Source organism: Rhinolophus sinicus, chromosome 14, assembly GCF_057876585.1.
Source record: "Rhinolophus sinicus isolate RSI-liver-muscle chromosome 14, RSI-T2T, whole genome shotgun sequence".
Classification (NCBI taxonomy): domain Eukaryota; kingdom Metazoa; phylum Chordata; class Mammalia; order Chiroptera; family Rhinolophidae; genus Rhinolophus; species Rhinolophus sinicus.
The window spans coordinates 99,525,383-99,669,561 of record NC_142514.1 but is presented as its reverse complement, the minus strand read 5'-3'; the positions used below and the strand labels follow the sequence as shown (position 1 = coordinate 99,669,561).

General features: G+C 43.9%; 2 protein-coding genes and 1 pseudogene across 3 annotated transcripts; all 3 read left to right on the top strand.

The window, feature by feature from the left end:
- Nucleotides 1-2,255: 2,255 nt before the first annotated feature.
- OAF (out at first homolog) lies at nucleotides 2,256-21,185 on the top strand. The gene is made up of 4 exons (XM_019718210.3): nucleotides 2,256-2,982; nucleotides 17,676-17,810; nucleotides 18,709-18,889; nucleotides 20,123-21,185. The coding sequence occupies exons 1-4, from the start codon at nucleotides 2,719-2,721 to the stop codon at nucleotides 20,386-20,388; spliced, it is 846 nt and encodes a 281-aa protein (XP_019573769.3). The 5' UTR covers nucleotides 2,256-2,718; the 3' UTR covers nucleotides 20,389-21,185.
- A 22,689-nt stretch (nucleotides 21,186-43,874) lies between these two features.
- Nucleotides 43,875-142,671, top strand: POU2F3 (POU class 2 homeobox 3). 2 transcript variants are annotated; one of them, XM_074335329.2, is made up of 13 exons: nucleotides 43,875-44,108; nucleotides 51,330-51,398; nucleotides 88,975-89,009; nucleotides 119,725-119,829; nucleotides 121,086-121,188; nucleotides 123,442-123,524; nucleotides 125,802-125,984; nucleotides 126,415-126,556; nucleotides 128,207-128,343; nucleotides 129,853-130,014; nucleotides 135,840-135,906; nucleotides 137,047-137,182; nucleotides 138,129-142,671. In XM_074335329.2, the coding sequence occupies exons 1-13, from the start codon at nucleotides 44,081-44,083 to the stop codon at nucleotides 138,166-138,168; spliced, it is 1,290 nt and encodes a 429-aa protein (XP_074191430.2). In that variant the 5' UTR covers nucleotides 43,875-44,080; the 3' UTR covers nucleotides 138,169-142,671. The 2 variants fall into 2 exon arrangements, with proteins under 2 accessions (XP_074191430.2, XP_088647534.1); XM_088791408.1 differs by lacking the exons at nucleotides 43,875-44,108; nucleotides 51,330-51,398; nucleotides 88,975-89,009 and adding an exon at nucleotides 97,816-99,672.
- On the top strand, nucleotides 93,934-94,410 carry LOC109438369 (large ribosomal subunit protein eL29 pseudogene; annotated as a pseudogene).
- Nucleotides 142,672-144,179: the final 1,508 nt, after the last annotated feature.

Below are 144,179 nucleotides of genomic sequence, written 5' to 3'. Positions count from 1 at the left end.
ACCATAGGTTTCTTAGTAAAGAAGCTAAGAATAGAACCTACTTTGGAGGGTTGCCCTGAAAATTTAAAAAAGATGATACATGTAAAGTGATTGGCCCAGAACTTGGACATAATAAGGATACAATGAATGGTAGCCTCTATAATAATTGTTATTGTTGGAGTCCAGAGGTGGGAGAGAGCTGTACTGAGGAGAGCTGTACATCAGTCAGCAGCTGAGAAAGTCTTCCTGAGAAATTTGAATTTTGTTCTGGATCATGAAGAGCTGGTCAGGTAAAATCAAAAGAAGGGAATAGGGTCAGAGGTAGGGCTCACATAGTGGAGTAAGACTTCAAATTTTCTATCTTAAAAGAAAAACCCAGTTTAATCTATGCTTGAACTAAAAAAGAAAGTTGAATTATGGGGGATGAGGTGGTGGAAAGAGATGAAAGTTCTTTTATCCTTGTTAACAAAGCCAGAATTTGAATAGAAATAGAGACAGCTTCAGAGACCTATAAAAGAAATCAGGCACACAGGATTCTTTGCTTCCTTCTTCTGAGATCTCATTGGGGTGAAGGGGAGGGACATGGGAACATGGCTGGAGGCAGAGCTGATGACGGATGAGGGAAAGAACCTGAAACAGGGACATTAGGAAATGTGGGTAAGGCCCTGATGATTGTGTGGGCGACCTCACGTGGGAAGGCCTAACTTTAAAGCTGGATTGACATGGGTACCCTTTCAGACAGAGGGCCAGTTTTGAGACCTTGGGCATCTCTCTTCTTCAGTCCTGCTAGCTCAGAGTAGGAGGCCCTCTGGGAGCAAAGACTGTTTTGTGCTAATCCATTATCTCTGACAGCCTATTTATCTCCCTGATGTGAAGATAAACTCCTTAGGGGCCAGGATAGTTCTCAAGGAAAGATGCTATTTGTTTTAGACCCTCTATGCTTAACGCTCTGTCAAGTACCAACTATCAACCTCTTACATCAAGTATCACTGGGCCTTTGTTAAAAAATGCAAATTTTCATGTTTTTTCCCTAGGGAGTCTGAATGGCTAGATATAGGGACCAGGTAAGTGTTTATAACAAGCACCCAGGTGGTTCTTTTGGCAAGGCTAATTCAAAAAACATTGAGTTAGACAATCCTTTGAATCCTTTTCAGTCCTAAATTTAGGCAGCAGAGTTTAGTAGGAAGAACCCTGGGTTCTAGCAGTAGGAGGCAGATTTTGGCCCAACCCTAACCCTGCAGTCCATGGGTGTCTGGCTCTGTTATTGGTGCCCTCACAGTACCCGCATGCCTGGGTACTGGGTATCATCCTTGGGACTGATAAGACCTTGCACTGGGGGAGATCTAGAAGAGAAGGGAGCTGCAGCATAGAGGAGCATATTCATCTATCTGAAATCAAGACCTCAGAAAAAAAATTAGGGGGACCTAGATTGCACAGAAATGATAAACGGACGTCAGGGAATAATAGGTTCCAAGTATCCCCATGGGGCTTTCTCCTACATAGGATTAGCAAGACAAGGTAGGTCTCAGCAACTTCCACTATACACAGGGTGACACTTAGGCCCAAAGAATTTTTAAAACGTGGCCAAAGCACACAGCTAATCAAAGGAAGCAGGAATCCAGATCCCCCTGCCTTCACCCAGTTCATTGTTGGGTGAATGGCAGGGCAGTCCTGTTTTCTTGGGGCTTCTGGAAAGCCCATGATGGTCAAGCTCCAGTGTCCTGAGTCCTTGGATATTCCCCCGAATGGCCTGGAATCTAACATTTCCCCGGATTTGCTCAGCCTATTACTGAGAATGGGGAGAGAAAACTGGGGATCTGGAGAGATGGACAGGGCTGAGGAAAGGCCATGAATGGGGGAAGAGAAGGAAACTAGACTGAAAAGGGTAGCTGCACAAGGGGCTCAGAAAATGTGGGCGTTTCGAGGGCTGCAACCAGAGGGTGTCCTGACCTACCAAGATCTCATACATGAGGGAGGTCAAAGCAAGCAACAACCTCAGCTCCCCTCTCCAGACTAGGGAAGTCAAAAGGCTGAGCGCGAGGTGAGGTCTAATTTTGCAGAAGCTTTTTAGAGATCCGCTTTGTCAGAGAAACTAAAAGACCAAACAAAACCCCTAAAACGCTAAGCCCAATTATTTGATCCACGTGGCACAAGAAAAAGCCAAAAAAGGGGGGCGGGGTAAGAGTGACCCGTCCCGCCCCTGCTGGGAGGAAGGGATTTGCCGGGAGAGCCAACCCCTGACAAAGCCCGGTTGCTGACGGGACGCGGCAGGGAGGGAGGGAGATTGAGAAAGCCCTTTTCTCACACAGCCGCTGTGCAGCGGTCCCCTTTCCCCGCCCGGTTCCCCTGGCTGTCGCAGGAGTGCAGGGAGCCGCCGCGGGCCCTTTAAGGGCCGAGAGGTGCGCGGTCTCTTTAAGGCAGGTCCGGGTGGTTTCTGTTTTCTGAAGGAAGTGACGGGGGTGGGATTGAATGAAAAGTGCAAAACAGAGTCTCAGCGCCGGAGTCGGGGGCCTCGGGAGCCCCGGGAACGCCGTGTCCGCCTCAGGGCAGCCGGGGCACGCCGCGGAGCGCAGCTCACGTGCGTCCACGCCACTTTGCGGGCGACCGGCGGCTGAGCCCCCCGGGAGCCGCTCCTGGGCGCCCCCAACTAGCCACTAACTTCGAAGGAAGTTTGGCAGCGCCTCTCCCCGCCCGCACGCGGCGAGCCGGGGCCGCAGAGGGCGGCGGTGGCACACCGGGATGCGCCTGCCCGGCTGCCACGGGGTCCCCACGGCGTCCGGCGCGCTGTTGCTGCTGCTTCCTCTGCTGGTACAGCTACTGGGGGCGCCGCGCGGCGTGGGCGCGGGGGCAGGCGCGCCCGCCGAGCTGCGGGTCCGCGTTCGGCTGCTCGACGGCCAAGTGACGGAGGAGAGTCTGCAGGCGGACAGCGACAACGACAGCATCAGCCTCGAGCTGCGCAAACCCGACGGCACCCTCGTCTCCTTCACCGCGGACTTCAAGAAGGTGAGGCACCCTCACTTTCCAGGGTGGGACCTTCGAGCCTGAGTGCTCAGGCCTACAGACAGTAGACTGAGGCCAGGAGAAGGACCCGACTTACCCGTGGTCACTCTGGGCTCTTCTCTACAACTCCGCTCCTCTCTTCAGCGCCCAGACCCGGCCTCATCATTCTCTCCGACGAAGTCCTCTGCTGTCCCCTCCGTGTCCCCCTTCCAGCCTTTCACCTCTTTGCTCTGGGTGCCCAGGCTTCATCTCACTCCCTGACCAGCCCTTTCCTCACTTCCTCTTTCAACTCTCCAGAGCCTCCAGGTGCAGACACTCCTGCAAAACCCAACATTAATGACCCTGACTTCCTCATGGAGTAATTTATGTCTGCTCTTTAAGAAAAAAGTACGGGGCTAGGAGTCAGAGGTCCGGCTTCTCGCTGTGTAATCTAGGGCAAGTCCCTTTCCTTCTCTGGGCCTCTTTGCCCACCTCTGTACAGAACAATGAAGTGGCTCTAGGCTTTGCAGCTCTGACATCTTGGAGTCTGTGAGCCTCCTCTCCTTCTATTTCACTTTCCTGGGCTGGGGGGAGAGGGTGCTGGGCAGAGCTGACTGCCCCTGGTTTCTCCCAAGCTGGGGAGAAGCTACCTCTCCTTTCTGGTCGGGAAAGCTGGGAAGCTTGCAGCAGGAGGACCTGGGGAGAGGCCCCAGATAAGGTCCCCATGCTCTGAAATGCCAACCGGTATGCTATCAGGAAGGAGGGCTGGCCAATCTCCACATTTTCGCTCAGATTGTGGGAAGGAGGCAGAGATCAGCCTCTATTCAGTGTGTGTGTATGTTGCAGAGGGAACCAGAAGGTGGACCTGGACCCCAAGGTTGGAGGGAATGGAGAGTGGAGATGCTGGGGGTTTATCAGCAAATGGGCCTGGAAGGGTGGTGAGTGACTAACAGTGACCCTGCAGCAGGAATCCTGGAGGAAAAGAGGGTAGGTGAAGTGTAGGTACTCAAAGGGAGTTTCCAGGTCTCCTACGCCATACCACTAGCCCCTCTCTTGTTAAAGAGACTCTGTCTCTGAGGGAGTGGAGAGATGAGGCCGATTAGATAGCTGGGCAGCTGGGAGGAGCCAGGGCTATGGGACCATTGGCTGAGCCGTCTCTCTCCTCCCTGTTAGAGTTTTGGAACTTGAAAGGAGAGGGGGCAGAGTTTGGGGAGGCAACTAGGGACCTAGCAAAACTGCCATAGATAGCATGGAGGTGTGTGTGTGGGGGGAATCCAATGGACAGTGAGGGAGGGCTTCATTATTGCTCTGTCCCAGGACTGCTGAGTTGTCATTGACATGGGACATACAAGGTCTGACAATTAAGTTCGCAAACTTGTTGCAACGATGTTGCTAACCTTTTTTGATATCAGAGGGATTATTCACTATGAATTTGTACCAATTGGACAAACAGTTTACCAAGTTTACTATTTGGAAGTGCTGAAAAGGTTGTATGAAAAAGTTAGATGACCTGAACTTTTCACCAACAATTCATGGCTCTTGCATCACGACAATGCACCAGCTCACACAGCACTGTCTGTGAGGGAGGTTTTAGCCAGTAAACAAATAACTGTATTGGAACATCCTCCCTACTCACCTGATCTGGCCCCCAATGACTTCTTTCTTTACCCGAGGATAAAGGAAATATTGAAAGGAAGACATTTTGATGATTTTGGGACATCAAGGGTAATACGACGACAGCTCTGATAGCCATTCCAGAAAAAGGGTTCCAAAATTGCTTTGAAGGGTGGCCTAGACACTGGCGTCAGTGCATAGTTCCCAAGGTGAGTACTTTGAAGGTGACTGTAGTGATATTTAGAAATGAGGTATGTAGCACTTTTTCTAGGATGAGTTCACGAACTTAAGTGTCATACCTTGTAGGTGGATATGGGAGGTGGAAGGAGGGTGAATGGTCACAGATGGGAAGACTTCGTGGCCCTTCCTTACTCAGCAGGCCCAGCTAGGTTCGACACAGGCAGGGCCAGGTAAGTTTGTGTGTGATGGGACAGAAGCTGATGGGGCCACAACACCTCCTGCTTTCCCACCTAAACTCCAGGGGAATTTTGTCAAGTATGTTCTTTTCCCAGAAAATCCAAATAGTAGCTGGATCTCTCCGGAGGCAGTCATCTAATCTTCCCTCTAACCTTCCACTGAAATCCTTTGCCCTTGAGAGTGAGCCTCTGGGTAGGCTGAACCTCCCACCTTTCTGCCCACTGCCCATTATTCTATGGGTTGGAATCCTGGAGAGAGACTCCAGCATCCCTGGGACCTCTCCAGCAGCCAAGGTTGTGGCTAGGACATCAATGAAAGAGGCAATAGGTAGAGCTAAGCTTTTACAGAGTCTAGCTGCAAGATGAAATATTTTATTGCTCTACCCTGATGGCAAGGTGAGGGGAGAGCTCAGATGGCAGTGGGGTGGAAGACTGGGGATTGGGGCTGAGGGCATAGTGGGAGGGCTGACTGCCCAGTTAGAGATTCCATTTGTTGCTGATTGCAAGAGCCCCACAGCGGCTCAAACCTCCACCCAGATTTCTGAAGACTGCTTTTCAAGTTAGCCTCTGACCCAGAAGCTGGTGTTTCACACCTGCCCCTGGCATCTCCAATTTCATCAGCAAGGGTGGGAATTGGGAGTGGAAGGCTCAGAAAGGGAACCAGCTCTCCAAGTTCCCTCCAGCTCTCTGTTTCTCAGTTAGCCTGGGGCAGGGTAGAGTTGGGGAATGCCCAGGTCGGGTGGAATAGCCTTCACTCCCAACCCAATCCAAATCCTCCTGAAGTGGAGCTCCCCATTTGTTGCCCACCCAATTCTCAGGTCTGGATGTAGCGTTTCTTTTGTTTCATGTACCAAATCCATTTAGGGGTAGTTTGGGAAAAGTCCTTAGTCTGCTTGGGAATAGTCACATTTACCATTTTATCACATTTGGGAGACAGTCCAGACTGAAATGAGACAGACCTGGTTTAACCCTGGGCAAATAACTTGCTTGATCTCTGTAAGCCTTCATTTCTTCATTTGCAAAATGGGGTTAATAATAGTACCAATCCCACAGTCATGGTAAGAACTAAATGGGAATGCATGTGAAATACTCACTATGTGTTAGCTATTATGCTAAGTGCTCAAGAAATAGAAGCCATTAACTTTCATAATTGTGGCTCACATAGCATCTCATCATGGACCTTCCCTGCTAAGCTTGGGCTCAAAGAGGTTGAATGATGGAGCCAAAGTCATACAGCAAGTCAGCACTGAGCCTGGAGGAGCCTCAAGTCCCCTTACAGTAACCTTCTCTTCTAAGTGCTATTTATTAGAGTTCTCCAGAGAAACAGAAACAATAGAAACACATATAGAAACAAACACACAGGGCGGACAGGTGGCTCCGTTGGTTAGAGTGCGAGCTCTGGGCAACGGGGCTGCCGGTTCGATTCCCACATGGGCCAGTGAGCCACATGGGCACCCTCTGCAACTAGAATGAAGTCAATGAGCTGCTGCTCAGCTCCCAGGTGGCCAGATGGCTCAGTTGGTTGGAGCGCGTCCTCTCAACCACAAGGTTGCCGGTTCAACTACTCGAGTCCCGCAAGGGATAGTGGTCTCTGCCCCCCACAACTAAGATTGAACAGGGCACCTTGAGCTGAGCTGCCACTGAGCTCCTGGATGGCTCAGTTGGTTGGAGTGCATCCTCTCAACCACAGGTTGCCAGTTGGATTCCCGCAAGGGATGGTGGGCTGTGCCCCCTGCAATTAACAACGGCAACTGGACCTGGAGCTGAGCTGCACCCTCCACAACTAAGACTGAAAGGACAACAACTTGACTTCGAAAAGTCCCGGAAGTACACACTGTTCCCCAATTAAAAAAAAAAAGAAAAGAAACACACAAACATATGTAGATATATAGAAAGAGATTTAACATGAGGATTTGGCTTCCACAATTATGAAGGCTGAGAAGTCCCACTATCTGCTACTTGAAAGCTGGGAACCCAGGAAAAGGAAAACCATTGGTATAGTTCCAGTCTGAGTCAGAAGGCCTGAGAACCAGGTGTGCCAGTGTCTGAGAGCAGGAGAAGATGCATGTCCCAGCTCAAGCAGAGAGCAAATTCACCCTTGCTCCACCTTTTTGTTCTATCCACACCCTCAGCGGATTGGATGATGCCCAGCCACATTAGTGAGGGTGATCTTTACTCAGTCTACTGATTCAAATGCTAAGTTCTTTGGGAGACACCCTCACAGATATACCCAGAAATAATGTTTTACCAGCTCTCTGGACATCCCTTAACCTGATCAAGTTGACAAATAAAATTAATCATTAAACTCTAAAATTGCTGGCCAGCCCCTCAGCATGGAACAGTCATCTTTGTCCTGCCATTCTACCCAGCGTGGCCTTGAGCCCCTGTGTCTGGCTGATCTTACCGCCCCCCCCCTCCCCGCCCCCCAAGTCCCCTCTCTATGGCCCCTCCCACCCTCTCCATTTGCTTCTGCCAAGATCAGGGTCTGGCACTCCCCACACTGCTACACTGGACCTGAAGCTGGTGAAGCAGTAGCAGTAATTGGCCTGCTGTAGGACACACAGCCTGGAGCCCAGGTGAGGATTACAAACCCCACAAGTAGCTTGGAGCTATCAAATGGCCATTGTGCCTTACTGTATGTCTTCCCAAAGGCTGCTGACCATCAGGCAGATTGAGCTGTGGCTCTAAAAGACAAGCCATAGCTCAGTGGCTCCCAAACTTTGCTGCACAGTAGAATCACCTAGGGAGCTTGGAAAATCCCAGTGCCTGGGCTGCTGTCCATACCAATTAACTCAGAATGTCTAAGGATAGGAGCCAAGCAGCAGTACTTTTTTAGAGGCCCTGGTGATTCCAATGGGCAGGGAAGTTTGGGAACTTGGCATAGCTGCTCCAGGAAAGGGGAGGGGACTTGGAAGAACAACCAAGTTAGACTGTCAAATCAAAGTAGATCCCAAAGTCAGTCACCTATTTGAAGCCTATCATTCTACTAATAATAACCCTAATGTGTTTAAGCAGCATATAGATTTTAGGCCTAATTCTACATGCCCTCAGGACAGAACTCCATAATGCACACTCAATAGGCAGTGCTCTTCTTTATAATGCAAATCTATATATGTAATTATACCCACATGTACATACTCACTGGGCATATCTAATAGCAGGCATTTCACCATCTCCAGTCTGTAACCTGACTTTTTATATGACAGCCTTCATGGTCCCCCTCCCCCAGCTGCTATCCTTGTGTAAGCTCTCTTTCTCCTTTGTCCCCCAGTCTGAGTGTCCAAAAGCTGGGGGAGGTGATGAGTCATGTTCCAGGCATGGTTTGGTGCTGACCAGATGTGGAGGATGGGGCTGAAAGATATGAGAAAGTCATGTGCAACTGCTTCCGGGTGGTAGGTGCAATGGGAGCAGGGAAGAAGGAGCCACAGACTCCAAAAGTGTGAATGGAGGTGATTGTGAGGGCCCTGGGCTGGAGCCAAGATAAGGGGAGCCATATGGCAGTATGGGTCAGCTGAAGGTCTCTCTGAAGGACCCAAGGAGATTGGAACTTGAGCCCTGCCCTGGGCACTGATGGGTGAGTGGAAGCCAGAGGAAGGAATAGCAAGGAGAGCGCCAGAGTCCCTGCCTTGGGGGCTTCTGTTCTGCAGAGCAACATAGGAAGCTTCAGGTCTGTGAGATATAGTCCTGTAGTCTGTGAAACTGTGGAATGTGCAGATGGCCACGTTACTGCCTGAGGCTATTCTAACAGAATGTCACATCACAGGGATGTGAGAGCTCCCCCGACCCTGTCTTTTAGGTCCCCACAATTTGGCACAGAGGCCTGTGCTAGATAGAGTGTCTTCTTGGGGAACAGAGGGCAGTAGAGGCACTTTCAAGAGAGGCCTAACCATTTTAGAGTGCGGAGTATTTCCTCTCAGGCGCTTATGAGGAGGCCCAAGAAGAATGACCCCGGTCATTTCCATGGGGCCCTTGGGTCTAAGAGCAGTCCCTGTGCCATGTATGAGGAATTCTTCCACTATCAGCCCTGCCCAAATGTTCAGATGTGCTCCCTGGTGCTTGGCAAATATCTCCCACTCCTGAATGCCTATGTCCAGGGGAGTCCTAGCAAAAGATCCCAATCAGGCAGTGAAAACTGCCACCTGGGAACAAATGAGGGGACAGCTGGAAAGGAGGTAGGGAGAGGTAGAAGTAGGGTTCCCTGCTAGGCTTCCCAAGCTACAGAGAGGTAGTGGTGCTGGTGGAAGAAGAGGAAAGGGAGGAAGAGAGATAGACGAAAACTCAGGACAGACTCCTCTTCCACAGAAAGACAGAGGTCCAGCCTTGAGGTAAGGATTGTGTGTATCTGGATCTCACACATTGCGTAGCCACTCACATCACACACTGTTAGTTGCTGTCACACAGTCGGCCTCATTTGATCCTCACCATTGTATTGTGAGGCAGGTATTGCCTTCATTTTGCAGATGTACATACTGAAGCTCAACTGTGAGGTGACTTTGACAAGATCCAGGAGCTAACGAGCAGGATTAGGACCCAGGGACCCTTCCACTGTGTCCCAGCGGACTGTGTGCCATGGCATTGTGCAGACTCCTTCCAGAGGCTGAAGAGACCTAAATAGGGGAGGGGAGAGGAAAGAAGGAGGCTGAAAAAAGCCTTGGTGCAGAGGAACATATCCACAGAGAAACCTTCCTCTGTATAGACTTGGGCTGGGTCCCCTCCTCACAAATGCATAACCCTGATGAATTTTGAGTATTGACTCCTTAGCAGCTTTGTGTCTGAGACTCTTTCCTCCCTTCATCCTTCCTTCCATGATCTCTGGGGGGGGGGGGGGGGCATAGGGATGAGGGGACCGTTTTTTAAAGATCTCATGGATACTACTGAGCACTTACTGTGTACATTTTTCTGCTCTTTACCAGCTGTGTGACTTCACAAGTCACTTAACTTCTCTGAGCCCCAGGCTCAGACATGACAGGAACACAGCAGGGACAATAGTATGGTGCCTCCAGGTTTATTGTGAAAAGGGAATAAGAGGCCTTTGCAAAGCAAAAGTGAAAAAGTGAAATGCATGTAAAAAGAAATAGCGGTGCCAGCCAGGTCCTGGGCAGGGCCCTTCTCCTCCACTCTCTTTCCTTGCCCTATTAAGTAGATTGTTTCCAGCTTTTTTTATGCTGTAGGAACCAAAGCATCATTAGGAGCTTCTGTCCTTTAAGGTGGCAAGTGTTTAAGCACCTGCCACTGGGATTCTGCTAAAGGGCAGGGGTCAAGGGAAGCATCGGGGCTGGTAATCTGGGTGAGAGGGAGGCATGATCTCCATCTCAGGAGCCCTGAGTCAGCAGGACAGTGGGGCACAGGTGACCCACATAGAGCCTTGCCTGGTTCCGGGGCAGTCAGGACAGTGGTGACATTTGGGATGTGGCTGACAGAGCACTAGGAGCTGGGAGTTTGGGGAGGGGGCTATGGGGGCAGGGGCATTGCTTCAGGCTGGTGATTGCACTAATGCCCTGTAACAAGAAGTTTCTATCCTGGGCCTAATGCTGAGGGTGTGCAGACACCTCATAATGGGGGTGGCCTAAGTCCCTGGGCACCAGCCTCAGGATGTGCTTGGCCAGCTTTGAGTTGACTCCATCTACCTCTGTTCCTGCTCAAGGAGACTGGGCAGAGCAGCCAAGATGCTACTGTGTCTGCCACATAGCAGCCAGCGTGAGTCTAGGAAGGCATTGATTCCTGACTGGCTCTCCAGGCCGACCCCTTGCCTCCCCAGCCCAGTGAAGCTGGCCCCTTCTCTAGCCAAAAAGCAGCCCCAGCCAGGAGCAGAGGAATAAATATTTAGATTGGCCTCAGAATCACATGCTCTGGTGTGATGGGAAGGAGACCAAGATGGCAGAGGAAACTCCCGGGGGAGAGTGCCAGCTGTCCAACAGCAAAGAGGAATTTCAGAGTGGCTGGAGGGCAAGCTGCTTCATGAAACCCCAGAGAGGTGGCTGCCAGCATAGGCTGTACAATCTGGGCTGTGGTACAATTGTGGGCTGGGAGAGGGGCATGGAGGGAAGGGGCAGTGCTGCCATCCTGGCCCCCTTAGTTTTCAGTTCCCTTGTAATGGTAGGCTGGGTAGGCAGCAAGGACTGAGACAGGAGAGCCTCACCACCCTTACCCAGAATGGGCTTTCTGGAGAAGGGTGCTTAGAGAGTGGGTAGGAAGCTGGGAGCGGGTGATGGGGAAGACAGCAGGGAGTAGAAGAGGAGAAGAGATCTGCTAGGCTGGAGCTGAGGTGATGAGCATATGAGAGGATGTGTATGAAACAGTGTCAGCAGAGATGCCACATGCAAGGGTGTGTGTGACTAAAGGGAGGTGCATGTGATATCATGTGTGAGGAGGTTGTTAGACTGTGGTGAGAAATGGTGTGTGTGAAATGGAGCATGAGACGATGTGTATGAGACTGGAGGAATTTAATGAGAGAGGGTGTGTAAGACTGAGGGATAAGAGGTTTGTGAGACTGAGAGATGTGGCATGTGACCCTTGAGAGAAAGGAGTGAGGTGGAGGATCCGTAGGAGAGACTGTGAGGGAGGAAATATGTTCATGTGAGCAACTTTGTGTGAGGGAGAGTGGGAATGTGCAGTAGGCCTCAGTGTGAGCCTGAAGCAGAAGAAGGCATTGGAGGAGGCTGGATGCTGCTGGTGAGAGGTTAGGAGCAACTGCATGTGAAAGAAATTGCTTGAGAAACAGCAATCATGAATATGTTGGTCTGTGAATGGGGAAAGCAGATGTATGTCTATAAGTATCAGTTAAGATTTGAGTTGGCTGCAAGTAACATAAAACCTCAACAATGGCTGAAGCAAAAGAGAAGTTTGTTTCCCTTTCTAGTTTTATCTAAGGCTGGAAGTTGGCAGTTGGCTAGTATGACAGCTCCACAATCGTCAGAGCTACAGCAGGCTCTGTCTGTAGTCTTGCTTCCCATCCTCAACATTAAGCTTTACCTGGGCTGCTCCCCAGAAGGGCTGCAGCAAGGGCCTGGCACAGGATGTCTTTTGTCAAAGTACAGAGGGCTGGGCCCCCTGCTTTTCCCAGAACAACTCTCTACAGTCTCAGGTGTTCACCTGGAACCCCAGCACAGATGAGCCAAAGCAGCGATACAGTAGATAAAAAAACAAACAAACAAACAAACAAAAACATGGCAGGGAATGTACACAGAGAAGGGTAGAATATCTGGACAAGGGCTAAGAGGCTAGCTTGGAAGAGCTTGAAGATCTCTGGACTGAGAGTCAGGAAAGCTGGGCTTCTGGTCCTGCCTCTGCAGCTGTGTAACTTGTGAAGGTCACATCTCCTGCTGGAACCTCACTGGATCATAAACTAAATGATCCCCTAAACTTTCTAGAAGCCAAAATAGCAGTTGTAGGATTATCAGCCTGCAGGTGCCCAGGTACAAGAAAGCCCAAGAAAGCCATCTTTTTGTGGGAGGGAAGGGGGTTGATGGAGGCCCCAGAGCATTTGTTCATTCACTCTGCTAATAAGAGTTGAACTCCATCTCTGTGCTAGACCTTGAGGATACTGCATAAATAAGGGCTAGTTGCTGCCTTTGAATCAGGGGCAAATGGTAGAGGGCCTGGAAGACTTCCCGGGCAGAAGATGCCACATGAGGACTGGGGCCCTCTACTGAGACATTTTAATCAGGTGCACAGTGGCCTGGCGTAATTCAAGTTTCTGATTCAGCTCTAAACCACAGATCTGTTCATGTCGCATCCAGGCTCAAAACTCACCAATGACTTCCACTGATCTGTTAGATTAAGCTCACACTCCTTGGCTGGGCTCGCAGGTCCTGTGCCCTGCGCTTCTTGCCAGACTCTTCCTTCAAGCACTCACTGCCCTCCAGCCATCCCATATACATTCATTTTTCTCAAAACCCTTCCATGCTCTTGTTTGTTCACTCATTTGTTGATTTATTATCAGATACTTATTTTGAGCACCTGCTGTGTTCTTAGATGGGGATACACTGAAAATAAGATACTATCCCAGCCTCAAGTAGTTGAGTCTGGAAAGAAAGACAAGTAAAACGATCGTTGCAAAAACAGTGGGATTGGTGCTGTAGAGGTCAGGGGTTGGATCTGGCCGACTTGGATGGAGGGTTGGTGAGGGCAGCATTGGAAGGATAGGCAGAGATAATACATTTGAATTGAGTCCGGAAGCATGGTAGGCAAATGGGGATAGGCCATCGCTGGCAGAGGAATCAGTTCATGGAAAGGTACATGGCATCTCTCATCCTGGGAACCGCCAGCTTTTTGGTTCAGTACTTAGGGAGTACAAGAGGAACTGTCTGCAAATATATGGATGCCAGCCTCTGGGGGGTACACTTTATGGAGAGGATGAAAGGAGCCTTTGAAGGGCATTAGGCAGATCAGATGATAGTAGAGTGCAGGGATGGTTTGGGTGGGGGCATTAAGACCCTCACACCTCCCTGTCTTCTGTAAATGCCTCTCTCTTTGCTAGGAAGCCCTTCATCTTTTGACTGTCAAGGACCACTGAAATGTCCCTCATTCTGGGAAGTCTTTCCTTCTTCCTCCACTTCAAGCCCCATAATTAAAGGGACAACACACATTCCTTCATCCGTCCTTTGCCCCATAACACATAGCATAAACCTCAACCCTAGGCCTTATTATAATGCACTGACTTTGGTTGTAGATCAGGCTTCCCATGAGCCTTTTGAAAACAGGGTCCTTTACCTTAGTCTTGCCCAATCCCTGCCCACCCTGGTGGCTGTGAGGTCCCTGCCCCAGGTAATGCCAGTCAATACTCTCCTGCTGATTTGCTGATTACTTGCAAGCCCCACAGCAGTCACCTGACCTCTGTGGGTATCAGGTGTATTTGTAAGACAAAAATCTTTATTCCTACCTCTGCAGGTATGGAATAGATCACAGTTGGAGCAAGGCCAGGAGTTGAAACAATAATAGGGAAAGTTAAAGAGGTCAGCCCACTATGTTCTGAAACCTTTCACTCAGTTTTTCCTCATAATAATCCCTTGAGGTAGGTACTATTAGTTTTAGTCATTTCACAGATGTAGAAACTGAGGTGTAGAGAGATTAAGTAAATCCCCCAAGGTTACATGGCTTGTGTCAGAAAAACTAGGGTTTAAGTGCAGATAGTACTGATTCCCGAGCCTTTATTATTAACTATTGTGCTCTCCTAGGACATACCTACTCTGCTCCTTACTAAAAATCAGCGGGGACTTTAGCAGATGCTCTCTCTCTCTCTCCGTGACACACTTGCCACACCCTCTGCATGGCCCAGATTGCATCCCTGGTACTATGCTCCACTTCTTCCTGGTATCCTACTCCTGGTGGGCTGCAGGTTCTGAAAGCTCTTGGGAGAAGGAGGCTTATACAAACCTCCCATCTTAGGAACCCTAGCCTTAGTCCTGGGTCTGAGGAAACTGCCTCCAGCCCCCTGCCATGGGCTTTTCCCCAGCTATGCCATCTGCCTTGGGCACTAGGCTACATCTGGGTAAATCATCCCAGGGCACTCTACAGTGAGGAGGAAGCCTGGAAGTCAGGCTTCCATCTGGCCTGGGCTTAGCATCTGGCCAGATGTTCCCTGAAGCAGCAGGGCCTCTCCCCCTGCCCTTCCCTCTGTGCTGGAGGGAAAGGGACCTTGAACCTTAGTAGTGAGTCTGAGGTGTAGGGAGTAGAAGGTAGTAGGGGCACCTGTCAGGAGCCAAAGAGATCTAGAAACGAGGGCTGCCCACTCCCTCCCAAGGGTCAGCATGTGGAATATGGTTTACTGGAGAAATAGGACTAAGAAGACTGGACAATTCAGGGTTTAAAGAGGCTCTGGGAAGGACAGGCAGACAGACAGGTTAGAAGGATGTCCTGCTTCATTGTACTCTGATATTTGTGTCAAATGCTAATGTTCATTAGTTACGCGGAACCATGAGTAGGAGCTGCCACACTCCCCAGATAGGTCTACAGAAGACTCACATACCATCACCAGATGGATGGGCACAGCTGGAAGAGGGATCTCATCCTGGCTCTGCCACTCGTAAGCTGTGTGGCCAGGGTCAGACTGCACTTCCTGTCTGGGCCTGAGCTTCAGCTTCTTTATCTGGGCATCAAGGACTAGTTGATGTATGAGGCAATTGTGCTCTGTGGTTAAAAGAGCTCAGACTTTGGAGTCAGACTGCCTGGGTTAAAATTCCTGCTGCGGAATTTCAGTCCCATGACATTGAGCAAGTTTATCCATTCCAGACTCGGTAGTACTGTGTTTCCCTGAAAATAAGACCTAGCTGGACAATCAGCTCTACTGTGTCTTTTGGAGCAAAAATTAATATAAGACCCAATCTTATTTTACTATAAGAACGGGTTTATGTAATATAATACAATATAATATAATATAACACCAAGTCTTATATTTTGCTCCAGAGGACGCATTAGAGCTGATTGTCTGGCTAGGTCTTATTTTCGGGGAAACACAGTAATCAGCCCACCTCCATTGTTGTAAAGATTTTAAGTGGCACAGTATACCCTTTTTGACTCATAGTAACAGTGACTTGACCCTCCCAGTTATAAACTTCAATAAATCTTTGTCCTACACAGATAAATAGGAACCACAGAGGAAATCTATCTCAATGAGAAATCCTTATTCCCTCTCTTCACCCCCAGTCACGTTCCCATTTTGGTAGCATTTTATTGTTGTTATTGACATTGTTATTTAATATAGATTCAGGGTGAAAACAGATTTCTTTCATTCTCTGGTCTGGTCCAAGAATTCAAATAAATGTTCCTGTTAATGGTGGGCAGGTAATGTCCCCAAGCACTGAGACCACTCAGCAGCCCTCAGACTGCAGGGTATTGGACATGCCTGTGGTATTGGAGAAGATGCTGTGAATATTCCAGATAGAGTTCTTTTAAAGGGACACTGCTGAAAATACCCTAGGAAGGGAAGTCTGGTGTCAAGTCTCACCTAGCAGGAATTGAGCCCAGAGTGGAAAGTACACAAGTATACCAGCCTCCAATCTTTCCTCAGCCAACCTGAGGGAACTGAAAGATCAGATGGCTAAGTAATTGTGGCCCAAGAACGGATTTCCTGTTGAGAGGAAGCTGGGATTAATTCAAGCTCCAATTCACCTTCCCCACAAGTCGGGGATCGTAAGGAACGTAATGGGACGTTTCTCACCAGCTGGGTCTCAGTTTCCCTTTCTGCAATATTGATGGGAAGTCTCCCCATACACACCCACACTTCATTGTTCCAGAGCTCATTTGCAATAAAAGGAACTAAGAGAAATGTCCTTTTAAAGTCAGAGGACTTCAGAAGTGCATGAGGATTTATGGAATCCTCACTCATTTGTTCAGCTCACCTATAAAGTTTGCTGATCACCTGCAATGATGGTAATCACCACAGCTAGTACTCTGGGCAGGCATTCTTCTCTACCCTCCACACTAACTCATTTAGTCCTCACCACAACCCTGTCAGGTAAATGAGTTATCATCCCCATTTTACAAATGAGGCTTAGAGAAACTGGGAGATACGCCCGGGTGCCAGCTAATACATTGCAGAATGGGCCCTGCCTATACTGGAAACCCAAGGGGGACCCTAGATCCTATTTCAAAGCACTTACACTCTGGCAGGCGTACAGTGAGCATCACTGAATGGAGAATCTCACTGAATATGCACTGTATGAGGCCAGGGCACATACAGTGAAAGATGAACAGCTACACAGGGTTTTATACTCTCAGTGCCACTGCAGGGCCATTGGGGTTCCTAGGAGAGACCTGTCATTGTCACCAGGGTACCTCCCAGGCAGGCAGGTCTGACTGGGGCCTACTAAATTCTCACTGGGAGCAGATAGGCAAGGCACAGAGATAAGTGAGAGGAGGGGGCACCTCAGGTGCAGGTGGGTCAGAGTACAGTGTTCCAGCAGCCAAATTCGGAAGGGGACCCCAGCCCATGGCCTCTCTCCAGCCTCCCCTGTTCACGCAGTGAGTCAGTAACAGGAAGGAGCCCTTGACATGCTGGTAATGCCATTAGTAACCCTGTGAGGAAAGGGGAAATGGAGAGGGAAGGGAAAGGTGAGCCATCCCAGCTCCCTCAGGCCAGAAGGCAGCAACAGCTGTAGCCAGCTTGTGCTGCATCTACCCTTAACCCCATCCTGCCCCCACAACCTCCATCTGAGATCAGGGCCAGGAGTCTGGCTGATTAGAAGCATGGGAGGCATTTTGAGGAGCACTAATTTCTAGGTCTTTCCGGAAAACACTAAACAGGAATGTCAGCAAGAGAAACTCTTTAATCTGTATTTGTAAAAAGTGTAGCCCCGCCCCCATGAGGCCCTGGTGATCCTGACCCACCCTGATCTGAGTGACACAGGGGTGCCACCAAGGGGAAGCGTCAGCTGTGAATGAACCAGGTGCTGTTCCCTTCAAAGTGAAGTTCTATGCTTTTAAATAGTTTTGTTTTGGAAAGCTTTCTAGCAGTTCACTATGTGAATTTTCCAGGAGGCTTTGGAACATCTGGGGTGTGTTCTTTCTTTCAAGTCATGGGTTTAAATGGGAAAGATAAAAATTCCTAGACCAGCAGGAGGGAGGCATCTACTGCAGGGCAGTGTCCAGGCATGTGTCCTCTCCAGGACCTGAGCTGAGCTGGGTGGGCTGGTGGGGAGACCCCACTCCTCTCCGGCTGGTCCCTATCCTTCTGCCCTTTTCCATCAGTATGTGAAGATCTTCCGGGCCCTGATCCTGGGGGAGCTGGAGAAGGGTCAGAATCAGTTCCAGGCCCTCTGCTTTGTCACCCGGCTGCAGCACAATGAGATCATCCCTAGTGAGGCCATGGCCAAGCTTCGACAGGTAAGTGCCTGCTCCAGGCCTGCCCTGGCCCGGCTGCTGCTCCAGAGCCCCCACCGCTGCAACCAGCCTGGCCTAAGCCTGGACACTACCTCAACCTCAGTCTCCCACCCAGCACCTGACCCACCTTAGCCCTCATCCCTGGCACCTCACTCTCACCCTGTAGTCCTGAACCCCCTGATTTTGCCCCAGGCCAAACCTGACCCCATAGCCCCAGATCTCTAAGCTGGACTTAACCCCCAACTCCCATATTCCTCCAGCCCCTTCCCTTTTATGATGGAGGCTAGGAGCTTGGACTCTGAAATTAGATCTGCCTTCAGACCCAGTACCTACCTCATTAGTAACTTGACAATGGACAAGTTACGTCACTTTAAAAGCCTCTATTTTCTTATTGAGAAATAGTTATAGTAAGAATTAAATGAGATTATGTGTGTAAGGTGCTCAATGCAGCGTTCAAAGCAGTTCAGCCTGTTGACTTGCTCCCACTCCCTTCCTGGACCCTGGGTCTCTCTGCAGCCTCATCTAAGTTTCCTGTACTATCCAGCAGGGCTTGCCATAGGCACCTCCTCTGTGCCTGCCCTTCCCAGAGAGATTCAGTTCCCTGAATGTTGGAAAGTGTGGGACCCCAGGGGTCATTTACCCTGGGACAGCTTGCTTGACCTGCCCACCTCCAACACCACTTCCAAGGTATCAGAATTCGCCATCAGGCTGCAGAGGGCAGCCCAGTCCAGCTGAAAAGCCTTGACTGACCTCTGGGTATCAGTTTCTCTGCCAGTTGGAGTGGGGGCTGGGTGCCCCTTGACTACCACCCTGCAGATGGTCCCAAGGTTCTACTTGTCTGCCCTGAGTGATCAGGGGAAAATGATAAGGGAGCATTCTGAAACTCTGCTCCTCCACACAGAAAAACCCACGGGCAGTGCGTCAGGCTGAGGAGCTGCGGGGCCTGGAGCACCTGCACCTGGACGTCGCCGTCAACTTCAGCCAGGGGGGCCTGCTGAGCCCCCACCTCCGCAATATGTGTGCCGAGGCTGTGGACACCATCTACACCCGCCAGGAGGACGTCCGTTTCTGGCTGGAGCAAGGTCAGCGGGGTGCTGCCTACTGCTGTGTTGTAGCAAATATGATGGAGCACAGCAATGAGATGTGGCAGTTCAGGGGAGGGACCTATAACACGTGCTGGGATTGATTCGGGAAGTGATGCCTGTGTGGCTTTTCAATGAGAGGAGTCAGCCAGGTGAAAGGGACCCATTCCAGGAAGAGACACACAGAAACTGGGACTGCTGGACCCTGTGGAGGGAGATTCCCAGGCAACTCCCACCTCATCTCTGACCTTCGTGAGAACACACATGGGACCTTCTGTCACGTGAGGAGCGCACAGACACCAGGGCCTGGGTGGGGCCTAAAGATACCCATTCCCACCTGCCCACCTCTTAGTAATCCACTCCTCTCCCTCACACCTCTCTGATGCCCACATCTCTCCCCCAAGATCCTTAAGGCCTCCTCTCATCTCTGCATAATCCTTGCCTTTCTGGACTGTGTGACCTCACCTCTGGACCACCTCCTACTACTTTTCCCAGGGCTGTTACCAGGTGCTCTGTGTAGAGGGGAAAGGAAGATGTCACCATTCCAACTCCAGATCCCTGGTCCCTCTGTCCAGCTGGTTACACACTAGAGAAATGCCTCCCCCTTCCAGTGCTGCACTGGATTTAGAAATGCCCAAAAGAGCTGTGGTCACACCTTCCACACATACCCTTCCTCAGTGGGCGGTACCCCAAACTAAGGTACAAGCCTGATACTGTTCCCCAGAGGCTGGTCTCTTCTGTGGCCACTGAGCCCAGCCAGGACCCAGGGCCCTGTCATCTCCTCCAGCACTCCTCATGTGCACACTCCCATCTAACCCACAACCTGGCCATCCTGACTTCCCAGTGTATTTGCGCTAGCACTTCCCTGCTTGGCCCTACTCAGATATCATCTCCTTTAAGAAGCTTTCCTTGATTTCCTACTTATTCTGCCCCTGCCTCTGTTTTATCGCAATCCAGTATGTTGATGTTTTTATTTGATGGCTGAGTGAAGGCTTTCAGGTCAGACAGACTTGGGTTCCAGTCCTGACTCCACTACTTACTGTGTGAACTCAGCTAGATTGTTAAACTCTTGGCTGGTTTTCTCATCTGTAAAACAGGGATAAGAGTACTTAGCTCATAGCGGTGATGGGATGCCTAAAGAGGCCATGCAGGGAACTGCCCTTCCCCCTGGCTAGGGGAGCCAGTGCCCCTGCTACCGCCATTCCCCTCCTTGACCTTTGCTCTCTCCCACAGGTGTGGACAGCTCCGTGTTCAAGATTCTGCCCAAGGACACAGAACAGTCTTTGCTGCCTCACTGCAGGCAGGTGGAGGACCGAGGGAAGCCCTGTGTCTGCCACTATGGCCTGAGCCTGGCCTGGTACCCCTGCATGCTCAAGTACTGCCACAGCCGTGACCGGCCGGTGCCCTACAAATGTGGCATCCGCAGTTGCCAGAAGAGCTACAGCTTCAACTTCTACATGCCCCAGAAGCAGCTGTGTCTCTGGGATGAGGACCCCTAGTCAGGCTAGGGTGGTGGGGTGGTCCCCAGGAGGCTGCTATGGGCTCACCACTCCTCCCCCAGGCACTAGATGGAGTGGCAACCCACAATGTGGCCTTATTTCCCTTCTTTCCCTTCCCTTCCTTTCCCTTCTCCTAACCCTGGAGCTTTTGGTCCCATCACTCATAACTGTGAAAAAGGGATGTGGCATGACAGGGGTTAACTCATGAAGGCAGCTCCCACTCCCACCCTGTGCCTTCCTTGAGGACAGACAGGAGATAAGGGTTCTCCACACCTCACCCTTCTTCTCCTTCATGTCCTTTCCAAACAACCAAAATGTCATGGCCTATGATTCTCCTGTTTAACTCTTTGAAAGTTTAGACCCTGAAAGGTGTCTTTGCCTGTTATACCCACCTCCCCACATACAACCACCCTACCCCCTCAACCATCTGGAAGGAGCTGGCCCCTCTGTACTTTCAACTGCCCAACAAGGAGGGGATCATTGCCCCAGAGAGATGGTTGACTGATGCCATAGCCCCTACACCAGATCACAATGCCTCCTTCTCATCACTGGCCTCCGAGGACTTCACTGGGGTAGGTGGGGACCTCCCAGCTCTGAGACAGACCACCTGTGCCTTTCCCCAGACCTGGACGTGACTGCGAAAGCAGGCACCACGTTTCCTCCTCTAAACAGAAATATGTTTGTAGGTTTCTGGGGCAGGGAGGGAGCATGAAGTATGAGGAAAACTTGAATTTCAGATTTTTAATGCAAAGTATTTATCATTTCTACCAGAAATAAAAGTTTAAATTTTTACTTGACCGACAGCTCTAGACATGGAGGACTCAGAGAACTTTTGGCCAATGCTGTCACCTGGTATTAGGAGAAGTGTTCTGTACTCTATTGGTGACCATTCTTGGGAAAGCTTCTAAAGCACCTACTGTGTGCTGCTCAGCCACTGTGTGGTGGGGAGAGGATGTGGGTGGGGGGATGTTACTAGGGAAGAATAAGACAAAACTTCTGCACTTAAGAAAAGGAGACATACATAGATGAGCAAGCCAGACAGTAGTAGATAGCAAGAGATATATTAAGTCAAGCAATAAGGTGAAAACTCCGGAACCAGATTTCCAGGGTTCAAATCCAGGCCTTACTTCTTATTTGCTGGCAATCTTGGGTCAAGTTACTTTATCTCTCTGTGCTTCAGCTCTCTCAGCTATAAAATGAGCTAAATTGCGAGACTTAAGTGAATTCATACACGTCAAGTGCCCAGCGCATAGTGAGTGTTCACTGTGTTAGCTATTACTATATCGTTACTATTAGTGAAAAGAGAAGATATTTTCTATAAACCTGAGACAACTAAAACAGACATCTTGAAGCCCTCTTCACTTCAAAAGTATCTTCCAGTATAAAGAGGCTACAATATGAAGCGCTGGGCCATATGCTGGAGAAAGACGGGTACACAAGCTGAATTTATTGCAAAAAGTTTCCTGGATGAGACAGAATATCGGTTGAGGCTGAAGGATAAGAATTTGGCAAGGTGGAGGGAGCTATGTATTTTAGGGACTTGGAAAGTCTCAGGAGTCCCACAAGGGACCCAATTCCTTAGGAAAGAGGGGACTGGGAGAGTCAGATCCTTCCTCAAAGGCCTTAGAGAAGTAAAGGGGCTTGCAGGGCAGTCTTCCCTTACTGTATTCTCCAGTACTCCCAGAGCTGGCTGCTGCTGCCGCTTGAACCTGTGCAGGCGAGAGGGTCGTGGTGGGAGCCAGGCTTGCCTGGCCATGGTCAAGTAAGGGGTCAGTGGGGAGACATCCTTTTCAGGTGGGCATCCCTCTTTCTGAACCTGTTTAAAGGATCAGTTTCAGTCATGCTGGGGCAGGAAAGGAAGGTATTTCTCCTCAGGCCTTTCCCTCCTTCCCCTCCTGCCTAATGGGGCCTGGGTCCTAAGCCCCACCTTCTCTGGGTGGGGGAGGTGATTGCTTGGAGAAGCTACCTCCCAGCCTATGTGTTTCCCTTTATTATTGGGGGTGGGGTCCCCAAATCATATACCTTCCCTACTCCCAAATAGCCAAAAATAATGCTTTTTAAAAAGTAATGTTTTCAAGACTCGGAGTATTTTTCCCATCTTCTTGGGAGTGACTGGCACCTCCAAGCCTGCCTGTTCCCTGCAGTAAGGGGGCTCTGGACACTGTCACTGAACACCACCCTCCTGTGGCCCCTTCTTGGTCTTAGGGGATGGGGATGAGAAGATCCCTTGAGACTTCGGGTTAACCCTACACACAGGCAAAGTCCACACCTGCCATCCTTCCAAACAACTCTCCTGGCCTCCAACCCCGTGCCGTCACAGTGCCTCACTTCCACCATTACAGTCACTTCTCTGCCAAAACGCTTCAGCATTTCATCATGCATCAGAATCCCTCAGGAACTTGTTAAATAAATGTAGGTGGTCAGCTATTTGACAAACACTGAGATAAGGCTTTACTTTCCTCCAAAGTTCTTTGTGGATATGTGAAGACACCTGGGAGAGGTAATCTACCTACAGTAGGTCCTCATTTTTCTGGCACTTTAGGGTTTACAAAGTGCCTTCATATAAATTGGCTCCATTGGTTCCTTGTAATGATTCTGTGACATTTTATGGATGGGGTTCATCTATAAAATTGTGACTCGCCCAAGTCAGATAGCTAGTTAGAGCAGAGCTGGGATCCGAACCCCTGCCTTCTTATTCTATACGCACTTACTAACCCAAATGGGTTTATCAGATTGGCCAGCTGGAACTTCAGAGAGCACAGTGCAATTACTGGAAGGAGGGAGGGTGGACGAGGAGCAATATGAGGTGTGGAGTGCTGGCTTGAGCCAGTCCTGTAGTAGCAATCACTGAGTATTTGGAGGGAGGGAGTGAGGGAGGTGCTCAAAGCTCCCCTGGGACTAGTGTTGAAGGGAACGGGCTCCTGATTGGTCCCCTTTGCCAAGGTAAGCAAGTCTCTTGAGGGGGAGACCAAGAGTTCAGACCTTACCAGTGCCTCTTCAAGCCAGAGGAAATAAAAGTGCCATGCATCCCGACAGGATCACCGCGACCTGGACTGGGCCTTACTGTAGTTTCCATGGATTTTCCTCAGGCTCCTTTCCCTGCAGTGTTGTTAACCAAGGAAGTTTTAGGTGGAAGAACTGTGGAGCCCCACAATTGGGGCACCTCTGCCCAGGGTGTTCACAGCACCTGTGAAGTGGTAGGTGGGGCTACCCAGAAGTCTGGCAAAAAGTAGGGCAAGGACCACTCCCAAGAAGCAAAGCTGGAGGTGAACAAAGCATGTGATGCATGTGAGGAATGTGGATGCCGGCCTAGTCCCAGCCCTATGTGACCTGGGTGGGTCACCCCCATAATAAGCCCCCAGTTCCCTCACCCACTAAGAGACGGCCTTGCTAGATCACCTCTAAGGTCTTCCCTGCCACTGACGAATGTGTGATTGCTGCCTACCTCAGATTGTTAGCCATTTAGCTACTGATGGATAATTGAATGGTTTACTGTGACTTGCTTTTACAAGGCACACTATAGAGAAATGGTAAAAAGGGAAAACTGTAATGGTCATATTTGGTAGCTACCATCAAATTGCCCTCCAAATGCACCTGTCCCAAAGTCCTGTTTCACACACACACACACACACATTCCTGCTGTACCAGTAGGGGTTCTCCAGAGAAACAGAAAGAGAGAGAGAGAGAGAGATTTTAAGGAATTAGCTCATGCGATTGTGGGGTTTGACAAGTCTGAAATCCTGGCAGGCTGGCAGCTTAGGCAAAAGTTGATATTGCAGTCTTGAGTCTGAAATCTGTAGAGCAGGTCAGCAACTGGAAATTTAGACAGGATTTCTATATTACAGTCTTTTTTTTTTTTTTTTTTAAAGGCTGAATAATATTATATATATATCATTTTCTTTATCCATTCATCTGTCAACAGACACTTAGATTGTTTCCATTCCATTGTCTGTTGTGAACAATGCTGCTATGAACATAGAAGTACAGATATTTCTTTAAGATAATGATTTTATTTGCTTTGGCTATCCAGAAGTGGGATTGCTGGGTCATATGGTAGTTCTGTTTTTTTAATTGAGATATAATTGACATATAACATTAGTTTTAGAAGTACAGTATAATGATTGGATATCCATATATATTGAGAAATGATCACCACAATAAGTCATTAATATCCATCACCACATAGTTATATCCATCACCACAAGTTTTTTGTGTGATGAGAACTTTTAAGATCTACTCTCTCAGCAACTTTCAAATATACATTACTGTTAACTATAGTCACCATGCTGTACATTACATTTCCATGATTTATTTATTTTTTAACTGGAAGTTTGTACCTTTTAACCACCTTCACCCATTTTGCTCACCCTTCACCCCTCACCTCTGGCAACCACCATTCTGTTCTCTGTACTTCAGTTTGTTTTTTACTGTTTTCAAGATTTCACATGTAAGTGAAATCATACAGTATTTATCTTTCTCTGGCTGACTTATTTCACTTAGCATAATGCCCTCAAAGTCCCTCCGTGTTGTCAGAAATGGTATGAGTTCCTCCTTTGTTGTGGCTGAATAATATCCCATTGTACGTACATACTGCATTTTCTTTCTTTATCCATCTATTGATGGACACTTAGAGAGCTTCCTTATCTTGGTTAGCGTAACTGATACTATGATGAACACAGGGGTGCATATGTCTTTTCCATTTAGTGGTTGTGTTTTCTTCGGATAAATACCCAGAAGTGGAATGTTGTATCTTCTGGTAGTTCTTGAGGAAACATACTGTTTTGTATAGTGACTGTACCAGTCTGCATTCCCACCAAGAGTGCACAAGGGTTCCCTTTTCTCCACATCCTCATCAGCAGTTATCTCTTGAACTTTTTTCAATTACAGTTGACATTCACTATTATATTAGTTTCAGGTGTACAGAATAATGGTTAAACATTTATATAATTTATTAAGTGATCCCCCCTGATTAGTCTAGTACCCACCTGGCACTATACATAGTTGTTGCAACATTATTGACTATATCCTCTATGCTGTACTTTACCTCCCCATGACTATTTCTTAACTACCAATTGTACTTCTTAATCCCTTCGCCTTTTTCACCCAGGCCCCCAAATCCCCATCCATCCAGCAACCATCAATTTGTTCTTTGTATCTATGAGTCTATTTCTGTTTTGTTTGTTCATTTATTTTGTTCTTAGAGTACACATATAAGTGATATCATATGTTATTTGTCTTTCTTTGTGTGACTTATTTCACTCAGCATAATACCTTCCAGGTCTTTCTATGTTGTTGCAAATGGTAAGATTTCATTCTTTTTATGGCCGAGTAATATTCTATTGTATATATGTACCACATCTTCTTTATCCAATCATTTATCAATGGGCACTTAGCTTGTTTCCTTATCTTGGCTATTCTACATAATGCTGCAATAAACACAAAAGGGGCATATGTCTTTTTTTAATTTCTTGGGGTGACAATTCTTAGTAAAATTACATAGATTTTACTGATATGTGGTACATAAACCAAAAACAACAAAAGAACAAGACAAACAAATGAGAAACAAAAACTCATAGACAGAGACAATAGTTTAGTGGTTACCAGAGGGTAAGGAGGGAGGGGGTGGGAGATGAAGGGAAAGGGGATCAAATATATGGTGATGGAAGGAGAACTGACTCTGGGTGGTGAACACACAATGGGATTTATAGATGATGTAATACAGAATTGTACACCTGAAGGCATATGTCTTTTCAAATTAGTGTTTTGGATTTCTTTGGATAAATACCCAGAAATGGGACTGCTGGGTCATATGGTAGTTCTATTTTTAATTTTTTGAGGAACCTCCATGTTGTTTTCCATAGTGGCTGCACCAATTTACAATCCTACCAACACAAAGTTTCCCTTTTCTCCATATCCTCACCAACACTTGTTGTTTGTTGATTTATTGATGATAGCCAGTCTGACAGGTGTGAGGTGATATCTAATTGTGCTTTTAATTTGCATTTCTCTGATGAATAGTGATGTTGAAATCTTTTCATATGTCTATCAGCTATATGTATGTCCTCTTTGGAGAAATGTCTATTTAGGTCCTCTGCCCATTTTTTAATTGGATTGTTAGTTTTTTTTGGTGTTGAGTTGCATAAGTTCTTTATTAATTTTGGATATTAATCTCTTATCAGATGTATCATTGGCAAATATTTTTCCATTCAGTAGGTTGTCTTTTAATTTTTTTAATGGTTTCCTTTGCTGTGAAAAAAAAACTTTTTTTCACAGTTTGATGTAGTCCCATTTGTTTATTTTTTCTTTTGTTTACCTTCCCCAAGGAGATGTATCAAAATATATATATTACCAAGAGCAATGTCAGAGAGTTTACTGCCAATGGTTTTTTTTTAGGAGTTTTATGGTTTGGGGTCTTACATTCAAGTATTTAATCCTTTTTGAGTTTATTCTTGTAGGTATATGGTGTAAAAAGGTGGTCAAGTTTCATTCTTTTGTATGTATCTGTCCAGTGTTCCCAACACTGTTTATTGAATAGACTGTCTTTACCCCACTGTATATTCTTGCCTCTTTCATCATCTTAATTGACCATATAGGCATGGGTTTATTTCTGGGCTCTTTATTCTGTTCCATTGACCTATGTGTCTGTTTTCATGCCAGTACCATGCTGTTTTGATTATGGTAGCCTTGTAGTATAATTTGAAATCAGGTAGCACGATACTTCCAACTTTGTTCATTCTAAAGATTGCTGCAGTTATGTGGGGTCTTTTATGGTTCCATATAAATTTTAGAATTATTTGTTCTAGTTCTGCCAAAAATGCCATTGATATTTTGATGGGGATTGCATTAAGTTAAAGATTGCTTTGAGTACTGTGGACATTTTAATGATATTATTCCTATCAAGGAACACAGTATGTGCTTTCATTTATTTGTATCTTCTTCGATTCCTTCTTTAATGTCATAATTTCCCAAGTACAGGTCTTTTACCTCTTTAGTTAAATTTATTCCTAGGTATTTTATTATTTTTGATGCAATTGAAAATGAGACTGTTTTCTTAATTTCTCTTTCTGATACTTTATTATCAGCGTATAAAAATGCAATCAATTTTAATCTGAGTATTAATTTTGTATCCTGCTACTTTACTGAATTCATTTATCAGTTCTAATAGATTTTGTTGGCATTTTTAGTGTTCTCTTTATATAGTATCATGTCATCTGCAAATAATGACAGTTTTACTTCCTCCTTTCCAATTTAGATGGCTATTTCTTTTTCTTGACTAATTGCTGTGACTAGGACTTCCAAAACTATGTTGATAAACCATGGTGAAAGTGGACATCCTTGTCCTGTTCCTGGTCTTAAGGAAATGCTTTTAGCTTTTCACTGTTGAGTATGGTGTTAGCCGTGGGTTTGTCACATATTGGCCTTTATTATGTTGAGGTATGTTCCCTGTCTTCCCATTTTGCAGAGTCTTTATCATAAACGGATGCTGGGTTTTGTCAAATACTTTTTCTGCATCTACTGACATGATCATATGTTTTTTGTCTTTCATTTTGTTTATGTGTTGTATCACGTTAATTGATTTGTGGATACTGATTCCACCTTGCATCCCGGGAATAAATCCCACTTGATCGTTGTGTATGATCTATTTCATGTATTATTGAATTTGGTTTGCTAATATTTTGTTGAAATTTTTTGCATCTATGTTCTTGAGGGATATCGGCCTATAATTTTCTTTTTTTGTGATGTCTTTGTCTGTTTGGAATCAGGGTAATAGTGGCCTCATAAAATGAGCTTGGGACCTTCCCCTCCTCTTGAATCTTTTGGAATAGTTTGAGGAGAATAGGTGTTAACTCTTCTTTGACTGTTTGATAAAATTCACTTGTGAAGCCATTGGTCAAGGACTTTTATTTGTTGGTAGTTTTTTGTATTACTGTTTTGATATTGTTAGTAGTAATTGGCCTGTTCATATTTTCTGTTTCTTCTTGATTCAGTCTTGGAAGATTGTATGTTTCTAGTAAGTTATCCATTTTCTCCAGATTGTCCAATTTGTTGGCATATGCTTGTTCATAGTATTTTCTTATAATCCTTCGTATTTCTGTGGTGTTAGTTGTCACTTCTCCTCTTTCATTTCTGATTTTATTTATTTGGGTCCTCATTTTTTCATGATGAGTCTGGTTAAAAGTTTATCAATTTTGTTTATTTTTTCAAAGAACCAGCTCTTGGTTTCATTGATCTTTTGTATTGTTTTATTGAACTCTATTTCATTTATTTCCAATCTGATCTTTATTATTTATTACCTTCTGCTTACTTTGGATTATGTTGTTCTTCTTTTTCTAGTTCCTTTAGATATAAGGTTAGATTGTTTCTTTGAGATTTTTCTTCTTTCTTGAGGTAGGCCCATATTGCTATGAATTTCCTTCTTAGGATGGCTTTTGCTTGTGTCCCATAGATTTTGGGTCACTGATTTTCATTTTCATTTGTCCCAAGGTATCTTTTGATGTCTTCCTTGAACTCATTGTTATTCCATTCATTGTTTAGTAGCATGTAATTTAGCCTCCATGTGTTTGTGTCTTTGGGGTTTTCCTTTTGTTTTTGTAATTGATTTCTAATTTCATACCATTGCAGTCAGAGAAGATGCTTGATATGATTTTAATCTTCTTAAATTTATTGAGATTGCTTTATGGCCTAACATATGGGAAATATTCCATGTGCACTCGAAAAGAATGTATATTCTGCTGCTTTGGCGTGAAATGCTCTAAAAATATCAATTAAATCCATTTGCTCTAATGTGTCATTTAAAGCTGGTGTTTTCTTGTTGATTATCTGTTTGGAAGGTCTATTCACTCACGTCAATGGGGTGTTAAAGTCCCCTAGTATGACTGTATTACTGTTAATCTCCCCTTTACAGCAGTTAATTTTGCTTTATGGATTTAGGTACTCCTATGTTGGGTGCATAAAATGTTAACAAGGGTTAGTTATATCCTCTTGTTGGATTGATCTCTTTATCATTGCAGAATGTCCTTCTTTGTCTCATATCATAGGCTTTGTTTTAAAGTCTATTTTGTGTGATCTAAGTATTGCTACCCTAGTTGTTTTGTTGTTGTTTTTTTCATTTCCAACACATGAAATATCTTTTCTCCATCCCTTTACTTTCAGTCTGTGTTTGTCTTTCTATCTGAAGTGGGTCTTGTATAGAGAGCATATGTATAGGTCTTGTTTTCTTATCCATTCAGCTACCCTATGTCATTTGATTAGAGCATTTGATGTGATATTGATAAGTGCATACTTATTGCCAGTTCATTATGCATACTGGGGGTGCCAAAAATGTATACAAATGGACATTTTCGTCAATGTTGCCAAGCAATAGTTCGTTGTAATCAGAAGGGTACGGACACTGATGGTAACCACTTTGAGCACCTCTTGTAATTGCAGAAGTGAAATGTGAGTGGTATTCATCTATTGTTATTAGTATATATTGAGTATTACAATTTTAATAGTCTTTTCCTTTCTTAAAATATGTATACATTTTTTTGGCAACCTTGGTATTTACATTCTGTTTCTTTCCCTTTTCGTCTTAAAGAAGTTCTTTTGACATTTCTTGTAATACTGGTTTGGTGGTGGTGAACTCCTTTAACTATTTCTTGTTTAGGATGCTCTTCATCACGCCTTCAATTTAAATAATAGTCTTGCTGGGCAGAGTAGTCTTGGTTTTAGGTCCTTGCTTTTCATCATTTTGAATAATTCATGCCAATCCCTTCTTGTCCACAGTTTCTGTTGAGAAATCAACTTAGTCTTTTTTTTCTTTTAACGAAAGTTTATTGGGGTGACAATTGTTAGTAAAGTTACATCGGTTTCAGGTGTACAATTCTGTAATACATCATATGTATATCACATTGTGTGTTCACCACCCAGGGTCAGTTCTCCTCCCATCACCATATATTTGATCCCTTTTACCCTCATCTACTACTCCCCGCCCCCCTGCCCTCTGGTAACGACTAAACTATTGTCTGTGTCTATGCAATTTGGTTTCTTCATTTGTTTCTCTTGTTCCTTAGTTGTTTCCGTTTTTTTTTTTTTCTTTTTCATTTATTTTAATTAAAGTTTATTGGGGTGACAATTGTTAGTAAAGTGACATAGATTTCAGGTATACAATTCTGTATCACATCATCTATAAATCACATTGTGTGTTCACCATCCAGAGTCAGTTCTCCTTCCTTCACCATATATTTGATCCCCTTTACCCTTACCCTCTGGTAACCACTAAACTATTGTCTGTGTCTATGAGTTTTTGTTTCTCATTTGTTTGTCTTGTTCTTTTGTTGTTTTTGGTTTATATACCACGTATCAGTGAAATCATACGGTTCTCTACTTTTTCTGTCTGACTTATTTAGCTTAATATCATAATCTCAAGATCCATGTTGTCGCAAATGGCACTATTTCATCTTCTCTTATGACCGAATAGTATTCCATTGTGTATATATACCACATCTTCTTTATCCAAGCATCTATTGAAGGACACTTTGGTTGTTTCCATGTCTTGGTCACCATAAATAATGCTGCAATGAACATCAGAGCACATATATTTTTTGGGATAATGTTTTCAGATTTTTTGGGTAGATACCCAGGAGAGGGATTGCTGGGTCATATGGTAATTCTATTCTTAATTTCTTGAGGAACTTCCACTCTGCCTTCCATAGCGGCTGCACCTATCTGCATTTCCACAAACAATGCATGAGGATTCCTTTTTCTCCACAACCTCTCCAATACTTGTTATTATTTGTCTTGTTGATGATAGCCATTCTGACTGTGGTGAGGTGATATCTCATTGTGTATTTACTTCCATTTCTCTGATGATTAGCGATGTTGAGCATTTTTTCATATGTCAATTGGCCATTTATATGTCCTCTTTGGAGAAATGTCTCTTCAGGTCCTCTGCCCACTTTTTTTTTTTTAATTAAAGTTTATTGGGGTGACAATTGTTAGTAAAGTTACATACATTTCAGGTGTACAATTCTGTATTACATCATCTATAAATCCCATGTGTCTTCACCACCCAGAGTCAGTTCTCCTTCTATCACCATATATTTGATCTCTTTTCCCCTCATCTACCACCCTTCTCCCCCGTTACCCTCTGGTAACAACTAAACTATTGTCTGTGTCTATAAGTTTTTGTTTCTCATTTGTTTGTCTTGTTCTTTTGTTGTTTTGGGTTTATATACCACATATCAGTGAAATCATATGGTTCTCTACTTTTTCTGTCTGACTTATTTCACTTAGCATTATAATCTCAAGATCCATCCATGTTGTCACAAATGGTCCTATTTAAACTTTTCTTACTGCAAAATAGTATTCCATTGTGTATATATACCACAACTTCTTTATCCATTCATCTATTGATTTTGATTGTTTCCATGTTTTGGCCACTGTAAATAAAGCTGCAATGAACATTGGAGCACACTTCTCTTTATGTATAAATGTTTTCATATTTTTTGGGTAGATACCCAGGAGAGGGATTGCTGGGTCATATGGTAATTCTGTTCTTAATTTTTTGAGGAACCTCCATAATGTCTTCAATATCAGCTGCACCAGTCTGCATTCCCACCAACAGTGTACGAGGGTTTATTTTTCTCCACAGCCTCTCCAACACTTGTTACTATTTGTCTTGTTGATGATAGCCATTCTAACTGGGGTGAGGTGATATCTCATTGTGGTTTTTATGTGCATTTCTCTGATGATTAGTGATGTTGAGTATTTTTTCATATGTCTATTTGCCATTTGTATACCCTCTTTGGAGAAATGTCTCTTCAGGTCCTCTGCCCATTTTTCAATTGGGGTATTTGTTTTTTTGTTGTTGAGGTGTATGAGTTCCTTTTATAATTTGGATATTAGCCCTTTATCAGAGGCGCTGTTTGCAAAAATCTTCTCCCGTTCAGTTGGCTACCTCTTTCTTTTGTCGATTTCTTTCCCTGCGCAGAAACTTTTAAGTTTGATATAGTCCCATTCATTTATTTTAGCTGTTACTTCCCTTGCCTTTGGGGTCAAATTCATAAAATGCTCTTTGAACCCAAGGTCCATAAGTTTAGTACCTGTGTTTTCCTCTATGCAGTTTATTGTTTCAGGTCTTATGCTTAAGTCTTTGATCCATTTTGAATTAATTTTGGTACATGGTGACAGATAGCAGTCTAATTTCGTTCTTTTGCATGTGGCTATCCAATTCTCCCAGCACCATGTATTTAAAAAAAATGTCTTTTCTCCATTGTATGTTTTTGGTTTCTTTGTCAAAAATTATGGGTCCATATTATGTGGGTTTCTTTCTGGGTTCTCAATTCTATTCCATTGGTCTGTGTGTCTGTTTTCCTGCCAATATCATACTGTTTTGATTATTGTTGTTCTGTAGTAGAAGCTGAAGTCAGGAAGTATGATACCACCAGCATTGTTCTTTATTCTTCGGATTGCTTTGGCTATTTGGAGTCTTTTGTGGTTTCATAAAAATCTGATGATTTTTTGTTCTATTTATTCAAAAAATGCTTTTGGGTTTTAATGGGGATTACGTTAATCTGTATATTGCTTTTGGTAATATAGCCATTTTAACTTATTGATTCTTCCTATCCATGACCATGGAATATCTTTCCATTTCTTTGTGTCTTCTTCAATTTCTTTTAAAAATGTCTTATAGATTTCAGTGTATAGGTCTTTCACATCCTTGATTAAGTTTATTCCTAGGTATATTATTGTTTTTGTTGCAATTCTGTTTCACCTGATATCAGGATAGCTACACCTGTTTTTCTCTGAATACCATTTCCTTGGAGTGTCAATTTCCACAATTTCACTTTGAGTCTACATTTGTCCTTGTAGCTGAGATGTATCGCTTGTAGGCAGCACATGGTTGGGATTAGTTTTTTTGATCCAATCTGCTATTCTGTGTTTTTTTTTAATTGGTGAATTCAGACCATTTACATATATGAGGATTTCCTTATCATTCTATTTTTGGTTTTCTGGTAGGATGGTGTCTCCATTGTTTCTTTGCCTTTTTGTTGCTGTCTATTATTTCAGTGTGGTGGTATTTTATGATTTTTCCCTCTGTTTCTTCATTTTTGTGTGTTATATATTTCAGTTCTAATTTTTTTTTAGTGGTTACTGTTAAGTTTATGTAAAATAAATTTTGATATTTAGAGTATTCTATTTCCTTCAGCATGCTTTCTTTCTCCATTCCATTGTGCCAGCTTAAACCTTTATTCTCTCCCCTTTTATGTTTTTATCATCACAAATTATCCCTATTTATGCTGTGAGTTGATTTCTGCACTGCAGTAGCAAGTTGTCTTTTTCATTTAAGTGTTTTTTTCTTCTTTTTTACCCTGTATGTTATATTTAAGTGTGTAGTGTCTTATTTGGTGTAGGGGTGTCAGTTCCTGCTTCTGTCTGTCTGTTCGTAGTACTACTCATGGTTTGTATTATTTTGCTTTTTTGTTTCAGGTCGAATGGCCTCCTTCAGTATTTCTTATAGTGCAGTTCATGTGTTAGAAAATTCCTTCAGCTTCTGTATGTCTGGAAATGTCTTTATTCCTCCTTCATATCTTAAGGATGTCTTTGTTGGATATATTATTCTTGGCTCATAATTTCTCTCTTTCAATAGTTTGAATATTTGATTCCACTCCCTCCTGGCTTGTAGAGTTACTGCTGAAAAATCTGATGATAATCTAATGGGCTTTCTTTTGTAGGTTACCGTCTTCTTTTCTCTGGTTGCCTTGAGGATTCTCTCTTTGTTGTTAATTTTTGACAGCTTCAGTACAATGTGCCTTGGAGAAGGTCTGTTAGGGTTGAGGTAATTAGGTGTTCTATTTGCTTCTTGGATTCAAGGATCTAGTTCTTTCCACAGGTTTGGAAAGTTCTCATCGACTATTTGTTTGAATATACTCTCTGTTTCTTTCTCTCTGTCTTCTCCTTCTGGTTTGCCCATTATTCTTATATTGCTCTTTCTGACGGAGTCAGAAAGTTCTTGTAGAGTTCTTTCATTTCTTTTAAGTCTCAAGTCTCTTTCTCTTCCATCCATGTCATTTCCAGATTTCTATCTTTGATGTCACTGATTCTTTCCTCCATCTGGTCAACTCTACTACCTAAGCTGGCTATTTCATTCTTCATTTCTTTTATTTAGTTCTTGATCTCCAGAAATTCTATTTGTTTTTTTATTAAAATTTTAATCTCTTTGGTAAAACGTTCATTTTATTCTTTGATTGTGTTGTTGAATTTATTAAACTATCTGTCTGTGTTTTCTTGCATCTTGCTGAGTTTTTTCAGAACTGCAATCTTGAATTCTCTGTCATTTAAGTCACATATTTCCATATCTTTTAGTTCATTTTCTGGAGAATTATTATTTTCTTCCTGAGCTATCTTGTTACCTTGGTTATTCTTGGCAATTAATGAATTATTATTTCTCTTCCCAGGCATCTACAGGAGTGGGTTCTGCAACAGATTTGTAGGAAGAGGTCTTTCTTTTGCTTTCCAGTAATTGTTGGTAGAATGTTTTATTTTCTCTATGATTGCAGCCTTTTATTTTCTGTCACACTGTAGTGTTATATTTTCTTTGCACTGTTCTGGCTTCTCACACAATGGGAGATTCCCTGGAAGCTGGGCTTCTCTTCTGTGAGCAGGTGGGAATGGGGCAAGCTGTGGGAGTGTGGGCTGGGGTCTGCCAGGCTCTGTGCCTATGCCTTCCATTCTCTGCTTGCCAGTGAAGGCTTAAACTGCTGTTTTCACCCTTTTTCCTTCAGTCTTTGCTCTGAGGTCTCTGCCGTGAGTGTTGGGTTCAGCCGTGTTATATGGTGATCCCTCAGGCGGGACTGTGGGCCATAAGGGGAGCGCTAGCAGTCCAAATTCTTCCCTCTCCTGTAACTGTGGTAGCTCTGGAATTCAGGGAGCTCAGAGCTCTGGTCTCTGGCCCCTGCACTCAGACAGTGTTTCCTCACTTCCTCCTTTCCTCCTCCCCCACTTGCCCAATTTGCCCACCTTTAGATGATTTCAGGTGCACGTCTCTTAGTCTTGCCTGTCTGCTGCACCCGGAGTCCTTTGTGGTATTGTAACTGTTTCATTTTTTTGTAAATTCTGGGGCAGATTTCAAGAGGCTCACCTCACGCCACCATTTCTATCACAAGTGCTGAAATCAGCTGAGTCTTATAGGAACTCCCTTGTAGGTAACAAACTGCTTTCTCTTGCTGCTTTGAAGATTCTCTTTGTCTTTCACCTTTATTATTTTAATTATGATGTATCTTGGTGTAGGTCTCTTTGTGTACATCTTGTTTTCGACTCTGCACTTTCTGGACTTGTATGTCTATTTCCTTTGCCAGGCTCTGGAAGTTTTCAGTCATTATTTCTTCAAATGTTTCTCAATCTTTTGCTGTATCTCTTCTCCTTCTGGTACCCCTATGAGATGAATGTTGGTATGCTTGACATTGTCCCATAGGTCTCTTAAACTGTTCTCATTTCTTTTTTATTCTTTTTCCTTTTTGTTGTTCTGATTGGGTGTTTTCTGCTACCTTGTCTTCCGAATCACTGATTTGATCCTCTACTTTATCTAATCTGATGATGGTTCATTCTCATATATTCTTTATTTCAGTCACTGTATTATTCACTTCTGACTGGTTCTTTTTTATGGTTTCTATGTCCTTTTTTAATGTTTACTATCTCTTTGTTGAAGTTCTCACTGTTTCCTGATCATCCTTATAACCAGTTCTTTGAACTCCATATCTGGTAGATTGTTCGCCTGCATTTTGTTTAGTTATTCTTCTGGCGTTTTCTCCCATTCTTTTATTTGGGACATGTTTCTTTGTTCTCTCATTTTGGCTGCCTCTCTGTGTTTGTTTCTATGTATTACTTTGATCGGCTACATCCTCTATTCTTGGCAGGATGGCCTAATGTAATAGATGCCCTGTGGGGCCAAGTGGCACAGTCTCCCTGGTCACCTATGCTGGATGCTCTAGGAGAGTCTCTTATGTGCTTTGTGTGTGCCATCCTTTTATATGTGAGCCTTGATTTCTGTTGGCACATCAGTGAGTGGGATTGATCTTCAGGCTTATGGGTTCTGAGGATTGGCCATGACCACAGCACACTTGCTGCAGTGCAGGTGCTGACCCCATGAAGGCTCTGGTTCCTTCGGCCCAGAAGGCTCTGGTTCCTGCAGAGACCACCCTTTGAGTGTGCCACTTGTGGGGCTAATTGGGTGGCACTCTGTTGTGGTGTGAAGCTAGTCACTGGGTGTGTTTCTTCTGGGGCCTCTTAGGAGGGGCTCCCATGTAGACCAAGTTCAGCCACTGAGTGTAACTAGCCCAGGGCTACCTGGTAGGAGCTAAAAATAGATTTGAGATTGATTGCTGCCTCTACTGGACCTGGAGGCACGTGGGTGATGCTACGCTGGGAACCACAGTAGGCCACCACCTGTACCGGGTCTCGGGCAGCTCAGCAGAAGGCCCAGGACACCCTGAGGCCTGCCACCACTTGCTGGCTGCCTATAAGTTTCAGCCACTGAAAGAGCCTTGGATGGTACTCAAGTTGGTTGAGGCAGAGTCTCAGGGAGTCACCAAGGTGGGGCAAATGGTGTTTACCAGGTTAGTGCAGATTCAGAGTTGGCACCAGTGCTGAGCCTGAGACCATTCAAAATGTTCAGAGCACACTGAGCCCAGCTGCTGCCCACCTGGGGCCTGTGGACCCCTAAGAGTTGTCCAAGAATGTCTGCAGTGTGGGCTCACACTGGCTGCCCACCAGCTGCTGATAAAGCCTCCAGCAATGTGGGAATTGGATGAGACAGTGTCCCAGGGAGTCAAGGGGGTGGAGCCAGTGGATTCACCAAGCCAATAAAAATTCAGATTTGGCCAAGTTGGGGGAGGGCTCAATACAGGAAAGACAGCATCTGCCCTCTGGCTGCACAGGAGAAGGACTCAACACAGGGACAACAGCAGCTGTCTTTCCAGACCTCACCCTGATGCCACCCAATTCAGTCTGTCCCTGTATGTCTCTGGTGCCTCCCAAGCTGCTATCCTTTCCCCAGAGCCCAGGGTATGTGCTTATAAGTGACTGAGTCTGTGCACAGGCTCTTTGAGAGAAATGCCTGGGTTTCCTGAAGCCTTCTGTCTCACTCGGATAGACAGAATTTTCACTGATTTTCACAGCCAGATGTTGTGGGGGCTTCTTTCTCCAGCACTGGTCCTCTGGGCTGAGGACTCTGGTGTGTGCCTGGGACCTGTTGCTCTTCATGGGGTCCTCTGTAGCTGAGATATCCCTTCCAATTCTCAACCACCACACATGTGTGAGGGATCAGCCCATTTGTGTCTCTGCCCCTCCTACCAGTCTCCATGTGGCTTCTTCTTTATATCCTTAGTTATAGGACTTCTGTTCAGCTAGTTTTCAGATGGTTCCCCAGGTTGATTGTTCTATAATTTAGTTGTAATTTTATTGTGGTCATGGGAGGAGGCAAGCACAGCATTTACCTACTCTACCATCTTGACTGGAACCCACTATGTACAGTTTTGAGGCAGAATGCCTTCTCCTTCAGGAAACCTCAGTTTTTGCTCTTAAGGCCTTCAACTGGTTGGATGAGGCCCACCCACATTGTCAAGGGTAATCTCCTTTATTTAAAGTCAGCTGATTGTAGATGTTAATCACGTCTATGAAATACTTTCACAGCAACAACTAGACTAGTATTAGACCAAACTGGGCTCCATAGCCTAGCCAAGCTAACACATAAGATTAACCATCACCCCTGCCATCACTTGATATTATCATAAAGTGCCATTTTGACTAAGAAATATTAAAGCATTCTAGGGCTTATTCTCATATATCAGCTAATGACTATAGTCAGGTAATGGCTATGTTGGTTGTTCCCCACTTGCCCCCTCGTCACCCATTTCCACCCCTACCTCATTCTCTACCCTCCTCTGCCCTGCTCTGTTCCCATGGATATCGACCTCTGGACACCACCTGGGCTTCCTCACTTTAGGATTGGCCAGTGAGAAGCATCAGAGATCTGAGGGCTGGCTGAGAGACAGTTCAAGATATGCATTCCCTGTTCCTTGCTCCCTCAGTTCTACACCTCTGGCACTGGCTTCCTTCTCCCAAGGCTCCAGACCTCCATGGGCTCCTGGAACATTATTTCTCTTCTTGCCTCTTCAGCCCTAGCTTTTCAGTGTCATTACTTCCCTGACCCTGACCCCAGGGCTCTAAATCCCAGCCCCTCTCCCTTGTCTCTCTCTTCCTCTTCTCTCTTTCCTGCCTCCTTACTATCAGCCCTGAGAGTATTTAAATCTTTCCCATCTAAAAAAAAAAAAAAGTACCTCAAACCCAAGTCCCTCTGTACCTTTGCCCTATTTGTACCTGTTCCTTCACAGTGAAACTTCTTACGAGAGTCCTCCATCTCCCCAGCCAAGGTGCCTCCCTATATGAATATCATCACCTTCACTCATTTGTATTTTTCCACTTCTTGTGCTCTGTGATCTGGCCAGCCTGTACTTCTTGAAAGCCTCCAATGCTCCACACACCCTCCTGGCATATGCTGTTTCTTTTGCTTGTACTTCTTAAGCCCACACTCACCTCCTACCTCCTTGCTGGGTAATCTCTGCTTAGATGTCCCTTCCTCTAAGAAGCCTTTCTTGAGGCCCATGGCCAAACTCAAGTAAGGCATGCCCACAGCAGGCCCCATAATACCCTTTATTTCCCTGTTAGAGCTCATGCCACAGTATAAGGGACTTGCTTCTTCATTGGTCTACAAACATCACCGTATTGTAATCTTCCTGAGGGCAAGGACAGTGTCTGGTCTCCATTCTACTTCCAGCTCCTAGCCCAATGCATAGCTTCAGTGGGTACTCAATACATGCTCTGAATGGATGAATGGACAAATGGCCGCTGACCTCCTACATTATGAGTGTGTGGGATTGTCATGTACTTCAGAAGCTCCAGGGGGCAGTGTGGGAGGTAGGACATTTTAAACAGCAGAGCTGTCCAGCAATAGGACAGACAGATCAATAAGGTCAGGACTCCTATCACTGTGCTGACTGCGCTGAGGCTGGGTGACTCCAGATGGAATTCAACGGTAAAGTCTGGCCTTTGATGGGGAGCATGGGCTAGAAGACCTAACAGCACTCTGATGCTAAAATTCAGTATCTCCACCTTGCCCTCACCTGCAAGAATAGACAGGCACTCACTGTAGGACCGTGGTGAAACCTTTCCTGTCTTGCAGGTAGGGATGCTCAAGTCTGGGTCACCCATCCCCATCACCACAAGAGGGCGTGTTGGGCTTAGACTTGCCCTGAGCATGCTGGTGAACCAGGAAGTTTACCTAGCCTGAGGTAGGCGGGGAGAGCCAGGAAAGGGCTGACTGAGACATAGCTCTGTTTAAGGTGCAATTAGAGTGGCCAGACACAGGCCCAATGCTGGCCCCAAGGTCAAAAAATTCATTGGAAAACAGAGTTGTTATGCTGTTTTAAAATTAAAGACATATTACTATTATCTATTATTCAGAACGTTCAAGTGCAAAATGGGCAATGAGTTTGTGTGTACTCCCCTTAGATGTGAGTAAAGGCTGGATAGTGGATGGGGTGGGATGTCCAGGGTTAAGTGCTCAGCATTAGGGCTATCAGGGCAGGGAATAGCTTTGCATCCTGACTCCCATGTCCTCTCCAGTCCAATCCCCAGAAATAGTTGCTTTATCCTGGTTCCCAGAGCACCTCTCACTTTGTCAGACTGATACTAACCCCCTCTACCCCCACTCTGCAATGGTGCCATAAGATGGACTCTGAGGTGTGATTTTAACAGAAGACTAGGAGTTCTTCCTGGCCTCTACCTTTTTTCCATCAGCCCTCTTGAGAAGCCTGAGCTTGGAATCATTCTCTGTGGGTACCCCAAGATAGAGAGCTGACCCCCACCACACACCCCATGCTCTGGGCTCTACAGTTCACCTGGCAGACAGCAGGAGCTAGAAGGGACTTGTTGCTCTCCACCCTTCTTCCAGCCCTGACAACTGAATCCAGTTGACGTGACAGGAAATGAGAATGAGCAGGAGAGCCTGAAGCCAAGAAGGCCATTTTCCCTTGCTGAGGTGGGAAACGCGGCTGGTGGAGCGTCTTCCCTCCCCTGATCACCTTCTCCAGGGCTATAGCCCATTCAGAAACATGTCTGAAATGCAAAGCTTGATTCCTAGTGATTTCTAGAAATGGGACCTGGAGAGCTAGTGACTTCCTAGAGTTGCACTGAAGAGGCTCAGATGTCACCCCTGGAGAACCAGGAGGACCTGGGTAGGGATCAAAGTTGATCACAGTTTTGAGACCATAGCATCCTGGAGTAAAGCTTTGGCTACTGCCTAAAAAAGTCCTCCAGCTGTTGAGAAAGAGGGAGGGTAAGGGAGGCAGGGAGAGATAATTTGTGTTTCATTTGCATTTCATTTGCATATGGCTCTATTGAGGTCCAAAGGCACTGAAATTTCTTGCCTTGCTTCTTTTTTCCCTTTCTTTCCTCTGTTCCTTTCTAACCTCCAGGCAATCCCCTATCCCAGGCTAAAAACATATTTGGAATATTAGGCCCAGGGGATTGGCACCTTCCCCATCACCTCCCATCTGCCAAGAACTCAAAACGCTGATTTCATGGAGACTATGAGTGCGGAGAAGGAGGGTGGGATAAAGGGATCTTTTGAGATCCTATTCTAGTTCATCTACTTGAAATTATCACCAAGCAAGTCAGATATGGAAGAAATAAAAATTGTCCCACCCTGCCCCTTTTCCCATACACAGATGTCACAAACCCATCGAACCTTCAAAGACCCAGGAAGAACGTGTGAAGGAGGAGCAGAAAATGTGGGAGGTTTCTGCTCTGCCTTTCCTTGCTGTGTGACCTTGGGCACATCCCTCCCCTGTGAACCTCCTGTTCTTCACATGAATGACAACCGTCTCAGGTTACAAGATCATGGAAGGGAAGAGAAGAGAATGAGAGACTCAGGCTCAGGCACAGGAAGCAGGATTAAAATAGCAAGCTTTGGAGTCAGGGAGACCTGGTCTAAATCCCAACTCTGTCATCTACTGGCTGCATTAACCTCCCTGCACCTTAGTTTTTTCTATTAGAGGAGCCTAAAAAGTATATCTTCCTTCTAAAGTTGTGCTGATTAAATAAGAAGGAGCATGTCCAGTATGTAGCACCTTTCCTGGCAGATAGGAAGCACTCAGTCAATATTTATTGAAAAATGACTAAAGGAATGAGTAAATGAAAGAAGGTAAGAAAATGTCTGCCACCCTCCTCCTCTCCCCACAGCCTGCTACCCTCTCATCCTCTCACCCCATATCTGGAACCCAAAACTGTGCTTCCAACTGTGAACCTCCAAGGTCCCATCTCTGCCCAATGGGCACCATCTCCAAGAGCTCCACCATTACCTCATCCCCAGGACCCCAGAATCCAAGGCTGCTGGAGCTGTAAAGCCCTTGGAAATCATTAGGTACAAGCTCCTCTGGCTTCTGGAAAACTAAAGCCGAGAGGAAAAAATGTAACATGGAAAAGAAAACAGAGAATGAGACCCTCGGTGCGCACAGCCATGCAAATGTTATGCAAATAGAGCTATAAAAAGCACAGTCACACAGGGGTTTATAAATTATGTGCAGGTATTTTTCTAGTATGATGGCAGGGGATGTGCATTTGTAGATAAGAAACGGACCTCAGGAAAGGGGCCAAGCCTGAAATGGAAGAGGGGAGAGAAAGGAAGGAAAAGGAGGGAAGGGAAAGACAGCCTGAGTTGCAGGGATGAGGGGGAGTTGGGTTGGGTTCACTAGGCCTCCAAGAAACCTTGACTGATCTCTCCCCCCAGCCAGAAGACACAGGAAGAAAGTCCCCTCTCTTCTTGCTGAGAGTGGGGCAAGAGAGGACAATGTGACCGGGGAGGGTGGTTTGTATGAAACTGAAGATGCACTTATTAAGCATTTCCTATTCCTCCAGGGCCACTGTGGCACCCACTGAGCCCTTTCTGATACCTGTTGTGTACCCAGCACTGTGCTCAGTGCTGTGGAGGCACCAATTGGTTAACCATCAGAAGGTAGGATAAGAAAAGTCCCACAGAACCCACCACAAGGGCTATTAAAGAAATTGAAGTATTATGGTAATTTAGTGAAAGATCAGATAACTTCTGACTTCAGAAAGAAAATGGTATTTGAATTGTGCATAGAGGGAGTAGAGTGCAGTGCTTTAGAATAGGAGCCCTAATGCTTTACTTACTGGTATCATTAGACAAGTTAAACTTGCTGAGCCTCATTTTTTCCATCTGTAAAATGGAAATGACAGTCCAATTTATGAGTTGTTATGAGGACTAAACAAGATAGATGCTTTAAGTGTTAGTAAAGTGCCTGGCACATAGTGAAAGTTCAATAAATGTTGGATATTATAATAGGGATTATTGGGGTGGATGGTGGGTGAACATACCAGGTGGAAAGAACATGCAGAAAAGCCCAGGACCTGTTCTGTGAGCAGGAAAGAGGTCTTGAAACTAAGGTAGGTTGATAGGAAGACATGTCTAGAAAGAAAGTCAAGGCCCTGCCCTCCTGTTGGCATATGGCTTTCTGTGCTTACAAGACAGTGGTCCCTTGCTCTTGGCACCACTTACTGCAACTTGAAGAGTGGAGAAGGGTGCGGATAAGAGCTCAGATCTATGGTGGGAGCTGCAAAGAGCACTGGAAAGGGAGTCCAGAGACCTGATTCCAGCCAGGCACCATCTGTCACTAGGGAATTGTGTGATTTTGTCGCCTCCTAGCTCTGTAGATGAGGGAGATAGCTGTCCCCACAACCCCTGATATTGGTTAATAACTTTCACATCATCATGTCATAGAGCCTCAAAGCAACTTGGGACCTGGGTGGAACAGGAAAAGGGCAGTGTCTTCACCTGAGAAAATGTGATAATAAACTGGGCCCCATCTAGGTCCCAGGATGTGGTGAGGATGCATAGGAACTGGTGAGCTTGGCCACCTGCTAACTCCACATAAGACAGATACCCATTAGGATTCGCACCTGTTCCATTTTACAGATGAGAAAAAGGCGTTCAGGGAGCTGAAGAGCCTTGTCTCCTGTCACACAACTGGTAAACGGTTGAGAGACAGGATTCCAAAACCAGATTCTTTCCTGTACTTCCCATGGCTTCTTCAAACACTCCAGGCTCCTTGCAGCGCTTACACTTTGGGAGTCTGTCCAGACAGAAGCTCGGCCCCAGCTGGGTAATCCACCTAAAAAGGGTTCCTAAAAAGGGTGAACTGGACCAAGAGTCTGGGTCACAACGGGCGCGGTGGGGAGAGGCCGCCAGGCCAGGTTGGGGCAGACAGGTGTTGCTCAGGGTCTGGACCCGCCCCGGTAGCACCCCCTGCCCCTTCCCCATGCTCCTAGCTCCCCGTATGCAAATCGCTGCTTTGCATGGGCCGGGGGCCAGGTGCTGCGGCCCTGCCAGGGGGCGTGGCCGACGGCCCCCGCCCCGCGCCGCGCCTCGTGCTCACCTGGGGCGTGTGGCAATCCTGGCTGCGCCGAGTGCTGCCCAGGCTGGAGCAGCGGAGCGCGGGACGGTGGCAGCGACAGCTCCGGGAGTGCCTCCCGTGGCGGCGGCGGAAGGAAGGAGACCCTGGCTTCCCAGGGGGCCCGGCTGGGGCCGACGCGAGGGACCTGGGGGGGCGCTGGTTTTGGCCCCGCCTGGGGCAGGATGGTGAATTTAGAACTCATGCACACAGGTGAGGGTGAAGGGATTGAGCTCTGACAGGTGTCACTGGGCGCAGAAAGGGGTGAAGGAGAGGGTCACCGTTCTCAGGGGTCTTATTCCCCGGCGGCCAGAAGAGGGCAGTGTGGATAGCGGGTCACCCAGGGGCTGGCGTGGGGGGGGGTAGATGTTTGGGGGACCTTGGAGAAGAACGAAGGTGGGATCTATGCGTCTGAGAGGTGGGAGGGCTTCGGAGGCCTTGGAGAGTGGCAGATGTGTGGGCCTTGGTTGTGCTTAACTGTTGTCTCTCAATTAAGTTGCCCTGTTCACTGATTGCAGACGGATGGCTCACTGGCTCAGCCAGGGGTGTGGACCTGGGAGTGTGCATAAGTGAGGAAAATACGTGTATCCACATGTTATGTGTTTGGTGTCCCAGGCATTTATGTGGAGACAAAGTGAGCATCTGTGAGGTCTAGGGGTGGGCTGGGGGTGGGGGGTGCTTAGAAGGAGTGGGGCTGGGCAATTACAGAGGCATACCTGGGGCAGGTGCCATGCCACACATGTATTGATTAGGGATTGTGGAAGCATGTGTCCCTGTGTATCAGAGGTAAGTCTACCTGTTCCCATGTGAGTTGGGAGAGGTGGTGGAGCAGACACCTCTGCTCCACCCACATGTTCTGTGAGTCTTGGCAGTGCTATAGGCTCAATGCATAGTGGGGGCAGGTGCTGGTCAGGAGCTCTGTGGGACCCCACAGAAGGAGCATAGGAGCCTCAGAGAAGAGCTTCCATCTGAGAGGGCGGTGGGGAGAGATACTTCCTTTGCGTTCCATGTCCCACAGATTCAGATACCTAGCCCTCCTTTCCTCAGAGGTGGGACCCTAGGAGACGGAAATACTTTTCCAGAAGTCAGTTTCTCCTCCGTGAAAGGTATGTGGGCATGGTGTTAACCAAGGGCCCTCTATTCACCCTGCTGATCATTCCTTCCACAGCTGGGTTAAGGCGGCAGCTACTATTCCTGAAGGGTTGGGCCTATGTTAGGGTAGGCCTTCTGGAGGTCTGAGGGCCTGAGCAGAGAACAGTCTCAAGGTGAAAAAAGCTAAACCTAATTTGGCCATTTCAAACTAGAAATGTGCCTTTGAAATGAGACAGCACTCTTTTCAAAATTCCTGCTCTCCTTTTGTTACCTGCTCTCCTTTCTGGCAGAGTAGGGAAGCAGAGAAGGGGGAGGCAATTTTCCCTACCCACTTCAAGGAGCAGAGCAGGCTGGAGGCTTTGGCTCTTCCTGGGACCCACCAATCCTGAAGACAAGCAGCAGTGGGTGCACAGGGAGCCCTAGAGTCCATAGTTCTGCAGACACAGTCCTGACAATGCTGAGTGAAGGGCAGGCTAACAGAGAGGTTTTGACTGAGTGGATACCCAGATGCCAGGACCTGGCAGGAAAGGCTAGCTGAGGCAAAAGGAACCATCCAGCTGGTGTCATCCAATGTTTGGGGCAAATCTGTTTCCAGACCCTGTGGTACCAACATGGGACTGGGCATACCTGGGGGCCGATCTCTTGCTCTTCTTCCTTCCCTTCCCACCAAGGACTTGGTTTGAGTGGAAGCAAGAATTTGGAAAGGTGGGGCTCAGTGGCAAGTTCTTTAGGGCCAAGATCAGAGATTTCCTGAGGGTTTTGTATCTCACTGTCTAGGGAGGAAGGCTCCTGCTCTGGGGGAAGTGGGAGGAGGTGGGACATCTGGGACCCAGCAGGGAAGCAGGCTAAGAGGATCTAGCAAAGAGCAGGAGAGAGAGTGAGGTTTGATGTGAGAGGGTGTGGGGACAGAGCCAGGAGTGCAGTTTCTAGGCTCTCACCCTCATGTAAAAAGGTGCTCACTCAAGTAGTAAATGGCCATCAACTGTGATTAAATGGCCATCAGCTGTGGCTAGTTGGCTGTCAGCTGTAACCAATGAGCCATTGGCCATTAATATAACTGCTGTGGCTACGCTAGCAACAAATGGGGGCTAGCAAGAAGATGGTGGCTGGCAAGGTGGGTTGGTTGGCAGAGAGAGAAGCGGATGGCAGGTTGAGGATCCCGTAGCTCCTGCTTCCTGTGTCTCCAACCCAGGTGCCAGCGTGACTCTAGTGTTATGACTCCCCTATCTATGGCTCCGTGGGTGTTCCTTTTTGGCCTCACCATGTCCTGCATTCTTATGTGAGGAGCAGGACCTGAGACCCCACGTGGTACCCGGCATGACAGAGCACCAATCCTCCCTGCCTTGGCCTGGAGGAAGCTCCAGGCTGATGCTTCTCAGAAGTCCAGATACCTCCCTCACTCCTGTCCCCTGTAGTCAGGGGTTCCAGCCATAATGGGGAGAGTGAGCTAAACTGAAGTTATAGTGACATGGGGTGTCATGCAGGGTGCCATGCGGGGTCTCTGGTCCTGCTCCCCACATTAGAACACAGGACATGGTAAGGCCAAAAAGGAACACCCACGGAGCTATAGATAGGGGAGTCATAACACTATAGTCAAGCTGGCAGCTGGGTTGGAGACAGAGGAAGCAGGAGCCACACGATCTGCAACCTGCTGTCTGCTTCTCTGCCAACCAACGTCACTTGCTAACTGCAATTTGCCTCTCTGCAATCCGCAATCCACACTCCACCGCTTGCTAGCCCAGCCACCATCTTCTTGCTAGCCCCCATTTTCTGTTAGTGTAGCCGCGGCCGTTATATTAGTGGCCAATGGCTCACTGGTTACAGCTGACGGCCAACTAGCCACAGCTGATGGCCATCCAATCACAGTTGATGGCCATTTACTACCTGAGCCAGCACCTTTCCACATGAGGCCGAGAGCCTGGAAACTGCACTCCTGGCTCTGTCCCCACATGGGGTCTCCATCTACCTTGGGTGGGTTATCTGATTCATCTCTCTACATTTACTTGCTACCCCTCCCCAGCCCACTTCTTTAGTCTGTATACCCTCAGGGCTGTCTGGGCCTTTATGTGGTGTCTGGTTCCCCATCAGTGGCACCTCAAGGCTCTCTCAGTTGAGGACTTTTTGTGGAGTCTTTCTGACTGGATCTCTACTTGAGGGTTCTCTTTGCTGGGTCGTCTCAGTGGGCCTTTCAGTCCAGTGTTGTCTTTGTAGGGTCTTTCAGTGTGGGCCCTGCTGTGGTGTCTGTGAGAGAGGGTTCCTCTATGGAGTGTCTCATTATTGGCCTTTTCTAGGATTTCTTAGTCCAGGATCCTCTCGGTGGAAATTTAGTCTCCTCTGGATCCTATTTTTCCCCTCGCAGTAATCCTATAACCTGTGGATTCTTTATAAACAGCACTTCCGCTATACATTCCAAGCCATTGGCTCTTTGGGACTCCTCCTCAATTGATGTACTGTAACAGTTTGGGTGGTGGGAGGAGGGAGAGCAGGAGCACTCAGAGCAAGGTGTAGGCCCCCACCCCCCAGCTGCCCAAGTGCTGTGGCCCCCGAGTCAGCCTATCTTTCTGCTCTGATAACCTGGGTGTAAGCGATAATGAGGTCCGCCTGGGGCCTCGACACTTTGTACTTCACAGAGCATCTCTCATGTGGGAACAGGAACACTTGAGCAGGTATAAGGTCACCACACACTGGGGCATCCCAGCCAAGGAAGGGCTCCCCTTTTCAGGACCAAAACAGGCAGAGGGGTAGAAAAAGGCAGTCAGCAAGATAGATGGGGAGGGAGAGATGAGAGGAAAACTGGAAAGCCAGTCAGAGGAGGACACCTAGCTTACCCCAGGTATCTTTTATTTTCATTGGAAGCTGTTCCCCATCAGGGCTGGGAAAGAAGGGTCAAGTCTCACAAACTAAACCAGTTACAGCTCAGGAATACTATTTTAGTTGGAAGGCCTCATTGTGAGAGGAAGTAGATTTCTCTTGAAGAAAAGATGAGAGAAGTCTCCTGCAGGGGAGAGTGGGAGCCATGACTGGCTCAGAGGTAGGCCTTCTGGGTCCCTTGAGTTCCCTCGGATACAAGTGCCCCCATCAGTGGGTGTGTGAGGGAGAAGTAAGGAGGGAGCTCCAGTCCCTTCCAATGAGATAAAAATGGACTGTAGGAGATAAAGGGGTGGGCCCTCTGCTTTCCCTGAATAGCCTGGACTCCCCAGGACAATGTGGGCACTCAGTCTACAGCCTGGGAGAAATGCTGCCCCCTGGACTTTGCTGCTGTGGGCTCATGTCCACATGCTGGCTCACAAATGTGTAAGGAGGGGCTGCTCCTGGGTCATGCAGAGGCACAGGGAGGGGCAAGGCCAGCTGCCAACATCTTACCCCAGCTTCAGAGAATGATGATGCCAGTGAGGCAGATGAAGGTCTGTGTCTGGTATCTGGGCTCTTACACAGAGCATCTGAGCCTCCCCAGGGAAGGGAGTGATGGCAAAGAGCCCACTCAATCGGGGCTGAGATAAGAATGCCAAAAAGCTTGGCTCCACCCCACGCTTCTCTCACTCACCCCTGCAAGTGCTGCGCTACAGGCAAAGGGTTATGGCATCTTGTGGAGTTTCGGTGTTGGCCCATTTTTAGGCTGAGACCCAAGAGCTCGTCCCACCCATCAGCCTCCTACCCAACAGGAACAGGTTCTCAGTATCTTAGCATCCTATGGGACTTCAGAAGAGCTTCTACAGATCATTTCAGCCTGCCCCTCCATTCAGATTCAAATCCCTATCCAATCCGGAAGTGTCACAGTGTTGCTCTCATAATGGGTACTCAAATTAGTGGATGTCCTGGCAGAGTGTGGGGCCTTTGACTCCTTCAAAAGTTATTTTTAGACATGATTAGGACTACCTTGTAAGCTCATTTAAAGGATGAGTGAGATGGCTTTGGGGTATATTTAAAGAAAATGCCGGGTATGGGTGTTGGAAGAGAGTTGGGGTAACAGGCATAAACTTGTGATTTAAAAAGTTACCCTTTTCAAATATCATGAGTTTGAAATAAGCTGATTCAGAGAATCTGGTCATCATCCCAGCCTTACTGCTTCTTGAACTCTACCTGTCCCTATGATCGTTTTTCCTATGAAATCAAAATTTGGAGAATGCTGATGTTTCCCCAGGTAAAGGACAAATTATAATAAAGCTGAGACAGAAAAGTGAAGCTGTTTGTTGTAATGGGAGAAGGGAACTAACATGGAAGCCTAAGTATCTGTTTAGTTAATTCGTTTATCACATGCTTGCTTTGTGCCGGGCAGTTTTCATTCAATATTTCATTTGCTCCTCACGGTAACTCTGGGAAGTATCATTGTTCCTATCTTTAGTTGAGAAAACTGAGATTCAAATATGTGGCCAGGGTCCCCCAGATTGTTAGTGATGGCACTGGAATTAAATCTAGGTCTGTCTGCTACCAAAACCCATGCTATTAATTCCAGGCACTACTGAAGCAGATTTTAAAAATCATGAAGGGAAGGGGAGAACTCTCCTCCTCCCACGCTTTCTCAGCAGTCTCCAACTTTTTCTCAGCACTGCTGAAGAATCCTTGTGGGGAAGTGATTGCTGAGCAGGTCTGTGTTAGACCATTCCCAGCTCCAGGGATAGTACTCAAGGATGGAACGAAGCAAAGCCTATGTATCCATTGGAGTGAAGATGAGCAGCAGCAGAAGCCCTTTGCAGATATGCCCAGGTGCCCACACTAGTTAGTCTGCATATTCATGCATGACAGACTATACTGAGAGTTTCAAACTGTAGCAAGAAGGACTTAGGTTAGGCTCAAGAAATGCCTTCCTAAATGTAGTACACTGGAATAGGTGTTGGGATGTGGCTGCAGGATCTCCCCTAGAGGTCTGTGACCATACAGGACGGTGTGGAGGTCTGGGAAGGTCTGTATAGGACTCCAAGTATTTACTGTCACTTTGGCAGGTCTCAAAAATATTCCTCAAAGCACAGTGGCTCTTAAGATTGCTTATTCCCATCCCTGCTTCTAGAGTGCTCTGAAGGCTGGAGAGCCTCTGGACTCCCCATCTCTGTCTTGCTTGGCAAGGCAGTCACCCCTCTGCCCTGCAGTCACTACACCCCCAGAGGCCACAATTTTAAATCTCTGCCAGAGTCACACACATCATTGCCCTAAAAAAATAATGAATAGGTTTTTCCCCACTTTTCCTGGGGCAGAGGTCCAACCTCCCCGCAACTCCATCCTCATCATCTCCAGATCTCAGGCTTCCAGACTGCCAACAGCCTGATTACCTCATGCAAATTAAGATTGCCTGCTTAACTGGGATTGGCCAGTGAGACTGGTATGCAAATTGTTCACCAAGACTTTATCTGGTTTATAAAAATTAAAGTGTTGCCCCAGAGAAGAGGGTGGGGGTGGGGGTGAGGGGCAATACAATTTGAATAAAATATTCATCTGTCTTTAAGGACTTCAGTATTTGGGTAGCTTAATAAGGAGAGTAGCCAAGAAAGTTGAGTTAGTTCAAAGTTGCCTCTTTCTTTCTTCTGACTCTGGAGGAGACTTAGGGGACTCTTAGGTGGTGGCAGCTGTCTGTTGTGGGTAAATGTTTAATTTATTGAAATGAAGCAAGGCAGAGAGGCCCAACCCCACAGCACTTGGGGGTTGAGACTGGCCTTACCTAAGTCTTCTTTCTCTGCGGGGCACCAACCTGCCCACCATCCGTTCTTCATTGAGCATGTTGGAAGTGTAGGAGAGAAGGTGAGGGTCCCCCAAGGAGAGGACTCCAAGGAGAACCACGCCGGAGCCAGGGCTTGATTCCCCAGACTGTGGGCTGACCTCTAAGAACCGAAGAAGAGAGGCAGGAATTGGAAAAGAAACGTGAGAAGGTGAAGCCTTGGTTCAGGTGTACTCTTACCTTCCAGGATTGTTAATTTGGCGGGAAGAGGGGAGACAGGTATTTCTTATGCTATTTTGTAAAAGTGAAATAATTCCCCAAATCCAAAAAGAAATGAGGGTTAAGAATGGGAAGCATTCTCCTCCACCCCCGGCTGTACCCCTCCCCTTGTTAAATTTTTACTAGCTGAGACTGGTGATAGAAGAACTGGCAATGAATGATACAAAAGGTGAGAAACCCTGCAGTAGCATGTGAGAAAGGGGCTAAGAAAGGCAGAGGAGAGGAGGCAAGCATGGGACAAGGGGATGTGTGCCCCGGGTTATGAATATTCCAATGGTATGTGTTAAGGAATCAGGAATTTGAAAGTCTGACGGTTGTTGTAATTACAAATTGGTCTTTGCTGTTTAGTTAAAAACACATGTGTTACAGCAAGAAAAATTGTGACCTGTTATTAAAATCAGTTGATTTCCCTGCAGATATCAAGATGAGTGGAGATGTAGCAGATTCCACGGATTCTCGCAGTACTCTCAGCCTTGTGGAGACAGGTAAGGGTCTTCTCTTCCGGGAAATGGAACAAGAAAGCACTGGTGGGAGAGAGGTGTTGGGACTCTTCAAATAATGTGGTATCTCTTCTCGTTTCATCCTTTATCCAATCAGACCCCAAAGCTGGGTCATAGGAAATGAAAGAATACCCTAGAGAAATGGGCTATGACCCTGAAGCCTTCGAACAGTACATATTGGTCTACAATGGAATGAAACCTCTGGAACTAGGCTAGGAAATGGCCAGATCCTTAAAAACAAAACAAAAAAATTAGGGAGATTCACTTCTTGATGTGCCATTCCAACAACACCCCTAGAAGCAGCAGGCTGTGTGCCCAGCTGCTACTGACTGTCTTTAGTAGATGGGGACTAGAGCCTTTTAACTCTAGATTTCTCAGAGTCCTACTTAAACCAAAGAGGCCCGTGTGCAAGTGTTCCTTTTCCAAATTGTGTGCATGTGGGTGGTAAATGGACTCAGAGAGGAAGGGTTGGTGCCTAGAGATGACTATGCTTTGTGAAGAACAGAAAGAGGATAGGGAAGAATTGAGAAAAACCTTTCTTACCTTTATGCTTTTAACTCCATAGTCCAAGCTTTGCTTTGAAAACTCCATATGATTATAATAAAAAAAACTTAAAGAAGATGAGTATAAATTGTAACACCACCAAATAACTTTAATAGCATCTTAACAAGACCTCAATTAGTCTTTCATCTGGATCATTGGAGACATAAAAATTAGAAGTGGAAGAGAATCGATGTCCCCCAAAGCTAAAATATTTTCCCAGGGCTTCAGAGGCAGTCTAGTTTTATTCTTGAAGCTAAAAACTTGAGATAAGGAACAAAGTAATTGGGATCTTGTGGGGGCGGGGGGCATCTGCAGGATGCATTTACCATAAACTTTTATGCCCCCAATTTAATATTGGAACAGTGTCTATTTGCACAGGTAGGGTGACAGGCTTTGTATTTTGCTTTCTTTATATCAGGGCTGTCAAAACTGTGGCCCGTGGGCCAACTGCGGTCCACAATCCATTGTTAATTGGCCCGCAGCAAATTCCAAAAATATATTTAGTTTACTTAAATAAACCAGGTGAGGCAATACGTACTTCACCTCGAGTGAGTAGGCCAGCTGTTTGTGTATTTTACCGCATATGGCCCTTGGTGAAAAATGTTGAAAAAAGTTTGGACACCCCTGTTTTATATGGACAGCTGAATTAGAGTATGGACCAGTTGCACCCATTTTGCAATCAATTTATTAGCTAAGTATGTTTTCCTAAGGATCTGTGGCCTGAGACACCTGTTCTTCCCAGTTGAAAAGAAAATTCTCACCAACCTCAAGAACTCCAGCAAGTCTTTAAAATCAGTTCAGCTGGAGACTGATAGGCACTGTCTCGGCTTTGACACTCTGCCCTAGAGAAAAATCAGAGTCCAGAAGCCATGATTCAGAAGTTGGGTCACCCTTTCCTGGTAGCAGACTGGCTGGAGCCAACTTTGTACACCTGGACCAGATATATTGCCCAGGTACATGGGGACACAGCTAAGAGAGTGTCCATGTGGAAGAAGACCATACTTTACAGGCTGGCACTTGTGCTCTGTTATTAGTTACTTGACCAAGTCAGGGCAACCATGTTGGGAGTGAGGAGCTACATAGAAACCTGATAAGGGAACCAGGAGAGGGAGAGAGTTCAGATCTTCGGTGGTTGTCGTGTGGGGTCTCTGCTCCCGCTCCCCACATAAGAACACAGGATGTGGCTAGGCCAAAAACGAACACCCACGGAGCCATAGGTAGGGGAGTCATACCACTGTTGTCTCATTGGAGGCTGGAGTCACCTGACGTGCGACCTGCTGTCCGCTTTTCTGCCTGCCAACCGACCGACTCTCCTCGACTCACCAACTAGCGCAGCCCCGGCAGTTATATTAGTGGCCAGTTGGCTAAGTGGCTACAGCTGATGGCCAACTACTACCCGAGCCAGCACCTTTCCACATGAGGCCGAGAGCCTGGAAACTGCACTCTGGGGCTCTGTCCCCACAGTGGGGGTTAGGAAGGTTAAGGTGTTATCAAGTTCTGGTGTAAGCAAGTTCTGGCCTCCTACCCTGTTTCCCTGAAAATAAGACCTAGCCGAACAATCAGCTCTAGTGCATCTTTTGGAGCAAAATTAACAAAAGACCCGGTATTTTATATTGTATTGTATTGTATTGTATTGTATTGTATTGTATTGTATTGTATTGTATTGTATTGTATTGTATTGTATTGTATTGTATTGTATTGTATTCCCAGTCTTATAGTAAAATAAGACTGGGTCTTATATTAATTTTTGCTCCAAAAGATGCATTAGAGCTGATTGTCCGGTGAGGTCTTATTTTCGGGAAAACACGGTATCTGGGACTGTGGGAGTTATGTACTGACTACGCTGAAGGAGAAAGAATCCAGACATAAGCTGGGACTTTTGAAATCTGACTGTTATCCCAGGGTTACTGCCTCTTTAGGAGGCAGGAACAGATGGCCTTTGAAGAGTCAATTTAGAATCAAACAGACCTGGGATAAAAATCACAGGTCTGCTGCTTACTGGTTGTATGATTTAGTAAGTTAATTTAGCTTTGCCTCTTCTGTAAAGCAGGACAATTACTGTCCATCTTCAAGAGTGGGTTTAGAGTTAGCTGAGATTATATTTAAAGGCCTTAGCACAGTGCTTGGCACATGGCAGCTGTGATCATCATTACCTCTAATGGCATCAAGATTCTGTGATTCTGTAATATACAAAATGACCATCACTGCTTACTGCTTTGGGGCTACAGGTAGCTGAATACCCTTCTGCCCTTCACTCAGGCCAAGTGGGTCAGGCCTGGAGGTTGATGTTTTCTGCTTTCACCATTCAGGAAAGGATTCTGTGTGGCTCCTTGACTATAAGGAGACCATGAAATCCATGCTGTCTGGAACTTCTCTACCCCTGGTCTTTTACGTGTAGGAGCTCAGCTCAGTGGCTGGTAGTATCTGTACTTAGGAGATCATCCAATTACTGCATTTTTTTTAGGGCAAGAAAAAAGAGGTAGCTAATTAAAGTAACCAAACTTCCTGGAAAGTTGTTCTGACTCATTTTTTACAGAGGAGAGCTTATTGTGAGTCACAGTGGTTACCAACTTGGTTTAATGGCTTCCTTTGGATGTTTAAAAGGCAGATTCTCCTTCCCAGCAGTACATGAATTAAGGGGTGGTTTGTCTTTGGGTTTAAAGGAACTATAAACAAAGGTGACCTAGAAAGCCCCAGCTCCCTGAGAGCACCCTCTGTATTGTATGAAATCCCCAAGAGGCACAAGGGGTGGGAAAAGGAGGTGACTTTCCCCGTCCACACTGGCCCAGACTGCACAGGAGAGCATTTTCAGGTCCAGACACAGATCTCCTGGTTGGTAGAGACCTGCAAGGCAGGTCATTTTTCTCTTTCTTTCTGCCTATGAAGAAGTCGAGGCATGGACGGAGGATGAACTGCCCAAGGCCTCAGAGTGTGACAGCACTAGGGACCAGAGGAGGCTCCCAATCCCCTGTCCAGTACTCCAGAGGACTGGAGTCAAGCTGTTTCTAGATTTTTGAACTCTCAGCTTTTCTGTCATTCCTTTTACCTCCCTACCTGTTGTTACTTTTCCTTCATTTTGGAAGCTGATGACAGTTTTTTCTGTTCTCAGCTGACTGGTTAAGGATATACCCAACCCACATTTCAAAAGTCTCCAGGTCTATAACTGACAACCCCCATGCAGCTAACCCTGTGACTTTTGACCACACTGGTCACAGTATAGCTTTAAACTCAGGGGAGGACAAATCTGGTAGGCTCAGGAGAAAGGAGGGAAAGGGCAGTCACATTCATAGAGCCTCTTTCCCATACCCATGTATATGTACCCAAACCTTTACATACATCATCTCATTTCATTCTTAACAATCCCCATTTTTATCAGTGAGGCAATTGTGGCTTAGAATGAGAAACTAACTCACCCAGGGTCACAAAGTTCTAAGCAGGAATCAAACTCAGGCCTAACTCCAATCTGTACCATGAACTCTCTGCAAATTATTGGGCAAATGTTTCCCCACCTGGACCTTTATTTTTCTCCCCATAAAGGAGACGTTTGGGCTGGATCTCTAAGGGCTGAATTTTAAAAGATGTGTATGTGGTTGCACTCTTCCAAATTCTTTCCCATCAGTTTCCACACCCTGTATTTGTGTGTAAGCTTCCTCTGGGCCAACCTCTCCCTTTCCACCCCAACCTTTCCACCCCATCGCCTTCAGTTCCTCACATTCCTGTCTTTCCAGCTTCCCTCTCAGCCTTCTCTCTTCTGACACCTTCAGCTGCCTTGCTCTGTTCTGTCTCTAATCCTCTTCTCTGACCTGGCTGACAGTCACCTAAGCAACATCTGTGGAGCACACTTGGGTCAGACCCTGGGCTCAGAAAGACGAAGAAACAATTTCTCTCCTCAAGGGGCTTTTCTCCTAATGCAGGAATTCCATGGTGGAGTAGGTAACAGTGTCAACTTGTATCTGGAAGAGCACCCTGAAACACAGTGCATTTGGCCTTCACAATTCTATAAGGGTAGATGTCAACATCCCACTTTGCAGATGAGGAAATTGAGGCTGGTGATGAGAAAGAATGTTTACTGATTTTCCCGAGCTCCCATACCTAGCAAATGACAGAATTAAACCTGGGTCTTTCTAGTAAGTTTCTATCCAAAGATGGTGGTGGGAAGACTGAGGGCCAACATGGGGAAACAGGGACAGAGGATACAAGAGAGTGGCAGCAGTAGGGAAGATGACAAGATTATGGAGGTGGCACTGGCAAAAGGAGCTAGAGGGGAGCCAAGTCCCTGGAAGGTGAGTTGGTCTAGTTCAAGAAGCAAAAGCTCTGCCTGGGGCCAAAACATGCTTGTTGGGGAAGAGAGGGTAAGGGTTGGAGTCACATCAGTCCCTTCTGGTGAACTGTGGAGGGTGAGAATCTAGCCTTTGAGAGAACTTTCTCCTTCCCTTCTTTCATCCTGAACTAGCCTCACCAATGTACCAGCTCCCACCCCGCCCCCGTCATTTGACAGTGACTGTGGGATGGTGTTGCAAACACAGATGACAATGGACCAAATGCCTTGGTACTCTTGTCCAGCTCAGAGCTCTGGGAAGAAAGGACTCATGAGGTGAACACGGGAAGAAAAGAAGAGCTAGAGATAAGGGAGGGCTGGGCTTTGGCAGTTGTCCCTGTTGCCCTTCCTCTTCAGCTTCCATTGTCCTGTGTGTGAGGTGGAATGACTAACATCTGTCCCACCCCCAGAAGGACCACCAAGGTGAGTTAACTATTGGGAACCCTTGTAGGAAATATCATCACTTAGCCCTGGGAGCTTCCAACATGGTTTTAAGGGATGGACATGACTCTATAGCACAGCCCAGAAGGCTAGTGATTCCCATAAGGTCCCGGGAAAGAATGAGTATTTGACCCAAGACTAGAAACTCCTTCTCAGTCAGTTCATTCCTGGGGCCTGGCTGCCTCTACCCTAGTGAGTCCCCAAGAAAATAAGCTGAGGATAAAGAATTTGTGTCTCATCATGACCCAGAGGCAAGGATCCAGGCAGAAGACACTAGAAATGAGTGAGTGTGGTTTTCAATCCAAATGCTTATTGAATAAAACTATTCTTTCCAGAACAGAAAAGACAGGAGAAATCTAGAAAGTACTTGGGGTGAAGTGAGACTTGTGGGAATTGCAGAAGAGTCTCCTATTGACAGCCCTTTCTAAGTGAGGCACCTATTCTCTCTCTCTCTCTCTCTCTCTCTCTCTCTCTCTCTCTCTCTCTCTCTCTCTCTATTTTATGATCAGGGGACAAGACAAAGCTCTGTCACTGAATGATGTGGGACAAGTCTGCTTAGGCCCTGGGCTTGAGTTTCCACATTGTGATGGGGGGAGAAGAGTGCTGCTGGAGTAAAATGAAAGGGGTGGGCTAGGTGGTCTCTAGAATTTGAGCCTGGTGACTATGGTCCTGTGCCTCAATCTGTACCTGTTCTGTCCCTCACCTCTCAGGAAGAGAAAAATGGAGACACAACCCTCCCGAAGTCCAGGGGGAACTGATATGAATTCCTGAGGATGTAAGGATTCTGAGAGGACATCTTGTCCATACCTCTCTCTTCCTTTGGAGACATTTCAAAACCTTGCCTGGAAAATGAAAGAATCTACTGTTCTTAGTACATGGACTAAGAACATAGGAATTTTCTTTTCTTCCTCATGTATCCTCCATCCGTATGAAAAACTAACCCTACAATTTCTCTTGGCCACCTGTTCTTGTAGGATATAATCCTCTGTGCCTAGAAATCCTTTCTTATCTCTTGCCTAAGACCCCCATGTTGTAGCATAAGCCCCATTGCCTCTTCTTTTAGCCTTCCCAAACCAGAGTGGCTTTCATCCCACCTTGTTTCCAGTGTCTGTGACAGGGAGATTAAAAGATATTCATTCACTGCCCAGGCTCCATACTGTGGCTCCATGTGCCTAAGATATCGGAAGAGCAGCCTGTGGTATCAGGAATCTCCTGTCCCTTCTAGCGTTCAGAGACCCTTAGCAAGTAAAATAGCTACAACAGCCACTCACACCTGTACCGCACCTTACAGCTCACAGACACATTACATTCTCGTTCATGGATTCCCAAACCCGAGCCCACAGGGTAGAGAAGTCAGGACCATGATGCCCAAATGAGCTGTGGGTGGCTGGTTCGGTCCTGCCTGGCACCGGTTCCTGTTCCTTTTGGAGGTCTCTTGAAGGAAATGCCCCTCCGCTGCCATCTCTGCACCCCCACGAGAACATGGACCTACCTCCTTTCTCTCTGCAGCCTAAGAGGGAACAAAGTGAGGGAGGCTGGTAGAAGCTGTCTTTTATCACATGGAGGTCCACTTAGTTTCACTAGTAGTCATTCCTTAGAGCACTGCTTCTCAAACAATGTGGGGTGCAGGACTAGTTTTTAATCCAGTCTGTCACAGACCAGTACGTGGTACAACTATGCAGAACTGGGATGTAGCTTGCACACACCACACACGCTCAACAGGACCCGTCCTGGCCTATACCTGCGTCTACAAGGGGAGCCCACCAATCACGTGCTTGGGGTGCTATTAACATTTCTAAATTCTTACTCTTTGTGTCTGTACTTATCTGTTCTCAGACCTTAATGAACATTTCACAGACCAGCTGGCTGTTGGGCCACACTGAAGTCCTTTGCCTTAGAGGAGTGTGCAGTGTGTGTGAGAATGTCCCTTTCCTTTGGCATTCCCTGAGCAACGGATACAGCTGACCCCCAGTATACCTTATGACCTTCTTAACATTCCTCCTTCTCCCACTGTGGGCATCGTGGGGATGATGAGGGGAGGTTCAGCAGGAGAGGTAGGTCCCAGGCTGTCCTTTGCTGGCAGGAGTGGAATGACAACCCCCACCCACTCACCCCCCCCCACACATGCTGAGAGATGGTACTGAGCAACATCCAGAGACTCAGGCCACTGCAACTTTCTGGGTTTCGGCCCTTCACTAAGGCACCCAGAATTGTTCCCCCCACCCGACCCCTGCAAAGCTGCGAGTAAATGCTTTTGATTTTTTGGGTCCTCCCTCCTCCTCAAGAAACAGTTACAGGCAATGAACACTTGGTGTGAAAAAGTGCTGAACCAGTGGAAAAAGAATTTAATGTGAAATGAGCAACCAAATTAGCATAAGTCTTAGGGACCTGAGGAACAGCCCAAATTCAGGCAACTGAAATGCAGTTACGTTTTGTTCCTCTCCATCTACACGCACTGGCAGACAAACTTACACTCCCAAAATCCTCATCTGAAAACCCTCAGTGTGGGCTGAGGGGTACACCTGCTGGCAGTCTTCCTTTCTGGTCTAGGCTGTTCTTTCAAAGGTAGGCTTGGGTCCTTTAGGGGGTTTGGGAAACTAAATAAAGTAGGGACAGGGGAATGGAAGTTGGAGCCTCAGCCAGCATTTGATGATGGGTCTCTTGCATTAAAATCCCTCCCTCAGGGAAGGGCTTTGCCTAGGATGACCCACCATAGGAAGAGTTGCTAAGGGGAAAAGCAGGTCCAGCCTCCCTCTCATCCCCACTCCCCACAGCCTTCATTTTGGGAGGAGAATGCTGAGTGTCCTTCAAAAGGAAGCTGTGTGAGGTCATCCCAGCTGGGGCTACTTTCCTCTCAGTGGAACCTAAGGGTCTGGCAGGGCAGGCATGGTCAGAGAATGACCAGAGCCATCAAAGACAGCTGCATTTCATTTCTAGGGACTTCAGCCATTGACCCTTCAAAGTCCCCTCCTGTCTTCACCATGGAGTAGTGCTCAGTGCGAGGAGCTCCTTGGGAAACTGTGGGGCCCTGGGATACTCAGGGAGGGCAGGCCTTTGTACCAAGCCAAGACCATGGGAGTCTGAGCTGCAGGCATCGCCCCAAAAGCACCAGTACTGTTGACTCAAAAAATAATAGGTATTAATTTGCATGACATTTTACATACAGGTTCCATGCTGTGCTTTTTGTCTCCTATCAAGGGTGCCACCTAAGCCCCCCAGGTCTGTCTTCTGCCCCCACTCCGGGGATGTTGCCTTCTTGTCCAGACTCCAGAACTTCCCCTAGCCCATCCTTGGATTAGCGGGTGGGGAATGTGAGGGAAGACAAGGGTTGGCCTTGCTCGGGTGTGTCTGATCAAGGTTTGCCAGAGAGGTGCGGGCTGGCGGCCTGGCATGTCTGCTCCGCTGGGCACCTCTGGGGTACCCCACCTGCCTGCTGTTGGCTGCAGTGAGGCGCCCCCTGCAGGGGCCTTGTCCCCCACCCGCCTCCCAGACCCCTGGGAAGAGAAACAAAAAATGTAAGCCATAGAGTACTGAGAGGGGCTGAAAGGAGAGGAAACCCAGAGGTTGCTATGCAGATGGGGTCTGGGTGCTCGATTTGCATAGGCCAGTGATTTCCTCACTACAGGGTAAATTTCCATATCCCTGACTCAAAGCTTGTTGGGGCAGAGAATGGGGAGAGGTCGTTTGAAATTCAAATGAGGATGATTAAGGTGGCTTCCACACATCACCGGCTTCGGCTTCCAAGGCCCCTGGAAACCTGCTGGTGGTCGGGCTAGGCTGGGTGTAGGGGGAAACTGGCTGTGTCTCTATCCCCTCCTGCCCCTGGAGGAACAATGGGCAAGTTGTAGTTCTGGGCTCAGGCCTACCTCTCTCTGGTGACTGTGGACTTGTCATCTCAGTTTTTCTATCTGTGAAATTGGCAAGATAGTTTGCACTTTTTTGTTTGGCTGAGGAGGTGTGAGGACAGGTAGATTCTGGACTCATCTCTACCAGCAATCTGTGACAAGCCAACTTCCTATCTTTTGGCCTGAGTTTGGGCATTGGGTGAAGGGTGTGAACTTGAGGGTCTGTAAGATCATTCCCAGCTCCAAGATGCTGCGATGTGTGAGCGCACTCTGAACCTTGCACACACTAGCTACTTGTAAGGCACCTTGAATGATGTCAAGTGCTGTACCCCTCGGTCCCTCTACTGTGTTAGGAACGGCACCCCTGCCCCTCAGCTTTCCAAGGTGCAGTCATTGAGACCATGCACTTTGGAGCTAGAGTCTATATTTGGATCCCAGTTTCTCTCTGCTGGGTATATGGTCTTTGACTGCTTACTTCCAGACTCACTGCTCAGTTTCCTGTCTGTAAAATGGGGATAATCATAGTACCTATGTCTTAGGGTTGCTGTGAGGATTAAAGGAGTCAACATTTAGAAAGCATTAGAACAGGGCCTGCCACAGAGTAAAGCTACTTGCTAGTATTAGTATCAAGAAGACAAACTGTACACATGGTGGGGCAGTGACCCAGTAGCTAGCTAATCCAGGAAAACTCAGGACTACGAACCATCCCCAGGTTTGACCCGCCTGTGAATTCATTCACTTGTGGCCAATACACTATCATATTTGCTTGTTCTTGGGAGCAAGAAGCATGCTTCACTGAAGGGCCCCAGGAGCAGGTATCAAAGTTTAGTGGTCACTTCACTGAGAGCCCACCCAGGTAGAGGTGCCTGTCACCTCAACCCAATGTGGGCTCCTGGTGTCCATCCTGACTCAAGTTAGTCTTCACTTCTCAGGAAGTATGGAAATGGCAGGAAGAAGGGGAGGGAGCTGGTGGGATGACCCCGCCTCCGAGGACCCCATGCTGAGATGGGACAGATTCAATGAGACTAGAGGATATTTATAGTTCTGGAAAACCTAAAGGTCCTTTTTTTCCTTGAATTTCTCTAGCAACTCAATATGAGGTTTATTTGGAGATAGCATGGTGTAGTGTGGACAGCCTTGGTTGGTGGATGGACATGGGTTTCAGTTTGTACTCAGTGATTTACTAATCAGTAACCTTGGGCAAGTTGATTAACTTCTTTGAGCCTGAAGTATCCTCATCTGTAAAATGGGGTTAATAAGAGCACCTCCTCTAGAATGGTTGTGATGATTAAATGCTATCATGTTTACTACATAAATGTTTACTACAGAGCTTGGTGTATAGTAAATGCTCAATAAATGTCAGCTGTTAATTAATCCTTATTATTTGAAAACAATGTTTTGCTGCCAAAATGTTTTAAAATTATCTGAGCTAGTCCTATTCTCCTATTTTGTAGGGAGGAGACTGAGGTCAGAAAAGGGAAATGACTTTCCCAAGGTCACAGTGGGAGTTTAAGACTGATGTTTCTCTAGGAGCCCTTTCCCCACCTCAGAGGCAAGTCCTCCATCCTTTGCTTTTGTTTTGTTGTTTTGTTGGCCTTCTCTTTTCCCACCACCAGTCCCTCAGAAGTGGCTTGTCCAGCACCAGGAGCATGGGTCCCAGAGAGGAGAGGGAAACATGACCCTGGCAGCACTATACTGCTTGAGGGAAAGGACATGGTGTCTGGACTCAGAAGACAGCTGTGTGATGTCTAACAAGCCCTACTTTCTCTGGGCCTCAGTTTACTCACTGGCAAAACAGGAGTTCTATAATTCCAGCTCTGTAGACCTCACAGATTGGGTGAAAATCAAATAAGAAAGTACACAGCAAAGCAAAGGAATAAACCCTGTGCATGTCACCACAGCCTATGCAGTTTGAGAGGGACACTGGACCTGGATCCAGGGCTTTGAGATCTGAGTTCCTTCCCTCCAGCTCTGGTGCCACTACCTGTCTCAGTTTCCTTAGCTGTAAACGAGTTGTGAAGAATGAATGAAATGAGAATATGTCTGTGGTAGCTTTCGAAAGTGTGAGTTGTTCTACAAATGTGAGATAACGTCTCCATATAATCTTTCTTACTATACACTTACCCCTCTGAGCTGTATAGAGGACATTTGTGTGCTCACATGAGAACCAGAGCCCAACTGCATGGAAAATCTGGTAGCCACGCCCTCCCCCACCACCCTCTCAATCTTCTCTCCCACCCCTTCTCAGTTTGCTTCATCTCCACCCTGGGGAGAAGGCAAAGATAGAGGCACTGATCTCTTACTGACCTTGAACCCCTTGGACCCTCTTCCCCTCTCAAGGCTGTGAGGTGTGGAGAGGGTGCAGATGTGGAGTTGACCATTAAAAAACCTTGTGGGCTGTTGGGGTGAGAGTCAGTTCTGGACATGGAGGTTGGAGGGTCTGTGTGACCTTTAGGTACTCACTTCTCTGCAGAACTCAGTTTCCTCACCTGTATATGGCATGTGCAGTGACAGAAATCTCTGTGGTCAAGCGCAAAAAAGTTCTGATGGGAAAATAGTAGCTGAGGTGCTTCTTTAGGATGTGTGTATTCGGTGTGACCAGAACCCTGGGTTTATTTAACAAAGCTCTTCCTTTGAAGTCGGATTTTTGTTGTTTTTCCAGGGTCAGGGGAATATGAGTCAAGATTTTGTTGGGGAATCTGGCTCTTCTGGCCCCATTCCTTGCTGCAGTGGCCTGACTCAGCTGGCTTCTTTTTCTGAAACCTGTCACGACTTCCCAGGATGCTTCTTCAGCTTAGCTGCTGACCATGCTGCCCCCTTTGGACCCCTGTGGTAATGACTGCAGCATCATTATGTGTCCAGCAAGAGATAAGAAGGCAAAGCAGGGAAGCTCAGAAAGTCCCATGTGTAGCTCAGACGAGAAGAAATGGGGATTCTATTTCCTAAAAAATGAGGAGACTTTGGTGAGGAGTCTTTCATTTGTCAAAGAATGACGTGACAAATTGCAGAGGGAAGCTGAGAGGACGCTGGGCTTCTCTTAGCGAGGGGTGCCTGGAGTGCCTCTGTCCTCTATGATGTGGCCCCAGGTTCCGGATATCTGTGGGAAGGGACTGGAAAGCAAGGCCTTGGGGTTCAATCTCATGATTGTGCATGTAAGGAAAAATCATCAGGGTGCTCCCATAAGCCACGTCTCAAGGAACCTTGAGGTCAATCGTGTTTATTCTGCTGTTCTCTCCCTGGGAGTAGAGAGGAAAAAGCTTGAAATCATGCAAGTCCCCAAATCCATGGACTGCTAGAGGTAGAGGGAACCTGAGAGAGCATCCTGTCCTAGGGCAGCAAGTGGATTTCTTCAGGAGAGCTAATCTTGATCATCGGTGGTGGTCACTGAGTACTGAGTTTAGGAAAAGGAGAAGGCTTCCGGGCCCATTAGTGAGGCCTGCCCTGGGCATGGCACGCATGCCCGCTGCATTTTTGCTCTTGCTTGTCTACACCCTCAGAGTAAAGTGACTCAGCCAGCGGAGAACTGAAACTCAGATCTCCCAACTCCTAAGCCAGTGCTCTTCCTACAGCCATCCCAGGTCCTCCTGTGTCCTGTTCTGCAGGTGGTTTCAGGATCGTCCTCAGGTGCCACCTGGGTATTTCCTCACTGCTACAAAGGAGGAGGCAGGAATGCAGACAGAAACTTTTTGTTTAATATTTAATATTTAAGGGAAATCGAAAGCTATGGAGTTTAACCCACTTGCCCAAAGTCCAGTCTAAAACAGCCTTTGAAGTAACTCACAAAATCAGTTTACTATATGTTCTCTGTATAGAACTCTGACAATTAGGAAATACTGTCCAGTTCTTTGGAGGAATCTCAAGTAAGAAAAAAAGGTAGGCACGATATGTCTGCAGGATCCTGGAAAAAACTGTTTTGACTGGTTTAAATGACTGCACTAGGAAGTCACTTGGTTTGCTCTGCTGACTGTCTGCCCAGGAATGATTCCAAGGTACTAGTGACTTTAATAATTGCTATCTGAGGAAGTGCCAGCAAGTTGCCAAGTGGTCATAAAGTATCACTGGAAGTCTTACTGGGTTACACTGGGAGTGGAGCTGGTGAGTAGAGAAGCAGTCCCGCAGTGGGAGAGGTTCAGCCTCATTGCTGAATGCTCTCTGCATTGTTTACCAGGCAGAAGTGAAAAATCCTGCTCGAACAGTTCTCCATTCTTGTACTTCCACCTCCCTCACCCAGAGAATTACTCCCCAGGCAAACTCACGTCCCAGTGCTGCCAAAGCTATGCAAATCAGTGGGGCCTGCAAGGCTACAGACTCAGATGGGAAAGCAGAGGGTTGGCTCAGAAAGACTCCTATCATCTATTGTCAGGCAGGGGTCCTGGCCAAGCAGCTTTGCACTGCTAACGTGGTGCCCACCAGATGTCATGGGAGGAGAGGCAAAGGTGGAAGTTGCTCTTGACTCCCGTGCACCTCCCACAGACCTATTCTTGGCCTTCCTCTTCAGAACTCCACTGGGTATTATGGAGACTCTATCCAGAATCCTGGGGCTCCGCACTAATTCAGTGTGCCTTTTACCCTCTTTTGATCACTTAATCTCATTTCCTATGGACGGGGATATGGTCTTCATATTTAACCCAACACCTTCTACCTGCAACTCTGGGTTCTTACTTTATGGGGAGCTCTTTGGTCTAGATGAACAGGTCTGGGTACCGTGTGGGACCAGGGAGATGCTGGAGTTGGGGGAGCTAAATTGGGGTTTGGATGGAGTCCTTAGATGCTAACAGTGGATTCATGCTAGAGAGGGAAGAATACACCACATTGGGGTTGGAGACCTGGCTTTTGTTTCCACCTGAGAATCATTCCCAATACAGGCCCATACTTTAAAAGTTCTGTTACTTTGTACGTACCGCTTAATTTTGTCAAGACTCAGTTTCTTCACCTGTAAAATGGGGTGAATAATAATGCTTCATCTTTCCAAAGGCAGGGCACTTGCCCTCATGATCTCCTGAGTTGCCTCCCAGCCGCATGAGCCAGGGTGCCAATGTGTTGGCTCTCCTCCTGCTTTCTTGCTGGGACCTCATGGCCTAGAGATTCCAAGTGGACCATGAGAACCAAAGAGGCCTGAAGAAACCCCAAGTGGTGGCCCTTCATGCTTGGTGCATATCTCACCCATTTGCCCCTGAGACCTCCAGTTAGGGGATTCTGAAACTTCTTTGTGAGCCCTTTCTGCCCTACCTTTCCCCTTGTGTCCCTGCCTTTTATTTGTGTGCAGAACAAACAGGACAGAGAGAGAAGGTAAGGAGAGTCCTTCCTGTGCCTCTCTATACACATACTATAGACAGTGCCCAGCTTCTGGGAGGGGAAGAAAATGCCCTGGTACACTTCAGTCATTTGCATTAAACCCTGAGACTTCAGAGATGGAAGGAATTTTAGAGGTCACCTGATCTCCCCTTGATGCTAACAAATTGCCCCTTAATTCAAAAACCACTTCTGTAACATCCCTGAAATAAACAGCCTTTGCTCAAATATTCCTAGTTATGGGGAAGGAGCTCTGTCGATGGAGAAACTACAGGTTTCACTGCTGTACAATTCTATTTGTTACAGAATTCTTCCTTATAGTGAGATGAAACCTCCTTCCCAGCAGCTTCCAACATTGGCCCTTGTTCTGCTCTTCGGAGCTGCGGGCTAAGCCTGCTTCGCTTCCATGCTAATATTGGGGGAGGAAGGGAAAGTCCACTGACATTTATTTAGCACTTACTATGTACCAGGTACTGTGCCAAGTACTTTCAAATATTTCCTCATTGAATTGCTTTTTAAAACTTTTATTTTGAAAACCTTCAAACATACAGAAAAGAGAGAAAACAGTTTAATAAACAATCTGGATTTAATAATTACTAACATTTTGTCATATTTGTTCCATCCACTTTTTTCTGAAATTTTATTTTTAACTTTTTATTGTGGACATTTTCAAACACACACAAAAGTAGAGACAAATACAGTGAGCCCCCATTTCTGCCATTCTTGTTGCTGGAATATTTTCTTGTAAATTCTAGACATTATAACATTTCAATCCTAAACATGGCAGTATGCATCTGTAAAACATAAAATTAAAATAAAATAAAATAAAAGTTTTAAAAAACAATTGAATGAGGAAATATTTGAAAATACTGAACACAGTGCCTGGTACATTGTAAGTGCTAAATAAATGTCAGTGGACTTTCCCTTCCTCCCCCAATATTAGCATGGAAGCGAAGCAGGCTTAGCCCGCAGCTCCGAAGAGCAGAACAAGGGCCAATGGTGGAAGCTGCTGGGAAGGAGGTTTCATCTCACTATAAGGAAGAATTCTGTATTCCTTCTTTAGCCAAAATGCCATCACCACACTTAAAAAAATAAATCTCTCATTTAAGTCTCATAGCAATGCTATGAAGAAAGCTTTATTTGAAGGCATGTGTTCTCTATGCTAAATATCCTTTCTTCATCTGGTATGATATCTGGGCTTCTTACCATCTTGGTCCTCACACTCATTGGGGTCCCTTTTTACAAATGGCAACTTGAACTGGGCATGATGCTCTCAGAGTTCTTCAGTGATCTGTATGTCTGCTAATGTGTAGGACAGCGTTAGCTTTTTAAATCACCCAGGTGCAACACATTTTGGGCCAATACTGAGATTCTGTCAATAAACCTCTTTTATTGTTTTTTTTTTCACATGAGATACTCTGACACCAACGTACCCTATCTTCCCTTACCCCCTAGAAACTGCAGTGTTTCTTTCCAAATCATTTCTGCCAATAAACAGAAATGAGAATCATTTTTTTCTCTTTTTTGATTGGGGAGGTATATTAGATTTCCTTGGGAGATTTAGCCTCTTTAAAAATGCAAAATGCAGAGTGTAGATATTTAGATAGTCAAGTATCTTAAACTCTACACACTTGAACTTTTAATCACCATATGTATTATTGTGATTATTTCTATTGCTAGTTTCAGTTTGAGGTTGGTTATTGGTATTGGTGATAAAACTCTTTATTAGGCTTCACATTGTAGCAGATAGATTTTTTCAGCTTTATTGAGGTATAATTGACAAATAAAATCATAAGATGTGTATATTGTGGTGATTTGATTTACAAGCTATGACAATTAAGTTTGCGAACTCATCCTAGAAAAAGTGCTACATACCTCATTGCTGAATATCCCTACGGTCACCTTCGAAGTACTCCCCTTGGGAAGCTATGCACCCATCCCAGCACCTAGTCCACCCTTCAAAGCAATTTTGGAACTCTTTCTGGAATGGCCAGCAGAGCTGTCATCATATTACCCTTTATGTCCTGAATGTCATCAAAATGTATCCCTTTCAATATTTTCTTTATCTTTGGGTAAAAAAAGAAGTCACTGGGGGCCAGATCAGGTGAGTAGGGGGGTGTTCCAATAAAGTTATTTGTTTACTGGCTGAAAACTCCCTTACAGACAGTGCCGTGTGAGCAGGTACATTGTTGTGATGCAAGAGCCATGAATTGTTGGCAAAAAGTTCAGGTCATTTTCATCTGACTTTTTCACGCAGCCTTTTCAGCACTTCCAAATAGTAAACTTGGTGAACTGTTTGTCCAGTTGGTACAAATTCATAATGAATAATCCCTTTGATATCAAAAGAGGTTAGCAACATTGTTTTGACTGTTGATTTGGACTGATGGGACTTTTATGGTCATGGAGAATTGGCTGATTTCCATTGTGCACTTTGATGCTTTGTTTCAGGGTTGTATTGGTACACCCATGTTTCATCAGCAGTGATAATATGACCCAAAACATCGTCTTGCCGCTCCAAAAGGTCTTGGTAAACTTCAACTCTCCTTTGCTTTAGTTCATCAGTGAGCTCCTTCGGGACCATTTTTGCACACACCTTTTTTATGCCAAGATTTTCAGTTAAGATTTTCCTGTTTCTCTATCAATGTTTACTTGGTCTGCTATGCTTCTCACAGCCCACGATGTTGACACTCAATTCGACAAATTTTTGCAATGTTTTCGTCAGTTCTGCTCGCTGCTGTCCACCCTGACCTCTCTTCTTCAGTGACGTGTTCTCTCCCCTCAGAAAACTGTTTAATCTATTTGTACACTGCTGTTTTCTTTGTGGAATTATCCCCATAATCTTGGACTAACATATCCATGATTTCACTTCCACTTTTGCCAAGTTTAACAAGAAATTTAATGTTTGTTCATTGCTCTAATTCAAGCTCAGATATTCTTGCAACGGCACACAAAAACATGCAATAACAATAATGAACACTACTCAGCAAGATACCGCCACTCGTTGACACGAACACAGCTGTGAGACACTGATATCCCAAGGTTATGAAACCTTATGGAGCTGTTTGTACAGTGCTGCCAATGTAAGTGCACGGTGGCTAGTTCGTGAACTTAATTGGCAGACCTTATATGTATACATTGTGAAAGGGTTCCCGCTATTTAGTTAATTAACACCTCCATCACCACACATGTTTATCTTTTTTTTCTTTTTGGTGAGAACATTTAAGTTCTCTCTTAGCATATTTCAGTTATACATACAACACGGTGTTATCAACTAGATAGTCACCATGTTTTACATTAGATCCTCAGCCCTTATTTATCTTACAGCTGAAAGTTTGTACCCTGTTGTCAACCTCTCTCTATTTCGTCACCCCTAGCCCCTGGTAACCACTTTTCTACTCTGTCTCTATGAGTTTCACTTTTGTTTTTATTTTTTAGATTCCACAAGTGATACATAACGTGCATGCATGCAGTATTTTCTTTCTCTGTCTGGCTCATTGCACTTAGCATAATGCCGTCAAGATACCTCCATGTTGTTGCAAATAGCAGGATTTCCTTCTTTGTTTTGGCTGAATAATATTTCATTGTATATATACTATACCACATCTTCTTCATCCAGTCATCTGATTATGGACACTTAGGTTGTATCCATACGTTGGCTATTTGGATAATGCTACAGTGAACAGGGGAGTGCAGATATCTCTTCAATGTTCTTGTTTTCATTTCCTTTGGATATATGCCCAGAAGTAGGATTGCTGGATCATATATAGCAGATAATCTTAAATGTAGGGCATACTTTTGTGTAATTTGATTGCTTTAGTTTACTATACAATGTGAATTAGAAAAATAGATTTCTGGGTTAGAGTATTTGTCAAAAAAGAATTGCCTAATTAAAAAAAATGTTCAGTTTACTTTTTTCTTTCTAATTTTTATTGGGAGTAGAAAACACATAGAATAAAAATTAAACGTAAAATTTACCATCTTAATTTCTAAGTGTATGGTTCACCCTCCCCTATCTTTGATTTATACAGTGATTTTTTTTAACCTAAATGCAGAGCTTTACATCAATTCCCATTAACATTTTATTTTGTTGGTTTTGGCTTCCTATTACAACCTATCAAAATATTTTCTAATCCTGATTCATTATCCAGTTTTCTGTATTAATTTCCCTCTCTACTTTGAATCACTTCCAAATTCGATCATTATTTATCCTGTTTATATATCTAAGCTGTTGATTAAAGTCTAATACTCAGTTTTCTCTGTGTTGGACACTGGATGCAGTGCATTTATTGAGAAAACTGTGTGAGCATAGGAGTTGAAAAATCCGAGCTTTGGTCCTGATTCAGGTTCTCTGAGTCTGTGTGACCCTAGCAAATTTCTTTCCCTCTGAGGTTGAACTACAGTGTTCTTCCAACTCTAAAAATAAGGTTCCTGCCCCATATGTGTGTGTGTCCTGCTTTGTTTTTTTCTGCAAGTGGCTACTGCCTTTCAAAGAGGGAGCCAGGGCTTGGAAATAGAATGTGTTCAGGGTTCCGCAAATGGTGGTACTTGCAATTTTTAAGCTCTGAATAGAAGATTCATTTTTGTAGCAGTGTTTTAGTAATTTGGGTCAAACACATAGTCATTCAGCACCTACTATGTGTTGGACACTTTTAGGCACTCAAGGTACAAAGATGAATATAATAACCCTGGCCTCTAGGTTCTCACACTTACATGAGGGAAACAGACACACTCTAAAAAAAATGGGATATGTGCCATAAGAGATATAAATAAAAGATGTGGAAACAGAGGAGGAAATCCCTTATTTTGCTTTGAGTAAGCTTCATGGAAGATGTGACATTCAAGTTGGTTTTGGATGATGAGTGTATGTTTTCTAGGGAGAGAGGGACATTCCAGTCAGAGGTAACAGAGTGTAAAATGTCCCTAACATAGGACCAGGCTCACCATGTTTGAAAAATAGTCCAGGATGTCTGGAGTCCAGCTCCGCAACTGGATAGTTCTTCCCATCCTCCATAGCATGGTCATCAGCTTTATCTCACTTGAGCTTTACTGCATTCCTGGAAAGTGGCTGGAATGGGAATTATGACCTTATTTTGCCATTGAGAGACCTGAGGCTCTGGAACTTCCTGCCTTGACCAAGGCCACACAGGTTGGGAGTGGTAGAGGCACGGCTTGAACTCTAGTCCTGTGACTTCAAGTCCAGGATTCTTTCCCGTATACCCTGCTGCTCCTCCATATAGCATCTTAAAGGGGCAGAAAAGTAGTTTGGTGATTGTGGACCAGTATTTCACACAATATAGTAATTGTATCCCTTAGTTTCTCTGGGAAAGAGGAGCACCTTCCTCACTGTTTCAAAGATGAATAAATTGAATCCTTGTAATGACTCTCTAGTTACCTTTCTATTAGGGCATTAGGGCAGCAGCAGAACCCCAGATCTTGGCATGATATTCCCAGGTGCCACCCACTAGGCCTTTTCTGTAGGCTGGGTGGGGAGGGGTGCCAGGTCGAACAAGTCCAGTGGACCATGGGACAAAAGTAGGAACAAGACTGGAAGTAAAATGAGGGCTGAGGCAGTTGCCCCTCAGCCAGATCTGGATATAGAATCAACAGTGTTATCGAGTATTAACTAATGCCTCTACTAGATTATATCACCGAGTCTCAAACTAGACCCTCAAATGCACCTTCTTGTGGACTGTAGGACATGAGGAAAGCCATGTCTCCTGAGAACACTCTTACCTGCTTAGGAGCGGAATCAGAATAGGAATTGCTTTGTGGATGAGTCCTTACTAAGTGCCCAGCATTGAGCTATGTGCCACCTTTGCTCTCTTCGAGTACCATAGGGTCAGTCTCCTCGGAGGCCCTGGCTGGCCCAGGCATCTCCAGCCCAACCATTCAATTAACCCAGGATTCAAATAAAATTAGGCAGATACCAATGCAGAATAAATTTTATGAGAAAGGGAAACTCCATCACCAGGCTCCAAGTGCAGTAGGTGTATCCTCATGATGAGAGGCCTCTTGAAAAAGGCCATCAAAAAACTTTTGCACATAAGAAATTGTTCATTTTGTTGACTGGTGAATTTTAAAATTAATCTCTGAATTCTGCTTCCTCATTTTTTCATTTTGTGGGTCTCACAAACAACATAATGGTATTCACAAAAATCAAAAGCAAAGACTTTTTTTGTCTGCAAATGTGATGACTCCCTCCAAGTCAAACTGTTTGGGCCCTGCAGTGTTTCTATCACTTTCTAAGTCTTGTTCATGTGTATATCATTACCACCTTCTGGAAACACCTTCTCCTCTTGCCTTCCAGACACCATACTTGTCTGGTCTTCCTCCTACTTCGGTGCCAACTTCTTTGCTGACTCCTCATCATCATCCCAATCTTAACCCATTTTCTTCTTCATCTAGACTCAGTTCCTTTATAACCTCACTCAGTCCTGTGGCTTTATATACCACCTATAAGCTCATAACTGCCCAATTTGTACTTCTGACCTGAAACCTCTCCTGAATCCGAACTCATTTCTCTGCCTCCCTGGAGTATCTACTTGTCATCTCAAGCTTAACTCACCCACAAAAGGTAGCTTTTGATTTTCTACTACCAGCCTAGTAGTCCTCGAGTCACCCCCATCTCAGGGAATGGCACCACCACTCACTCTACTGAGAAAGCCCAAACCCTAGGAATCATTCTTGATTCCTCTCCTTCCCTTGCACCCTACCTCCCATCCATCAGCTGGTACTGTCAGCCATTAATTCAAAACATATTCTAAATCTAGGCCCTTCTCACTACCTTTTCTGCTACCCTTCCAGCCAGTCTACGGCCCTCTCACACCTGAGCCACTGCAATTGGTCTTCCTTACTACTCTCTTATCCCCTACAGTGGATCACTGCAGGTTTAAACACTTAAGTCAGATCATGTTATTCCTCTGCTCAAACCCTTCATCACCTCCCATATCCTTGGCATGAAAGCTGAAATCTTTACATGACTGATCTGTTAGATCAACATCATCTCGTCACTGGTTACCCCATCTACTCTCTCTGGCCATACTGGCCCCATTTCTGTTCCTCAGCATACAACCCTGTTCTAGCCTTAGGTCCCGAGCCCTCTTCTGCAATGATCTTCCATAGACTCTCAAAGTTTGGGTCCTGGGGGTTCTGGTCAAGATGGCAGAGTAGGTAAGTGCTGTGCTTGCTTCCTCCCATGTCCACAATAAAATTACAACTGAATTACAGAACAATCAACCTGGAGAATCATCTGGAGACTAACTGAACAAAAGTCCTATAACTAAAGATATAAAGAAGAAGCAATGTCGAGACTGGTAGGAGGGGGAGAGAGGTAAATGTGTTGGTCCCATACCCGCGTGTGGTGGTTGAGAATTGGGAGGGATGTCTCAGCTGCAGAGATCTCCCTTGAGGAGTGAGGGATCCCAGCCCCACAGCAAGCTTCTTAGCCCTGAGGACCAATGCCAGGAAGAAGAGACCACACAACACCTGGCTGTGAAAATCAGTGAAGATTCCATCCATCTGGGTGAAGTGGAAGGCTGCTGGATACCCAGGTGTGCTCTTAAAGGGCCTGCACACAGACTCTCTTGCTCCCAGGCACTCACCCTCAGCTCTGGCAGAGAGACAGCAGGTCAGGAGGTGCCAGAGACATACAGGGAGAAACTGAGTGGTGTGGCTCCAGGGTGAGGGCTGGAGGGACAGCTGCCATTGTCCCTGTGTTGAGTCAGTCTGCTGTACAGACTGTCTACAAAAGCCATCTTTCCTGTTTTGACCCCTCTGCCCTGGCATGGATAAATCTGAATCTGCATGACACAGCTAACTCTGAATCTATATTGACTTGGTTAACTCCACTCATTCTACCTGGTGACTGCCTGGGACCCTGCCCCACTCAACACACACACAGGACCTGAGGTTTCTTTGGTGGCAGGCAGCTGGCATTTCCCCATGCTGTAGTCTTCATCGACAACTCTTGGTGACCACAAGTCCCAGGCACGTGGCAACTGGATGTGGTGTGCTCTATGGCCTTTGCTGAGTGGTCCACTGGCACCAAATATAAATTGGAATTAACCCGGTGAACACTACTCGCCAGACCCTAGTGACTCCCTGATACCCCACTTATGCAGATCACCTACTGCCTGAGGGTCTTTCAATGGCTGAGCCTTACAGGCATCCAGCAGGTAGTAGCAGGACTCAGGATGCCCTGGGCCTTTTTCTGAGGTGCCCCAAGCTTGGTACTGGTGGCAGCCAGCCTCGGATCCCAACATGCTCTCTACCATGTGGCTCCAATTTCAGCACAGGCAGCAACCAAATTTGAATCACTTTGTTGCTCCTATCAGCTAACCCTGAACTGGTCACAAGCAGCAGCTGAACCTGCCCTGCATAGGAGCCGCTCCCAAGACGCCCAAAATGAACACACTTAATGGCCAACCTCAGACCACAACAGAGCACCACCCAATTAGCCCCACAAACAGCACACCCAAAGGGTGATCTCGGCAGGTACCAGAGCCTTCTGGGGTGAATCCCTCTCCATGGGGTCAGCCCCTGCACATGTACTGTGGTATGGCCAGTCGTCACAGCTCATAAACCTGAGGGTCAATCCCACCCATTCATGTTCCAAGAGCAATTCAAGCTCAACTACAACAAGAGGACACAGACAACCCACACAAGGGACACTCCTGGAGCATCCAACTCAGGTGACCAGTGAGACTGCGCCACTGGGTCCCATTGGACACCTACTACATAAGACTACCCTGCCAAGATGGGGAAATGTAGCAGATCCACCCAATACATAGAAACAAACACAGGGAGGCAGCCAAAATGAGAGAACAAACATGTCCCAGATGAAAGAAAAGAATGAAACTACAGAAAAGGACCAAACAAAATGTAGGCAAGCAATAGCCCAGATACAGAGTTCAAAGAAATGGTTATAAGGATAATCAAGAAACTTAGTGAGAACTTCAACAAAGAGATGCTAAGCATAAAAAAGGACATAGAAATCATAAAAAAGAACCACTCAGAAATGAAGAATACGCAATACACAAGAAGGAATCAACAGCAGATTAGATACATCAGACAATCAAAACAGTGGTTTGGAACACAAGGTAGTAGAAAACACCCAATCAGAACAGCAAAAAGAAAAAAGAATTTTAAAAAATGAGGGTAGTTTAAGGGACCTCTGTGACAACATCAAGCATAACATTGGAGTACCAGAAGGAGAAGAGTGACAGAAAGGGATTGAGAAGCTATTTGAAAAAATAATGACAGAAAACTTCCCTAACCTGGCAAAGGAAAATAGACATACAAGTTGAGGAAGTACAGAGAGTCCCTGACTGGAAGAAACCAAAGAGGCCCACACCAAGACAAGTCATAATTAAAATGGCAAAATTGAAAGACAAAGAGAGAATCTTCAAAGCAGCAAGAGAAAGGTGGTTAGTTACATAACAAGGGAGGTCCCATAAAACTGCCAGCTGAATTCTCAGAAACTTTGCAGGCCGGAAGGGATTTGTATGAAATATTCAAAGTGATGAAAGGCAAAGTCCTAAAGCCAAGACTACTCTACCCAGCAAGGTAATCATTTAAAATTGAAAAAGAGATAAAGATCTTTCTAAACAAGAAAAAGTTAAAGGAGTTCACCACCAAACCAGTATTACAAGAAATGTTAAAGGGTCTTCTTAAGAAGAAAAAGAAGGGGGGGAGAAAAAAAGAACATAAATATGAATAATAAAGTGGCAATAACTATACACCTATCAACAATCACTTGAAATATAAATAGATAAAATGCTCCAATCAAAGGACATAGTGTAGCTGACGGAATAAGAAAAGAAGACCCATACATATGCTGCCTACAAGAGACGGTATTCAGCCCAAAAGACACAAACAGACTGAAAGTAAAGCGATGGAAAAAGATATTTCATGCAAATGGAAACAAACAAAAAAAAGCTGAGGTAGCAATACTTATATAAGACATAATAGACTTTAAAACAAAGGTAATAACAAGAGACAAAGGACATTTCATAGTGATAAAGGGCTCAATCCAAAAAGAGGATATAGAAACATCATCAAAATGGCGGCATGAGGTGAGCCTCTGTAAATCTTCCCTGTAATTTACAACTAATCGAACAACTATAACTCCACAAAGGACTCCCTCCACAGCTGACAGACAAGACAAAGGGGCCCATTACTGCATTCACCTAAAGGTGGGTGAATCGCAAGAGTGGGGGAGGAAGGAAGGGAGAAGTGCTGAGACAGAGCCGCGCGGGCGCAGGACGCAGACCTAGCTCAGTGCTCCGAGCTCACTGCATCCTGGAACTAACGCAACTGTGGGAGACAGAAGAACTCAGACAGCTAGGGCTCCACTTATGGCCCACAGGGCTGAGGAGAGAGCATATAACACAGCTGAACCCAACGCTCATGGAAGAGACCTCAGAGAAAAGACTGAGGGAAGAAGGCTGACAACGGTGGTTTAAGCCCTCACTGCCAAACAGAGAATGGAAGCCGTATGCACTGAGACTAGCCGCCACCTCCCTACCCTGCCAGAGATCGCCACACCCCCACCTGCCAGGTGCTAGAAGTGGAACAGTAGCAGTATCAGATCAAAAGAACAGAATATTTGCAGTTCTGAGAACTGTGATCTGCAGACACAGATTCACAGCCCAACTAGTTCCGGCAAAGGGGAGGGAGCTGTGGAAGCAGGACCGGCTGTGGTGGTGGGCGCCGCCATTTCTCTGGGCCACCTCTCACAACTCAACCCGCCGCTGGCCCCATATATCTGTGTGGATCCCTGCAGGAGTAAACAGAACTGCTGAAACATATGGGCTCTGAATCTGGTGCAGGAAGAGCTTTGGAACTTCAAAAGCTCTCCGCATACCCACATGGACAGTGCTCCCTGTGACCCAGGTGAACTATTAACAGAGGAGAAGCCTGTATCCCAGGGAATCCCCCCATTGTTTGAGAGGCTGGAATAGTGCAGAGAAAACATAGCACTACCATGTGAGAGAGAAAAAAAGGCTGCAGTCGGATAGAAAATAAAACATTCTACCAACAAGCACTGAAAAATAAAAGAAAGACTGCTTCATATCAACCTGTTGCAGAAGCCACTCCTGTATATGTCGAGGAAGAGAAATAACAAATCACTAATTGCCATGAATAACCAAGGCAACAAGACAGCTCAGAAAGAAAGTGAAAAGTCTCCAGAAAAGGAACTTAAAGATATGGAAATATGTGACTTAAATGACAGAGAATTCAAGACTGCAGGTCTGAAAAAACTCAACGAGATGCAAGAAAACACAGAAAGGCAGTTTAGTGAACTCAAAAACACAATCAAAGAAAAACATGAGCATTTTACGAAAGAGATTGAAATTTTAAAAGAGAACCAAATAGAATTTCTGGAGATTAAGAAATCAATAGAAGAAATTAAGATTAAAATAGCCAGCTTAGGTAGTAGAGTTGGCCAGATGGAGGAAAGAATCAGTGACATCAAAGATAGAAACCTGGAAATGACACAGATGGAAGAAGAAAGAGACTTGAGACTTAAAAGAAATGAAAGAACTACAAGAACTTTCTGACTCCATCAGAAAGAGCAATATAAGAATAATGGGCATACCAAGGAAAGAAGAAAGAGGGAAGGGAACAGAGAATATCTTCAAATAAATTGTCAATAAGAACTTCCCAAACTTTTGGACAGAACTGGATCCTCAAATCCAAGAAGCAAATAGAACACCTAATGACCTCAATCCCAACAGGCCTTCTCCAAGGCACATTGTATTGAAGCTGTCTCAAATCAACGACAAAGAAAGAATCCTGAAGACAGCCAGGGAAAAGAAGACGGTAACCTACAAAGAAAAGCCCATTAGATTATCATCAGATTTTTCAGCAGAAACGCTACAAGCCAGGAGAGAGTGGAACTAAGTATTCAAACAACAGAAAGAGAGAAAATATGAGCCAACAATAATATATCCAGCAAAGATATTGTTTAGATATGAAGGAGGAATAAAGACCTTTCCAGACATACAGAAGTTGAGGGAATTTTCTAATACACAACCTGCACTACAAGAAATACTAAAGGAGGCTATTCGACCACCATCAACAGGGACAATTTGTGGCAACCAAAACTCAAAAAGGGGGAGAGTAAAGGCCTGAACCGGAATATGGGAATGGAGAAAGTAAGCGTGCTGAAGAAAATGGAACTCTAAATATCAAAATTTCTTTTACATAAACTTAAGGGGAACCACTCAAAAAAAATCAGAACTGAAATACATACTGTGATAAAAGAAGAAACAGAGGGAAACACCATAGAATACCACCACATGGAAATAATAGACAAAAACAAGAAGGCAAAGAAACAATGGAGACACAGCCTTCCCAGAAAAATAAAGATAGAATGACAGGAAATCCTCACATATCAATAATCACCCTAAGTGTAAATGGACTGAACTCACCGATAAAAAGGCACAGAGTAGGAGATTGGATAAAAAAACTAAACCCAACCATATGCTGTCTCCAAGAGACACATCTCAGCTACAAGGACACGCATAGACTCAAACTGAGAGGGTGGAAATTGACACTCCAAGCAAATGGTATCCAGAGAAAATCAGGTGTAGCCATAATGATATCAGATGAAACAGACTTCAGGGTGAAAAAGATAACAAGAGACAAAGATGGACATTTCATAATGGTAAAGGGGAATATACAACAAGAAGACATAACAGTCATCAATATTTATGCCCCCATCAGAGAGCACCAAAATATACCAACCAACTACTAACCAAACTAAAGGGAGAAATTGACCAAAACACAATTATATGACGGGACTTAAATACATCATTGACAGCTATGGATAGATCATCCAAACAGAAAATAAGTAATGAAATAGCCTCCATAAATGACACATTTGATGAAATGGACATAATTGACATATATAGAGCACTTCATCCTAAAACATCAGACTATACATTTTTTTCTAGTGTACATGGAACATTCTCAAGGATAGACCATATATTGGGATATAAAATCAGCCTCAGCGAATTTAAGAAGATTGAGACCATACCAAGCATATTCTCTGATCACAAGGCTTTGAATTTGCATATGAACGGTGAAAGAAAGCAGGAAAAAACACAAATACATGGAGATTAAACAACATACTTTTAAAGAATGACTGGATCAAAGAAGAAATTAGAGAAGAGATCAAGAGATACATAGAAACAAATGACAATGAAAATGCATCCTACCATAATTTTTGGATGCAGGGAAAGCAGTTACAAGAGGGAAATTTTTATCATTACAGGCCTATCTCAAGACACAAGAAAAATCCCAAATAAATAACCTCAGGTTACACCTTAAAGAACTAGAAAAAGAAGAACAAGTGAAACCAAAGGTCAGCAGAAGAAAGGAAATAAGAAAAATCAGAGCAGAACTAAATGAAATAGAGAACAAAGCAACAATAGAAAATATTAATGTACAAAGAGCTTATTCTTCGAAAAGATTAACAAAATTGACAAACCCTTGGCTAGACTCACTCAGATAAAAAGAAAGAAGACACTAATTAACAAAATCAGAAATGAAAAAGGGGAAGTTCTGTATTACATCATCTATAAATCCCATTGTGTGTTCATCACCCAGAGTCAGTTCTCCTTCCATCACCATATATACAGACTGGTACACCTGAAATCTATGTAATTTTACTAACAATTGTCACCCCAATAAATTTAATTTAAAAAAAAAGGGGGGAAGTTATCATGGATGCCACAGAAATACAAAGGATCATCCAAAAATATTATGAAGGACTATATGCCACCAAATTCAATAATCTAGAAGAAATGAACAAGTTCTTGGAAACATATAGCCTGCCAAGGCTGAACCATGAAGAACTGGAATGTCTAAACAGACCAATTACCAGTAACGAAATTGAATCAGTCATCCAAAACCTTCCCAAAAGAAAAACTTCTGGACCAGATGGCTTCACTAGTGAATTCTACCAAGCCTTCAAAGAGGATCTAATACCAATCCTGCTCAAACTCTTCCAAAAAATTGAAGAAGAGAGAGTAATCCCTAATTCATTTTATGAGGCCAACATTACCCTGATACCAAAACCTGGTAAGGACAACACAAAAAAAGAAAACTACAGACCAATATCTCTGATGAATACAGATGCAAAAATCCTAAACAAAATTCTAGCAAATCGAATACAACAATGCATTAAAAAGATTATTCATCACGACCACGTTGGGTTCATCCCAGGGGCACAAGAATGGTCCAACATATGCAAATCCATCAATGTGATACATCACATAAACAAAATAAAGGACAAAAATCATATGATTATATCAATTGATGCAGAAAAAGCATTTGACAAGATACAACATCCATTTATGATTAAAACACTTAATAAAATAGGTATAGAAGGAAAATACCTTAACATAATAAAGACCATATATGACAAACCCTCAGCTAATCTCATAAATAATGGTGAAAAACTGAAACCCTTTGCTCTACCTTCAGGACCACAACAGGGCTGTCCCCTATCACCTCTGCTTTTCAACATAGTGTTGGAAGTACTTGCCGGAGCAATCAGACAAGAAAAACAAATAAAAGGCATCCAAATTGGGAATGAAGAAGTTAAACTCTCACTCTTTGCAGATGACATGATGCTATATATAGAAAACCCTAAAGACTCTGCCAAAAGCTTTTAGAAACAATCAACGAATACAGTAAAGTTGCTGGCTACAAAATCAACATACAAAAGTCCATTGCATTCCTATATACTAACAATGAAATATCAGAAAAAGAAATACAAAAACAATTCCATTTGCAATTGTAGCAAAAAGAATAAAATACCTAGGAATAAACTTAACCAAGGATGTGAAAGACCTATATGCTGAAAACTATAAGACATTTTTAAAAGAATTTGAAGAATACACAATGAAATGGGAAGACATTCTGTGCTCATGGATTGGAAGAATCAACATAGTTAAAATGGCCAATTTACCCTAAGCAATATACAGATTTAATGCAATCCCCATCAAAATCCCAATGGCATTTTTTAAGGAAATAGAACAAAAAATCATCAGATTTTTTTGGAACCACAAAAGACCCGAATAGCCAAAGCAATCTTAAGAAAAAAGAATAATAATGGAGTTATCACACTCCCTGACTTTAGCCTGTACTGCAGGGCTACAATAATCAAAACAGCATGGTATTGGCAGAAAAACAGACACATAGACCAATGGAATAGAATGAGAACCCAGAAATGAAACCACAAAAATATGGACAGATAATTTTTGACAAAGAAGCAAAAAATATACAATGGAGAAAAGACAGCCTCTTCAATAAATGGTGCTGGGAGAATTGGATAGCCATGTGCAAAAGAATGAAACTGGTCTGCTATCTGTCACCATGTACCAAAATTAATTCCAAATGGATCAAAGACTTAAGTATAAGACCTGACACAATAAACTGCATAGAAGAAAACATAGGTACTAAACTTATGGACCTTGGGTTCAAAGAGCACTTTATGAATTTGACTCCAAAGGCAATGAAAGTAAAAGCTAAAATAAACAAATGGGAGTATATCAAACTTAAAAGCTTCTGCACAGCAAAAGAAACTATCGACAAAATAAAGAGGCAATCAACTGAATGGGAGAAGATTTTTGCAAACAGTGCCTCCGATAAGGGGCTAATATCCAAAATATACAAGAAACTCATACGACTCAACAACAAAAAACAAACAACCCAATTGAAAAATGGGCAGAGGACCTGAAGAGACATTTTTCCAAAGAGGACATACAAATGACAAATAGACATATGAAAAAATGCTCAACATCACTAATCATCAGAGAAATGCAGATAAAAACCACAATGAGATATCACCTCACCCCAGTCAGAATGGCTATCATCAATAAGACAAATACTAACAAGTGTCGGAGTGGCTGTGGAGAAAAAGGAACCCTCATACACTGTTGGTGGGAATGCAGACTGGTGCAGCCGTTATGGAAGGCAGTGTGGAGGTTCCTTAAAAAATTACGAATAGAATTGCCATATGACCCAGCAATCCCCTTCCTGGGTATTTACCCAAAAAATCTGAAAACATTTATCCATAAAGACACGTGTGCTCCAATGTTCATTGCAGCTTTGTTTACGGTGGCCAAGACATGGAAACAACCAAAATGTCCTTCAATAGATGAATGGATAAAGAAGTTGTGGTATATATACACAATGGAATACTATTCGGCGGTAAGAAAAGATGATACAGGAAGATTTGTGACATGGATGGATCTTTTTTTTTTAAATTAAATTTGTTGGGGTGACAATTGTTAGTAAAATTACATAGATTTCAGGTGTACAATTCTGTATTACATCATCTATAAATCCCATTGTGTGTTCATCACCCAGAGTCAGTTCTCCTCCCATCACCATATATTCGATCCCCCTTACCCTCATCTCCCACCCCCACCCCCCACCCCCCTTACCCTCTAGCAACCACCAAACCATTGTCTGTGTCTATGAGTTTCTGTTTCTCATTTGTTTGTCTTGTTCTTTTGTTGCTTTTGGTTTATATACCACATATCAGTGAAATCACATGGTTCTCTACTTTTTCTGTCTGACTACATGGATGGATCTTGAGAGAGTAATGCTGAGCGAAATAAATCAGACAGAAAAAGCAGAGAAGCATATGATCTCACTGATATGTGGTATATAAACCAAAAACAACAAAAGAACAAGACAAACAAATGAGAAACAAAAACTCATAGACACAGACAATAGTTTATTGGTTACCAGAGGGTAAGGGGGGTGGGGGGTGGGAGATGAGGGTAAGGGGATCAAATATGTGGTGATGGAAGGAGAACTGACTCTGGGTGGTGAACACAAATTGGGATTTATAGATGATGTAATACAGAATTGTACACCTGAAATCTATGTAATTTTACTAACAATTGTCACCCCAATAAATTTAATAAAATAAAATTTAAAAAAATATATATACGGTGATGGAAGGAGAACTGACTCTGGGTGGTGAACACAAATTGGGATTTATAGATGATGTAATACAGAATTGTACATCTGAAATCTATGTAATTTTACTAACAATTGTATCCCATTAAATAAAAAAAAAAAAAGAGGACATAACCCGCATGAACACTAATGCACCCAACATAGGAGTACTTAAATATGTAAAACAACTATTGATGGACCCAAAGGGAGAGATCAACAGTGATACAGTAATAACAGCAGGGACTTTAACACCTCACTGACATCAATGGATAGATCATCCAGACAGAAAATCAACAAGAAAACAGTGGCCTTAAATGGCAATTAGACAAGATGGATTTAATTGATATTTTTAGAACATTTTACCACCAAAGCAGCAGAATATACATTCGTTTCAAGCACACATGGAACATTTTCTGGGATAGACTACATGTTTGGCCACAAAACAAGTCTCAGCACACTCGAGAAGACTGATATCATGTCAAGTATCTTCTCTGATCACAATGGTATGAAAGTAGAAATCAATTATAGGAAGAAAACTGAAGAAACACACAAACACATGGAGGATAAATAACATGATACTAGACAGTGAATAGGTTAACAAAGAGACCAAGGAAGACATCAAAATATACTTTGAGACAAATAATGATGAAAACATAGCAACCAAAAATCTACAGGACACAGCCAAAGCAGTTCTAAGAAGGAAAGTCTTAGCAATATAGGCTTATCTCACAAAACAAGAAACGTCTCAAAGAAACAATCTAACCTTACCCCTGAAGGAACTAGAAAAAGAAGAACAAACAAAGTCCAAAGTGAGTAGAAGGAAGAAAATGATAAAGATCAGAGTGGAAATAAATGAAAAAGAGTCTCAAAAACAATGCAAAAGATCAATAAGTGCTGGTTCTTTGAAAAGAAAAAAAAATTGATAAACTCTTAGCCAGACTAATAAATTAAAAAAAGGGGAGGGCACAAATAAATAAAATCAGAAATGAAAGCAAAGACATGACAACCAACATCACAGAAACACAAAGGATCATTAGAGAACTACTATGAACAATTATATATTACCAAATCGGATAATCTGGAAGAAGTGGATAAATTCCTAGAAACGTATAAACTTCCAAGACTGAATAAGAAGAAGCAGACTTTCCTTATTCCTTGAGGTAGGCCTATATTGCTATGAATTTGCTTCTTAGGAAAAACTAAAATAACAGTGGTGATAGTGAACATCCTTGTCTCGTCCTTAAGAAACATGCTTTTAATTTTTCTCACTGTTGAGTGTGGTGTTAGCCATGGATTTATCATATATGGTATTTATTATGTTGAGGTATATTCCCTGTCTTCCCACTTCACTGAGAGTTTTTATCATAAATGGATGCTGGATTTTGTCAAATGCTTCTTCTGCATCTACTGATATGATTATATGATTTCTATCCCTCATTTTTTTATGTGGTGTGTCACGTTAATTGAATTGTGGATATTGACCCTTCTTTGGATCCCAGGAATAAATCCCACTTGATTGTGGTGTATGATCTTTTTCATGTATTCCTTAGTCAGTTTCCTAATATTTTGTTGAAGATTTTTAATCTATGTTCTTTAGGGATATTGGCCTATAATTTATATTTTTCTTATATCCTTATCTAGTTTTGGAATCAGGGTAATGGTGGCCTCATAAAATGAGCTTGGGAGCCTTCCCCCCTTTTGAGTCTTTTGGAATAGTTGGGAAGGATAGATGTCAATTCTTTGAATGTTTGGTGAAATTCAACTACGAAGCCATCTGGTCCAGGACTTTTATTTGTTGGGAGTTTTTTGATTACTGATTCATTTTCATTAGTAATTATCGGTCTGTTCATATTTTCTTTTTCTTCTTGATTCTGTCTTGGAAGATTGTATGTTTCTAGGAATTCATCCACTTCTTCCAGATTGTCCGTTTTGATAACATCATTATTCATAATATTCTTAATGATCCTTTGTGTTTTTGTGATGTTGGTAATCACTTCTTTGCTTTCATTCCTGATTTTATTTATTTGGATCCTCTCTTTTTTATTTATTTATTAGTCTGGCTAAGGGTTTATCATTTTCTTTTCAAAGAACCAGCACTTATTGATCTTTTGCATTGTTTTTGAGACTCTTTTTCATTTATTTCCACTCTGATCTTTATCATTTTCTTCCTTCTACTCACTTTGGACTTTGTTTGTTCTTCTTTTTCTAGTTCCTTCAGGGGTAAGGTTAGATTGTTTCTTTGAGACGTTTCTTGTTTTGTGAGATAAGCCTATATTGCTAAGACTTTCCTTCTTAGAACTGCTTTGGCTGTGTCCTGTAGATTTTTGGTTGCTATGTTTTCATCATTATTTGTCTCAAAGTATATTTTGATGTCTTCCTTGGTCTCTTTGTTAACCTATTCACTGTCTAGTATCATGTTATTTATCCTCCATGTGTTTGTGTGTTTCTTCAGTTTTCTTCCTATAATTGATTTCTACTTTCATACCATTGTGATCAGAGAAGATGCTTGATATGATTTCAGTCTTCTCGAGTGTGCTGAGACTTGTTTTGTGGCCAAACATGTAGTCTATCCCAGAAAATGTTCCATGTGTGCTTGAAACGAATGTATATTCTGCTGCTTTGGTGGTAAAATGTTCTAAAAATATCAATTAAATCCATCTTGTCTAATTGCCATTTAAGTCCACTGTTTCCTTGTTGATTTTCTGTCTGGATGATCTATCCATTGATGTCAGTGAGGTGTTAAAGTCCCTGCTGTTATTACTGTATCACTGTTGATCTCTCCCTTTAGGTCCATCAATAGTTGTTTTACATATTTAGGTACTGCTATGTTGGGTGCATTAGTGTTCACCAAGTTTATATCCTCTTTTTGTATTGATCCCTTAATTACTGTGAAATGTCCTTTGTCTGTTGTTATGGCCTTTGTTCTAAAGTCTATTTTTTCTTATTGCTACCTCAGCTTTTGTTTGTTTGTTTGTTTCTATTTGCATGAAATATCTTTTTCAATCCCTATACTTTCAGGCTGTTTGTGTCTTTTGGGCTGAAGTGTGTCTCTTGTAGACATCATATGTATGGGTCTTGTTTTCTTATTCCTTCAGCTACACTATGTCTTTTATTTTTAAATAAATTTTATTGGGGAATATTGGGGAATAGTGTGTTTCTCCAGGACCCATCAGCCCCAAGTAGTTGTCCTTCAATCTAGTTATGGAGGGTGCAGTTAAGCTTTCAGTCCAGTCGCCGTTTTCAATCTTTAGTTGCAGGGGGCACAGCCCACCATCCCATGTGGGAATTGAACCAGCAACCTTGCTGTTGAGAGCTCACACTGTAATGAACTGAGCCATCTGGCCACCCCTCTGGAAGCTCCTTGGCAGCTCATTGTCTTCAATTTAGTTGTGGAGGGCGCAGCTCACCGGCCCATGTGGGAATCGAACTGGCAACCCTGTTGTTCAGAGCTCATGCTCTAACCAACCGAGCCATCTGGCCACTCTACTCTATGTCTTTTGATGGGAGCATTTAATCCATTTACATTTGAAGTCATTATTAACAGGTGCATAGTTATTGCCATTTATTATTCATGTTTTTTATTCCTCCGCCTCTTTCTCCTCCTGTTCTTCTTCTTCTTTGTCTTCCTTTTCTTCTTCAAGAAGTCTCTTTAAAGTAAAAGCAATAATAAGTGAATGAAACTATATCAAACTAAAAATCTTCTGCACAGCAAAAGAAACCATCAACAAAACAAAGAGGCAACCAATCAAATGGGAGAAGATATTTGCAAACAACACTTCCAATAACGGGCTAATGTCCAAATTATATAAATAACTTGTGTAACTCAACAACAAAAAAACAAACAATCCAGTTTAGAAATGGGCAGAGAACCTGAACAGACACTTCTCCCAAGAAGACATACAAACAGCCAACAGATATATGAAAAATGCTCAAAAAAAAAAAAATGCTCAACTTCACTAGCTATTAGAGAAATGCAAATCAAAACCACAATGAGATACCACCTTACACATGTTTGAATGGCTCTTATCAACAAGACAAATAATAACAAGTGTTGTAGAGGTTGTGGAGAAAAAGGAACCCTCATACACTGCTGGTGGGGATGTAAATTGGTACAGCCACTATGGAAAACAGTATGGAGTTTCCTCAAAAAATTAAGAATCAAATTACCATATAACCCAGTAATCCTTCTTCTGGGTATCTACCAGAAGATATCTGAAATATCTGAAAACATTTATCCATAAAGATATGTACGCCTAGGTTCAGTGCAGCATTATTCACAGTGACCAAGACATGGAAACAACCAAAGTATCCTTCAATAAATGATTGGATAAAGGAGATGTGGTATACATCGACAGTGGAATGCTCCACCATAAAAAAGATTAAATACTGCCATTTGCAGCAACATGGATTGATATTATGCTAAGCAAAATAAGTCAGACAGGAAAAGTCGAGAACCATATGACTTCAGTCATACATAGCATATAAAATTGAAAGCAACAAGCAAACACACAAACAAAAACTCATAGACAGAAAAAATTTAGTGGTTACCAGAGGGTAAGAGGGGTAGGGGGGTGATAAAAGAGGACAGTCAAATATATGGTGATAGAAGGAGAACTGACTCTGGATAGTGAACACACAATGCAATATATAGATGATATATCATATAAATGTGCACTTGAAACCTATTTAATTTTACTAATCAGTGTCACCCCAATAAATTTAATAAAGATGATTTTAAAAAAGGTGTCCCTTTAACATTTCTTTTAATACTAGCTAGATGGTGGTGAACTTCTTTAGGTTTTTATTGTCTGGGATAAATAATCATTTTCCTTGCTATTATAGAGCCAACAATCCATGGGGCCCTAAGGAAGGTTGTTTGTCAGCTCCTGCCCTAGTGAGCTATAATAATAGAAAACCTTATTATAGCAAAACTGGAAACAATTTCCCAAACAATAGTTTTATATTTAAGCAAATCATGATGTGTCCATAGAGTGGAATATTAGGTAGCCATTAAAAATTATGTTTGCAAACATAGGAGTAAGATTTTTGATCCTCCATAATAGTATAGGAGAACTATTTATGATGCTTACTGGAAAAATCATGATAAAAATCTATACAGACCTGAGTCTGGGTGGTGAACACACAATGTGATATATAAATGACATATTACAGAATTGTACACTTGAAACCTATGTAATTTTACTAACCACTGCCACCCCAATAAATTTTAATTAAAAAAAATCTATACAGAGTGGTATATATCAATGAGGAAAAACAAAAATAAAAAGAACCATAAAATATTAATTATAGTTGCCTCTTAGCAGAATGATTTTTCTGCTACTTTATACTTTTTCTATATAAAAGTTTATTCAGCACATATTTACTTTTTCAACCCAATATTTATTATAAAAAGAAAATGATGAACAGAACAAGAAAGTCGCGGGGGGTGTAGGGGAGAAACAGGACTGACTCCTATCTACCTGACATGACTTAGGTGTCATTACCACTGGAGGGCTAGGAAGTGGGAGGACTTCTTGCCTTGAGGCAGTTCCTTTAGGATGCATACTGTGTTTCCCGAAAATAAGACCTGGCCGGACAATCAGCTCTAATGCGTCTTTTGGAGCAAAAATTAATATAAGACCCGGCCTTATATTATATTATTATATAAGACCGGGTCTTATAGTAGACCGGGTCTTATATTATAGTGAAGTAATACTGGGTCTTATATTAATTTTTGCTCCAAAAGACGCATTAGAGCTGATTGTCCGGCTAGGTCTTATTTTCGGGAAGCACGATAGCTGGTCATTCTTTGCTTACCCATGAAAGTGTCTGTAATAGCTTTTGTCTGAGGAAGTGCCACAGAACTCACACTCTGGTATGGCAAATTCTAATCCCACTCAACTCTTTGTGACCTTGGAGAAGTCAGTGTGCCCTTACTCTGGTTATCTGTATCCCTGGAAGAGATTTTCCAAAGACCTTTCCAGAAAATAGGATCAGCAGGAGGACCCTAACCACAGGGAAAGCAGGTGTTCTTTTTCAAAGTAAAGACAAGCTTCTCCCAACATCCTATTTTTCCTCTAACTTTTAGTCTCTTCTAATCCTGCTAACAACTAATATTTTCTTTTTTTATTTCTTATAGGAAATGATCGAAATGGCCTAGATTTCAACAGGCAGGTAAGGACTTTCAGAAGAAACCCTTTATTCTATAAATTTTGGGGGTCATTTTTACTGTGTCAGGTGTGGGAGATACAAAAATTAAGTAAAGTTTGAGGGTGTTTATTCAGCGACTCATACCATTTGGGATTGGAAAGGGCCTTTAAAGGACCTTTGCCTCCAACCCCTCTCCCAAGCCACAATCCCATATCTGAGTCTCCTCTTCACTATCCCCTCAAAAGAGTACTGACAAACGCAGTACCTATTTAGGATCAACTACATGCCAGATGTGGTCCAGAATCTAAGAAACAACTCTTTTCCTGTCAAAGCTCAACCTGAGTTGCTTCTTGGGCAAGTCTGTTTATGTGGACTGACTGTGTGTAGAGGAGTTTATGGAGGTACAAAGAATGGAATATCTGGATTCCTCATGGGACTCCTGATTTACAGGAAGAAGATAAGGGACAAAACAGGGGAAACAGATCAAAAAGCGCTCAGGAAGGAGTACATGACCCAGCTCAGGGGGACAATGTAGAAACAAACTGGTTGCCTATGAAGGAAATCAAGTTGGGTGCGTTGGAGTTAATCAGGGAGGGTTTCGAGTGCAATAAGGCAGTATTGGATGGACTGCAGGATGGGTGGATATGTAAAAAGAAGGGTGAAGTGCAGGAAGAAGACTTTACTCTTAAGGTTAGAGGATGATGAGAAGTTTGGGGGTGAAGGCTGTGACGGGGTGTGATGTCAGAAGCAGAAGGTGGAAGATTTTGTTGGAAGGAGGAAGTCTAAGCTGGAGATAATCAGGAAGCAATAATGGGGGGGGGGTCCCCAGAGTGAGGCAGAGAGGTGAGAATTAGATACAAAATCAGAAAGCCTGAGTTTTGGTCCTGTTTTTGTCACTAATCAGTTATATAACTTTGGTCAAGTCACTTAATATTTTTGGTCTGAATGTTCACAGCTGAAAAATTTCACAAATGTGGGGCAGGGATTGGGGAAAACATGTACTATGCCATTTGTGGGAATACAAAGAAAATTAAGACATGGTTTCTGCACTGGAGGAACTCACAGTCTAGTATGAAGTGTGGGGGTGTAGAGATAGAAGGAAAGTAAGGGAGAGAGACACAGAGACTCTTAACTGAATGCTTATAGTACAATCTCATTCATGCCTTTCAAGAGGTATGTAAAAAGCATGGTGTCAAACAGAAATGGGAACAGTTCATTCTTCCTGGGATCTCAGGGCAGGCTTCATGGAGGAGGTGATACTTGCATCTAACTCTAAAGGGTGAGTCAGAGTTTGTCAGGCAGAGAAAAGAGGGCTGGAGAGGGAGATAGCCATGGGCAAGGGAAGATAGTCCCAGTGTGCTGGTGCATTGAGTAACCACCAGGGTTCCTTCCCACTCTGATCATCTGAGCCCAGGTTTACGTGGAAGTCTGGGGTGGGGCTGGAGGTGACACTCAGACATACAAGTATGTTCTTTTCCTTTATCTGTAGAGTGATTTGATGTCACTACTAACATTTCCTACAAGGCAGTTAGCTCTGGTACATTCTTCATAGTCAGAGAGGAATAACCTTGAGTCCTAAGCCAAAACCTCTTAGGCAGGCAACTCCTGCAATTTCGTTCATTGGGGAAGTTTGCTAACAACTGGAAGCCAACTATTCTCTGTTTACACTGAAAACCTAAAACAGAGATAGGTTTTAGTTAAGGAGTCATCTTGGTTGGCTATGAGAAAGGACGTGTAGCCAATGGGGTTTATAAAACACTGTAACAACTACCAAGGGAGTAAGAATGTAGAATCAGCTTCTCATTCAAAGTCTTTAAATGAGACAGATTCTTATCTAAGGGATAGTTGGGCCAGGTTCTCTTCAAGGGCAGGAGAATGGAGGCAATTCCGAAGGATTCTGTGATCCTGAGGGAGAGTCGTAAACAGGTTGGGATATGGCTTGTACTCTGTGCTTTCTATTCTGAGGTCTGAGGATTCTAGCCTAGGGTCTACTACTCACTGTCCTAGGTTTTTGGACAAGATGTATGTGGAGGAGCCCACCCCACACCAAGATATGACCCCACCAGCCCAGCCAGAGTTGACCCACTCCACAGGCCCAGTGGGTTGGCTGCCTGTGTGATCTTTCTGAAGCTTGGGAAACCCTCATGCTTAGGACAAGGCTGAGGGCAGCCTCTCTGGCCTGGGGCAGTCTACAGAGGGTCTGGACCCTTGGAACATCTTTTGGGGTATGGTTTCCCCACCAGTTGAGAGAAAGTTGCCTGGCTTCTGCCAGGAGTGGGCGTCCCGTGCGTTTGCTTTCCTTGGATGAGCCTCATGGGTTAGGTCATTCCCTTCCACCCCAGGAAGGGATTTTGAATTTCTTGTTACTGACAAGAACAGACATGTCAGATTTTTTTCTTTAAAGAGGGGGAATTTTTGAGGAAGAAAGCCTCAGCGGGCCACACTTATTTACACACTTAGACTAGAGCTCTTCTCTGCTCATAACCACACACATCAATGCTCTCCTCAAGATTCCTCCTTGCTCCCTCTCACTCTGTCCTACAGATGCCATCAGATACTGACACCCACATGCTCACATTCACATGAACTCACCTACAAGCCTACAAGATTTCTCAGTGACAGTCACCCCCTCACACTTCTAAACAAGGGAAATAAACCCTTGTTTTGTAAAATGTAAATAAAACATTTTCTGTGTCTATGAGTTTCTGTTTCTCATTTGTTTGTCTTGTTCTTTTGTTGTTTTTGGTTTATATACCACATATCAGTGAAATCACATGGTTCTCTGCTTTTTCTGTCTGACTTGTTTCGCTCAGCATTACTCTCTCAAGATCCATCCATGTTGTCACAAATGTTCCTATATCATCTTTTCTTACTGCCGAATAGTATTCCACAGTGTATATATACCACAACTTCTTTATCCATTCATCTATCGAAGGACATTTTGGTTGTTTCCATGTCTTGGCCACCGTAAACAAAGCTGCAATGAACATTGGAGCACACGTGTCTTTATCTCTAAATGTTTTCAGATTTTTTGGGTAGATACCCAGGAGAGGGATTGCTGGGTCATATGGCAATTCTATTCGTAATTCTTTGAGGAACCTCCACACTGCCTTCCATAACGGCTGCACCAGTCTGCATTCCCACCAACAGTGTATGAGGGTTCCTTTTTCTCCACAGCCTCTCCAACACTTGTTACTATTTGTCTTGTTGATGAAATCTATGTAATTTTACTAACAATTGTCACCCCAATAAATTTAATTAAAAAAAAAAATCCAATATGCTGTTAAGATAGTGGGCCAACTTTTACTTCTTCCAAATGGATTATTAAATAATTTTATTCTACCCACCAAATTGAAATATATATATATATATATATTAAAATTTGATATATATTAGGATCTAAAAAAAAAAAAAAAACCATTTTCTGACTGCCAGGCTTTGTGCTTTTGGTACTTTATCTCATTAATTCTCACTATAAACCAAGTATTACTATCCCCATTATACAAGTAAAGAAACGGCTTCCCAGGTTCCCCACCTTTTTCGGCGAAAGATTTGAGCGATTAAGTAATTTGCTGAAGGTCACACTACTGGCCAGCTGGCAGTCAGGATTTGAACCCATGTCTCTTTGACTCCAGAGTCTGTTTTACCCATGATGCCTTGCCACATCCTCCTCTGCAGTCTCTCGACTCCCCTCTTCCTGTACATATACACCATCCTTAGGGAGAGGCCTAGGAGCCAGAGGCTAAGCATGATGACCTCACCATGACTAACTGGGAGGAAATGGGAAGTAGAAGAGTGGGGAGGTGAAGAAAGAGTCATCGTATAGTAACTGCCTCGTTGTGTGATACAGACACAGGAGTGCAAAGGATGAGCCACTGCCCTTGGTGAAGCTCCTGTTGGAAGTCCCCAAGCTAATTGGTACGACTGGGAGTTGCAGCCAGGTGCTGGATAAACTAAGTCCTGAAGTTACATGAGCAAGAGATGTCGGCTCATCAGGCAGTTTCATGCTGTGCCTGTTAACTTCCTGAGACTGTGTGGGAGTAATTGTGGGAAGACCCAGGGATTCAGAAACAAGGCCACCCCTCAGTCTCTAGGAAAGTTAAGACAAGGCTGTGAGGCAACAAAATAAGGCCAGATCTCTGGACGGGAAGTCAGAAGTCCTGGGTGTCAAATGCTGTTTCTGCCACTCACTAGTTGCTGCCTTTATCTTTCTGAGCCTCAGTTTCCTCAAGAATAAAATGATGAAGTTTGCATTAGATGACCTCTAAGGCCCTGTAGTCTGCGTGTTGTGGTCCCATCATTTTTCTCATGCCATGTTCTAACTGGTTAGTTTAACTTCCACTCTCCTTTTATTTTTTCTTTGAAGAGAATGAGGACGAGAGTGTCTATTTCTTCACCCTGAAATGTAGAGAGTGAGAGGAAATATGTAATATGGAATCTTTCCAGCCATTATGCTCTTGCGTGATCCAGTGGAAAGAATCACTTAAAATTTAGGGACAGAGACAGAAGGACCCAGCAGGCTGGATCTGTAGCTGCCACTCATTCTTTGAATATCTAGTTATTCCTAAGCTCTAGATAGAGGGTGCCATTTGTAAGAAGATAAATTGCAATACTATGCAATGATTTCTGTGATAAATATAAGAGTGCTGAGCTTTGGGATTCTGCCTGAGATTATCACCAAAGAGATGATGTCTGAAGTAGGTGACAGCAGAAAAGTAGGGGTCTTGAACTTGCAGAGAGGGGCAGCAAAAATATTCCAGGCATAGGAGACAGTGAGTGTGAAGGGTCACTGTTAAAAAAGAGCGTAGCTTCAGGGGAACTGTAAAAGGATCAGCATGGGATGAGATGGTGGAAGATGAGGCTGGAGCTATGGGTCGGGCAAGATTATGAAGAACTTTGAATGCCCAGCAAAGAATTTTATCCTGTGGGGACTGTGGGCTAGGGTGCAGACATGGCCAAGTCCAACACCACACACAACCAGTCCTGAAAATAGCACAGAAAAGGCATCAAGAAACCCCGATCACAAAGATATGAATCTCTTAAGAGGGTGGACCCCAAGTTCCTGAGGAACATGCGCTTTGCCAAGAAGCACAACAAGAAGAGCCTGAACAAGATGCAAGCCAACAATGTTAAGGCCATGAGTATACAGGCTGAGGCCATCATGGCCCTCGTAAAGCCCAAGGAGCTCAAGCCCAAGATTACAAAAGGCAGCAGCTGCAAGCTCAGTTGACTTGCCTACATCGCCCACCACAAGCTTGGGAAATGTGCTCAAGCCCATAGCGCCAAGGGTCTCAGGCTCTGCCAGCCAAAGGCCAAGGCCAAGGCTCAAACCATGGCCCTAGCTGCACCTGCAGCTGAAGCTCTGCTATCAGCTCAGGCTCTGGCTCCCAAAGGTTTCTAGGCCCCCACAAAGGCTCCAGAGTAGAGGCCTCGGTCTGCCAATGTGAGGATGGAAGTACTGGTGTGACCCCTGGGCTGCTGTCTGCATGGGGCTGGTGTCTTTCTGTGCTATTTAGACAAATAAAGCTGACGCAGGATCTGTCCAAAAAGAAAGAATTTTATCCTGTGGGCAGTAGGGAGCCACTAGGTATTTTCAAGAATGAGTAGAAGGAAGGATGAATGATGGACTGATGCAAGAGAGGCCTGATGGAATGCTGTTATGGTAGGAAGATGTAGGCAATCCTAAGGAGAGAGATTACAGCAAAGATGTTAAGCACACAAACACAGAGCCAGACTGCCTGGGTTTGAATCCTGGGTTTGGCATTACCTGACTGTATGAGCTTGGGCAAGTTCTTCAACTCCTGTGTTCCTTATTCTCATCTATAAAATGGGGAGAATAATGGTACCTATCTCACAGGGTTGTTGTTGTGTGTGTACCTCATAGAACAAGTGTCTAGGACATATATACTGTATAAGTATTTGCTATTATTATTACTGTGTCAGTAGGCATGGAGAGACTCAGATTTGAGAGATATTTCTGGTATTAGATCAAGAGTATTTTGGCAACAGTTTGAATATGGGAATAAAAGAAAGAAAACGGTCTAGTACGATTCTTAGATTTCTAACTTTTACTGCAACCAGAGATCAAGAGGTCAAGAGGTGGAGTGAATTTCTACAGATGATTAAAGGAAGCAGAAGGGCAGATAATGAGCTATAGATGGTGAGAAATTTGGATCTACAGCCCAGGAGACTGGTCAGGATTCAGAGTGGGGAGTCACCATTGAACAATGTTAACTGAAGTGATGGGAGGAATGAGGTCAACTAGGGAGGGTGTGCAGAATGGGATGAGAACCAAGGACAGACCTGGAGGAAAAGGAACACATAAGGGACAGTTTGAGGAGTGGTGCCTATAGATGAGACTAAAAAGGAATTGTCAGAGGGATGGGGAGTAGAACCCAACTCACAAAAGAGATATTTTCATAAAGGTGGGGATAGCCAACAGCATCAGAGCATGCAGAGATACTGTAGAGCCCAACGCCTGAAAGTGAGCGATGGTTTGGCAGTGAGGGAAACAGTGATGGCCTTATCCTAGTGTCTATAGTGTCTATGGTGAGAGCAGATGCAAAATTGTTACAGTTGAGGGTTAAATAGGGGTTAATGAAATGATGGAGACAAGAACTGCATACATGGTCAGACAATTAAGTTCGTGAACTCATCCTAGAAAAAGTGCTACACACCTCATTGCTGAATATCACTACGATCACCTTCACCTTCGAAGTACTCCCCTTGGGAAGCTATGTACTGATTCCAGGGCCTAGTCCACCCTTCAAAGCAATTTTGGAACTCCTTTTCTGGAATGGCCATCAGAGCTGTCGTCGTATTACCCTTGATGTCCTGAATGTCATCAAAAATGTCTTCCTTTCAATATTTCCTTTATCTTTGGATAAAGAAAGAAGTCATTAGGGGCCAGATCAGGTGAGTATGGAAGGTGTTCCAATACAGTTATTTGTTTACTGGCTAAAAACTCCCTCACAGACAGTGCCGTGTGAGCTGGTGCATTGTCGTGATGCAAGAGCCATGAGTTGGCAAAAAGTTCACGTTGTCTAACTTTTTCATTCGGCTTTTTCAGCATGTCCAAATAGTAAACTCAGTTAACTGTTTGTCTAGTTGGTACAAATTCATGATGAATAATCCCTCTTGTATAAAAAAAAAGTTACCAACATCGGTGCAACAAGTTCGCGAACTTAATTGTCAGACCTCGTAATTACCCATGATGAAGTGTTGGCCTGAAATGGAGACAGTGTGAAGAGAAGCCTCTTGGGGATGAGGGAGACTTTAGTGGGTGTGGGCCAGGGAAGAGATAGAAGATACAGTATAGGAGACAGAAAAGCGAGAACATGGATAGAGGGTGGGCCCAGTGGAGGGTTTAGCCTAGAAGATGAGAAAAGTTCCTTGGAGAGGGAGACAGGGCTGAGTGCCCTGTTGATGAGTTTAGGAGCCCAGGGGACAGCTCTCCTGGTCACGGAGTTTCTCCACTTTCATTTCCTGCTCTTTGAACCAACATCTAGCTTCAGAAGGACATTGGAAGGTAGAATTGGCTTAAGGGGGCTTGGAGAGTCCACAATGACAGGTTTATACCCGGGGAGCCTCAGGCTGTTTCGTTCTAGTGACTTCTGGACCCCTCATTATCCAGGGCCATGATCATAGCAGTATTTCCATCTATGTTGTTGAATGCCATCTTGATAGAAGACCACCCAAAAGTTCTCTGAGGCCAGAAGAAAGTCTGGAGCAAGTTATCAGGTATCCTTGTTAGCTTCCTGCCCTAAAGCTGAGAATCAGTAGCCTGTGGTTTTCTCTCAGTCGTAGGCTTGGCAGCATTCTCAGCTCACCTGCACCAATATACCAATATCTCACTTCCTGTGCCTCTCTCTGGACCCCATGCCAGCTAGTCCAGAGCAGTTGTCCTAGTATGCCCCATATAGTATTTAGCTTTAAAACAGATGGGATTTTCCTTCCTTGTTTTCTTGAAGGTGAACTATTGTGGTTCTTTGGCTGCTCCTGGTATATGTTGATTTGCAGTGTTTAATTGGCTCAATGGGACATCTTCTCTAAAATCTACAAAATTCAGCCTAAGGAAAGGAAGGTCTCTGAGGATTCAGAATGTTGGAGATGCTTCTCCAGGGAGGCCCATGAGGGAGACACAGGGCAGGCAGGACCAGACTCTCAAGCTGGCGAGTGAGGATCTGCAGTGATGGCATACTAAGTCCCCTTCCCCTCCCCCTCTCCCCCTCCCCCCCTCCCCCTCAGCCCCTCAGCCTCAGAGCTGCACCAGATCAATTGTGTGAGAGAGGGCAAGGGAGTAAATTAACTGACTGTGTTTTTGTTTAGTTCCACAAACCTGTACTTAGCTGGGTATTGAGGAGTGAGAGGAGAGTAGAATACATCCCTGCTCACAGGAGCGCCCATCTGGCGGGAAGAAAATGCAGCAGAGGCTGTGGAGGACAGGGAGGGCTCCCCCCAACCACCACATTATGATAAAGCCCCATGTGGCTGGTTCAGTGAGTCTAAGAAAGCTAGGCAGGTGAATAGAGCCGGGGTAGTGGTCTCAATAAGCCAGAGAAAGACTCTGACACCTCCCTTTGACTTTGAAAGACTTGGAAGGATGAAAATTAAGGACTTGAGACTCAGGGTCTTCTGAGGCTTCTTTCCCTCTGCTGCAGGATCCAGCTTTTTGTTCCATACTTCAGATAGAGGAAGGATTATTGGAGAACAGGCAGACTAAGAGAGAGAAGAGGTTGAGGAACCAGCAAACCATATTTTGCTCAACCCTAAGCAGTGGGATTGGGTTTTAGAGTGTGGATGCATAATATCCCTCTTGTTTTTACCCCCTCCAAAGTACCAACACAATTGAAAAAATACATGCAGGAGCCTGACAGATAGAGCTTCAGTGGAGACATGGTTTTGATGTACGTCCACAGCGGGCTTTGAAAGACTTCATTCCAGAATTAAATACATCCACCAGGCACAGATACAGCTCATGGAGAACAGACTGTAAAGTACTCTCCAAGCCAACAGGCAGGTCCTAGAAGGGGCCCAAGCTACACACACCCACTTCCTTCTAAACATGTGGTTCTTAGCTTTATCGGACCCAATGTCCTATGTAACAAGGGTTCTGTAAATCCCCTTTAATAGCCTAGAATAAAATTTAGATAAAACATAAATAAAAATTAGTGAGATACTCAAATGTGAATAAAAGGAGAATGAAAAGGAATTTATAATAAAATAATACGTATTTCAGCAAGTAAGTCCTTGGGCACACTCCCTTAGAAGGTTGAACATGATAGTAGGATGCTTATGCCTATATGAATGTGACAGACACAAATACAGACTGATGTTGATATGCTATATTGGCAGCTCATTTTCCTAAATGTTAACTCTTGGTAAACCTTCAAACAAAATATGTTTCTTCGATTTATGCAGAAAATGGCATTCATGGAAAAAGTCAATACATATTAAAAGTGTACAAAAGATACTTTGTGCTTGCATAAAAAATGGAATAGGGTCCTAGACTCATTTGATTATAGGCAGGTATTTACTGACACAAATGTCTGATGGCTCATTTGAAAGTCATATGGAAATTGTATGGGGCATAAGTGTTTCTTGTTTTGTGCTGTCTTCTTCATTACAGGATGCCTAGTATACCTCTGCCAAGTAAATGCAAATTGAGCCTCCTAATTATTAAGACTACCAGAAAAACCACCCCACAGATTTCAGAAAATGACTTCCTGGCTAGCTATCATCCCCAGTAAGGAGAGCTGACCTAGACCCACCATGGAGATAGGTCACTTCTACCAGGAGGCAGAGAGTGAGATGTTCCTCTAGCTGCAGTCCTTCCATGTAAAAATACAGGGCAGTGGAAAAAGGAGGCTCCCCTGGCCCTGAAAAGAGGCATCCCAGAAACAACACACTCAGCCTCTGATCTCAGAGAACTTAATTGCTATCCAATGAGAGAGAAAGGTCTGAAAATTTCCTAAAAATGTTAGAACAAGGGATATGTAAACCATTGTTGTCTCAACAGGGAATAAGCTGAGTGACTAGGTAGATACAGAGCAGCATTTTCAAGTGGGAGATAATCGGTTAGATTAAATGCCTCCCTTCTGCAAAATCATTTACTTATTGTAGTTAAGATGATAAAACAATAATCGTTAAAACAATGATCCTGCCTGTGTGCAGGCACTGAGTACAAAATGCTTTATATCCACTATTCCCTTTAATACTTATATCAACCCTGTGAGGCAGTTGTGATTATTCCAATTCTACAGATGAGGAAACTGAAACAGTAAAAGGTTAAGGAATTTTCCCAGAATCTCACTGCCCAGAAGTGGAGAATTTAAAGCCAGGCCAGACTCCAGACTGCATGCTTCTCCCACTCCACGGCTGTTCCTAGAGGAGTCAGTCCCATGTAGTGACTGAGCTAATTGCCTCTGTCTGTCTCTGTGCCTCATATCCTCTTCTGAAGATGGGAACAGTAATAATGTCTACTTCCTAGGCATGTTGTAAGAATTAATTATAGTTAAGATATATGATTTAGTATAGTCTCTAATATATAGTAATCAACCAATAAACATTAGCTCCTATTATTTTCTGATGAATGAGAACCCACATTTTGTTCTTCCTCTTCTCTCCCTGTGTGGCTGCTGAGCTCGGCTTGTACCAGCTTAAATGGGCTGTGGATGTTACGAGAAAGGTAATTTTTTCTGAGATCCATGATCTCTAAATCTAAGTCCTCCCCTCCATCCCAAACACACACTCACACATACCACCCAAGCTTGGATGGGAAGCAGTTGATAAGTGTCTCTGCCTTTGGAGAGGTGAGAATTTGTCCTTCTTTGCAGCCTTTCTTGGCTCTTTGGCCTGAGGCTCAGAAATCATTTGTTTCCTGCTTGCTTGTTTGTGGCCTTGGCAACAGCCCCAGTACTGGATGGACCAAGCCTTATTGAGAATAGGACAGTGAAGAGCAGATAGGAATGGAAACAGTTGTGGGCTCTCCAGAGGCCTGTCCCTGGTAAACCCTGGTTTACCAGACAACCCGAACACCACCACAAAGCCCTTCTGGGTTACTGGGTCTGGGGCCTAGCTCATTCAGACTCCAGCATTGACACAAGCCTATGGATGCAACCAGATGGGGAGTGGAAATGGAATGTTCCTCAGGTATGGGATGGAGAGCAGTGGGAGAGGAAAGTGTTTGAACCCTTTCCTAGATTCTGCAGAAATGCAAAAGTGGGTTTTCTTTGGAGATTTCAGGAGTTGCCTTTGGTAGATGCAGACGCTGGTGAGACTAAAAGCAGGGCCAGCTCTTCCCCCTGTCACGCAGGAGTCTGGAGCAGGGATCTTGAAAGGGAAGCTGGATTTGGCCCCAGACAATCACAGAAAAAGCTAATACCCTTAGTTTAACAAGCTCTTGGTGGGCTGAGCCCTTCCTAAGCAGTATCTCATTTAAATCTTTCAGCAACCCAGAGTAGTAGTTTGTTTATATGTTTGGTGGTTTAACAATATAAATTTATTATCTTAATAGTTCTGGAGATTGGAAGTCAGACATGGATCTCACTGGGGTAAAATCAAAGTGTCAGCAGGGCTACATTCCTCCTGAAGGCTTTATGGGAAAGTCCTTTTCCTTGCCTATCTCTATGACCTTTCTGTTGTCATCTCTTTCTGACTATAGCCAGAAAAGACTCCACTTTTAAAGACTCATGTGATTAGATTGGGTCCACCTGGATAATTCAGACTATCTCCCCATCTCAGTGTCCTTAACCTTAATCACATTTGCAAAGTCTCTTTTGCCACATAAGGGAACATATTCACAGGTTCCAGACATTACAAGATGGACATCTTTGGAGGCCATTATTCAAGCAGGAACTTTTATAATCCCCATTTTACAGAAGAGAAAACTGAGGCTGGCAAAGGTCCAGGGACTTGCTTAGAGCCAGGATTCAAACCAAGAATGATGGGATATGCCAGGCTCTTTACATAAAGTTATATCTTATTTGATATTACTTAATCTTTATGACAGCCCAGTGAGGTAAGCATTATTATTCCCATTATATAGCTGGGGAAACTATAGCTCAGAGAGGTTAAGTAACTTACCCAAGGTGGAGCTCAGATATACAACAGGCCTGTCTGACTACATGTACCAGGCTGCTTTGGGGAAAGAAAGCACACTCCTGCAAATGAGAAATGATCTAAAGTTACCCAGAGCCCCTCATTTGACATTTGTACAGTACATTTCCACATTTCTGAGCCCTCTCACCCATACCGACTCCTGCAGACCAGACCTTTCATGGCTGGAGCTTGCCAGCTGGAATGTCAGAGATAGTATCTGCAGGCTCGGGGCAGGTTGCCAAGTAAAGGGTGGGGTAAAGAAGGGTTCCCACCCAGAGGGTTCCCCTGGCCCCATGAAAAGCACCTTCCTGGGCCTGTGCGTGAGAAGGGTGAAAGGAGAAGAGTGTTTGCCTGGGTGTATGCCTGCAGGGCAGGGGGTAGGACCTGGCTTTCCCTTTGCCCCCTTACTCAGAGGGCTGTCAAGGCAGCCTAGTAACCAGATTCTCCTTCTCCTGGAATCACAGCTGCTGCTGAAAATAAACTTTTTTTACCTCAAAAATGTCCAGACCAAGAGTGGCTTTGGAGGCTACTCTCAGGGCACAGGAGCCGTTTCTATGTACCTGTTTTGTTCCCTACAAGGTCACTTCCCATTTCATGTCCCTCTCTCCTTAACAACCTACAGAGGACTCCATTAAGCCAATAGGTTTCCCCTCTCACAATAACTATGTAAAGCACGTATTATTCTCATTTCACAAATAAAGGAACGGAGGCTCAAAATGGGAAAGTGACTAACAATTAAGTGGCAGAGCTGGGATTTATTTGATTTACTTTTATCCAGTGTCTACACGATAATAGGCACTTTATTCACTGCTGGTCTGTTGTCTCCAACTCCAGCTTATTCTATTAATTGCAGCTGCCCTCATCACCCCCATAGCCTCCTGGACCTCTGCTGTTTGTGTCCAGATCAAGTGTCAAGATGCCGTTCCCTCTCCCCTGTGTGGCCACTAAAATCCCCTTGGCTTCCAAACCTCAAGAATCCTTGGTTCACATCCTGTTTTAGTTTTCTTTCTTGGCAGCCCCTCCCCTGCACTGGCACCTTACAATATTTTCTCCACAGACTACATTGGCATGGACTGCTTATAGGGGGTCCCTAGTTTTAGGCTTACAGATGAGAGTGTAGTCGTCAGAGGTCCAGCTCTGGCATCACACAGACCTGGATTTGACTTTTGGCTTTACCAACAGAAACTGTGTAACCTCATTACTCACCTCTACACCTCAGTTTCTGCCACTGTAAAATGGGGGAGAAATAATAGCATCAACCTTATAGAGTTGTTAGGAGGGGATTAACTGAGATCTTGAATGTAAAGTGACTGGGACATAGTAAGCGCTCAATCAACACGAGTTATTGTTGCTGTTGCAACAGTACTGGTTCTGGCTGTCCCTTTTCACATCAGCCTGGCTCCTGTTTGCCCCTTCTTCTTAGCTCTGCCCCTGGGAGGCTCTGGAAGCCTTTTTCCAGATGGTGTTCTACTTAGATTCCCCTAAATGCTATCCTTCCTTCCTCTGAATGTTCTTACCTGTGCCCTTTCACCTGACTCAGCTCATTATTAGAAAAATAATTAGCAAAATATGCCGCAAATACAGTATGGGGAATATACTTAATAATGTTATAAAAACTATGTATGGTGTCAGACGGACACTAGACTTATTGAGGGGATCAGGTCAGAAATTATATAAGTGCCTAACCACTGGGCTGTATACCTGAAACAAATATAAAATACTATTGAATGTCAACTATAATTTTACATATATATATATATATATATATATATATATATATGGTCACGGGATGTAAAGTACAGCATAGGGAATGTAATCAGTGGTATTGTAGTAGCTATGTATAGTGTCAGATGGGTAATAGACTTGTTGGGGTTATCACTTTGTGAAGGGTGTAAATGTCTAATCATTATGTTGTTTTGTACACCAGAAACTAATAATAAAAAAATGAAAAATAAAAATATGCCAGACTTGCTCTGTTCCAGGTAAACACAAGCATGCCTTACTATACCTAAAAGAGTGGTTCCTGAAATGCTGTACATAAGTCAAAATTTTGTAAACTAAATTTTATTTTTCTTTACCAAGAGAGTCTGCTATTTAAATGAATATTAGTCTGAACCTTTTCATAGAACAAAGAATGCCCTTTTATGGTCAGTTAGAGCCAAACATCATCCATGGGGTTTGCTTAAAGTGAATTATATATTAATCTTGCTTTTCTTGATGACATCTTCTCAAAGAAAGTGTGTGATCCTAACAAGGGCGTTTTTAAACTTTACCCCATCACTGTGAATGGATTTATCTGAGGGGAAATGGGTTTTTAGGACACTTATGTTGCTGATAAACAGGCCTGGAAAGATTTGAACACCCAGTCAGTGTGGGGTAAGCATTGATTCCTGCAGGGATCAGTGGTGGAGTACTTCTGTGGCCCTAGCTCTGAGTTAGGTTGAGAGGAGCAATCGAGCTGCTAGGGCAAAAGCCACCAGGCCAGAAAAGGTTAACATCACTCTGTCTGGAGGGGGAAGCAGTGCAGCTACTCAAAGGCAAGGAGTCCCTTCCTCTCTTCCTCTCTGATGTGAACCAGAACCAACTTCCTTTCTGAGGATTTGGTGCTTCCCCTTACACTGGGACTGGCAGAACAGACAGGGCAGTTTCCTGGCTAGTGGGGTACTTGCCAGAGCGTGGCCTTGCCCAGGGGCCTGGGAGGGACAGACACTTTTCTGGCACAAAGCAAGGTGGGTTTTGGCAGGTCCTGGGATTCGGGACTTTGCCTAGGACCTGGGAACTTGGCAAGGGCCCAGCGTTCTTAGGGTGGGCTGCCCCATCCTGCTTAGGCAGGCCTTTCAGGGAATAAGATCTAGGGAGTCCAACTTCATAAGAGGTCTCCAGGTCCCCTCTTTCCCAGGTCCTAAGGACTTCCAAGTACTGCCTGGGTGCTTATAAGAAACAGTGAGATACCTCTTTGAAATGCCCAGATGTCCTGAAGGTAGGGAGGAACAAGAGGAATAGACAGGCATCTTGATTCTGTTTTGAATGAGCCCTGGCATCTGCCCCGCTCTCCCCCTTACTCCCCATCTTCCTGTCAGGTTCTCATTCGTCTTTCCAAACTCAGCTCCAGTGTCTTCTTCTCCAGGTAGCCCTCTGGGACTATCCCACTTTCTTTACATTGACAAGCTTCTGCTGTGTGTGTCTGCCTCCCCTACCAGACTGAAATATTTGTGGAAAGAATCTATGTTTTTATTATTATAGTGCAGCCGTGCCTGGCACAGAGTAAACATTCAATAAGGGTTTCCTAAACAGATGAATTGATGGATGGATAGTTGGAATGAACCTATCCGCCTACCCACCCATCCCTCCATCCTGGGTGCCATGAATTCCCATCTCTGCTTTGCAGGGCCTCTGTTCTTATGCTGCTTTATTCTCTGTTGTCTTTCTCTCAGTCAGTGATGTACACTCACCCCTTTCCCAAAAAGGTGAGCTTGTTGGGTTAATGCAAAAAGAGTGCAGTGGGCTCCATCCAGTCAGCTCAGGTAAATATTTCCCAACTCTGCCACGTCTGGCTGGGACCCAGGAACTGTTGGTTGAAGCATCTTCGCTGTTTGCTCAGTGGTTGCTAGGTGCTAGGGCCTACTGTCTACTGATCCAGGTTCTGCATATAGGACTCTGACCAGCCCAGGTTTTGAAACTCTTTGAGGTTGGGAGTTCAGCACCAAGCTACTCATCCAAAGCCAAAAAAGGCCCCTTAGGGAGTAATGTGGCATTCCTGGGTCTACCCTCTTCTGGCCATTTAAATGGAAACAGTGTCTTTGTTAGTATCCAATGACTCCTGATATCACTATGACTTTATTTTTCATGAATTATGGAGACAAATTTAGGGTGAGTCAGAGACACATCAACTTTTAGGGCTAAAATGTCCCTCAAATCATCTGTCCCCTATACATAAGGGCTCCACAGATCTCTGCTATCTGACACAAAGGCTTTCTTCCTCCCTTCTATCCTATGTGTTAATATACTTATTTATTCATAATATAATGTCTTACAACTAAAGTTTCACTGTCTGCAGTGACATTTTAAAAAAAGAAAATGTAGCAAATTTTTATAAGGCTAAATATATTCAATTTTTACAGTCTGAGATTTTGCATTTTTTTATGTTAAAATGTTGATTGTATATAATGAAATGATAATCTGAGTAGGTAATATTAGTTATTTTAATATTCTTATTTGGCAAAATAAACTATCAGAACTCTCCCCCCAAAAAAAGAAAGAGAAAAAATGATTTGTTTGTCAGGAACCTCAAAAGCCTAGTGGTTCCAGCCTAACCTGTCTCCTGGCGCATACATTCTACTGCTGACACCCCTGTCAGATGGCCCCAGTCTCTCCCAGGAATTTTAGACTCACCACCCAGAATGCAGCCTACTTCAGGATTGAGTGAGTTGCAATATTATGCCATTCTTTCTCCTATTAGACCCATGATTGACTTTCCTGTGGTGGTCACTGCCTGAGGGCCTGAGTTTATCCCCTTCACCCACAGCCCTTCAATATTTGGGAAGAGCTATCACCCTGAAATCTTCCCCTTTCTATGTAAATATCCAGAGTTCCATAAATGATTCCACATATCAAGTTTCTGATTGCCTTACTTAATGCAAGTATATACATAATACATGAATACTTTCTTTTTGTACAAAAGTTTAATAGTAGACATAAAAAAGAAGACTTTTGATCCCTGTTCAGTCTCAGCACTCACCTCAGAGGTAGCTCCTGTTATCAGTGGGGTGTGTGTGTGTGTGTGTGTGTGTGTGTACGTCGAAAAGACTTTTTTTCTCTGCACTTACATGGATATGGGTACAAATAGAAATATATAAACGTTTGTGGAGTTTTAAAAATGTACATATATGTATATCTATGTACATATATGTATATAGGTATAAATTATACTGTGTGCAACTTTCTTTTTAAATTTACAAATAAAATTTATAGGTTGTTTAATGGCAGTACATATAGAGTTGTACGATTTTTGTTAAAGGCCACATAAGAGTCTACTGTTTTAATGTAATTTTACTTTTCCATTGCCCTATTGATAGGTATTAGGTTGCTTCAAATATTTTTTTAACAATACTATGATGAACTCCTTAAACTTGTTTGTACCTTGATGCATATATATATATATATATATATATATATATATATATATATATATATATGTTTCAGTTTGCCACCACCCTCTTTAATATCCACCAGTGTACAACATTCAATACTCAGATGACATTTATCTCGGCCAGAGCACAGTGGGACCATTTGTTCATTCATTCATCTGTTTACTCATTCAACAAATTTTTATTGAGCATGCACTATATCTTTATTGTGCCCTGATCCCAGTCACGCCAGGAACAGATAAGACAGTAGTAGGCCTGTCCTCATGGCACTTACATGGTCAACTAGCGGAACCTCCCCTGAGGTACTAATACTTCTATTAGTACAGCCTACCCTATAGATTGTTTTCGACTGTCAACTTACATGCTCTTAGAGTCAGTTTACACTTCCCAAGTCTTTTTAAATATAAACTGTTGTCTTAACTTGTACAGTTAATTTTCATATTCTAAGTAAAGGAGTTTTACATTTGCTTTTATGTTCTATCTTATCGCTTCCCTTCCATTTATATTTTCAATTTTTTTTTTTTAAATCTTTATGTCTTTCTGCAAGGTACTAACTAGCCCTGCTCCTCATAAAGAGATTTAATAAGTACGCACACTACATCTTCACCCAAGTTACTGATAACATTCTTAGCAAGACTGGATCATTAGCAGAGTCCTGTGGCATGCCATTACAGATGTCCCTCATGGACCACAGTGAGCCATTGTTAATCAACTCTCTCTCAGCCCATATGACCCCATTTTGATGTCTAGGGACAATACATACATACACACACACACACACACACACACACACAGAGACACACACACACACACATTACAGCATTCACCTGATTTCATTTCTAGGAACCCTGTATAAAAGGTAATGAGTTTAGTTTCCCATGACTTTTTAAGTCGGTTGTGCATAGTGGAAGGAAGATTGGTTTTGAACCCAGGCAGACCCAGGCTCGAATTGTAGCTCTGCCACTTCCTAGCTGTGTGGTCTTTGGGAAATCACTTGATTTCTCTGAGACTCAGTTTCCTATATTCTAGGATTGTTGAAAGTATGCATTAATTCCCCATATGGTTAATAAGCACTTTCTAAGTGACAGGCATTATGCTCTGTGCTAGGCAGGCTGTAGTAAGATAGGTCTCCCGGGTAATAAATGTGCAGAATCATTATTGTCATATTGTTTTGGTGACAGAAAAAGGAAAGCCCTCTGTGGAGTAGGTTTTACAGACATTTAACACTAACCATTGAGACCTAGGTAAGAATCAGAAGTTATTTCCCTTTTATAAGCAAAGGAACAGATGCACTTTTAAAGAGTCCCTTGGCTCAAGTTCGTTCAGCCTTTAGGTAACAAATTTGTTAACTGCTCCCCAGTCTTAGATAATGTAGCTTACACTGTCCATTGTGTGGGTTTCACAAAATGGAGTCCTGTCCCGGGCTAATAAGGGTAATAGGATAGATAATGTACTAAACAGAAATTAAACCAGAAGCCCATTGTTACAGAGAGCTACATAGAGCTTCTGCAGTGCCTCACTTATCCAGAGAGCTAGCAGCTCCACCTATTTAGAACCCAGCTGAGAATCCAAAAGAAGTACAATGAGACCTCAAGCCAGGCCCTTTCTCAGAGCCTTAAACTTTTATTTTAGAAATAGTTGTAAAAAGCTTACTTATCTGGTTTTTCTAGCCCTTAGCAAATAAAAGCTGCAAATTTGAGGTGGAATAGGGGGCTGCTAGAAGCAAGCATATCAAGAGTAGCAGATAAAAGCTGGTTATGAGAAAGAAGTAAAATCCTTGAAAAAGCAGAGCTACAAAAAAAGCAATTAGGGCCACAGCCAACAGAGGCCAAACATTTCAGTGTCCCCAACAGCATGATTGCTTTTAAAAGTTCACAATTATGACTTTAGTCATTGACTAAATTGTCTTTTAGGTACTCTTTAAGAGAAAGTAGGGTTGTATATAATACCTTTTAGCAAGCTCTCTATTCAAAATGAAACCAAATAAATATCTACCCAAAACTAAAACAGGCTTTGGGAGAGATTTCAGTGACTTTGAAAATTCACCTATTTGGGAAACCTTCCTCAGAAAAATCCTAGGAATTTGAAAGATGTGTTGAATTTTAAATCAGATGATTTGGGTTCAAACCATATCTCTTCTACTAGCCAGCTGTGTACCTTGGATAAATCTTTTACCTTTCATGAATTTTGTTTTCCTCCGCTGTAAAATGGGAATAACATTACCTGCCTTTTGAATCTCATGGGAATATTCTGAAAATCAACCAAAATGATGTTTGAAAGTGCTCTGTAAACTGTAGAACATCTGAAAATATATAAGTAAGGTCTGCAGGTCACAGTGACTCAAGATGCAGTAAGAGAATGAGATGGATTCCCAATTATTGCTTTTAAAAAAATGCACATACATATATACACATACCATACATATCTATATAAATGTGTTTGTTTATTTAGATAATGTGCCCCTAAACTTTTCAAGACTTCCCTTTCACACGGCAAAAGGAAAACTCTGCAACACCTTGTAAACTGAAAAGTTCAGTACATATATATGAAATTTCGAGTGTTTGCTATTTTTAATCTTAATTTTTTAATTTAAAATTAATAATTAGCTTTTTAAAAATTGAACATTGCAGAAATATATGATTTAGAAAGTGAATACCTTCTAGATCTCCAAGTACCCTCCACTCCATCTATTATTAGCAATTTGGTTGGCTATGATCTTTCAGATTTTTTTCTGTGTTCTTTTAGTCCTGCAGGCATTCAACAGAGAATTCCTGAAATAAATAGTCCTTTGTCATAAAGGATAAACCTTTAGGCGTGGAAATAAATTTTCTATCCTAAAAACTCTTCATCTGTCTCCTCTGCTCCATTCTTGCTATTTTGTCTTTAGGCATGTCCTCATCAGTTCTTACCTAGACGACTGCAATAAACAGCTTTTTAACTAGTTGCCCTGTTTATAGTTATATGAGGTGTGATCAAAAAATACAGTGAATGTTTAAATAAAAAGATGTCTCATGATAAAAGACACATTGCCATTAATTCCACTCAAAACACTCTCCCTCTCTTCGAACACACTTATCCCATCGTTCTTGCCACTTTCTGAAGCAGCTCTGGAAACTGCTGTCCATGACAGTTGTGCTGTCATGTCTGCCTTGATATCCTGAATAATTTTGACTTTGGGAAAGAGCCAGAAGTCACATAGTGCCAGATACAGTGAATAAGGTGGATGAGGGTACTCCTTAATGTTTTTATTTGACAGAAATTGCGTATAGCAGAAGCAATGTGTGACATGGAGCATTGTCATGATTGGAGGATGATTTATGGCACACTTTAAAACACACCTTCTCTCAACCGTAGCTCACATCTGACTGAATGCACCGAACAAATTGAAACTTGTTACACACTGTTACAAAGGCTCGATGCACCACTTCATGTATTGAAGATCCCTGCCTTTCCATTGGATGGCACTTGGCAGCAGTATTCACTGTATATTTTTAACATACCTTGTGCTCCTTCAAATCCATGTTCCATGCCACTGTTAGCATAATTGAACTAAATGAAAATCTCAGCATGTCACTCCCCTTTACTCTAGTTACACTGTGCCCCCAGAGTCTAGTCTAAACTCTTTGCATGGCACACAAAGCTTCAGTCGTCGGGCCCTGGCAGCTGACCCAGGCCTCTCCAACCCTATGATGCAGAAGTGCTGAGCCATTTGTCACTCCTGAACATGAAGCACTGTTTTGCCCTGTATGACTTTGGACAAGCTGCTGCTACTACCTGGTATGCCCTTCTTCTTTTTCTTTTTTTAATTAAAGTTTATTGGGGTGACAATCATTAGTAAAGTTACATAGGTTTCAGGTGTGCAATTCTGTATTACATCATCTATAAATCCCATTGTGTGTTCACCACCCAGAGTCAGTTCTCCTTCCATCACCATATATTTGATCCCTTTTGCCCTCATCTACCACCACCCTCCCCACCTTACCCTCTGGTAAACACTAAACTATTGTCTGTGTCTATGAGTTTTTGTTTCTTCATTTGTTTGTCTTGTATTTTTGTTGTTTTCAGTTTTATATACTATATATCAGTGAAATCATATGGTTCTTGACTTTTTCTGTCTGACTTATTTCACTTAGCATAATAATCTCAAGATCCATCCATGTTGTCACAAATGGCACTATTTCTTCTTTTCTTATGGCAGAATAGTATTCCATTGTGTATATATACCACATCTTCTTTATCCAATCATCTATCGAAGGACATTTTGGTTGTTTCCATGTCTTGGCCACCGTAAATAAAGCTGCAATGCAGCAAAAGAAACCATCGACAAAATAAAGAGGCAACCAACTGAATGGGAGAAGATTTTTGCAAACAGTGCCTCCGATAAGGGGCTGATATCCAAAATATACAAGGAACTCATGAAACTCAACAACAAAAAAAAAACCCCATTGAAAAATGGGCAGACGACCTGAAGAGACATTTATCCAAAGAGGACATACAAATGACAGACATATGAAAAAATGCTCAACATCACTAATCATCAGAGAAATGCAAATAAAAACCGCAATGAGATATCACCTCACCCCAGTCAGAATGGCGATCATCAACAAGACAAATAGTAACAAATGTTGGAGAGGCTGTGGAGAATAAGGAACCCTCATACACTGTTGGTGGGAATGCAGACTGGTGCAGCCGTTATGGAAGGCAGTGTGGAGGTTCCTCAAAAAATTACAAATAGAATTCCCATATGACCCAGCAATCCCTCTCCTGGGTATCTACCCAAAAAATCTGAAAACATTTATCCATAAAGACACGTGTGCTCCAATGTTCATTGCAGCTTTGTTTACGGTGGCCAAGACATGGAAACAACCAAAATGTCCTTCGATAGATGAGTGGATAAAGAAGTTGTGGTATATATACACAATGGAATACTATTCGGTGGTAAGAAAAGATGATATAGGAACATTTGTGACAACATGGATGGATCTTGAGTGTATAATGCTAAGCGAAATAAGTCAGACAGAAAAAGCAGAGAAGCATATGATTTCACTGATATGTGGTATATAAACCAAAACAACATAAGAACAAGACAAACAAATGAGAAACAAAAACTCATAGACACAGACAATAGTTTAGTGGTTACCAGAGGGTAAGGGGGGAGGGGGATAGGAGATGAGGGTAAAGGGGGATCAAATATATGGGGATGGAAGGAGAACTGACTCTGGGTGGTGAACACACAATGGGATTTATAGATGATATAATACAGAATTGTACACCTGAAATCTATGTAATTTTACTAACAATTGTCACCCCAATAAATAAAATAATAATAATAATAATAGTAAATAAAGCTGCAATGAACATCAGAGCACATATATCTTTACAGATAAATGTTTTCAGATTTTTGGGGTAGATACCCAGGAGAGAGATTGCTGGGTCATATGGGAATTCTATTTTTAATTTTTTGAGGACCCTCCACACTGCCTTCCATAGCGGCTGCACCAATCTGCATTCCCACCAACAGGGTATGAGGGTTCCTTTTTCTCCACAGCCTCTCCAACAGTTGTTACTATTTGTCTTGTTGATGATCGCCATTCTGACTGGGGTGAGGTGGTATCTCGTTGTGTGGCATGCCCTTCTTTGCCTCCCCTGGGCTGCTCAGAAGGAGTTTTCTTCTTTGGAGATTTCCTTATCTCATTCCCCCTTTTCTAACTGTATTCTGCCCTGATAAAGAGAATCGCAGTCTTTCCATGCTACCACTGTACATACTTCTGATCGCTGTAAGTATTGCTTATTAGGTGATCTTGCCATCTCCTAATTGATCTGGGAGGTCCCTATTAATCTTTGTGTACCTTGTTCCTCTTGGTTTACAAGAAGTGCATACTAAATGTTTGTTGAACTAAACTGAACTGGGAAGGGGACCTTTATGGGGAGGAAATCTATGTTTAAAGAATGCTACATGGGAAACTGTCTATCCCACTGCTGTCAGAGCAGACCTGGGGTCATAGGGCCATAAGAGGTGTCTCACTTTGGGGTGCCATGGGAATACAAAAGAAAAGGACCTTACCCTTACTAAAAGACTGTTCCCAAAGATGAAAATTACCAGGGAAAATTGTTTACTTGCATTTATAACCAATCTCAGACTTTCGGTGACAGGCTTCCAGGTCACAAGCAGTCACCCAGGAAATGCAAAAGAGAATCCACTTCAGATTTGTTGCAAACTTGACTTTTCAATAATTATGTAGGCCTCACAGGCATGTGAAATTCCCATACTACACTTGTGGAAATGTTTACACCAAGTGTGCACCATATGTGAAAACAAACGGCACACAGAGGAGAAATGTGTCAGTAGCACATTTCTGGGTGGGAGCCCAGTGGGACTACATCACCAAGTAGTATAGGCAGAAGACGGCAGAGTCTGAAGACCAAAGACCCAAGTGGAAAGTCAGGCTCTGCTCCTCTTGGCTGTGTGACAGTGGATGTGTTACTTAAATCCTCCTAGTCTTGGTTCCTACATCTACAAAAACAGTTTGATAAGATTGTTTCCCACATTGAATTATCATGAAGAATAAATGACTATACATTTGGAAGTGCTTTTTAATCTCTAAAGTGCTAAAAACATATTACTTTCTCTCTTTCTTGAGCTGATGCTCATGGAACTAACCTGTGTAGTTCTTCACAACCACAACCACAAGTTGGTGCTCTGTGTGTGTGTGTGCGTGTGTGTGTGTGTGTGTCCAGGATGAGCAGGGCATCTGCCCTTTCTTTCATAAGTTTCCTTTAGAAATTTTCATTAATAAAATATACACTGAGATGGGGATTTCATGGCATGACTGAGTTTTTTCTTTTTTCCCTCCCCACTGATTTTCCTCATAACAAAGGAGGGAAAGAACAAATATCAACTGCTGGAGTTAATGCATACATGTGAGAGTCAAGGAAATACACGATGCTGGTTCCCAAGACAAGTACATTATGTTATCAAATCAAATAGATGTGTCTTTCGACTGTAACTAAACCTTACCCTGTGTAATTGAGAACTCTGAGTGGGGACTTTTCTCTTGACTGAGATTGAATCTCATGAGAGCGATGTGATTAGAGTTATTACAGGAGTCCGAGTAGGGCAATAACATTGAAGTGATAGAAAGAAAAGGCAGAAGCCAGGCTGCAGTGCAATGTAATGGACTAAATACTGGGTGGGGAGTTAGGAGATCTGTCCTAATTGGCCCTGGTTTGGTCTCCAGGCCTGACTTGGCTGCGATTCTAGCTGTGTTGTACTGAGCAAGTTATTTCCCCCCTCTGGTCTTTAGGAGTCATAGTTGTAAAATTAACCATTTGGACCAGGTGATAACTACATTTCCTTCCAGTTCTAACGGGGAAGGAAGAGAATCAACACTTGTTGAATGTCTGCCGTGCATCGGGTACAATGTGCACTAAGCTACCTTGAAGAGTCTATGATTCTGTGATTCCATCACAAACAGGAAGTGAGAGTTAGGTTTGTGTAGAACCATGTGCAGATAGATTTGGATGGAAATCTCAGTTCTATTGTTTACCAGCAGTGTGACTTTAAGCAGGTTCCCTAACATCCCCAAGCCTGTCTTTTCATCTGTAAATGGGCCTAGTGATACCGGAAGCATGCTTACATACTCACAAGTCTGCTCCTACTCTCTCTGTTACACATTATACATTTCTCAAGTAGATTCCATCTAGTCCGTTTCCTTCCTAATGTAAAGGAGTAATCTAGGCCTAGAGAAATTAGTAAAGTAACTTGATATTAGATCATGCAACTAGTTAGAAGCAGGGATGCAACCCAAAGTCAGGTCTCCTTGTTGGTTCTGAGCTCTGTGCTTATTCCTGGGTGTCATGTTTCCTTTTAATCATCCCTTGCTCTGTAAAGGGCAGCAGAGTCCTTCCATGATAGGCAGCCCAGGTGTATGCAGAAGAACCCACTGTGATGACAAACTGCATTCATACACCAGACACTTCCCAAGAATAGCCACTGGGCTCAGAAACGGTTTTCAGAGTTTGATTCAAAGACCATGCTCAGCATTTTGTACCCCCTACTGTACCCTCTACTTCCTGCCATTTCACTTACTTGGGGCCAGAACAGCCCTCTCTGAGGGCAAATCGACAGTTCTATGTGGTACTCCTCCCAAGACAGTAGTAGTTCTGTGCTCTACCAGAAGAATCAGAAGACTCTGATTCAAAGGGGATCAGGATCAAAAGAGAGAACTCCCATCAGTCCACCTCCTAAACTGCAGGGGTTGCTGCTGAAATCTCAGGAGGGCCATGAAGTAATACAATGGTTAAAGTTGTTCAGTTCCTCTGCACCATGAAATATTTGTGAGGATGTGTCTTTGATGAGGGCACAACCCCTTTCCTAGAATTTTTAAACTTGAATTCATGGACTTACATTCTAGAAGGAGAAGAAAACTTTTATTGGCTTAAAATAATGGGATTTCTCTCATATATGTTAGCACTAGCAATGCTATGTCCTAAGAACTGAAGTCAAAGCATTAAATAACATGACTGATAAGCTTGTTGCAATTCCAGAGTAGGTGCAAGAAGAAAAAAAAAGGATGCTTTTTCTGGGAAGTTTCTTTTCAGGAGGTAGCAACTCCAAGTGGCCCCAGCCTCCTGAGGAGCCTTTAGTTTATTAAAGGGCCCCATGTCTCCTGTTGTGCATCACTCCTTTGTCTAGAAGTTTGGTCCTGTCGGGGAGAAGATCCCAGTGTGCATGGGTAAAGGTGCATCTAGGTTGGTCTATCATAGGTCTGTCTAGAGACCAGGGACTGGCTGAGGCCATCTCTCCAGACACTTCCAGAGGTATCTAAAGAGGCAGGAACCTTGCTCACCAAGAACAGCCAAAAGCCACGGAGCAAGGAGAGTCCTCCAAACGAAAATCCAGACAACACCTCTTGGATAGTTTTCAGCCTTCTTCACCTGAGATGAGTTACCTGCCTCCCCATTCCACCACTTGAGATAAATTTTTAGGATATTTTCATGAACAACATGTTTTCCAACCCTTTATAAATCAGTTACAAAACAGAAACTCTTCCTCAATGCTAGGCAGAAATGTGTGTGTGTGTGTGTGGGGGGGGAACTATGGGGGGAAGAGAAAGAAAAGAAAAAAAACTTGCCTGTAATTGAAGGCAGGTTGAGAGATGTTCATGCTTTGAAATCCTCCTTCTTGTGAAATGTTTATGAAACATTTTCCACAAACGAATTACGCAACTGGGACAGCAGCTTTGATCATTTTCATCACCAGTGATATATTCATTAGTGTAGGGCTGTTCTTCCCCCAGAGAAAGCCAGGTAAAAATGTCATGGGGAGGGGGCTAAGGATGATACCCAGTCCCCTCACACCCAATCGTATGACCCTAAAACAGTTGGTTAGTAAGTAAGTCCAGGTGTGTCGGGGGCCAGGACACCATCTTCTTCATCTTGTATCATCTATTTTCTCTTCTATCTGGAAGGTTTATAGTATTGTTTTGCAGAAAAAGCACCAAGGGAGGGTCAGAGGACCATTCCTTTGTCATAGTTTTGCCAGTGTTTAGTTATATAACTTTATACCCATCTTTCAAGCTCTCTGGGCCTCCATGAGATAGAAAGGTAAACACTTGTCCCCACACCTCCTGGTTGGGAGATGAAGCCAAGTAAGGAAAGTGTGAAGGGCTTCCAGATCCTTAGAAGGGGCTCTCTCTTTCCAGAATGAGGCTACTGCTATCTAAAGCAGGTGATGTCAAACAGTTCACTTGGATTAGAAAAGATAATCACCCATGAGACCTTTTTACCTCCCTGGTCACTGCCCAAACTCAGTGTAATACCTTTTGCACAGTACAGTGGGTGGAGAAGATCCTAAGCTAACAAACCTTGTCTAATATATGGATAGAATGATCAGTGGCGGTGACAGGGCAGAGCTCTCTGTGGTGGCCCATGTCCCCAGGGATTAGTTCATCTCAAGTAGAGTCTGGAGAAATATTCCACTTGCGTGAGAAGAACCACCAAAAGGACCCTGGAGACAATCTTCACGATTCCAGGCAGACTGTGGGTTTGGTTGGGTTTTCACAAGTACAGGGGAAATTGGGTTTTCATCCAATTTGCCTCCGGTTCTCACATTAGAAGTCAGTAGGATCCAACAGAAGTTTCTCTATCTCACCAGATCCACAGCCAACACCCAGTTGCCTGGAAAGGCTCCAATCTTTTCCATTCGACAGCTGTAAAATTGATTTTTTGATTTGTGGAGGACTTTATTTCTGAATTTCTTAGTTTCTGAGCCCACTTTCTGAGAAGTATGCTACAGGGAGTGAGTTGATGCTGTATCTGCTTCCCTCTTATTCCAACTCTGCTCTGTCTGAGACCCACCGACCAAAGCAGAAATGTTAGAACTTGCCATAGAAAAAGAAGTCTCCATTATTGTCCTTCACTTTGGTTTGTTTAGGATTGTCTTCTTTGGGGGTTACTGTCAGCAACACACGCCCAAGGGGTAATGAATTATGAAAAATAAAGGAGTAAAAGGTTGGCAAAGAAAATACTCAGAAGAATAACAGAACACCACAGACTAACTAACACCCAAAGGAACTTTCTGCTATTAGGCATTTCATTTTCAGAACTGGGAGGTGGGCAGTGCCCCTAAAAGAGTTTGAGGGGCAATTGATCCAGGAAGCAGATGAAAGGGTGAGTTTTCTTTTATGATGGCTCTTGTTTCTGAAATTAAGTGTTGCAGGAAGACCTGGCACTGATTCTAACAGATAGTGCTCAGGTTGGAGGCAAAGCACATGTTTTCAAGCTCTGTCATAGCTGCCCCTCCTTATCTCTCCACTGAGCATAATGAGTCTCTAAGGGAGCCCTGCCACTTGCCTCCAAGCTGGAGCAAGGCCAAACTGCCCAAGGTGGTTCCACCAGCTCCACTTTTCCAAGTTCTCCCCCGTCTCCCTTCCTTCATCCTGCCTTACCTATCCCTCTCTGGGGTGAGGGATGCAAAAGGGTGATGTGGGGAGGGGAGGCTGGCCAAAAGGCTTTGCTTAAGTAAAACTTCCTCTCAGAACAAGGCTTAAGGTTTTTGTTGTTGATGGTTTTAAATAAGTAGTTTGTCTTCTATTTCTAGCTTTTGAAAACCTGCTAACAAATGTTTCTCTGTAATTTAGGCTGTGAAAATTCCAATTTCTGGGGGAAGAATTAGGACACCAGAGCGTCTTAAACAGCGATGCCAAGAGTGGGTGGGAAGAGCTGAGGGGCACTGGGGAACAGGGATTGGGGTTGTGCTGAGATCATGACCTGGTGGCCGTGCTTCTCGAGTTTTCAGAAAGCCTTACTCTCTGTGCCCACTGTGCTACTTCTTTCTCTCTTCCTTCCTCCTCTGTGCTTCCAAGGCTCCAGAATAGTCTCCTTAGGTGAGAGGAATGATTTGTAAAAATTGTCCATACAAGAAGCATCCTCTTACCAATTTCGGTGCAGCCAGGGCTTCTTGGTGCTTTCTAGATCTCCATCTAAGAACACTGCAGCAGCCTGGACTAGCTCAGTCTGCCAAATGCACTAGTGAATTGTAATTTGTAATTTCGTTTTAGGACTGAAAGGGGAATAATAATCATGTAGAATCATATAACAGAGGAGGAAATTGAGTGCCATAGAGGCTGAATGATTGCTCAAGGTTACATAGTAGTAAGTTAGAGTTAGGAATAGAAATAAGGTCTAGCTCCCATTTCATTATTTTCCTCATTGTGTCCCCCTGGAGACTATGGAAAGATGGGTTCCATTTGTGTCTTTTATTCGATTAACACGCATTAGGTTTCCATTATCTGCAAGACACCATATTTAGGACATCAGCTTCCTTCTCAGTCTCTAATGTCACTTCATAGGATCTTCCTAACTCTCCAACCAAAGGGATTTTTTTTCTCTAGTGATCCAAAGCACCATTTTTTCACAGGGATTAAGCATAAGTATAGCTGTTATTCTGAACCTTTAACTTGGGTTAAACTAATACCGACAGGAAAGATTCCAGGATCTCAGTGACATTCTCAGTGTAGACCAAGAAAATGGTTTAAGCCAGGATATCTATGGCCAAGAGTTTCCATCAGAGGATCTCCTCAATGTCTTTTATAAGTCATATTATATGAACTCAAAGTCACTTAGCTGCCCTACCCCCATGTATTTCCTGAAAAGCTGCAAGAGGGTATGTAGTTGTTCTCAGGGTGGGTGGAAAGGTGGGCACAAGTAGTGCTTCCTGCCCTGCTCTTGGACACCTGGAAACCCATGAGTGGGTGGTTGGTGCTGTCACTGAAGAGTGGTAGAGCCTGGAGAAAATTTGGAAACTACCACAGACCCCTCAGGCTACAACTGCAGCAGGGACTATGAGGGAGACATGTCCCTGCCTGTAGGGAGACAGGCAAAGATGGTCACCAAAGCCACACAGGCAAAGAGGGCTGCAGTGGTAGCTTAGCATGCATTGGACAGGAAGGTGTGAAAAACAAGGGGGGATGGAGGGGAAGCTGGTCTATCAGATCAGTGGTTCCCAGACTTTGGGATTTTGTGAACTGGGAAAATAAAAACCAGAATATGGGGGAGATTGATTAAGGGTTGCCAATTTTGCACTTTGTGAGGTGGGAAGTTTTTAAAATATCATTTAGGATCACCATCATTTCATAAAAGGAATTTTAACATATTCCCTCCAAGAAATAAAGATCATCTCAGATTTAAAATAAAATTTTCTTACCGCCGAATAGTATTCCAATGTGTAGAAAAGATGATATAGGAACATTTGTGACAACATGGATGAATCTTGAGAGTGTAATGCTGAGCGAAATAAGTCAGACAGAAAAAGCAGAGAACCATGTAATTTCACTGATATGTGGTACATAAACCAAAAACAACAAAAGAACAAGACAAACAAATGAGAAACAGAAACTCATAGACACAGACAATAGTTTAGTGGTTACCAGAGGGTAAGGGGGTGGGGGGTGGGGGGTGGGAGATGAGGGTAAGGGGGATCGAATATATGGTGATGGAAGGAGAACTGACTCTGGGTGGTGAACACTCAATGGGATTTATAGATGATGTAATACAGAATCGTACACCTGAAATCTGTGTAACTTTACTAACAATTGTCACCCCAATAAATTAAAAAAAAAAAAAAAGGAAAAGAAAAGAAAATTTTCAAGTCACTATAGTATCCTTATTTTTTCTTATTTCAATGTGGAAGAGCATAAATTACACTATGTATCAGCACAGCCCCTAGAATGGTGTTTAGGAATGACAGATCTAAGTGGAGTCCCCATCTTGCAGATTAGTACTCCAGAGGGCCACTCAGCTCTGGCTCCTACCAGCAGCCCTGGCCTAAAAGGCACACACAGGCGGGGAAATCAAGCTGCAGCCTGGCAGGCTCTGTGCTAGCTCTTTCCTCCCTGGGCTTATCACTCATCTCCTGCTTGTTCTCCTCAAAGCTTCCTTTTCTGTTAGCCTGGGGATGCCCACAACTGACACTGTGCTGCCTCCACTTACAGATTAAAACTGAGGATCTCAGTGACTCCTTGCAGCAGACCCTCGCGCATGGGCCATGCCACATGAGTCAAGGACCTGCCATGACATCTGGAAACCAAATGTCTGGGGTAAATGCCAGCTCATGTCAGGGAGTCCTGACATTCTCTGTAGGCCAGCGAGTTTAATCCAAGCCTTCTGCAAAAGGTTTGACCTCTAGACTTGGCACTCAGTGAATCTATATTGGTCTAAAGAATCCCCTGTGGGGAATGTGAGAAAGAGATTAGAGGCCTGGGATGGGGGTGGGGTTACAAAACAGTTCTCTTCAAAGTGAAGCCTGGCTAGTTATGTGAGTCTCTACCTATCTGGGATAAAAAGGAGGCAAGCTTGCCAAAACGACAGACCTAGCAGCTATGGGGCTGGTGTTAGCCAGCCACATTCAAAGGAGCCCTATAATGACAGCTACTGATACAAGTATAGAGAATTTTTGTCCCCAATGGGCTCACTCTCCATCCCCAAGTTTTTACATCAAAGCCAAACTAGAACTGAGTGCTGGTGCAGGGAGGAAAGAGATCCTGAAACACTAACCACCAATGTCTGAGAGGACGTCCATGCGGTGAGCCCTGTCTTTGTCTGGATCACCTGGGGAAGAAAGAGCCGCTCCTTGTCCAGTCATAGTTCACACTAGAATGTGCATCCATTCCTTCACGTCTTCATTCAGCAAGAGTTTACCAAATCTTTTATTTTTGCACAGACTTAAGGTACATGAGGGCACAGAGCCCTGGAGGTTTAGATCACAGAGGACTCTCAGATGCCTCCAAGTACTGGGATTGGTATTTCCATTTCCTGGGCTGGTGGGAGGAACCCAGGGGAAATGGACTTGCTATTTAATCAAATTGGTTATATTAAGAACTAATAACTTGTCATCTTCCTCCAGGAAAGGTTCAGGCCCAGAAAATGTCCAAGCCATGGCTTTTAGCATAATGAAGTAGCGAGAGTTTAAAAAAAAACAACACAACAAAGGACAACTAGGATTGCTTGTTGTTTCTAGGGTAAACTTCTGAGAGACGGGTAATACTTAGTCTGTGTCCCAGGGAATTTATAGTCTAGCTGGGAGACAGGACTGACACACACAAAAGTTTAATAATAAGGCAAGATTTAAGTGACAATAAGTTGCACAGCACTGCTTGGCTGAGCTGTAATAACACCAGCATGAATGGAGTAGCTACTATGTGCCAGACAGTAGGGATACACAGAGGCATAAGATAAGGTCACTGTCCGTAAATTCTTAGAGTCTGGAGACCCAAGGGACAGACGGGCAACAGACAGATGGAGCTGACACCCCTAACTTGTAAATTCTGTGATGTTTGTATCTCCCCACATCCAGGATATGACTTCCCTCCATCCCCTCCAGCAGCTCGTACTGGTTCCTGGACACTTACAATCTGTATCCCAGTTTCTGCTATCTCAGACCCAACCTGGGCAGCAAGGTAAGAACCCTGGGGTTTTCCATATAGACCGAGTTCAGTAAAGTGCTGCTGCTGCTTACTGGATGAGGAAGCCCAAATGTGAGATATGGGTGAGTAGCTTAGCCCTCTAGTAGTATTAAGACCAGCTTTTCCACATCAAGGCCTGAGGAAGGGACCCTGTCATTCCCCCTCTGGTCTGAGTCTCCTTCTCTGCTTCTCCTCTATCTTCCTCAATTTCATGGCCACTTGAGACTGAAGGTATAAGCGTGGTACAGAACTGGGGTGGTCCAAGGAAGGAGGTACTCCTTGGGAAATGCAGTACAGACAAGTCGCAATTCCTTGGAAATACCCCTCAGATGCTTTACTATGATTCTCTTTGGGTAGAGCAGCAGTGCCACCCAAAGGCTGTAGACAGGGTTTTCAGGTTTTCTTTGGCTGGGAAATTGTTACCAGAGAATACCTCCTTGGACAAGAGCAAAGGAATTAGAATATTCATAACAATGGCTAACATTTCTTGAGCATGATATGCCAGGAGCTCTGCTGAGTGATTTTCCTGATTTATTTTTCAGAATAACCTTGTGCAGTAGGTATGCTATGGTGACCTACTAGAAAGGTCCAGAACAGTCTGTCTGAAACCATGCTCTTGGCCATCACAGTACTGCTTCTCCCGGTCTTATTTCCACCAAGTCAATCCAAAAGTGATGGAAGAAGTATAAGCTCTAGAATCCAAACAAAATTGAACTGTGTCTTCTTTCCTTAGCACCCTCCCAAATTACAGGCCCTATCCTTAGTTTCCAAGGCATCTTAGAGTATTACTATGATGATAAATGAGAACATATTTGAACCTTTAAGTACTTATTTTGGCTAAATCATATATATATGATATATATATATATATATATATATATATATATATATATATATATATATATATATATATATATATATATATCATACTCCTGGAATAAGAAAGGGGAGATAACACTTAATTCAGTTTCTGTATGGAAGCTAGTGATGTGAAATTGGCCCAGGCATATAACAAATAAGGCCAACGTATGATTCAGGGCAAAGAACAAAAACAAACAAAAAACCAATTCAAAATTTGGAATCAGAAAATCTCACTGGTAAAAGTTACTAAATGTGTGTCCTTTGGAAACTTACTTTAATCTCTCTGAGTTTTCATTTTCTCCACCATAAAAATGGAAAAATAGTAAAGTTCTACCTCACAAGGTTATTGAGGGTTATTTGAAATAATACATACGAAAAGGTTTTGTACACTCCAAGCACAACATAAATGTCAGATTACGATTAGAACTCAGGCCTCTGGACTCCCAGTACAGGGTTCTTGCCCATTTATTTTAATAAGAAAAAATTAAGTCCTGACTTTTTTAGACTGAGGAGCATAAAGGTCAGCATCAGCAGATGCTGTACATCAGTGACCCCAACAGAGACCCCAAGGTTCTGCTCTGTTGAGTGATTGGGGTGACCCACCCCATTGTCTGCTTTGGTAGTTTGATGGCTCCTCCCCACAGTGAGAGTGAGAGCTCCTGGCTGTGTCCCTTCCTGGAGGGAGGCCACTGTCACAACCACCAACCAGGCAGAGCCCTTCATGGACAGTTTTCCTGGAGAGGTAAGGAAAAAGTGGTCCTTAGGCAATACAATGAGCAGGTATAGTCCATATCACCAGATAGAATTTCCAGATGCTTAGCCCCTGATCTCTTCTCCTTCAGACCTTCCTCCCAAGTATAAGATGTCCTGCCAAGAGCCTCTACCCAATGGTCCACTGCCCTTTGGAGCTGTATAGCCTCATCCACTTGTTTTGATATCCTTACAGATTTGGCTAGGCTTTTGTAACTGTCTTAACAACTTCTGCAGGCAAAATAGAAATTCCCAGCTTCAGCTTGAATTCTTAGTAGTCACCTCTGCATCTCCTTCCCTCTTGGTTTTCTCCAGCTCTGGTTATCAGTTCCCAGAGCAGATTGTCTTGACCCTCCTCAGCCTTTGCACCACCCCAGGCAGACAGGCAAGCAGAAGGACTGGTTTGGGGACTGCTGTTTACATATGTTTATCTCTGTGTCTGATTCTCCTCCACCTGTGTGTGGCAATGCCTGGCAGTTCCTGTGGAGACCTCTCCACAGGGCTTGAGGTGGGTTGAGGGACCTGATTATGTAGCAAGGGTGGGGACAGTTATCATGGTTCCAAAGTTGCAGAGCATGTCTTTCAGATGGCCTGGATTTTATTCGTTTGTTCCTTTGTCCCTCCCCTTTCACCCAGGTCTGCAGCCAAATCTTCTCCCCTTTCCACAGCAACAAAGCTCTCTCTTGCTCCCACAGACTGGACCTGGCCTGGTGTCCCAGGTAAACAACCACATTCTTTCTGTTTCCTCTAGAAATGTCTTGGTTCTTGACAGAGTTAAGCTCATTGGTATTCCCTCAATCCATTGATGATGCACTTACCCCTCTGGAAAAAGGAAATAGCAGGGGATTAGCCATGTTGGCACATGGGAAAATCTACGCCACTGCCAGGGGAAATGCTTGACCCAATATCACTGGTACAGCCAGAAAGAGAACCCAGAGATCTCAGCTCCTGGGCTAGCCTGCTCCATAATACAGGAACTCCTCTCTAGCCCAGATCAGGACCTAGCATCACTCATCTCAGAACCAGAGGTCAGCTCACTTTGCAGGGATGCCAAGGTGACTTCCAGCTCTACCTGGGCGCTCACAAGCCCGGGGAAGACCAGAGTCCCATAGGCCTGATGTTCTGAGAGCACAAAGCCAGTGGCTCTTATCTCTGGGCCCACTTAAGACCCACTATTCTAGACTGCCTCCTGCAGTGGGCACATGTGCGGGTCAGGACTAAGATCTTTCAGGAGCAGTCATTTGCAGAGCTGCCTTGTTTCTACACAGCACCTGTTTGCCAATTAGAAAAAAGGCACCTCTTCCTCTGGCTAAGATGCTGCCTCACGTCAGGGTGTATGGCTTGGCAAGAGTAGCAGGAGCTTTATTGTAGCTGCCAGTCCTCCCCTATCTACACAATTAATAACCTGCACAGCTGCATGAGATGACTGCAGAAATGGATGTGCAGAAGAGTTGGGAATGATTGCACAGATCGTAATGTCCCTCCTCTATGCTAAGATCCCCATGGATCACTAAGGGTCCTGGCCTTAGAAGGCTAGAGAGTCCATTGAAGACATGTGGAAGGAAGGTGCCATCTAGTGGCCAATAGAAAAGGCAACACCTGCTGGCTTTCCTCAAGATCAGCTCTTACGTCTTATAATATGAGAGCCGGGAGAAACAGAAGCAGAGACACTGTTTAGAAAGTTATTAAGATCATCCTGGACAGTGGTAATAATGGACTGGCTTAGGGTCATAAAATTAAGAATAGAGGGGAGGGAATAAATGTGAAGATGTTTGGGGAAGTTGAATCAGTGCAATTTGGCATCTGATTGGATCTGTAGGGGGAAGGAGAAGGTCTAGCAAAGCACTCAGTATTTGTCAGATGAAAAAACAATGAATTAATGAAAAGGAAGGCTCAAAAAGGATCGAGGCATTGTCCTGAGGATCTGGTCTATGCCACCCCCTCCCTGCAAAACAGGACCGAACCCACAATGGTTTCAATCATTCTGTTCTAAAAGACCCATCATCGGGGAAAAGAGTCTGTAACTTCTTTCTGGTCGTTTTACCTTCCTCATCATAAGGATGACTATCTTAATGGTAAATCTGAATATCTTGGAAGAGAGGAGTAAAGTTAACCCCAGTCTAGGGAAAGAGTAAACTGGGCAGGAGAGAGGAGAGGGTAGGCTCAGGTCACATTACCCACATGATGGGTGGTGGCCCCTGCACTGGACACAATGCCTGGAACCCTTGATTTGGGTTCCATTCCTTCTTTGTGGAATGACGGGTGTCATCATGAGTTCAATTCACTCCTGATCCCAAATGGGTACAACACGGATTCTAGGTTTAATGGTCCGTTTTTTCTATGAAAATAAAATAAAGAAACAATATCTCCTGAGAATCACAAATGAAATCAAAGTGCATTTGGATAGCACTGGAATGCCTTTGATTAAAAAAAAAAAAAACACAAAAAAAACAAAAAACACTCTCATGAAAGAAAATGATAGTTTAGAAAGTAAAATGGCAGTCACAGAGTTTGAAATTGTATGGAAATTCTATTAATGTAATGAGTCTCATATGTCCTCTGTTATCTTCAGTTAATGCCTGTTGAACACCTCAGTAACTTTACTTTGTGGAAAAAAACAGGCAAAGCAAACAACCTTTTCCTTGTCTTGAGATTTGTTTTTGAAATATTTGTAAACAACCTTGCTAGCTCCTCTTATGGTGGGAAACTGAAAGAAGGAAGATACCTGCTCAGAATCAAATAGTGAGTCATAAACTAAAACCCAGAAAGGCCACCTCCCAGTCCCACACTCCTATTGTTTCTACCCAGCTGTTCTAGGTGTTTGCTATCCCTTCCTAGAAACTCCAATTTCCACTTCCATGCCATTGAAAAAACAGGAATCTAATGTAGCCAGGGAGCGGTCATCCTATAAGTGAGCCTATTAGTGTGAAATATCAGAAAATGCCATGTGATCTGTTGACTATTTGTATATCTGCTTGGCTTGTATTCCCTATTAGGCAGTTGGGCGCTCTGGGCTGCCAGGATCCTCTTTAGAACCTCACCTGGAAGGGTCCCAGCATCTCCCAGTGCCCAAGCATTTACCCAGTTCTGGAGGGGCTGATGAGCCTAGTGACCTGGAGGAGCTGGAGAAGTTTGCCAAGACCTTCAAGCAGAGGCGCATTAAGCTGGGTTTCACACAGGTTTGGTTCTGTGGGAAGTAATGGAAGAAACTGGGTTGAGTGAATGGAAACTGGGCTTCCCAAGTGCAGGTTTCAAAAGCAAGCTGAGGTTTGATGTGCTGTGGGGCAAGCCCATTGTATCCCTATGTTCCCTGAGAATAGGACACAGTTGCCAATTGTAAGGAAACTGAGGGTATTGCTGGTGGAGGGGAGAGAAATGAGAGCCATACAAGGGGCCAGGCATGTGGGTACAGCCCACTCAGAGTCTGCAGAGAGAAATAAAACAATTCTCCATCTTAGAGGGAAAAAAAAACCTAGAAAGTAACCAAGGCAATAGGTGGGTGCTTGAAGGCTCACTGGGTACATGATTGGTGCTAGGATGGTGGGGGGTGCAGACCAAGAAGAGAAGGAGCCTGTCTCCCAGTTTCCTCCCTCTCTACCCCACGTGCAGGGAGACGTGGGGCTGGCGATGGGAAAGCTGTATGGCAACGACTTCAGCCAGACCACCATCTCGCGATTTGAGGCCCTCAATCTGAGCTTCAAGAACATGTGCAAGCTCAAGCCACTGCTGGAGAAGTGGCTGAGCGATGCAGGTAGGCCTCAGGGACACGAGGATGGATGGTGCCCTAGAGAATTCTACAAGGAAGGGCCTATTGCCTTGTGTGTGTTGGGGCTTTAGGCAGTCAATACATAATACCTTTTTGTTCTCCTCCTGAGTCTAAAACCAAGTGAGAAATAAGACACAGGAGACAGGCTAGTGAAGATGAAAATGTCAGCTTAATTACTGAGAAAGCCCTGTGGAGGACATGGCTTTAGGTCTGTGGCCATGAAGACTTGTACCCATTCCCTTCCCTAACCCAGACCTACCCAACCTAGACCTCAAGACAGTTCACCAAAGACAAAGGTTTGGTCTGCAGAGCAGATCCAAGATTGCTTTCTGGACTAAGTCTTGGTCAGAGGGATAGGGAAGTGGGTTCTCTAGAGTCTCACTGGGAGGAGGAGGCAGTAGACACAACAGAAGTTCTTTATCTGGCTAATTCTCGAGTAGGTTTTCAGAGGGTAAGGAGTTACTGTGAGTTGGACTGGTCAGGAAAGTCTTACAGAAGGAGTGGGGTTTGTAGGAGAATTCATTCAGGTGTGGTGGCCAGGGAGGCATTCCAGCAGGTCAAGGACATAAGCTAAGGAACAAATATTTGGAATGATGAATGGAAGTTTGCTGTCAAGAAATACCATGGGACAGAGTTTCTCAACTATGGCACTATCAATACCTTGGGCCAGATAATCTTTGGTGTTGGGGTGCTGTCCTATGAATTGTAGGATATTTAGCAGCGTCCTTGGTCTCTATCCACTAGATGCCAGTAGCACCCACTCCCAGTCGAGACATCCCAAAATGTCTCCAGATATTGCCAAATGTCCCCTGGGGAGTGGTGGTACTACAGTATCACCCAATTGAGAACCACTGGTCTAGCTGAGAAGGAAGGAGAGGATCCAGTGCCAGGGCTGGGCTCTATTCAATAGATACTTGTGGATTGTGGATTTGTGGTTACTGTGGAAAGGGTGGGGTGGACAGCCAGGGATGTTACCCTCTCAGAAGTTCTTCCACATGGAAACATGTGAGGGGGCAAGAAAGCTCCCTCCTACTTCTGTGGCTTTTATTGAAGTATTTAAGTGAGAGATAAGATCAGAGGTTCTTAGGATCTTTGGGAAAGGACCTTATAGGTCATTTCTAGTGTGATCCTCCATCTGACACCTGAATCCTTCTTAAGGGATATCCCTGCCTATTGATCACACAGCCTTAGCTCTAACACTTACACTGAAAAGAAAATGGCTTAAACACCAACATTCTACCAACGGGTACCATTGCTTTTAGCTCAAAGTTCCAGTTCAAATTATACTTGGTGTTCACATCAGGCATACTTATAAAAGACAGACTCCGAAGTGTTACTTGTAGGAGCTCTGCGTGTACCCACTCACACCCGGACACACTGATGGTGTACCTGAACCATGATCACAAACAGTGGAGGCACTGCTGTGGAAGTCAGGAAGGATCTTTTCCCAGAGCGACGAGGAGAAGCAGTGCTCTTGGTCTGTTTTGGTTCCCCTAGCTCGAAGGGAGAGGCCTGGCCCTGAGAATATCACTGTAGAACCCACCCCAAAGAGTTATTGGACCCAAAATCCATTAAGACAGTACCAGCTGTGCATTCCCTTCTTTGAGCTTCCTCTGCTTTTTCACCTCCTGACAGAATCTTCTCCATCAGACTCCTCAGTGAGTACCCCCAGCTCTTACTCCAACCTCAGTGAAGTGTTTGGTAGGAAGAGGAAGAAACGCACCAGCATTGAGACCAACATCCGTTTGACTCTGGAGAAGAGATTTCAAGATGTGAGTGGCTCCTCCAGGTGGGAGCGGGTGGGTCAACTTGTATAGGTTGGCTAGCAAGCACATATAGGCCCTTTGGCACCAACCCCTAGCCACCATACACCTGCCCTTGGGAAGGGGTCAAAAAACAAAGACACACCCCATCTATATGCACCCAGGTGTTTGAGTAAAAGTCTGCCCTTCATCTCAGGTCCCAGAATCTTCTTTCCCCCACTGACCCTTCTTGCCCTGACATCTACGTATTTGGGGCCCATTTTCCCTCTCACTGGGAGATTTAAAGAATGGGATATAGGGTCCCAGAAGAGGGTGTAGCTGTGTACCCATCTGAGGTACAGGGAGCAAAGCCAGGGCATTGTATATAATTTCTTTATTTTTTATACATTGTTTTGTATTTTTAATATTATAAGTCTAATAAATGCTCATTGTAAACAATTAGGAAAATATAGGAATGTAGAAAGAAAAAAATCCATCAAGTGCCATATAAATGTATTTCCTTCTAGTTCTTTCTTCCAGACACATTTAAATACCTATCATCATTTTATACACATTTTTTTTAACAGGTAGCAAAAGCGTATTCTTGAGCCAGTATGTGGAAACTAATAATATCCAACTCCATGCCACGAGAGGGGAGAGAAAAGGGAAAAATAGGTGTGGTCTAAATAGCTTCTAATCAGGATTCCTCCAGAGCCTGTATCTATACCACAGAGGTCCCTAAAGGACATGTCCATGGCCTAGTTCAACCTTGCGGGCCCCAGGCCTCCAGGTCTGCTGCCTCTCCAGCAGATTCTCCCATGCATCTGGTTCAAGGGTTTGATAGCTGCATCCTGCTGACACGATGACAAGATCTGGCTTTTTCTTCTGATTAGGTTTCTCAGAGCAACAAAAATAAGGGAGGGTATAAGAGGGAGGAAAGGGGGCTGAGATCAAAGATTGGGTGGGTGTGGGAAAGGTCAGAACAAGAGAGTGATATATATATATATATATATATATATATATATATATATATCCTCAGTCTTGATGGATTCCACATTTTAGCTTTAGTATTTCCTATTTTGAGGTAGGGCAGGAAGCAATGCCACAAGAGAAACATACAAGTTATGAGGAAAGAACACTGAGGAGAGCACGGGTTCTGGGAATTCTTCCTGCCTCCACATAACTCACCAATGGACTCCTCTTTTCAGAGCTTGTCCTGAAGGAAGGAGTAACAGAAGAGAACCTGTGTCAGGCCTTGTGCTTGGAGGTTTACACACATTTTCTCATGTAATTCTCACAATAATTCTTTATGGTAGGCACTATTCTCATTTCATAAATTATAAAACTGAAAGGTTAAGAAAGTTTCCTAAGGACACACAGTAAGCAATAAATTCAGTATTCCATCCTAGGTCTGATTCTAAAGCTTTTGATCCATTTATTGTTCTATCCTGCTTCCTTGGAATATCTGTGCCCCACCCACAATTCTTGACCCTATTCCTTTCTTCTCCTGACCACCCTTTATCCCTTTGGTCTCTGTAGAACCCCAAACCGAGTTCAGAAGAGATCTCCATGATTGCAGAACAGTTATCCATGGAGAAGGAGGTGGTGAGGGTCTGGTTCTGCAACCGACGCCAAAAGGAGAAGCGAATCAACTGTCCTGTGGCCACACCCATCAAATCACCGATCTACACTTCACATCTGGTGAGTGGCCAGGAAGCAAGCTGTCTGCCAGACACTGGGGGGAGATGAGGCCTGGAGGGCAAAAAGTCTTCTCCATCCTGGGGAAGATGCTGGTTGGGGGTTAAGGGGGGCATGCAGTAAATAAATCAGCAAATAGATGCTGTATATTAAATGTCTAATATAAAGAAAAATAGAGAAGCGTAAAAAGATAGAAAGTGATAGTTAGGAGATGCTTTTTTAATAGAGAGGTCAGGAAGAACCTCTCTGATAAGGTGACATTTCAGCAGAAGTCTAAGTATTGAAAGGGAAATATCTAGAGGAAAAGGGGTTACAGGCAGAGGAACCAGTAAATGAGAATACTTGGCATGTTTGAGTAACAGCAAGAAAGCCAGAGTAGCTGGGGGCAAAGCAAGGAAGGAGGCCAGAAGTAGGAGATGAAGTGAGAGAAATAACAGGGAGCAGACCTCCCAAGGTCTTGGAGGCCATTGAAAGGACCTGGACTTATAGTTTGTATGAAATAAGCCACTGGAGGACTCTGAGCAGAGAGCCTGAGCTGGCTGACATGGGCTACTGTGTAGAGAATAATCTGTGTGGAAGCAGGAGACCAGCTAGGAGAATTACAATAATAAGGCTGAGAGCAGTAGAGGCTTGGGCTAGGGTGGTAGCCATGGTGGTAAGGAGAAGTGTTGGATTCTGAATATACTTCAACTGTGGAGCCAACAAGATGTGCTATAGCTCAGATGTGGAGTATGAGAAATGAGGAAAAGATGATTTCAAGAGTTTTGGCCTGAGCAACTGGTTGGAAGATGCTGCCATTTTCTGAGATGATGAAGACTACAGGAGGAAAAGGTTTGAGAAGAGAAACTAAGAATTTAGATCTGGACATGGCTCCTATCCCAAGAGGATATGTCAAGCAGACAGTTATATCAATGATTTTGGTGGTCAGGGGAGAAGTCAGGGCTGGGAATAACTTGGAGTTCAGGCAGACCTGGAAGTTTGGAGAGTAGAAAATATCTTCTCCATCCATGGGATAGATGGTGCCTGGAGCAAGTGGGTGGGAAGTTTCTTCTCCATTCTTGGGGATGGTGATGGTTGAAGGTTAAGGGAATTGGGGATAATGATGATGTCCTTGATGCAAGAATTAATGGAATTCAGCCTTGTCCAGGGTGGGACATAGTTGTTTCATAAAACTACACCATTGTTCATTCTTTCACCAAACATTTATTGACTACCTACTATATATTGGTCTTTGCGCAGAGTGCTGGGGATACACATATAAACAGTATTTGTCCCCTGTCCCGGAGGACCTCACTGTGTAGCATGGGAGACAGACAAATAAACAAATGATAAACAACATGATAATTTCTCTAGGAGAACTTAGTAGTCACAGCTCACAAAGCCTTGGGAGGTAGTGGTTGGGAAGGTTCCCCTAGGAGATAATTATTACCTGGACTGAGTCTAAAAGGCAACAAGGACTGAAGAGGCAAATAAGTGGGTGGTGAAGTTTTCACAGGGGAAAGTATGAGGACAGTGGTATAGATCAGGGGGAATATATGGCACATTCATGGAACTGCAGGTGGTTACATATGGAGGAATATTGAAAGATAAGGCTGGATAGATCAGTAAAGGCTAGACTGAAGGGACTATGTGTGTGCAATGCTAAGAAACTTAAAGGCTTGGAGGAGTCATTGAATAATTTTTAAGCAGAGCATTGTCATGATACAATTTGCCTTGTAGAATGATCACTGCAGTATAAAGTTTGGTTTGAGAGACAGGGAGAACAATTAGGATGTGACTGCAATTATCCAGCAGAGAAATAATGAGGACTGAAGAAAACCCATGTGGTAAGAATGAGAGGGGTGGGAGAAATTCAGGAGATAATTAGAAGGTAGAATTATTAGGTATTGGTTAATAAACTGAAAATTGGGTGAGGGCACAGAGAGTGATATAGGAAAGAGAATACTCTGGGATGACTCAGCATTCAGGCTGAGCTGACTGGGTAGATGGTGGTGCCATTGATGGAACAAACAAACACAGGGGAGGAGCTAGTTTGGGAATAGGAAAAAGTGATGACTTTAGTTATTTTTATTATTGTCGTGTATGGTGCAGCCTGTGAGACACCCAAGTGGCAATGTCCATGGACACTTGGAATCATGAGTCTGGAGGTGGGGAGAGAAGCCTGGGACAGAGATATGGATCAGGGAGACATAAGCATAGACATGGTGGTTGAAATCCTGGGTGAAGAAGAGCTCACCTACGGTGTCTGTACAGAGGAAGCAAAGAGGAAAGTACAGGTCTCAACCATCTGAAACACTAGCATTTGAAGGATGGGCAAAGGAAGAAGATCGAGAGAAGAAACTGAGAAGACAGAGCAAGAGAAAGCAACAAATTGCAATGAAATAGATGTAAGGGATAAAGGAGCTGTGAGGAGGTCTCTAGGAGTGCTAGAGGAACATAGATGAAAAACACTCAAATGGGGTCTGAGAAGGCTGACCCTATTTCTTTTTATTTAATTCTTTTTAATTGGGGAATATTGGAAGAGTGTGTTCCTCCAGGGCCTATCAGCTCCAAGTTGTACCTCAATCCGGTTGTGGAGGGCACAGCTCAGCTCCAAGTCCAGTCGCCGTTTTTTCAATCTTTTGTTGCAGGGGGCACAGCCCACCATCCCATGCGGGAATTGAACCAGCAACCTTGTTGTTGAGAGTTCGCGCTCTAACTGAGCCATCCGGCTGCCCTTCCGGAAGCTCAGCAGCAGCTCATTGTCTTCAATCTAGTTGTGAAGGGCGCAGCTCACTGGCCCATGTGAGAATCGAACTGGCAACCTTGTTGTTCAGAGCTCGCGATCTAATCAACTGAGCCATCCGGCCACCTGGCTGACCCTATTTTGCTTGAAGAACAGATTAGAAGTTAGTATGAAAAATAGCTGGTGGGCAGAAGAAATGGTCTGTGAGAAGGCATGGAATTCTAAAACAACATAATGCTGTTGGGGAATCAAGCATTTCAGTCTGGCTGGAGCCATGCGTTCAGGACTAAGAGAGATTGATGAGGGCCAGATTATGATGGGCTGTGGATGCTAACGTACTCTAAAAATTATAAGGATCCATTGAAAATTTTAAGTTGGAGGCAATGTGATATTCATTCATCATTCCTTTCTTAAAATATTTCTTGTGTATTCACCATATGCTTCGCACTGGGATACGGTGGTATAATAGGACACTTGTGATCCCTGCTTACAGTCCAGCAGGAAAAACAGACATAAACAAGTGCTATTTGTGCTGAAGGCTCTATAGAAGATGTATGAGTATTTGAGGGACCTAACCTAGTCCAGGGTATCAGGGCTTCTCTGAGGAATGATGTTCAAACTGACAGCAGAAGAATGAGTTTACATTAATGGGGAAAAGGTCTGAGTTGGGAGGACGGAGAGGAGAGAGTGTAGGGAACATTCTAGGCAGAGGAAACAATGTGTACAAAGGCCCTGAGGCTGGGGTGGTGGGAAGAGGAAACATGGAAGGCTAGAATGGGCTGGAATCAAGGGAGTGAGAGAGAGTGTGAATGAGGAGGCTAGAGTGGTAGGCGGAGACTAGATTATATAGGGTGTTGTAGGCCATGTTAAAGAAATTGGACCATGTCATAAGAACATTGGAATCTTTAAAGATGGGGCTTTGTTTAGGGCAGATGGGAGGTAGGCTCTTGCTTTGATTCAATCCTAACCCAGGACACCAGCATGGAGAAAAGTGGTAGAGGCCTAGAGGAGCTGTGAAGGAGCCTGACTCATTCTCATCATATATTCAACACATATTTGCTGAGCACCTGCAAAGTTCTAGGCACTGCAGTAGACACTGGGGGTATAGCAGTGAACAGCACAGGCACCATCCTGCCCTCATGAAGTCTATAGCTTAGTGGCGGGCAAAGACATTAAATACAGAGGGTGCCAAAAGATGTATACACATTTTAAGAAAGGAAAAAACTATTAAAATTGTAATACTCAATATATACCAATAACAAAAGATGAATACAAGTCATGTTTGACTTCTGCAATTATAAGAGGTGCTCAAAGTGGTTACCATCAGCATCTAGACATTTCTGATTATGGCAAACTACTGCTTGAGCAACATTGACCAAAGTGTCCACTTGTATACATTTTTTGGCACCCCCGGTATTTACATTAATACTTGTGGTTTCATGAAGGAAGCAGATAAAGAAAATGTTCTGACCCTATCTTTTCTTCAGGTCTCATTGGAACAGTCTCTTTGGGATTAGGACATAGTTTCTTCTGCTTCTGATATGAAATAATCTCTAAAACACGTAGTTAGGCAAAAAAAAAAAAAAAAAGTAAAATGGTACCCACATTGGAGAGTAGAATGCTATCACTTATATAAAAAATTAGAAGGGGGATATATATGTATATATATATATATATATATAAACATATATACATGTATACATATGTGTATATATATATATATATATATGTGCTTGTATATGCATAATCGGTCTCCAGAAGGAAACATCTTAGAAGCTGGTCACAATGACTAAATACATTATTTATTTTAAAACAATAACAAATTTTTTGGGTATGGCAGAAGAGAGGGGAGGAGAAGAAGAGGGAGACTATTGAGAACATCTCTTACCATGCTGCCCCAATCTGTCTCCACCCTTCTTGTGGGGCCCAGCCTACTGAGGAGGCTCATTGTAAAACCGCAGGTAAATGAAATCAGCAGAACCACTCCTGATTAATTAGGAAGTGAGGACATGCTGCATCCTGTTGGGATAAGATGTTCCAAATTAGGGAGAGGAGGAATATCAAATCACAGCTCCCTGAGCAAAACTTCTTTTCAGTGTCTTTTGAAAATATTCACCAGCGCTTCACCTGTCAGCATGAGAGAAATGAGGGGAGGGAAAGTATCAAGATTTCAGTTCAAATGAAAAGGTGAACAGCATTTAGAGACACACAGCAGCTGACAGCTTCCTTCAGGAAGGAAGGGAACTAACATTTAACAAGTCCTGCATTCTTTACCAGGTATTGATTTGGAAGATTTATGAACATTATCTCATTAAATCTTAATTAAAAGAAACTATAAGGGAAGTATTACTACCCTTTTACAGACGAGAAGTCTAAGTCTCAGTGTGGTTAGGTAACTTGCCTGAAGTCACACAGGTAGGCAGTCCATACTTTCTATGATATCTTGTTCTAGGTTCTAAGATAGTAATACTGAGGGGGAGATTCCTGAACTATGTGGGAAGTTAAACTAAATTATCTTAGATCCCTTCCAAATCTCAGAGTTGATAATGCTGTAAGGTCTTTAGGGTAAAATGAAAAGCTTCAGAGACTGAAGTTATACTCCTCTGGTTATTTCCGGAGAGTCGATTGTCCACTCATGCATCAGGCTGAGAAGCCTGAGACAGGCTTGTTAGGGCTGATGCCCTGAGTAAAAGCAGGAGTCTTTTAGGAAGGAAGAAGTGGAGACTGAAAAATCAGCAGCCTACTAGCCATGTCTGCCACAGCAGAGTCCAAGAGGTGCTCCTTTCATCACCAGAGCACTCAAGCATGGCAGTTTGACCTGGCAGTGCCAAATAAACCTTGACAGGGGACACACAGGAGGGCAGGCAGAACCTGGTGTCAGCAGCAGGGAGCTGCGGGAACATGGCAGAGCTGGAGCTGGATGCTGGATGTGGGCCAGAGGCCTTCCTGTGAAATGGGACAGAATGCAGTTTTGGACTAGGAAATCATCAAGGAAGCTAAGCCCTGGGCTCCACAGAGTCTGGGATCCAGCATCCTGGGAGAAGCATCCAAGGTTGGAGAAAGGAGTAGGAATCGACATTTACAAGCTTCTGTTGCATTTCAGGTTTCTCCCTCTGGGTCTCTGGGCCCCCTTGCCATCCCTCCTGTCCATAGCACCATGCCTGGAACAGGTAAGCTTTAAAATGAAGTTTCTGAATAACACCAGAATTCCTTTAAATAATGGAATATTAGAACTGAAAGGTACTACCTAAGTCAGCATTTCCTAAATGTACTTCAAAGGATATGAAAGTCTGTGCTGGAGGAAAAGTGTTCCATGATCAAGTTTGGGAAATGCTGAATAAGCAAAGGTTTAAACAAGCGTTTATTTTTTGTTTTGTTTTGATTGCAGCACTTCTCGGCACTCAAGTGCATTGTACATTCCTAAAGTAGCTGTATGGAAGGCTAGAGGAAGGCAGGGTTTTCCAAACCAGTTTTCTACAGAACTCTACTCTTCAAAAAGTATCTGTAACATTTCAAAGAGTTAAGTAGCGTGACCATTTGTCTGGATGTGCCCAGGACAGTCCCAGTGTCTGTCTCTGGTCCTGACATAATTATCAATAGCACTGCCTTCAACTCTTCAAAGTATCTTAGTTTGCATGGTAAAATTTATGTCAACTTGTCCACAGTTTTTGAGAAACTCATATACAAAAATTCAGTTTAATCCAAACCTGCCATTTTACAGAGGACAAAAACGAATTTCAGGGAAGTGAAGTGAGTCACCACAGGCCACAGAGCTGCTTAACCCAGGACCTAGACTTGGGTCTCCTCAATCTTGGTTGTGCTCTTTCTAGAAGACCATGTACCTTTTGTTTGTGGAGATGGGAACACTTGACAGGCTGGAAATCTTTAATTGTGCTCTCAGGTTCTCTTTTCTTTGCCTATGTACTTTTCTTTCTTTGCTCCTCTCTTCCTTCCTGAAGTTTCTTGTTCTTTTTCCCGTCCCGCCTCTTGGTTTGGGGCTGCATATGCCCAGCCCAGGGTGTGTCCTGGAGTAGGATAATTTTGGCATCTGTCCTTCTTGCATTTAGTAAGTCTGGGACTTGCAGAACCAGCCATGCAACTCTGCAGGGCCTGGTTTGAGGAGAGCACTTATAATGAGAGCCCCTCTGGGGCCCAATGCTGATGCTAATGTGGCAGGAGGTGGGCAGATGACTGGAGGGTAGAGAGAGGGTGAAATCCCTTTGGGGATATATGTTTGAAGGGCTATGTCTTAAGGTCCCAGAACCCAGCTGCATTATTTTCCCCTTGTTTTTGCTTCTCCTCATCTTCAGTAACATCATCCTGTTCCCCTGGAAACAACAGCAGGCCTCCATCTCCTAGCTCAGGACTCCACGCCAGCAGCCCCACTGCATCTCAAAATCACTCCAAAGTGGCAGTGAACGCCTCCTCCTGTTTTAATTCTTCAGGGTAAGACGAAAAGGGAGAGTGCAGCAACATCCCAGCAGGGCCAAGGGATGTGTGAGAAGTATCAAAACCTTGGGAAAGAGAGCTATCACAGAGTTGAAAGAAGGGAATGGGGTGGCAGGGAGGGGACAGAGTGGAGAGCCAGATTGGACTTTATCCCTAGGGAGTAGGATTTGAAAGAAAAACTTCAGCCAGTGAGCAGTCCTGGCAAGGAGCTCATGTCAACAAAGCCAAAATTTCCATGCTCACTGGGAACGTGGAAATTTCCAAACACTCCTGTCAGAAAGGGCCAGGCCCTTCATGGGGCTTAGGAGTTCTCCACTTCATGCTAGTAACCCTGTTCTAGGTGTTGTGATGTGAGCCTGAGCTTCGAGTATGGCTGATATGGTGAGAAAGATAGTACTACTCCCTCTCTCATGCTCCCGCCTGGAATGCAGTGGGGGAAAGTAGCCTCTTAGGCCAAAGAATCTACTCTAAAAAGTATTTTCAGAACTGATGCCTTGAGAGATTCTTCCCTGATTCAGAATAAAAGAGAAATTTGAAAGTTTGGTGATACGTTAAAGACCTGAGCTTGTTGGAAGAGATGAATTCACTTGTCCAAACCTAGGTAGTTCAGCATGGCAACCAGCTCTCATTGGCCCATGATTGTACAGCCTCAAAAGTTGGAGCGCCTTTACCAACCCCACCATAAAAAGAGAGAAACCATATTACGTATATTAAAAATGGTTTTGATACAATTCATATACTATAAAATCTATCATTTTAAAGTGTACAATTTGGTGGTTTTTAGTACATTCAAAGGTTGTGCACCTGTAACCATTATCCAGTTCCAGAACATTGTCATCACCCCAGAAAGAAACCCTACACCTGTTAGCAGTCACTGCCCATTCCCATCTTCCCTCATTACATTAGCGGCTTTATAATTGATATGTTTCTTTCTCCCTTCCAGATCTTGGTACCGATGGAATCATCCCACCTACCTCCACTGAGACCAAAAAGTTTCTCCTGTTCCACCTGGCCCTGTATTCTCCACTGGAAGGAAGGGAGTCACACCTTCTCTATATGGACAGATTACTTTCAGAAGAGTAGAAGAGAATCCCCACTATCAATGAACCTAAATCTTGCCTTTATGAGCAAGGGCCTCCGGAGATCCAAACTGTGATTGAACCATGTGTTGACTCCTAGTGTTCTTGAAATACATACCAATACTAGGAGTTGATCATTTACATCTTCCTTGCCTGTGCCCTTATCCTCTAGTTCTAAATATTTCAGATGGCATCACTGTGGCCCTCGTGTTTCAGAGAAAGGACTTTGCACCATTATTCTGCAACTCATTCTGGGGACAGCCATTTGCCTGGTGTGCCAAACTACCAGAAGGGGAGATAATGGTTTTGACTCTCTGAATTTAGCCACAATCTCTGAACTGGTTCTAAAATCTGTGAAAAGATTTGAATCCAATGTCTCCACCAAAGCCTTGATGTTTTTTCTGTTCAGCAAAGTTTTCTGACTGAATCTTCTTTCACTCCATTTCCCTTTAGCCCCGCCCCCCTTTTCTAGAACCAAGTCCATTCATGATTTTGTTCTCCAAGTTCCCTCCTCTTTACAGAAGACTGAGTCCCTCAGTCTGCTGGGCACATTTCTCTACCTGTAGGTGCTCTTCTGTCTGTTACATCTGTCCCAGAGTTCAGGAGCACTTGTTCCTTCTCTCCTACCCTATGTTTCTCCTTATTTCATCCCTTTTCCCTTCTATTGGCTGCAGAAGGAAGAACACAAAAGCAGACATGCAACAATTATGCTGGCAGAATACCTGTAGATGGCCCGTTCCTGTTTTTGCGTTACGTTCTTCTCTCCTTAGTATGGAATTTTCCAGTAAAATGTTTAACTCAGGTGTGAATTTTGAAGATGTCTCTGTAATATTTTACCTTCTTTGAAAAAAAAGAATGAAAAAGAAAGAAAAATATACCAAAGTGTTAAATAATGTGCTAGCTCCCACAAGAGTTCCCAAACGGGCTGGGAATCCAAAGCTTCCCAGGAACATCATCTCTAGTCTCCTTCTTTGTGGGCCAGTGTGTGTAGAGATATAACATGAAGCCATTCCACAAATGGTAACTTTTTTTTTTGAGACTGCATATCCAAGAAAAGTTGATATTCAAAGGAATCTCACTGTTTCTAAATTAATTTGCATAGTGATAATATAAACTATTCCACTATTGATAAGAAGAGGTTTAGATTATTGTTCTCTATCTTTTGTTGTGGGGGATCCGAGTGCATATGATAAAATAGGATGGGAAAAATGTTTCAAATTGATGCATTAAGTCTGTTACTCCCCAAACTGATGCTAAAGATGATATCCATTAGTGCAGGGCTCGGAAGAGTTCCGAGTTCCTACTCTTTTTCACAGAACTGCCTTAAAGGCAGAGAAGGCGAGAGACTTGATTTTTTTATTTTGTAAGTGGGAGATGGTAAACATTTAAAGTCAAGTCATTCGTAGACTTAAGAGGTAAAGGCTGAGATTAGTAGCTCATATCTCAGATATCCTAAAGGTCAGTTATTCATAATTCACAATGAAAAAGCTGTCTTAAATAGGTATTTAAGGCAAAGAATAATTCATAGATTTGCCTTTGGAATGTACTGTGACTCTTGGTGAGGGGCTTGAAGGGGCAGGGGAGCTATCGTTGTGGGTTTTCTTAGGTTAATACAAATTTAAATAGTTACCATTCCTGAGGTAAATATTGACCTGTGGGAAAGGGAGGCTCTTCAAAAATGTAATGGCTGAAGGAGAAAAACTAAAATTGGGATTAGACATTTGTTGCAAATTATAATATCCAAGTGGAAAATCTATACATAAATGATCAAGAGTTAACTGTTCTTGATGTTCGAATGGGGCTTATATTAAGACTAATATTTTCTGTCATGAATTTGGAAAATGTCTATTGATAGGTGGTTAGCTTTGCAAAGAAAGAGCGAGTTGAAAGGGGCTTGGTATGCAGCAGAGACAGCAAGAGCCTTCAACTGTAATTTAAGCATAAAAAGGGACTATTCCACCACCCATGAGCACATCTGTGCATATATGTATATTGCATACATATGTATGTGTGCACGCTTCCTTGTAAACTCATTCTGATGAGCTGACCCTTTTCTGCAGCAATCCTGGCTACCTTGATATCTTGCTCAGGTGAGTGCTAAAAGTTGATCTGCACTGTCCAAGGCTCTAGCTTTCATCCATTTGAACTTTTCAAAAAAATACTTTAATTTTTAAAGCAGTTTTAGGTTTACAACAAAATTGAGAAGAAGGTGCAGAGATTTGTCATATGCCACCCATCTCCACACATGCATAGCCTCCCCAATTATCAACATCACTCATCAGAAAGTACAGTTTTTACCAAGGGTGAACCTACATTGACACATCATAATCACCCAAAGTCCACGGTTTACCTTAGAGCTCACTCTTGGTGTTGTACATCTTAACAGGTTTGGACAAAAGTATGACATACTCATCATCAAAATATCATACTGAGTATTTTTACTGCCCTAAAAATCCTCTGTGCTCTGCCTATTCATTTTTTTGGTCTCTATATTCTTGGCAACCACTGATCTTTTTATTGTCTCCATGGTTTTGCCTTTTCCAGAATGTCATATAATTGGAATCATATAGTATATAGCCTTTCCAGATTGACTTCTTTCACTTAGTCATATGCATGCTTGTTTCTCCATGCTTTTCATGGCTTGATAGCTCATTTCTTCTTAGCTCTGAATAATATTCTATTGTCTTGATGTACCACAGTTTATCCATTTATCAACTTACTGAAGGACATCTTGGTTGCTTCCAAGTTTTGGCAATTATGAATAAAGCTGCTATAAACATCTGTGTGCAGGTTTTTGTGTGAACATAAAATTTCAGTTCCTTTGGGTAAATACCAAAGAGTGTGATTGCTGGATTGTATGGTAAAAGTATATTATTTTTATAAGAAATTGCCAAACTGTCTTTCAAAGTGCCTATACCATTTTGCATTCCCACCAGCAATGACTGAGAGTACCTGTTGCTCCATATTCTCACCAGCATTTATTCTTGTCCATATTCCAGATTTTGGCCATTCTATAGGTATGTAGTAGTACCTCATTGTTTTAATTTGTATTTTCCTGATGGTATATGATATGGAGCATCTTTTCATATGCTTAGTTCCCATCTATATTTTTCGTGAAGTGCTTGTTGAGGTCTGTGGCCCATTTTTCAATCTAGTTGTTTCCTTACTGCTGAGTTTTAAGAGTTCTTTATGTATTTTGGATAACGGTCCTTTATTAGATGTGTGTTTTGCAAATACATTCTCCCAGTCTGTGACTTGTCTTCTAATTCTCCTGATGCTGTCTTTTGCAGAGCAGAAGTTTTTAATTTCAATTAAATCTCGCTTAACAATTTTTTAATTCATGAATCGTATCTTTGGTGTTGCAGCTAAAAAGTCATCATATCCAGGGTCATTTAGGTTTACTCCTATGTTATCTTCAAGGAGTTTTTTTTAGTTTTATGTTTTACATTTATGTTTATCATCCATTTGAGTTCATTTTTGTGAAGCATGTAAGGTCTCTGTCTAGATGATAATGATGATGGTGATGATGATTTTCTTTTCTTTCTTTCTTTTTTCTTTTTTTTTTTTTTGCAGGTAGATGTCCAGTTGTTGAAGAGACTATCTTTTCTCCATTGTATTGTTTTAGCTCCTTGGTCAAAGATCAGTTGACTATATTAATGGGGGTCTATTTCTGGGTTCTCTATTTGACTATTGTTTTTAATGAAGGAAATAAACAAAAATATAGCCCAACTGCTCAGCCTCCAGTAACTTCCATTGTCCATTGACTTAGACAGTTGCTGAATAGATTCAAACCTAAAAGTGAGCATCGATTTACCTTTCGTGTCTGTATGATTCTATAAAACTCATACTTCTAGTGAAATTTAACCAAAACTTAGTTAGCTTCTTCAGCATCTAGTTAGGCACAAAAGAATCTAAGGCCAACTATCTAACAGTCATCTAGGGGGAAAGAAAGGAGGGAAAAAATTGTTGCTGCTACTTTTCAGATTTCATACTTAGATCTCTAGTTAACTCAAGACCTGTGGGCCCAGCTGTGGACTCCTAAGACTAAGGAATTTTGGTTCAACTTAGAGAATGAGCTTAGTTACAGGTCTCAAATTAGGAATCCTGCCCTGAGCACCCAAAACCTGTGCACTCCGAATGCTTGTTATACCTCATACAGTACATTTGCTGACTCGGCTGCTGCTGCTTCTCCCACTAGACTGGGGAGCTCCTTGTAGTTGAGGTTGTCTCTCTTTCTTTGTATCCCCATGACGAGCATTGTGACTAGAAGTTAATAGGCAATTAATATTTTTAAAAATTGAATTCATTTTTCCCCTCTAAACAACTTATAATGTCCTTCCCTGAGGTAAGGAACTATGAATACAGAAAAATAAAAGTACACATCTGGAGGAGATTCCAGTCGAATGAAGGCAGTGTATCTTGGTAATTAAGAATATGATCCGATCCTGATCAAAATGGCGGCGTGAGGTGAGCCTCTGTAAAGCTCCCCTGGAATTTACAACGAATCGAATAGCAACGACTCCACAGGGGACTCCCAGCACAGCGGACAGGCAAGACGAAGAGGCCCACTACCGACTGAAATCACCTACAGGTGGGAGATTCGCGCGAGTGGGGGGAGGAGGAAAGGGAGAAGTGCGTGGAGATGGAGCCTCGCGGGCACAGGACGCAGACCTAGCTCAGTGCTCCGAGCTCGCTGCTTCCCGGAGCCACCGCAGCTGCGGGAGAGGAAAGAACTCGGACTGCTGGGGCTCCGCCAGGGCTCCACAGGGCTGAGGGGACAGCATATAACATGGCTGAACCCAACGCTCACGGCAGTGACCTCGGAGAAAAGACTGAGGAAAAAAGCCTGAAAACGGTGGTTTGGGCCCTCACTGCTAGCAGAGAACGGAGCTTTAGGCACTGAGACTAGCCGCCGCCTCCCTACCCTCCCAGAGCTCGCCCCTCCCCCACCTGCCCGGTGCTAGAAACGGAACAGTAGCAGTGTCAGATCAAAAGAACAGAATATTTGCTGTTCTGAGAACTGTGATCTGCAGACACAGACTCGCAGTCCAACTAGTTCCGGCAAAGGGGAGGGAGCTGTGGAAGCAGGACCGGCTGTGGTGGTGGTCGCCACCATTGCTCTGGGCCACCTCTCACAACTCACACCGCCCTTGGCCCACCTATCTGGGCAGATCCCTGCAGGAGTAAACAGAACTGCTGAAACATACGGGCTTGGAATCTGGTGCAGGCAGAGCTTTGGAACTTCAAAAGCTCTCTGCATACCCACACGGACAGTGCTCCCTGTGACCCAGGCGAAATATTAACAGAGGAGAAGCCCGTCTCCCAGGGAATCCCCCCATTGTGTGAGAAGCTGGAATAGTGCAGAGAAAACATAGCACTACCATGTGAGAGAGAAAAAGAAAGGCTGCACTCGGAGAGAAAATAAAACATGCTACCAACAAGTACTGGAAAACCAAAGAAAGACATCTTCCTATCAACCTGTTGCAGAAGCCACTCCTGTAGATGTCTAGAATGAGAAATACTAAATCAGTAATTGCAATGAATAACCAAGGCAACAAGACAGCTCAGAAAGAAAGTGAAAAGTCTCCAGAAAAGGAACTTAAAGATATGGAAATATGTGACTTAAATGACAGAGAGTTCAAGATTGCAGTTCTGAAAAAACTCGACGAGATGCAAGAAAACACAGAAAGGCAGTATAATGAACTCAGAAACACAATCAAAGAACAACATGAACATTTTACGAAAGAGATTGAAATTTTAAAAAAGAACCAAATAGAATTTCAGGAGATTAAGAACTCAGTAGAAGAAATTAAGAATGAAATTATCAGCTTAGGTAGTAGAGTTGACCAGATGGAGGAAAGAATCAGTGACATCGAAGATAGAAAACTGAAAATTACACAGATGGAAGAAGAAAG

Bases quoted from the DNA above. Each gene is read 5' to 3' on its own strand.
- OAF (XM_019718210.3), top strand. From the start codon at position 2,719: ATGCGCCTGCCCGGCTGCCACGGGGTCCCCACGGCGTCCGGCGCGCTG. The intron at 17,811-18,708 runs GTAAGTGCCTGC...TCCTCCACACAG, and splicing joins CCATGGCCAAGCTTCGACAG to AAAAACCCACGGGCAGTGCG. The intron at 18,890-20,122 runs GTCAGCGGGGTG...TCTCTCCCACAG, and splicing joins CCGTTTCTGGCTGGAGCAAG to GTGTGGACAGCTCCGTGTTC.
- POU2F3 (XM_074335329.2), top strand. From the start codon at position 44,081: ATGGTGAATTTAGAACTCATGCACACAG. The intron at 44,109-51,329 runs GTGAGGGTGAAG...ATTTCCCTGCAG, and splicing joins TTTAGAACTCATGCACACAG to ATATCAAGATGAGTGGAGAT. The intron at 119,830-121,085 runs GTAAATGCCAGC...CCCCACATCCAG, and splicing joins CTGGAAACCAAATGTCTGGG to GATATGACTTCCCTCCATCC.